Source organism: Thamnophis elegans, chromosome Z (assembly GCF_009769535.1).
Source record: "Thamnophis elegans isolate rThaEle1 chromosome Z, rThaEle1.pri, whole genome shotgun sequence".
In the NCBI taxonomy this organism is placed as follows: Eukaryota; Metazoa; Chordata; class Lepidosauria; order Squamata; family Colubridae; genus Thamnophis; species Thamnophis elegans.
Window position 1 is genome coordinate 68,457,713 of NC_045558.1, and position 144,179 is coordinate 68,601,891.

General features: G+C 41.3%; 1 protein-coding gene across 6 annotated transcripts; it reads left to right on the forward strand.

The window, feature by feature from the left end:
* The first annotated feature begins 12,221 nt into the window (after window positions 1-12,221).
* On the forward strand, window positions 12,222-102,440 carry SEPTIN7 (septin 7). Of its 6 annotated transcripts, none has more exons than XM_032235152.1 (15): window positions 12,222-12,479; window positions 15,097-15,098; window positions 34,802-34,904; window positions 56,084-56,190; window positions 63,727-63,827; window positions 64,512-64,646; window positions 66,772-66,889; window positions 75,674-75,766; window positions 77,095-77,191; window positions 78,516-78,567; window positions 81,257-81,382; window positions 87,188-87,208; window positions 90,931-91,066; window positions 99,039-99,178; window positions 101,427-102,440. In XM_032235152.1, exons 1-15 carry the CDS (start codon window positions 12,476-12,478, stop codon window positions 101,464-101,466), a joined length of 1,275 nt encoding a protein of 424 aa, XP_032091043.1. In that variant the 5' UTR covers window positions 12,222-12,475; the 3' UTR covers window positions 101,467-102,440. The 6 variants fall into 6 exon arrangements, with proteins under 6 accessions (XP_032091043.1, XP_032091046.1, XP_032091042.1 ...); XM_032235155.1 differs by having other exon boundaries at window positions 34,808-34,904; XM_032235151.1 differs by lacking the exon at window positions 15,097-15,098 and adding an exon at window positions 34,242-34,246.
* Window positions 102,441-144,179: the final 41,739 nt, after the last annotated feature.

Sequence of the window (144,179 nt, forward strand, 5' to 3'; positions counted from 1 at the left end):
AGTTAACATTCAAGGAAGGAATGGAGGAAATGTACTGTCGGCTTGAGCTTGCTGGAGAATTACCACAGGGGAAAGTAACACGAGCTGAGATTGTGATTAGACTGGGACTAAACATTGTGGATTGCAGAAAAGGATAGAACAAACTATTAGAAGCTTCTGCCTGGGAAGAAGACAGTGGAGATTTGAGCTGGCAGGGGAAGTGAGAGAACTGTGATAGTGCTAAATAGATAGAAGACAACATCCTGGACATTAAGGGAGGAGAAGCTGATGCAACAGTAAGAACAAGGAAAAAGAACTTTCCAAGTTTCCAGAAATCTGTGCAATCTAAGTAACCTGACACAATTATATAAAATCCTGTATAGATATTATTTACTGTATAAGTCTGTGTAAGTTTGCTTTCACATATGCATATGTCCACTGGGTATTATCTATAAGTATCTATGAGAATATATATGTCAGAAAGTATAAAATATAAAGGTTTTTAAGGTAGTCATTTAAAACTATAATTGGAACCTTATATAGAATACCTTAAAAACCTTCGGGGAGCTCCTAGACTCTGAAGGGAGGAGTCCCCTTTGCAAGACTATCTTATCCATCAGGCAGGCCTGGGGAGCATTTGGGCGGTAGGGGGGTCTCGTAGGCGGCTCTGGACGATGAACGCTCCTGAAACTTTTCCACCTCCATGCTTGCTTATGATGATGATGGTGTAGTTCTGAGATTGGCAGCGGTGGCGGTGCTGGGGCGACGCGCGGCTCCCGACCTTGATACTGGAGGGGGACACTGAAGCGAATGCCAGCTCAAAGTTCCATCTGCGTTAGGCATTGAATGCGAGACTGAGTTCTTCTGTGAATCTTCTGTGAATGGTAGCGGCAGGGGCGATGGCGCTTGAGTGGCGTGTTTAGAAAGATGTGAGCTTTTGATCTGAGCCTATTGAACTGTATTGGGGCCCCGAGGAGGAGTGGTGAGTGGATTAACTGTTAATCATGTCTGCCAGGATTGGGTGGCTGGCCTGTGCTATTGCTGTTGCAACAGCCTCTCCAGGCCTCCCCCCTCCTCCCTCTTTCTACTTATTATCCGCCATCTGCTGCTTCTCAAGAAGACTTTTTACGACCGCACCCCAGGCCGGGTTGGCCATCATTGTGAGGTGGGGGGGACGAGACTGCGATCTTATCATCGATTCCAACAGGCATCCACACACACACCCCTACAACCACTCCAGCCATTTTCGTATTCTGGACCTTTGGACCTTTTGCCCCTGCCCTCCATTTTCGGACTTATAAGAGGGAGAGGGGCTGTGGAACTCTCCCTCCTTTTCTTTCTACTATCATTAGTTTTTCCGATCGTGGTGGTACCTCTTGAGTAGTACCTCTATCAAGATCTGCGCATTTTTTGTGTATGGGGAGTGTATGGTGTGATTGTTGGGTGAATGAACCCACCTAATTTTAATTATTTTATTACTATACTATTGTATTTTTATGTTTTAAATGGGTTGTGGGGTATGTATGAGAGTGACTGGGAGTGCATCTAAGAGGATTGAGGGCATGACCTGGTGCCTCCCCCACTGAGTGCTCAAGCAAAAGTGGTAGGGGGGCCCAGGCCAGGTCTGTGATCCAGAAAGCTCCCCTCGTCCGGGATCTAATACTTGACGAGGGGGCAGACCTGGCATGTATTACTGAAACCTGGTTGGGCCATGAGGGAGGAGTCCCCTCTCTGAAATGTGCCCAGAAGGGTTTCAGGTGCTCCATCAACCACAACACCAGAGAAAGGGGTGGGGGAGTGGCAATTATTATCCGGAAATCTTTAGTACCTCGCAGGAGCCCTGCTCCCGAGATTGTTGGGTGTGAATCCTTTTTCTTGAAGTTGGACCTAGGGGTTCAAGTGGGCGTGTTGTTGACGTACCTACCTCCTAGCTGCATCACAACAGCCCTGCCTGCATTCCTGGAGTCAGTAGCCGGGCTGGCGATTGAGTTCCCCAGACTTGACCCAAGTAATCCAGGATCCGACTCATAGAGTGGGACACACGCTTGACCTAGTGTTTCTCTCGGGGCAGTGAAGACGTGATCTCAAGTTGAGGGCAATAGACATCTCGCCCTTGTCATGGTCGGATCACTACCTATTGAGGCTTGATTTTCGGAAGCTACTCCCCCACCACAAGGAGGTGGAAACGATTAGGTGGTTCTGCCCCAGACACCTGATTGACTCATTGGGATTTCAGAAGGAGCTTGGGGAGATACCTGACTCTCTTGCCCACAATCCGGCAGAGTCCCTGGTCGCCGCCTGGAACACAGCGGTGACTGGGGCCATGGATCGGATTGCGCCTATGCAGCCTCTCTGCGGCAGTGGATCCAGGAGGGCTCCTTGGTTTACTGAGGAACTCTAGGAGATGAAGCGCCAAAAGAGACGCCTAGAGCGACGCTGGAGGGCCAGTAACTCCGAATCCGACCGAACACTGCTAAGAGCCTTTATTAGGACTTAACTCGTGCCGATAAGGGCGGCAAAATGTGCACATTTTTCCGCTCTTATTGTTTCTGCAGAATCACGCCTGGCCGCCCTGTTTAGGATAACCCGTTCCCTCCTAAATGGGGGGGAAACAGGTGATGCCTTGCAGGGTCGAGCTGAGGAGTTTGCTCAGTTTCTGTCGGACAAAATCGCTCAGATTCAGACAGACCTGGACTCCATTTGGACAGAACCAGCCAAGTTGCCGACGGATGGTCTTGCTCAGACTTTCTGAAATGAGTTCCAGCTTATCACCCCTGATGAAGTGGACAAGGCCATGGGAGCAATGAGTGCCTCCACCTGTTTACTGGATCCGTGTCCCTCCTGGCTGGTCTCAACCAGCAAGGAGGTGACACGAGGCTGGCTCCAGAGAATTACGAACGCCTCCTTGATGGAGAGATCCTTTCCATGTCCTCTTAAGGAGGCGGTGGTGAGACCCCCTCCTCAAGAAGCCTTCTGTGGACCCAGCTATTTTTAAAAACTATCGTCCAGTCTCCAACCTCCCTTTTTTAGGGAAGGTTGTTGAGAAGGTGGTGGCCCGACGGACCTAGGATGAAGCAGATTATCTAGACCCTTTTCAGTCTGGTTTCAGACCTGGTTACTCCACCGAAACCGCTTTGGTCGGACTGACTGTTGATCTCTGGCGGGCCAGGGACAGAGGCCATTCCTCTGTCCTTGACCTTTCAGCGGCCTTCGATACCATCGACCATGGTATCCTTCTGCAACGGCTGGAAGAGGTGGGAGTGGGAGGCACCATTTTGAGGTGGTTCTCCTCTTAACTCTCTGAGAGGTCGCAGTTGGTGTTGGTCGGAGGACAGAGGTCGACTCCTAGGCCCCTCAATTATGGGGTGCCGCAGGGGTTGGTCCTGTCCCCCCTCCTATTTAATATCTACATGAAGCCATTGGGCGAGATTGTCCGCCGGCACGGGATTAAATACCTCCAGTATGCGGACGATACTCAGCTGTATCTGTCCGCCCCGTGCCAACTCAGTGAAGCGGTGGAAGTGATGTGCCAGTGCCTGATCCGGGCCATTCCCACTCTCATGGCCTTTCGCAAAGCCATTAAAACCTGGCTTTTCCGGCAGGCCTTCTGATTGGTGTTTGTTGTGTTCTTTTTTAACTTTGTGTGTTCTATTGTTTTTAAGTTCTTTTAATTTCTTTTAATTCTGTAAGCCACCCGGAGTCCTTCGGGATTGGACGGCATACAAACCTAATAAATTCAATTCAATTCAATATTGGATGGGCAAGGAAAACGTAAAACAAATCAGGAGTTAAAATTATAGGGAATTGAATTAGGCTGGTGGCCATACCTACAAATTCAAACAAGATACAAAAAGGATTTAGAACAGTACGGATTTCAAAACAAACAACAAGAATTGGACAAAATAATAACAGGAACAGAAGAAAAAAATGATTACAAAAACATACAATTGTCTCTTAAAATTCAAAATGGAGGAGGAAACTGTAAAGGAAGCAATGATAATTTGGGCTAAAAACCTTGGGTTCAATATTGAATTGGAGCACTAGAAAAAAAATGATAAATTGGGACTTCCTGGGTGGAGCCTGCTGATGGTGACAGCTTAAAATCAGCTGCCTCTGAATTCCTGGCTACGTACCTATTTAGATGATCATCCATCTGATGTCTTAACAGGTTTTCTTATCCTTCAGGCAAGAAGGGAAGAAGAAATAGTTTTGCTGGCAAATGCTCTTCGATTTTTGCAGCTTTTGTGCCTACAGAGAGAGGGGGGCTAGCCCAAAGCAGAACGGCGTCCGTGCTGGGAACTTCAAGCTGCCTTGTGCGGTACAAAGTAGGTCTCCCCCACTCAGTTCAAAGCTTTGATTGATTTGATCTTATCACGAGCTGAATCAGTTTGCGTGGACATTAATTGTTTATCAAGATTTTAGCTTCTTTTTTTTTTCTCCTCTGAAAATCTATTTACTTAGAGGCTTTTAAAATGGCGCCGAACAGGCTGGATTCTCCGGTAATAATGATTACTTTTTGTTAAATGCTACAAGAACTCTAAAACTTCAAAGGAGCGTCCTTATCACTTGTTTTACAATCGGCCAGCAGAAGCTTTTTAATTAGTTTCATTTTTACAAGACTTTTACTCTCTCATTAATCTTATCTGGAATTTAAATGGTGACGAATCTGCTGAACTGTCTTGTTACAATGCTTACTCACATTGCCAAGCCTCAAATTTCAAAGTAAAGGGAGAAATTCAGCCTCTTTACTTAAAGCTGCTTAAAGCTGCATAGTCAGGCAGCAGAGTTTTATTAACTGCAGGAAGATAAATTTTGAAATGGCTTCAAAACCAAATCCTAATTGAAACCATCACCCTCTATTCCCAGGGGCACATCCCCAGTGCCTGGCACAAGGTTGCAGCCTCCGCTCCTTACGCCCCCTGCTGGGGATGTGTTAACAAAAGAATTCTTCTTGAGCAAACTAAGCGTGGCTCTTAATGCACAGACAATTAAAATGGAAGATAAACTTAGAGATCTTAGAGAGGAGGTAAAACAGGAGAGAAAAGAGGAGAGAAAAGAGGAAATAAAACAAATAAAAGAGGAAATTAAAGATGAAATAAAAGGACTTAAACAGGAGTTGTATGAGAAAATTGATGCCAGGTTTGTTAAAATTAAAGATGAAATGCTGAGACTTGTAACTGTATTGACAGAACATGTTTCTGGAATTGAAGATAGTCTAGAGGATCTTAATGAGGCCAATACCAACTTGACATTGAAAACAGAGGCGGTGGAACAAAAAGTGGAAAATGCTGAAAAAGAAATTATTATGATACAGTATCGACAAATGGAGTTCGCATTAAGAGTAAGGGGGCTGCGTGAGGAGAAACAGGAGAACCTGAAACAGATCCTATCAGAAGCCTTTGACCGCCTGGTGGGAAGACCAGGGACCAATCTCGACTGGCAAATGGACAAAGTTTATCGCGTTAACTCTTGGGTGGCAAAGCAGAAGCAGCTCCCTCGGGACATCGTTATATACTTCACTACAAGAGAGCTTAGAAATATGGTACTACAAGAGTCTTATAACACTAAGCTTCAAATTGGCGGTCAAGACCTGATTGTTTTGAAAGAGATACCACCTCAAATGTTAAGAGCCAGGAGAGACTACGCTTTTTTGGTCGAAGAACTCAGAAATCGTCAGATACAGTATAGATGGGACGCACCATTTGGCATTATATTTACATTTGATAGGCAAAGATATCGCCTCAACTCTGTATGGAAAGCCCGAGATTTTTATTATAATATTTTGAAGGCTGGATATCCTGCATCATCTGGACCTGGAGAAAGACTACAAGAAGGACAGGATAGACAGCAAACTACACAACCACCAGATAAGATGGAGCATCTCTCTCTTCTAGAAGCGCAAGGTGTTATGGAACAAAGACCTAGCCGCATGATTACTAGATGAATGGAGAAACAAGCTAAAGAGCAACAACATCAACAATCACCGGCCATCGATCAATGAGCTACAATAACAAGTCTGGAAGCAGTGGGAGGAGCTAGGCCTAGCGTTAAACAGGCCATGCAGGAAGCTCTAAAAATGCTTCAGCCAACCAAAGATGACAACTAAGATTTTAACATGGAATGTCAATGGACTGAATTCTCCACAGAAGAGAAAGAAAATATTTCACCATCTCAAACAGTTTAAGAATGATGTAATTTGTTTGCAAGAAACTCATATCAAATCAACTGATCAAAAATATTTGATTAACTCAAAACTTGGTCAACATTTTGTAGCTTCTGCTATGGAAAAGAAGAATGGTATAGTTGTATACTTAAGAAAAGACATGAAAGCTGAATTAATTGAAGCAGATCCCTTCGAAAGATATATTGCTTTAGACCTAATCCCAGAAGGGAAAAAGACATTACTTTTGGGAATTTATGCCCCCAATCAACAGCAAGATGGATTCTATAGAAATATTCATGCTAAATTAGTACAGTGGGATTATAGTTCTTATATACTATTGGGTGATTGGAATGGAGTGATAGACACTAAGAGAGATGAGAAGACTTCTCGCCCAAATACTAAGATGCGAGCAAAGTTACCCAAACCTTTCTTTGACATCATGGATGACTTTGAATTGAGAGATATTTGGCGAGAAAGAAATGCAGAGGAACATGATTTCACTTTCTTCTCTGATAGGCATCAATCCCTTTCAAGGATTGATTTTATACTAACCACTAATGATTTGCTTTCTAGGGTCAAGAAGACAAAGATTGCGGCTAGGGTCCTTTCGGACCATAACCCAGTTTGGATGGAGTTGGGAAGGGTAGTGCAGGCAAGAAGGTCTTGGAGATTGAATGAAAACTTATTTAGATATGAAAAGTATATTAATGATTGTAAAAAACTGTTATCTGAATATTTTGTTTTGAATATGAATAAGGGTACATCTATGGAATTCGTATGGGATGCAAGCAAAGCGTATATGAGAGGAGTGCTGATGAATATAAATAAAACACATAAAAATAAACAAGGGTTAAAACGAACAGAACTGGAAGAGGAAATTAAGAGAAAAGAGTTGGAGTTAACAATGAACCCAGGTGATATAAAGGTTAAGGAAGCTATTACCATATTAAAATCTCAATTTGACATGTTGATCTCTGACCAGGTAGCCTCTAATTTATTATATGCAAAACACAATACCTTTTGTAATGCAAACAAACCTGGCAGATGGTTACCTTATCAGATTAGGAAAAAAAGGAAAACTCGAAATATATCTAAACTGATTTACAGAGGGAAGGAGGTGTTTCAACAGGAAGAGATTCAAAAGGCATTTTGGGAATTTTTTACAGAACTGTATAAAGGGGATAAAACTAATGGTCTAGATATAGACAAATATTTAGATAAAGAGAAAATACCTTCAGTTAGAGAAGAGCACAGGCAAAAATTGAATCAACCAATAACCTCGGGGGAAATCTTGCAGGTAATTAAGCAATTAAAGTTAGGGAAAGCATCAGGTACAGATGGTTTGACAGCGGTTTACTATAAAAATTTACAGTTAGAAATGGTAGAGCCTCTTAGAGAATTATTTAATATGATTCAAACGGAAGGTAAAGTGCCTCCATCTTGGAAGACAGCGTTTATATCTTTGATACCTAAAGAAGATCAAGATACTACCCAACCCAAAAATTATAGACCTATTTCATTACTTAATGTAGATTATAAAATCTTTACTAAAATATTAGCAAATAGGTTAATGCTGGTCATTCAACAATTGATACACACTGACCAAACAGGTTTTATACAGGGGAGACAGATGAAAAGTAATGTCAGATTAATTATTAATGCATTAGAATATTTGGGAAAGAACAACTAGATCCCTGCTGCGTTTATATTCTTGGATGCTGAGAAGGCCTTTGATCGAGTTAACTGGCAATTTCTGTTGAAGATATTGCAAAAATGCAGATAGGAGTTAATTTTTTACAGTCAATTAAAGCAATATACCAACAGCAAACAGCACAAATCATAGTCAATGGAAGTTTAACAGATTCTTTTCAATTTGGAAAAGGTACAAGACAGGGCTGTCCTTTGTCCCCATTATTGTTTATTATAACTTTGGAAGTATTGTTGAATAAAATACGGGGCTTGGATGGTCTAAAAGGGATCAAGATTAGGCAGCAAGAATACAGAGTGCGCGCTTTTGGGGATGATTTGGTCATAATATTGGAACAACCGCAGGAATCCAGTATGGTCTTAATGAATACGATTAATCAATATGGTCAAGTGTCTGGTTTTAAAATAAATTTAGGAAAAACAAAAATATTAGCTATAAATATGAATACTAAACAAAAGGAAAAATTAGGAGTGATGCTAGGATGTGAGGTAGTTAAAAAAGTCAAATATCTTGGAGTTAACATCTTAACTTCAAATGGGAAATTATATAAGCATAATTATGAACCACTTTGGCATAGTATACAGACAGAGATGAAAAAATGGGAGAAATTGCACTTATCTTTGTTGGGTAGGATAGCGGCAGTAAAAATGAACATCTTACCAAGAATTTTATTTCTTTTCCAAATGTTACCTATACTTTAAAAAGATGCGAATCTTTTAGAATGGCAGAAGGGTATCAACAAATTTGTATGGGCAGGAAAGAAGCCGAGGGTAAAGATGAAAATAATGCAAGATGTACGTGAGAGAGGAGGCTTGAAACTACCTAACTTAAAACTATATTATGATGCAGTGTCACTATCTGTAATTAGTGATTGGACTCATTTAACTAATGATAGAATATTGAATATTGAGGGACACGATCTGGTATATGGTTGGCATGCTTACCTGTTATTCAACAAAAAACTGGGTAAGAATTTTAAAAGTCATATTTTAAGAAATGCTTTACTGCGGGTCTGGAAAAAATACCAATATAAATTAAATGATACCTATGTTGGCAATTCCTAGACACGCAATTGAAAATATGAATATAGCACAAAAACTGGATAGAATTACTTACAGACAGCTTCTTATCTCAGAAAGGGGGGTACTACAATTAAAATCTTTAGAGGTATTAAAAGAGGAGAAGGTAGTTCAAACATGGTTCCAGTATGGGCAATTACAGGCTAGGTGGAAAATAGATAAAAAAATTGGTTTTATTCAAGTTGAGGATAATCTGTTTAAACAAATAAGAGATCAAAGCTTAATGCATATAAAGAGGATATATAATGTATTAATACAGATGGATTCGGAAACAGAATTAGTTAAAGATTATATGATAAAGTGGGCTCAAAACATTGAAGAACCAATAATGCTGGATACATGGGAAAGAATCTGGGTAAGAAATGTAAAATTTACACAAGCTCAAAATCTGAGAGAAAATTTTTATAAGATGTTCTATAGATGGCATTTAGATCCTAAAAAGCTGTCTTCTATGTATCCGAACTTACAGCCTAAATGTTGGAGATGTGGCTCTCTCAATGCTACATATTTTCATATATGGTGGACCTGCCAAAAGGTTAAGGCATTTTGGATAAAAATATGGTGGATTATGCAAAAAATTTTAAGAGAAGGATAAAGTTTACTCCCCAGCTATTCTTACTAGGTATAGGTACTGACTTTACAGTGGTAGAGACTAACTTGATTCTGCACCTAATAACGGCAGCAAGACTGTTGGTGGCGCAATACTGGAAGAAGGAAGACTTGCCTACAACTCAAGAATGGACATTGAAAGTTTCAAACTTAGCCGAGATGGCTAAAATATCGGCATATCTTAAAGATCACTCAAATGAGAGATATAAACGAGACTGGAAAAAATGGATTGACTATATACAAAATAAATATGGGACCAAGAAATTCCAGTTAGCCTATGCTTAAGATCAGAAATGATTTAAATTGTTTAAAGTTGGTTCAGCAAGAAGAAGCTAAGGTCAATGTAGAATGTTATTAATTTTTTTATTTCTTTTTTTTTCTCAATAGATTTTAGACTGTTTGTTAGAAATCCATACCGTGTACGGGTTCTGGGAAGTCAAGGGGGGGGGAAGGTGGAGGGGGTTGGGGGAGAGGGTGGAGGGAGGGGTATATATTAGGCTAGACAAGAATTTGGTGGTAAACTAGAATTATTTTGATATACAAGAAATTGTACTTCGATGTCTTACTGATTGAGGAATGATGAAATGTTTGCCTTAAAAGAAATAAAACTTTTGAAATCAGAAAAAAATGATAAATTGACAACGTTAACATCTTATAAGGAAAACATCTACAAAATGTTTTATAGGTGGCATTTACCCCCACCGAGATTGGCCAAAATGTTCCCAAATAGATCTCCAAACTGTTGGAAATGTAACCACCAACAGGGGACCTTTTATCGTATGGTGGACGTGTCCGAAAGCCAAAGAATTCTGGACAAAAATTCAAAAATGGTTACAAGAAATAATAGAACAAAAAATTGACATGAACCCTGAGCTGTTTATTCTAAGAATAATAAAAAAATATATTAGTAAGGATATCCAATATATGATGCTTCATATAATCACTGCTGCTAGAATTTCATTAGCCCAAAGTTGGAAAGTAAGAAATATTCCCTCAAATGCAGAAATCATAAAAAGGGTGCTAGAATGCTCAGAAATGGACAAACTAATGATGGAACTAAGAGATAGAGAAGAAACAGAGTACTACAAGATATGGAACAGGTGGTATAACTGGCTCGAAAAGAGATGTAAAATCAATGCATAAGGAACATATAGCAAATGAAGGAAATAAATAACAAGTTACTCTTTCATATAAAGTGTAAAATGTAACACAAAGGTGTGAGACTCTTGGCGCTGTTTTTCTTGATTGTAAAATTCCTTTGACTTTGAAATACAGACAAGCACACCAAATGGTGAGATGGTAAACATCCGCCGCCTAAACAACAAAAGAAGCAAAAGGGGTCTGCAGGAAAAGTCATGCTGAAATGTGGAATAACTTCAAAGAAAATGGGGAGGACTTAAGCGTCATGTATGATGAGTAGAAATGTATAAATTGTATTACTTGAAATCTGTCTTTGCGCTCCTAGTATTCAAGCCATTGGGAAGAATCTGGGAGGCTGCGCTTGCAACCGCTTATTCAATTTCTTTGTAACAAAAACTTTTGAATTGTGAACCAGACTTGTCTTTTGAATTGTGAACATAAAAATTTGGTTTTAATACCTCACACAAACACAAAGAAAACATGGCATATACTTAGAAGGCAATAGGGATGGAAATATTGTACATAGATTGTATATATTGTAAAACTGAGAAAGGATGAAACAAAGAAGAATATGTATAAGATAATAGAATGGAAAATGGAAAACCGGATCCAGAAAAAAGAAATACCTACAATAGAAAGCTGTAAAAGTGTGATTGTGATTTTAATGTTTGGAAAATGTCAAATAAAAATATTTTAAAAAATAAACAACTTAAATCTTAAGATGCAAGCAACAAAGTTATAGTCATAGGAAGATAAGGTGATAGGTAATAGGGAAGATGAGAATAATGATGGTAATACTGCCTTTCTAGATAGTTTAACAGTGTTGTGGGAATTAGTTGTTTAGCAGAGTCATGGCATGGGGGGGGGGCACACCTGTCCTTGTGTCTAGTTGTTCTGAAGTGCAACGCCCATAGAGCATAAATAAAACTTTGGGGTGAGAACGAGAAAAACGAAGGGCTTGCGAAATCCTGTTGTTTAAATGTCCAATCTCCAGCGGATCGCGCCCAGGCAGTCGTTTCACCTTCATTTTTCACAGATTTTTCTATTCATCACTCAGAGCTGACCTTCCTCTCAGCTATAGCTCCCTCATCATTAACTACCCTCCTTGAGAAACTGTTGGCGCTTCTTCCGCACGTTTCAATAGGGCTAGAGGCCCAACCCTGAAAGCCTCGCAAGACTACGCTTGCCCACGAACAGCTCCTATCTCGCAATCAAAATAGCTGTTGCGCAGTAATATCCATCTTTGAGAAGGGCAAAATCTTCTATTTTTTTTTGTAGCTTCCCTTGCGGAAACTAACTGATCCTAAATAAATATCTATCTATAGACTAAAGTTCGGTACGATATAAACACCTCAAATAGCTTGTTTTCATAGACATCACTTAAGTTTCATGATGGAGAAATATGCCCGAGATAAAGATGGAGGAAAGTACCTTAGTGGTTGGGATAGAAAAAGAAGGGAGAAAGAAAACTGCGGAAAAGATGAAATATTTTCTGGGTGGAAATTCTCGCGATATCTTAGACGAGGCCGGAAGAGGATAAAGACAGCGGAGTCTCTCAACCCCTTCGGCCTTTCAGTACGTGTGCGTAGGCGTCAATTAGGCTGTTCGGTGGTTACGCAGCGGAGTCAGCGTTGGGGATTTTTTTGGCGGGGGGGGGGGGGGAGAATTGGTGGTGCAGCGGGAATAGTAGCAGAAGCACTACCACTACTAGGTGAGGGAAGGAATCGTTTAGCTTCTTGCCGCCGCGGCTGAGTGGGAAGAACATCAGCAAGAATAGCCACTGTCGCCACCAGCACCATGGGTGAGTCTCCATCCCGAGCTCTTTTCCGCTGCTGGGGAAGGGCGGGAGTGGAAATGCCTGCTTGAGCGAGGACGGTGACAGAAGGAGGAGCAGGACCCGGGCCCGATTAGGCACCTTCGGTTTCTTTCTTCCCTCGCGCTTCTTCCGGTGGTGGTATCCGCGCTTGCTGCTCGCCCTTCATGGAGGCTCGCGCCCAACTAGTAGTTAACCAAAACCGCATTTCTTTCTTCTGGCTCCTTCTCTCGATTGAAGGAGACTGAAAGGCTGCGGGGACGGACAAGCTCGCCACAACTTTCCTCTCGATTCCTTGGGGCTCTAGGTTGAAGCTCGTTTTCTTTCCAAAGCGAAACTCTCCCTTTATCCGCACTTTTGTTCGACGCTTCTCGGTCGCTTTCTCAGTTCCCCGCCCTGCTCTGTCATTCAAACTCTTCTTCCCTTTACCGACCCTATTCTTAATTTTTTTTCTATTGTGCTTTCGAGTTTTCTCACTCTGAAAGGAGAGAATTGCTGATTGGAACCTCTACACTCACGGACTCATTTGCTGCGTCTTATTTTACGGCAGCTACTTTCTGCGGGTCCCCCTCATTTTTTAATACAGGAAACTAAAACGCTCGAAAACGGAATCCATTCCTCTGTGATGCTTTCCTTTTCTTTGCGTCCGTTCTTCAAACTATTCCTTTCAGCCTCCTGGTTTTGGAATGGATGGGATTTGTTAACAGGAATGTAAGGCAATATATAAATTTGGGGTGATAGAAGATTGGGAGGTATCAAAAAAATCTCAAAGCAGGAAAAAAGGAAGACCAAAATGAACGTGTACTTACCACCATAAATATTGCTGTTTTCTCTGTAGTTATAGTACTCTTCTATAAGTTAAAGTTGTTACCGTTTTCAAAAGCTACTTAATTGTACTTGTGGCTGCGTGTGATTTCATTCGGATTGTTTGGTCACACCTTGGAAAGAGCATTCCAGACTATTTTGTATAACTGGTATGTAGGATAATTTGAGTTTGCCTAATGTGGATCCTTCTAGAAATGGTTTTATTACATTGTAAAATTTAAATATTCATTTTGTAACATTTTGTGCTAATTGTTTTTAAAGAAAGAAAATGTTTCTTATTCATGCTAATATTTAGAACCTGAAATACTGATTCTGAGATACTGATTAATTTTCTAATTCAAGAGTACTCATGTAAAGATTTGTATAACATTCCAGGTCATTTCAATTATTAATACTATGAGATTTCAATATACTTGATCCAGGTAAAACTTTAAATACAATAAAAATATTAACATTTCACATACTTGCTGTTGTGCTTAAATCAGTGATTCCTAAACAATTATTACATGCATTCTAGTTAGATTGCTTCATTTTAAAACTGGCTTCAGAGGAATGGGAAGACTGAATGGCTGTTTGATTGGGAGAAAGTTTGATTGGGTGTATAAATGCCTTTTGATTTTAATAGTTTATTCCAGTGGTAGTCAACCTGGTCCCTACCACCCACTAGTGGGCATTCCAGCTTTCATGGTGGGTGGTAGGGGTTTGCTGTAACTTCTTTATAAATTTTATAAAGTAAAGTTACTTCCCTACTTTATAAATCACCATTACTGTGGAACCTGTGAGCGGTTAGAAAATTTTACTACTAACAGAGATACAAAAGTGGGCGGTAGGTATAAAAAGGTTGACTACCCCTGGTTTATTCTTACATGGTAAATGTTGATCCAGTTTAATGAAATTAATGCTGTTTCTGCTTAAATGTACACTAGATCAAAACATTCATGGGTTTCAGTCTATAGATTTCTGTTCAGTTAATATTTTTATTATAAAGGGAGAGAGATTTAATTAGGAGTGGATAGTAGAGTGTGCTGAAAGATAAGTACTCATGTTTTATCAAATTGCATTCACAAATGTTTCCAAGATAATTATAGAAATTGGATTTTTCAAGAATATCTACAAAAAGATAGATTGGGCCCAAGTTTCAATTATGTGAAAATAAATCTTGTGTATAGAAGTGTAATTATTTTTGAACCTGACTAATTTTTATCTCTGGTTTATCATACTTTTGAAAAGGGCTTTTTAGTCCAACCCCCTTCTCAGTGTAAAATCCAAATTAATGCATTCTGAGCATCTGGTTGTTCATCCTCTGCATACACACATCCAGTCTGGCAAGATTTGTTCTTGACAAATCTATGACTTCTGATAAATACTGCAGTGTTTCAAGATGCCCGGAGATTACTTTTTTTGATCTGTTGTAGAATCTTCCTAGGTGTCTACAGCTATGGTTCTTTAATCCCTTCTTTTTCATCTTTTTAAAGACATATGTTTGTTTTCTTCTACTCATATGGTATTTAAACTGTTTTCTAGGTCAGCAGTTCTCACTCACTTTTCTTTCAGGACCTCTTTACATTCTAAAAAACCCAAAGAAGACCCCCCAAAGAGCTCTGGATTGCAGATATATCTATATCTATCAATATTCATTGTATTAGAAATTAGAACTTGAGACATTTCAAAATATTTATTTGACTTCAGAGACCCCCTGAAAGTGTCTTGAAGACCACTTTGAGAACATCTGCTCTAGGTAATAGATAGGATCATACATAAAGACTGTCCAGTCTATTAGCTGTTTCTTTCAGTAATCTCAAATACAGTGTCAAACTGATATGCACAGTATCCTAACAACAAACTGATAATGTGCAGAGTGAGTTGTTTATGTACTTGTGTATATTAAAATTATATACTTTTCCAGAGGAGGGGACGGAGTGGTCACCTGTGGGTATTCTCAAAGCCTGATTGGTCCAAAGACTGAGAGCAAAGCCTTAAATACTGGTGCCTTCCAATCCCAGTTTCTCTCAGTCTTTTTTGGTCCAAGTACTGTTTGAGAATATTCCATAGGTAGGATTTAATTTGTTTGATCTGGCTTTCTATTTTGGCTTAATTTCTAAATTCTAAATTGTGCAGCTGCGGCCCCAAGGGACAGATCTCTGCCTTGGGCGGTTGGGGATGGCCCTGTGGGGCGTTTTAGCCTCCCCCCTGTGGGCCCGTAGCCTCAGCCCTATCCCCGGGATTGCGGGGGTGCCAGCTCCTGATTTCACCTACTAAAGGAGCAGCTTGCCTTTAAGGGAACGGTGGCAGTGGCAGCTTCGGCGCCACGTGGAATGTGCGAAATGCCCTCGGAGCCGCCGATCGCTCCAAGCGGCTGCCACTTTGCCGGGATTCATCAAGCTGTTGAGGGGGACGAGTGGAGGTGAGGGGAACGTTCCTGGGTGCTGCGTGGTTCTCCCCGACCTCGTTTTTCGCAGCGCCGGCCTCAGCCTGGCTGAGCCGCTTGTGATTGCAGGCAGCCTCTAAACCGCACATGGAGCTCTGGCGGCCATTTTGGTTGCCGCCACATGCGCAGGACCTCTGCTTTGGCCTACAGTGAGGGCGAGGCCTGGCAAGTGGTGTTTTGAGCCGAGTTCCCCCACAGGCTTTGGGCCCTGGTCCCGGCGGGGCCTGCGGAGGCCCGTGTTCCTGCTTCCCTTGTCGGACGCGTAAGATATGAACGAGGGAGCAGAGATCCCCCAGGGCCAGGTGGTGGGTCCGATCAATAGCAATAGCAGTTAGACTTATATACCGCTTCATAGAGCTTTCAGCCCTCTCTAAGCGGTTTACAGAGTCAGCATCATTTCACCCACCTTGAAAGGATGGAAGGCTGAGTCAACCTTGAGCTGGTGAGATTTGAACTGCTGAACTGCAGATAACAGTCAGCTGTAATGGCTTTCAGTACTGCACCCTAACCTCTGCGCCACCTCGGCTCTAATCAGGGGTGAGGAAGCCCTGGAGCAGGAGGTGGGGCAGGGGGTTCCCCCCCGGAATCCTTGGCTACCCAGCGCCCTTCTAGGTCCTCCACCAGGGAGGAGGCCAGGCGGCATAGTGCGATTGAGAGGACTTTTGCCAGGGCAGAGAGACTGGCCAAGTCAGCCAGGCCCTCATCCCGAGACAGGTCCTGGTCTCCTCTCAGGCCTGTTTCTAGCCGGTCTTCCCCTAGGGGGTTTAGCCCTTCTTCTTCCTCGAGCTCCCCTGGCAGGCCTCAGGCCTTTTCCGGGAGGAGGGGTTCCCCCTCTCCTTCAGGTGATCCTTTGGAGGGCACGTCTAGGGGCCCCTGTACCTCTTGCAGGTTGGTGCCTCAGGGGCCTAGTTCTGCTTATAGGGATGTAGAGGATTTAGATAACCTCCCTGAAGGTATAAAAGGCTTATTTCTTCAGCCATTTCACGGGACATTGCTCAGCGGGACAAGGGCTCCCTTTCTTCCAGGCATGGGGGGCTGGGCAGGGCCCAGTATCGTGCTTCCTCTCCTTCCATGGTTAGCGAAGCGTCATTCTTGGTGGGGGGGAGAACCTCCAGGACATGGGCTTCTTGGATGATGAGGCCCTTCTAAGGGCCTCTTTGTTCCAGCCATGTTCAAGATCCTCTTAGACAAGGCAAGGCAGACTACCAAAGTAGGAACGGGGGATCCTTTGGTACCCCCCCTCCAGGGATCCTGACATGGCCATGTTTTCTGCCACGGCCACAAACGAGATTCCGGCTCCTCTCCTGTTTCTGGAGGTCTTGACCAACCAATGGGCTCACCCCTCCAATTTCTCGGCCCCTGGGAGTAATGACCGTCAGCACTATAACGTGGAGCAAACCTTTGCTCAAGCCATTCAGCTGCCGGCCATTGACAACCCGGTGGCCGCCCTTGTTTCCTCCTCTCTGGTGATATCAGGCGATGTGGCGGATAAGTTGAAGCCAGAGGATAAGCGTGCGGAGCTTACCTTGTGGAAGAATTTTAATGCCATGGAATGGGCTATCAAGTCCGCGGCTTCGGCCTCCTACTTTAACTGTGCCACTGTCATGTGGCATAAGAAGCTCCAGGAGTGCATCCCCATCCAGGACGAGCGGCTCCATCAGGATCTCTTCAAGATCATGGCGGCCTGCCAGTTCTCCGCCAATGTGACTCTGGACACGGTCAAGTTTCGTCCAGTGCCTTAGCCACTTCTGTCACCTCTCACAGGCTCCTTTGGCTACGTCATTGGCAGATGGATAACAAGGCTAAGTGGGACTTGCCGGCTGCTCCCTTCAAGGGGCCCAATCTTTTCGGGGAGGCCCTCGTCCCCATTCTGGTAGAGGATAAGGACAAGAAGAAGGTTCTTCCTTCTAACGCTAAGAAGCCCGAGGCTCACTCTTACTGTAGGCATAGGTATAGGGCTGCGGATTATGACTATAACCAGCGTTTCTCTTCTTTCCGAGGTGGCGCAGTGGTTAGGGTGCAGTACTGTAGGCCACTTCAGCTGACTGTTATCTGCAGTTCAGCGGTTCTAATCTCACCGGCTCAAGGTTGACTCAGCCTTCCATCCTTCCGAGGTGGGTGAAATGAGGACCCAGACTGTGGGGGCGATATGCTGATTCTGTAAACTGCTTAGAGAGAGCTGAAAGCTCTATGAAGCGGTATATAAGTCTAACTGCTATTGCTATTCCGCTCTGATAGGCAGTTCCCCAGGTCGTCCTTTCAGGACAGGAATCGTTTCCAGAACCAGAAACCAGTCCAGGCGGCCCTTTCATGGTAGAGGCAGCCGTCTCTACCACAGGGGGAAGTGACTCGAACCCGAGTCATCCCATCAGCGGCCGCCTTTCCCTCTATGCGGATCAATGGGACGAGATCACGTTGGACACTTGGGTCTGAGCCACGGTTCGTCACGGTCTCAGGTTAGAATTTCTCTCCACCCCTCTGAACCTCTTCAGTTCCTCTAGAGGAGCCGGGCCTGGGCCACTACTCCAATCTGTTCGTGGTTCCGAAGAGCATGGGGGGCTGGAGGGCGATTCTAGACCTCAACCGTTTCCTGGTGTACAGGCGTTTCAAAATGTCCTCCCTCAAATCTATACTTCAGGGCATACGGAAAGAGACTTCCTGACCTCTGTGGACCTCATGGAGGCCTATCTTCACATTCCTATTCTGCCCGCTCACCACAGGTTCCTGAGGTTCTCGCACGGGACCCGCCATTACCAGTACAGGGCTCTTCTGTTCGGGCTGGCCTCTGTTCCCCGTACTTTCACGAAGGTTCTGGCTGCCCTGTCGGCTCACCTGCGCTCCATCCCAGTGCGGCTCCAATGTTATTTGGATGATGTCTTGGTTCAGGCGGGGTCTTTTCCTCAGGCTGTCGCGGATCTTCGGCTCACCATTCGGAGTCTTCAGAGCCTGGGCTTTTCGGTGAACTTCGCAAGAGCCATCTTTCCCTCTCCACGCGTATTCTCCACCTGGGGACAGTCATAGAGTCAAGTTTTTTAGTTCCTCTTCACTTTCTGTCATTGGTATCATCTGCATATCTGAGGTTGTTGATATTTGTCCCAGCAATCTTAATTCCAGCTTTTGATTCATATAGCCCCACCTTTCTCATGATGTACTCTGCATATAAATTAAATAGGCAGGGTAACAGTATACAACCTTGCCAAACTCCTTTTCCAATTTTAAACCAATCAGTGGTTCTGTATCCAGTTTTCATTGTTGTTTCTTGACCTATACATTTCTCAAGAGACAAATAAGATTGTCTGGTACTCCCAACTCTTTAAGAACTTGGCACAATTTGTTGTGATCCACACAATCAAAGACTTTAGCAAAGTCAATGAAGCAGAAGTAGATGTTTCTCTGGAATCTAGCTTTCTCCATTATCCAGTGTATGTTGGCTATTTGATCTCTAGTTCCTCTGCCTCTTCGAAATCCAGCCTGTACTTCTGGTAGTTCTCGATTCACATATTGCTGGAGCCTAGCTTGTAGGATTTTGAGCATAACTTTACTAGAATGTGAAATGAGTGTAATGGTGCAATAGTTTGAACATTCTTTGGCATTGGCTTTCTTCGGAATTGGAATGTAAACTGATCTTTTCCAATGCTATGGAAACTGTTGAGTTTTCCAAATTTCCTGGCAAATTGGGTGCAGCACTTTTACCCCATCATTTTTTAAGATTTTGAATAGCTCAGCTGGAATACTGTCACATCCAGTAGCTTTGTTGTTGCTCAGATTTCCTAAGGCCCATTTTACTTCATAATCTAGGATGTCTGGCTCTAGGTCAGTGACCATGGTTATCAGAGACGTTATGTTTGTTCTTGTTTGTTCTTGCCACTTCTTCTTAATCTCTTCTGCCTCTGTTAGGTCCCTGCCATTTGGATCCCTTTCATGCATATTTTTGCATGAAACATTCCCTTCATATCTCCAATTTTCTTGAAGAAATCTCTGGTTCTCCCTATTCTATTTTTTTTCCTATTTTTTTGCGCTGTTCATTTAAGAAGGCATTCTTACCTTTTCTAGCTATTCTCTGGATTTCTGCATTCAATTGGGTGTATCTTTCTCTTTCTCCTTTGCCTTTCGCTTCCATTCTTTCCCAAGCGATTTGCAAAGCTTCCTCAGACAGCCATTTTGCTTTCTTGCATTTCTTTTTCTTTGGGATGGTTTTAGTTGCTACCTCTTATACAATGTTACAAACCTCTGTCCATAGTTCTTCAGGCACTCTGTCTATCAGATCTAATTAAATCTATTTGTCACCTCTTCTGTATATCCATTAGAGATATGATTTAGTTCATACCTGAGTGGCCTAGTGCTTTTCCCTACTTTCTTCAATTTAAGCCTACATTTTGCAATGAGAAGCTCATGGTGTGAACCATATCAGCTCCTGGTCTTATTTTTATTGACTGTATAGAACAGTGATGACTAACCTTTTTGTAGTCGCATGCCAAAATTGTGTGCCTGCATACGCATGCACATGCAACCCTCCCATATGTGCCCCACCATCCGTGCATGCACCCCCCCCATATTTTTTACTTCCAGGTTGGTGCAGGAGGCTTTCCAGACCCAAAATGGGGCGGCCTGGAAAGCCTCCTGCTCCAACCTGGAAGCCAAAACGGGGCACGGGTGCCCTGTGAGCCCCCAAAATGCAATGCAAGCACCCACCATGCATGCATGTGTTGTCCATATGCGCAACACCCCCCCCCCCCGCACAATAGCAATAGCAGTTAGACTTATATACCGCTTCATAGGACTTTCAGCCCTCTCTAAGCGGTTTACAGAGTCAGCATATTGCCCCAACAACAATCCGGGTCCTCATTTTACCCACCTCGGAAGGATGGAAGGCTGAATCAACCCTGAGCTGGTGAGATTTGAACAGCCGAACTGCAGAACTGCAGTCAGCTGAAGTAGCCTGCAGTGCTGCATTTAACCACTGCGCCACCTCGGCTCAATGCCCCCGTGCATGCACACCAGGAAACCAAAGACTAGCTGGCTGGCAGGAGGTGCATGTGCATGCACATTGTAGTTGGGTTGGGGTGACAGCTGGTGTGCCCGCAGAGAGAGCTCTGCATGCCCTGTGTGGCACGCATGCCATAGGTTCGCCATCACAATTATAGAGCTTCTCCAGCTTTGGCAGTAGAGCACATAGACAGTCTAATTTCTGTGTTGACTGTCTGGTGATATCGATGTGTAGAATCATCTCTTTGAAAAGAGTGTTTGCTATGACCATCATATTCTCTTGACAAAATCTATCAGCCTGTGCCCTGCTTCATTTTGTACTCCCAAGGCCAAACTTGCCTGTTATTCCCGTTATCTTTTGACTTCCTACTTTTGCATTCCAATCCCCCATGAAGATAAGGACATAATTTTTTGGTGTTGATTCTATAAGGTGCTATAGGGCTTCATAGAACTGGTCAATTTCATCCTTTTCAGCACCAGTAGTTGGGGCATAAACTTGGATTACTGGAATGTTGAATGGTTTGCCTTGAATTCAAACTGAGATCATTCTGTCATTTTGGAGATTGTATCCCAATATAGCTTTTCCTACTCTTCTTTTTTTTTTTTTTTGACTATGAAGGCTACTCCATTTCTTCTGAGGGATTCTTGCCCGCAGCAATATACCTGATGGTCATCTGAATTAAATTCACCCATTCCTATCCATTTTAGTTCGCTGATTCCTAACATGTCGATGTTCAGTCTTGTCATCTCTTGTTTGACCACGTCCAGCTTGCCTTGATTCATGGATCTTACATTCCAGGTTCCTATCGGACTTTCTTTTCACCACCAGATACATCCACAGCTGAGCATTCAGCTTTGGCCCAGCCACTTCACTCTTTCTGATAAAGTAGGACATAAAGTGAGATTTGGACATTAAGTGTGAAACCTACTGGGTCAGGCTGAACAGCCTCTCGGGGACCCTTTACTCCTATATTAAAAAGCAACATAGGCAGAATTGCAGCTTGAAAAAGAACAGGAAGCAAGTGCCTAACCGCAGAGTTCAATAGTCTCACAAGGCCACAAGGGTCAGTTAAAGTTCGCTTAGAGACACGTACTCAGTACCTATGACCCAAGACAAAAGGAAAAGTAAGACCCCATCTCCTTTTAAGGCTTTCTCCTCAAGGTAACCAATAAGACTGTGTTAGTATTAGGAATGTGCCATTAAGGTAAGAGACTCATGACAAAAGTATGTCTCAAGTTCTCAACTTCTTCACATGGTTCAGAACAGTACATTAATTTATGGCAGTGATTTTCAAGCGTATCTATTTTTACCAGTGTGGACTTCAACTTCCAGAATTCTCAGTCAGTATGTTCCCAGCCAGTTCCAAGTTTGAAAACAGTGATTATGATATCGAAAGCTTCTAAAAATCTCAGGAGTATGAACACGCATACACATCCATTATAATTTTTCAACAGATTATCTGTCCCATTGGAGCAAAAAAGTTTTCTTTGTTAATTGCAGGCTTTATGTCTGTTTGCAAGAATGTTCCAATAAAATAGTATTAGGTGGCTGTGCTTCTGCACATTTGGTGGCATGCAGCCAAGTATTATTTTATCCTGAATGCTCTAGTAATTATTAAGAATTGAATATGAATTTTAGCATGCAATCTTTATAAAAGAGTAGTTTTTGAATAAAACTACATTTTATTCAAAACATTGTAAATGAAGTTATACTTCTTTATATAAATTATATAGCTGAGGATGTTTCTAGAGACATTATCATCGATGCAAGTTACCTCTACTACAACTATAGAAATTTTAGCCTTTAACTAGTATTCCAATTATGCATATTCCCAATTCGGAATGGCACCTGGGGGCTGCGGCATTTGTCGGCTTGCGTTTTATGGGATTTTGCTGCTTCTTGTAAAGCCTGCTTAGTATTTTCCCACCTTTTCCTTCAATGACTCCATCCATTCATTTAGCAACATGAATGAGGGGGCTCACTGGTGAGTTTCAGACATGGCAACGAATTCCATGTCACTGGAGATCTGGAAGGGGGTCAGGCCGTTGTGACTGTGCATCACATTAATGTATGCTATCTCAGTGAATGACTAATTCTGCCCAATTAGACTGCGATAGTTGACATAGCACCTCAAGTACTAATCCACCATTGCATTTGTGCGTTGTTTTTTATTTGTTTATCCCTTAGCTTTTTTTTGATGTATGAAGGATCAAAGACTCAAGCCATTATAATTCTACATTCCTTATTTACATAAATCATAACAAAATTTAGAATAAAATTCTAAATCACTGGGAGCCATCTCATATAAGGCGGGCTCTGAGTCCCTCTAACCAAAAAGTGTTTATCGATAGAAGAGAATATTTGTAAGTCATGGTTGAACTGTGGGGTCCTTGGTGCTCTCTGAGCTTGATGGTTTTCTTGCAGATGTTTCCTTATCTAATTAGATAACATCATCAGTACTAGAAGGGAATGGAGTTTGCTCTTATTTTCATATACTAGTGGCTTACCCTGTCAGTGTTGAACAATTGGGTCACAAAAAGTGTTATGATTGGTGCCAGGTCTCTACAGCCTCAGGCAGAGAGGGCTATTCTGCATGCCTCCCACAAATATTCTTGAAATACCCCTTCCCAGCATTCCTTTAGGAACCTCCAACATGCAAACTGTGGTTACTCATCCTAGAATAAATTCTCTTTAGCTGCAGCTTCAAAATTTGCTGTTTGCTGGGAGGTTGTGTAACTAAAAGTCAGTCTCCAATTAGTGTACAATTGACTGGGAATATTTCTTCATAACCAAACAAAAGTGTATTTTCTGTACAGCTCATGGCCCTTGCTTGCTGGATCTGGAATCACAAAGCAAAGCCCACATTTTGTAATTAACTCCCGTGCCCCATTTTGGCTGGCAGAGTGCTTCAGGAGGCTGAGTGCTGTCATGGCCACGCACCCTGGCCATGCCCCTCCAGGTCTCCGAGGTCAAACACAATCCCGATGCAGCCCTCAATGAAATTGACTTTGACACCCCTGCTTTAGTTTTTATCTTCAGAATCAACCTCTTTCAACTTCTTTTCCTAGCATCCTTTTCCTCTTAGAACCTGCTCAGAAACATTCAAAGTGCCAGCTTCGCTAAAATTTTCCACAGATTTGAGGTCTTTTTCCTTCTCCTTCATGGAGAGGAAGGAAAATCCCTTGGTGCAAGATTTGAAATCTATTGTTGAGGAACATATCTCAAATTGTCTGAACCTTCCCTGTCAGCTTTTCCAGAAGCAGGCATAAAAGATTGCAAATGTGATTACATAATCACAGGGTGCCTGGCAACAAGTTGTAAAGGGGTAATTCCTTGTCAAGTGGTCTGATTTCAGAAAAGTGCCCCACTCAACCAACATGGATTTGGATGAAATTTTGTGTGAACATGCACACATGTAACCAATGAACATTGGTAAAGTATTACGTGTGCTGATGCAATACCTGTGGAGATATAGTCATTTGTTTGACCCCATACCACAGCCTTCTACAGCAGTGGTCACCAATCGATGCTACATGAGAAAATGTTGGTGCTCCACAGAGAAATATTTGCATTTCTCTGGAGGAGCCCAGCTGAGGTTTCCTGTGCCACGTGCCTCAGTGCTTTGACTCCCAAGGACAGGATGGGGTCCTTCAGGCAGTTAGCTTGGCCACCTGTTAGCGGAGAGAAATGCCTGGGGTCAACCCTACCTTTGCTCCCCATTGTGGATGCTAGATTGCCCCCCTACACACTCTTGTCTCTTGAGTGCTTAAGTGGTGCGGGAAACTTTGACCCATTGACATTTCAGGGCTTTGGGGCTCTGCCCAGCGGTGGCAGTCTCCCCCACGCACGGCACCAAATGCACCTCGACTCTGATTTAGCAGAGCAGGGGGATTCCATCCACTTCTGCTGGCTTGCGCCCTGAGCAGATGTTTCCCATGTGTGTCCCCAATTTTCCAAACATTATGGCAAAGGCTCTGCAGCAGTGTATGGCAGCTGTGCTACAACAACCACAAGCCCACTCCCACAGGGGGTCACACCCTAGAGCACCAGAGAAGTTGACATCCAGGCAGAAGATTCCCTTATCTTCCCTGTCCAGTCACAAGATGATGAGGATTCGAATTCAGAGGAAGGTGAAATTAGAGACAAAAACCTCTCTGAGGACGAAGGTATGCCGCCTGCCAAACCCACCTTTTCTGGTCTCTTCCAGCCATCTTTATTCAAGTCTCTCTTATTCAAGGCAAAAGTTTCAGCTAAATTTGGCAACAAGACATCGGATACACCTGTGCAACCTCCAGGGATATCAGCAGAAACTATCTTTGCTGAACAAGCCATTGTGGCGGAGATGGTGCCCACACCAAAGATCTTTCTGGATCTGGTTAATGGACAATGGGCATCTCCTACTTCAGGCCCAATGCCCACCTCTAATGACAGGACATTTTTCAACATTGACAAGGATATAGCCCAGGTGCTACTGTCACCTAGCATTCATGCCACAGTGACTGCCTTGCATACTTCTGCTAATATGCCCGGGGCACCTGAAGATGCTCTAAAGCCTGAAGACAAGAAGGCGGACCTCACTTTACAACAGGGTCATCAGGTGGCGACTACGACTGCTTCCTTTTTTAATCATTCTTGTCTGCTCTGATTACAGGATTTACAGCAGCAGATCCTTATATCAGACGTCACCAAGACATTAACAAATTGGTAGCAGCCATCCAGTTTTCTTCGGTTGCAACCTTTATCTGCAGCCAGGTTTGCTTCTAGGGCAATAGCATCATCTGTGGCATCCTGCCAGTTGCTATGGCTACGTCAGTGACAAGTGGATATTTGCCATAAATGGCGTCTGGAGTCAGCACCTTTCACTGGGGGGTGGGTGTCACTCTTCGGCACCTCTCTCAATCCTTTTTTGGTGGGGAATAAGGATAAAAGAAAGGTTCTCTCCACCGCACCAAGAAAGGGCAATTTCCAAGCTGCATCGTCTCTTCAACAGTCATCCTTTCATTCTTATGACTACGGGTCCTCCTTCTGGGGTCAGGATTATGGATCTTCCATTCGGGATTCTGAATTTGGGGCCCCAGGGTTCAGGCAGTGTCAGGGGGTCCCTAGGCAGAGATACCAGCCAGAAGGGTAGACAACAGAGACACCCTTTTAGAAGAGGTGGCGAGAGCGATGGTGGCTGCTCCTACCATAGGGTCTAGGTCTAGGCCTGGTTCCCCACCCATTGGGGGACGCTTGGCGTATTTCACTGATCGTTGGAATTTATCTTCCTCAGATGCGTGGGTTCAGTCCACTGTCAGATCAGGGCTTTCCCTGAAATTCTTCTCCAGGCCCCCCAAGGTTTTTTTGGATATGTCCAGTGTCAAATATCCCGACCAGGAGGCAGCTTATGCAGGAGGCCATTCAACACCTATTGGATATTAGGGCTATCCGGCCTGTGCCTCCAGACCAACAGGGTCAGGGTTATTATTCCATTCCCTTCATGATCCCAAAACCTCAGGCGGTTGGAGAGCTATTCTTGACCTAAAGGTGCATTATCAGAGATTCAAAATGCTATTTAGATTACATATTGTTACTATCATCCTCTGTTAATGGTGCCCTAAAAGACAGGCATTACCATATCAACCTTGAGAGATCATGGTTTTTCTATTAATCTAGCGAAAAGGCACCTACAACCTATCACAAGGCTAATTCATCTAGGGGCCTTGTTAGACACAGTGTCAGGCACAGTCTTTCTGTCGCCTGAGAGACAGCAAAACCTCCAGGAGTTGGCATCCCAGGTCATCAGGGAGAGAAGAGTGTCCCTAGCTACGTTGTCCAGGTTGTTAGGCACTATGGTATCAGCCATTGGCATTGTCCCTTGGGCACGCCTGCACACCAGAGACATTCAATGGTTTCTTTTGCCATTTCAGCAAAGGCTCATGAGCTGCTCCCAGATCAAGGTCATTCTGCCAGCAGAAATATCCCGTTCCTTGATATGTGGAGGTCCCCAGCTATCATCAAGGGGGAATACTTCAGGACTCTAGACCTGTGACGGTCACAACAGATGCCAGTCTGTTTGGATGGGGGGCACATCTACATGCACAGATGGCACAGGGACAATGGAGCCAGATAGAACAACCTCACAATATCAATTGGTTGGAACTCAGAGCGGTCTGACTGGCTCTCAAGACAGTTTCGCCAGTCTGTCAGTGGCAGACATTTACTTAACCTCACAGACAATATAGCCACCAAGGTGCATATAAACAGACAGGGAGGGACCAGGTCAAAGTCCCTCATGCTGGATGCCAAGAAACTGAGACTTTGGGCAGAGAGGAATGTACTGTCCATTACGGCAGAGCATATGCCGATTGGCTCAGCCGGACCGTGGTGGACAATGCTGAGTGCAGCTTCATCCTTCGATGGGCAATTGTGGACCTTTTTGGCAACCCTCTGGTTGACCTATTTGCCACCTCTCTCAGTGCTCAACTCCTGAGATTTTACTCCTGGTTTCCATCACCGAATGCAGAGGGAGTGGATGCGCTCTGCTGCAGTTGGCCCCGGGGCCTCCTTTACTCCTTCCTCCATTGCCCCTGATCCCGAGGATCATACAGAAGATCATAGAGGAGGGGACGGAGGTCTTGGTTTGCTGATCTTTGATTGCTCTCCGTGGACAGAACCTGGAGGATCCTTCAGGACATTATCTTTCTCAGCCAGGGGTCGCTGGAGCATCCAGATCCTCAATGGCTCCAGTTGACCACCTGGCGCTTGAGCGGAGTGTCCTGAGGGAGGACAATTATTCCTCCAGAGTCATACAGACGATCCAAGCAGCCTGCAGGCCATCCATGGAGCAGATCTATAACTCCATCTGGCGATCATTCTGCTCCTGGGGTGCCAGTAAGAATCTAGCTCCTGTACAATTCCAAAGCTACAATTCCACAGATCTTGGATTTTCTCCAAGCAGGTCTGGACAAAGGGCTGGCGCCTAATACCATTAGGAGACAAGTATCAGCGATATCCTCTGTGTTGATTTGTGGGAGATCTCAGCCACTGACTCAACATCCTATGGTTAAGCGATTTCTTAAAGGGGCTTCAAACTTTAAGCCACCCACGGTACATAGGTACCCTTCTTGGGATTTCCACAAGATGCTGGAAGCTCTTACGAGTGCCCCCTTTGAGCCATTATGGGGCGTATCTCTTAGATTTCTCAAACTCAAGGTGGCCTTTTGGTGGCCATTACCTCCGCTAGGAGGATATCTGAATTGCAGGACGATTTATGCATATTTCATCGAGACAGAGTGGTTTTATGGTTGGACCCCTCCTTCATACCCAAGGTGTGTTCCTGTTTTCATTGATCCCAAGAACTGGTTTTGCCTAACTTCTGTCCAGATCCATTTCACCCCTTAGAGAGAAAATGGCACACCTCAGACATGAGGAGGGCTCTAAGAATATATCTCAAAAGAACATTCCCAGAAAATCTGAGGCATATTTATCTCTTTCCAGCCGGGATCCCTGGGGAACAAAGTTACATCTACCACCATTGGCAGGTGGTTGCGTGCCTGCATCGTGGCGGCTTATCAGTCACAGGGGGCCCGGGTTCCAGGGAGACTTACTGCACATTCTACCAGAGGCGCGGCTACTTTGACCACCTGGGCGACTCAAGCTTCCTTGTCAGAGATCTGTAGGGCGGCTATGTGGGCATCTCCTCCCTCCTTCATAAAGAATTACAAAGTAGACTCTTTTGCTTCGGCTGAAGCCGCATTTGGACACAGGGTCTTACAGTCTATTCATAGAGACAGTGATTCCACGGACCATGCATAAACCCTCCCAAGGGACACCTTAGTTTTGGTATGTCCCAGTCTGGATGCTACCCCCCCCCCCCCACTATGGGGAAAGGGCATTGGTCCTTACCTGATATGCCTATTTTCATAGTGGGGGAGTAGCATCCAGCCTCTCCCTAAATTTGACAGGGTGTTCTTTGGTTGTTAACCTATTGTATATAGATGTCTTTACCGAATAAAACTGGCATTAACGACTTGATTCCTGGTTTGGCGAAGATGACATATCGAGTCTGATAGAAGTCCTTCACTGGAAGCTGGGTCTGCCTAGCAGCGGGCGTGGCTTAACAGTCTTGTCAGACTCAGTCCAATCAATGAGCGGATGAGGTCAACCCAGTCTGGATGCTACTCCCTCACTATGAGAATAGGCGTATCAGGTAAGGACCAACACCCTTTCTCCATAAATACAGAAGACTCACCTGGTTCCTAGCCCTGGTCTTCTCCATCTAGGGGCAGTAATCAACACCAAACTATCCATAGTCTGCCTCTTGCAGGAACGCTGCAACAGCATACGAGTCCTTGTGAACACAGTCAGCTCTCACCATAATGTGCCACTAATTCTATTCTCCCACCTCTTAGGGAAACTAATATGTATCGACATAATTCCATGGGCTCTTCTTACACCCATCCATTAGAATGGCTCTTTCTTCCACACCAAAGAGCTGGCACCTCCACGTCTCCTGCGATGAGCCACGTGCCTCGCAGTCGTCCAATCCCTGCAATGGTGGACCTCCCATGCAATACAGAAGGGGACCTTGTTGAGGGAGCCCATTCGGGTGACTGTCACCTCGGACACCAGCCTGTTTGGCTAGGGTGCCCATCTCCAAGTTCAGTTGGCCCAGGGTTGTTGGTCGAGGGACGAGCTGGGGAACAGCATCAATTGGTTGGAACTCAGGGCTGCCCATCTGGCCCTCTATCAGTTCCAGAGGCACATATTCAGTTGTCACGTCCTATTGCTGACGGGCAACGTTGCCACCAAAGTAGATGTGAAACATGAGAGTGGGACTCATTCCAGGGCGCTGATGCATGAGGCCCAATGTCTGGGCCTCTGGGTGGAGACCCACATCCTCTAACTGCGGGCGGAGCATATATCAGGCACAGCCAACATCCAAGCAGACTGGCTGAGCAGGGCCACAATTGACCACGCGGAGTGGTGCCTGCATCTGGAACTCTTCCACAATATCTCCCAGAGATTTGGTCAACCAACTGTGGACCTATTTGCCCCCCACAAAACATTCTCCTGCTGAGGTTTTCTTCGCAGTTCCAGACCCCGGGAGAAGAGGGCATGGATGCTCTTCGTAGCCACTGGCCACCACTGCTGCCTGGACAACTCGGGCAGCAGTAGAAGAAGTTTTCAGGGCACAACCTGGGCCTCACCATTGCCATTTATCAAACATTATAGGTTGGATTCGTTTGCCTCGGCTGAGACGGCGTTTGGACGATGTATACTTCAGAGGGTTCTCTCTGCGGAAGGGACCCTGGACTAGCCTGTTGCCCGCCCTTGATCATCTATGCTTGGGTATACCCCATGCATGGAATCTCCAAGCAGCACATGGGAGAAAGATGGTTGCTCTTAACCTGAACGGTAATTCTTTGTGTTCTGTGGGAGACTCCATTCTCTCCCTAGGGATCCAGTCCAGGATCCACATCGGATTCTGAGGGGTTTACAACGACTTTCTCCGACCTACACCTTTGTTAAGAACTGGATTCAGTCAAGCCAAGGAGGAGTGTCCAAACAATTCAAACTAGTCTCTGGGCTAATAGGCAGATGTTATAATCCATGCATGGAGTCTCCCGCAGTGCACAGAGAGAAAGACCAACCGTCTTCTTTGTAAAAACGCCAAAAATAGGATATTTTCATCCCCCCCCCTTTTTTTTTTTTACAAAAGAAGGATCTTCTGGAAAGTCTGTTAAATCATTTCATTAGAAAGTGCATGTTTCAACACCCCTAAAAAAGTAGGGTTGGTTTTTCATCACTGACGTATAAAGCCCTAAAAATAAGAACAGTTCAGGACGTTGCTGTGGCCATGTCACATGCATTCTATTATTTTTTGTTTGTTTTATATAGATATTATTATTATTATATTGCATTGGTCCATGGTGACACTATCAGTTCAGTGCAGGCACTTGACCCAGCAACCCCATCACCTTAGGGGGCATCCCCGATAGCTGTGCTATACTAGCCATGGGGGGTTTCTTGGTTCAGGATCCCAAGCCTGTAGTTTGGTTTCTTCCTCAAGGTTCCAAAGCCTTGTGTTGAGTATCTGTCTGGTTCCCAAGCCAACAATTGGGCAATTTATCTTAGGTTCCCAAACCTAAAGTGGGTATCTAATATGGTTCCCAAGTCAAAGTCCATACTGTTGGCCTTGATCTTTCATTTTATTAGCTTGAAAGACAAGATGTTTGCTGAGTTCCAGCACCACATCTTTTTTGGGTGCTTCCAGCGCTTTCAGTTACATCATCAGGACAATAGTATCAATTCCGAGAAGCTACGCTAAAGAACATGGCACATAAATTCAATAATAAGCAATCATTGGAATCTGGCAGTTCATACAAACAGTATGGACTTCGGCTTGTGAACCATATAAGATACCCAAGATATCCAAATGATCTAGATGGATATCGGTCATGAAAATGTTCTTATTTTGTTTAGTAGAGCACAAAAAGTTGTACAAGATGGTCAAGTTTTGTTTCTCTCAACAAAATATTGCCGGAGATGATATGTCTCAAAGTTGCTGGAACCTCAGAGTCATACTGTAGAAGGCTGCAGTATTGGGGTCAAACAAGTGACTATATTTCCACATGTATTGCATAGGCACATGTAATACTTTACCAATGTTCATTGGGGACATGTGTGCATGTTCACACAAAATTTCATTGAAATCCATGATAGTTGAGCGGGGACCCCCAGACCACTTGACATGGAATGACCCAGGCTGCCAAGTGCCTGAAGTACAGACATATATAAATTATTTTGAGTGGTGCAGTGCAGAGCAATTTTTCAGCACCACCCAAAGTAATTCAATAATATTATTAGATTTTATCCCACTTTTGTCATATTAACTCAGCTGCTGCTTCCTGTTTTCCCTGCATCAACAATCGCTTGGGCTGAGAAAAAGTGACTGGCATAAAGTCACCCAGCCAGCTTTCATGCCTATGGCAGTTCCAGTACTTGGTTTCTAGGGTAACATTTTAACTACCACACTAAATTGGCTCTTCAGTAAACATCAGGGTCTTGTTGCCTACCAGTACCTTCCCCTTTTCTCAAAATGTTTTGTAGACATCTTGTCAGGACAATTCTTCATGACCAGCCAATCTATTAAAAAGAAAAACATGCAATCATCAGACAAATGGAGTGAGGACATCCGGAGAAAACTAATGAAGTAGAAGAAGAATTCTGCTTTACCAGGCTCTCTGCTGTGTAGCAACCTCCCCAGTTGAGCTGCTGGAGACCATTTCAATGGAGATGGGTTGGCAATGGAGTTTCACTGTGGGACTTCAATCTCCTGGGTTTGTCCTCAAGCGGACCAGGAGTTCCGGACAACCATGACAATTATGGGCTTATCTAGACCATCCAAGACAGTGGTCATTCTACAAATAAGATCATCTTGTCAGAGCAATAGCAACATAACCTCATGACCTTTCTAGGAAAGGTAATGGCTTTGCAACTCTAGAGGGTCCTGGATGAAACAGATTATCGAGACCCTTTTTGGTGAGGTTTCAGGCCTGGTCAAGGGATAGAAATAGCATTGGTTGCACTTATCAATGATCTCTGGGGAGAGCAGAATGAATCTATCCATCCTTGCTTTCCTTGGCCTCTTGGCAGCTTTCAGTACTATCAGCCATGGTACACTTTTGGAAAGATTGTGGGATTTAGGGCTGAGTGTTGCAGTGTTGCACTGGTTCAGTTCCTTTCTCTGGCCAGTTCCAATCATGTTGATAAGGGGCAAGAAGTCCAGCTCAAAGCCACTCCTCAGGTAGATTCTGTATTCTCTGCTTTTTAATATCTACATCAGGGGTGTCAAACTGGATTTCTTCGAGGGCCAGATCAACATTGTAGTTCTCTGCAGCCAGAAGGGTGTGTGTGGGGGAGCAGGGGCAAGACGGGATTGACACTTCTTGCAGCAACCTGCTGGCCAAAACGAGATGCAGACTGCCCCATTTTCAGCCTGAATGGCCTCCTGCAGCACTTTATCGGGCAAAATGGGGCACGGGGATGCTGCATTCAGCCCACTATGCCTCATTTGGCCTCCCCAGCCTCTTACAGCACTCTGCCAGCCAAAAACCGGCTGCACGGAGGTCTCCAAGGCCCCTGTTCAGCCCATTTTCAGCCTCCCCAGTCTCCAGCAGCCCTCTGCCGGCCAAATATGCAGAGGCTTCCCAAGGTTCTATAGGAGGCCAAAAACAGACCACGTGGGGGCGTCACCTGGCCTGTTTTGGCCGGCAGAAGCACTATAGGCCGGTCCTTTGATTTTTCCAGGCTGGCCCCATGGGCTGGATTTAAATATCCCTAATCTACATTAAACTGCTGGTGAATTTTGGTGTAAGATACTAATATGCTGCTGATACTCAGCTTTACATCTCCACTATTGGTGATCCAAGTGACGCTGTGGCTGCTCTTTCACAGTATTTGGAGGATAAAGGGGCCTGGATGGGTAAAACAGGCTTCAACTAAACCCTAGATGGAATTGCTGTGGGTATGTGGAGCCTTGTGATTTGGAGCTTTATTATTTTTAGTTCTGGATGGGCTGGCAATATCCCAGACAAACATGGCGCACAATTTGGGTTTTTTTTTAGACTTGTGATTCCTGTTCAAAGAACAGACGACAGTTGTGGTTAGGAGAGTTTTCACACAACTTCATGCAGTGCTCCAACTGTGCCATTTTTTAAATTCAAATTTTGTTTACATTAATATAAACATAGAAGGCTTGACTGAGAGTATATACATAAAAGTTTAAAACTTATCCTTAGTTTCATGGTTTCCCTTTTAAAGCTCTCATAAAGAGATTGTGATTTGTGAAGTGCCTGTGAGAAGAAAAATTAAGGCTGTTCTTCCATATGAGCCCTGATGATTACACTATCCTAACAAAAAAAATGAGAAATGCAGCTATTTGCTAAGTTCTAATATATAATTAAATTAATAATGTAATATATAATTTTACTCTGTGTTCTGCAATAATAATGATATACTGACTTGTTTTTTTACTTGATACTTTAATATTTGTTAAAATGAGTAATCACTTGTAAAGTTTTAAATTTATTTTTTTTAAAGTTCTTACCATATGTACCTTTCCTTCTCCTATAGAATAATAGTGAAAGATAGACATTCAAAGTATAAAAGTGAAATCATGACACATTTCTTCCTGGCTTGCTTGAGGCAGGCAGTACTGTTTCGTGATATCCATAGTAGATTTTAATTTTGGGATTTGTTTTAAAAGTTCTGTTTTTAACTGCTTATTTATTGTATAATTCTAAATACTTTATTCCTTTGAGCAATAAAACTAAACACACAAACACACAAAAATCTTCATTGTACAAATGTAAGTAACTCTATTTTTTCCCCCTTTCTCTTTTTGATAAAAACTGAATCTGGCTTGTGTTACCAAATTACTGGAATTCCTTGCTTCCTGTGACTTCTGGCTGTATTTTGGTTACATATGGACATGTAAAATGATGAAAATATGTTGTTTACAAAGTAGCTGTAAGTATTATTGTCTTTTCTAAAGGTAGATTTTCTTTAAAAATAATATTGTATTTTTTTCTTGTGTTTAAATAGCATATCTTTAAGAAAATGGAAGGGGAAATGTATATATCTTCAGTAAAATTAATAAATATGTAGAAGATAGCAGATTATTGAAACAACGTATTGGTTTATAATTTTACCAGTGAAAAATGATAGTACTTACCTATCATAGAACTCTTCAGGAAGATGTTACAGCCTGTTCCAGTTCCAGATGATAGCTTGTGTGCTATCTGAACTTAGGGTTTTTATTAGAAACAATATTCCAAGCTAATGCTTTATTGCATTTAAGATCAGATGGTATTCACTTATCAAGAACAGAATACACTATAATACTGAATATCAAAATATTTTAAAATAAGAGAGACTGAAAGTGAGTTTAGGTATTGTAGTTAGAATATGAGGTACAAAGAACATAGCCATTATCCTAGATAGAGAATATGGTTCTTAAAAGTAGTGTAAATAAGAAGTCAGTTATACTAAAACAAATAACCTAACCATTTGTTTTTATCCTAGCAACAGAAGAATCTTGAAGGATATGTGGGGTTTGCAAATCTCCCCAATCAAGTTTATAGAAAATCTGTCAAGAGAGGATTTGAATTCACACTTATGGTAGTAGGTAAGTTATATTTTTGTAATTCCTTCATTTTTTTTTTAGTTTAAAAATTTAAAATTTGTTTATAAATCTGCCTTATAAGTAGATGCCCCTTCCCTACTAATGGAGTACTTATTTTATTTTCTAAATCTCTGCTTGATTGTCATTACTTTGATGTAGAAGCATAAGTAATAAAATTAATAGGGCAGAACATATGCAAGCACAGTCTGTATTTCAAGTAACAGAAGTTTCTATTCTTGTTTTACTTAGCAAATAATAAAAGACATTCAATTTGTGAAGCAATTTGATTAGCTATGCTTTCTGACATTGAAAATGTATCATGAAAGATGGTTGATATAGTAGTGCTCTTCAGAATGTTATGCAAGAATTGTTTCTTATTCATGTCTGTCTTTAATAATTACTGTGTTTCCCCAAAAAATATTTTCTTATTTTCTTTTGGGCCAAAAATAAGCACCAGGTCTTATTTTCAGGGGATGTCTTACCCGCTTACCTTAGGACCACCTCAGCCAGGCCCCCCACACCCCAACACTTCTTGCGCTGCTGCTCGACTTCTTCTACATCCGCTCACAGAGAGAAGCCAGGTGGCACATTACTCTGGTGTTGCCATTCGTGGCAGAAGGATGTTGTGTGTTGTGCATGAGCGAGTGGCAGTGACGTGATGCGCCACATGTATTGCCGCAACTGGTTGTGATGCACCATGTGACCTTCTGCCGCAAGTGGCTCACAAGCACAGTGAGCACGTAGCCTCCTGCCATGAATGGTAGCCCTGGCATGCTGTACCACATGGCACCCTGCTGCAAGCGGCAGCACCGTTGCGATTTGCCACTTGGCATCTGACTGCAAGTGGCTGGAGAAAAATTCTGGGCATGGGAGGCCTGGCTGAGGTGGTCCTAAGGTAAGCGGGTGCGGGCATGTGGGGCAGCTCCACTACCCCCACCCCCACCTAGGGTTGGGGAATATCCAGAGGCAAGCACAGTAAAAGTCAAGGCATATAGTTGAAGTTCTTCTCATGACATAGCCTACCAAAGTGCACTCACTTGATCTGATCTCACTGACTAGCAAAAAGAATTAGGGACAGATTGGGTTATAGTGTCCCTTAGGCCACCATTTTATCTTCCATGCTTTTTAATACCTACATGAAACTGCTGGGACAGGTCGTTCAGGGATATGGGTTGTCATGTCTTCAAGATGGCTTCCAGCTCTATTTTGCCTTTTCCTCTTAACACAGGTGAGTGGTCAAAGTATTGAATCAGTGCTGAAGAATACATTAGATTGAAATTCATGGAATTCTCCAGAAAAGCACTACTGATACTCATATAAACACCAGGTCTTATTTTCAGGGGATGTCTTACCCGCTTACCTTAGGACTACATCAGCCTGGCCTCCCACACCCCCACACTTCTTGCACTGCTGCTCAACAACTTCTGCATCCACTCACAGACAGAAGCCACGTAGCACATTGCATTGCTGCTACCATTCGTGGCAGGAGGATACGCACTGTGTTGTGCCCTTCCGTGAGCGAGCAACAATGATGTGATGTGCCATAAGTGGTGGCACTGGCATGATGTGCTCCTGCCACGAACAATGGCACCGGTGTTCTGCACCATGTGACATCCTGCTGCAAGCAGCAGCACCACTGTGATATGCCACATGGCATTTGGCTGCAAGCAGCTGCAGAAGAATTTGGGCAGCAGGTGTCTTGGCATGGAAGGTCTGGCTGCGTGGTCCTAAGGTAAGTGGGTATGGACACTGGAGCAGTTCCACTACCCCCATTCCCCTCCTAGCTTGGTTTTTACGTATTCGTCTAACCCCACCTCATACAAACAGACAGTTGGATGGTGTGGGAAGCGTCTTAACTGGGGCTTATTTTGGGGGTAGGGTTTATATTAGGCGCACACGTAAAAATCAAGCTAGAACTTATTTTTGGGATATGTCTTATTTTCAGGGAAACAGGTAGTATAAATTTAATATTCAAAATCAGACTCTTTCTTGCCCCACCACACCCAGGTCCACTTGCCTTTCACCTTTTTTTATAGCTAACAGGTATGCCCAGCCTATGCAAGGTGTAGCTATAAAGCAAGCAAATACAGTCTTTCTAAAGGCTAGAAATCGCTAGCTTTCTAGCTATATCTTTCATAGGTTGGGCGCATCTATCAGCAGCTGCAGAAAAATGTAAAGGAGTAGGTGCACCAGGCTTCCCAGGTCTTCTGGCACCCTTGCTTAGTCATTTAATGACTACAATTGGGAAAGCTGCGATTAGGGTCATTGAGCAAAGCAGTCACATTGACATCTCACTTAAATCTATTGATTTGCTAAGTGACTGAGATTCTGGCCCCAATTGCAGTCCTATGAGAAGGATTACTACTACTCATTTTTATTTTACCGTATTCTGAAAGATGCATTCTCTAAAGTTTTTGGGCACTTTAATATGAACTTTCTTCCATTTTGGAATAGTATAATTTTAGAGGTATATTTTGCTGTAATTTTACATTTCTCTGGAAACTATTATGTTTTTCGGTTTAAAATTAGGCTGGCTTTAATTTTTGAGCATCTTTATTAGTAATGCCTTTTGTTTTATTAGTGACTTCAGCATTTTCATATATTTCATTTATTCAGCTCACATTGCAGCTTTCAGTTTCCTCCAAAGACAGATATTTTATTTTTATCTTTTAACTTTATGATAAAGTGCCATCTTTTCTTTGCTTCATAAATTCACTAAGAATTAAAGTTAAAAAAAGTTGGGGCGGGGGGGGGGAGAAATCTGGTCATGGATAATATAATGTACATTTATGTTTCCTTTGGAGTTTCTGATAATTTGCTGTCTCTTAACAAAAGTATACCTATGTCCTGCTGCCAGGTTCCAATTAGCGAATGAATTTACAGGGCATTAATACAATTTGAGATTTGATGTCTTAAAGATCTCCGTACTCTATGGAAGGTCACATAAAATCTTAAGTCATAATATGGTTTGTACCTTCACATGTAATATGTGAATCCAAACACTGTTGGGTTTCACATGTGTTGCGGCTTATCTTACCTGAGTTCTGATCTCCTTTGTGGGGTTCATTTAAAGCATCAGTAATTTCCACTAAAAAGCAGTGCCTTGGTTGTAAGTCATGATGGTCATAAAGTGGGTCATTCATGTGACTGACCCAATTTTATAAACTTTATTTTGTGGCGGTTGTTAAGGGAATCTGTGGTTAACCCATTGTTTGCTATGGTGTGTTTTTGCCAAAACCTGGAAGTAAACAGTAGTTTTCAGTAGAAACATTGTAAATTGCAGTGACATGATTGTGGTTCATTGCAAACAGTGATAAATGTGAGCCAGTTGTTAAGTGCCCAAAATGCAGTCACATGACAGCAAGGAAGGATGGCCATTGGAACTTTGGAACAGGGTTGTACCTACTTTTGGGAGAGAGTCTACCATAATTTTTGGTTGAAAACTGTTTTTTTTTTTCATTTTCATTTTATACAATCACTTATATACTGTGCATTTAAAAAAAAGCAATAAACACAACTCATCTTCCACCATGGAAAACCAACATAGCACTTCAATCCTCCATACACCCTTTCTTCTCCCCCTCCAACTTTCATTTCTCCCCTCCAGCATTCCCCTCTTCTACTTCCCTTCCCCCTCAGACATTCCTTTCTCCCCTTCCCTCCATCTCACCCTCCTTACATTCCCCTCTCACTCCCTCTTTATTTCTCCCTCTTCTTTCCCTCTACTCCTCACTTTGGTGTATTTCTACTATTCATTAATCTATTCAATTTATATTTTACACTAAAATTAAAAAAGAATGAAAAAAAAAAGAAAAATAAAAGGAAAAGAGAAAAAAAGAAAAAAGAGCAACAGTATACGAGTGCGTTCTTATTGTTCTGAAAATTGAAACTATATTTCCACCCTCCCCCCCGTAAAGCCCCCTCCCTAATCCCCTTCCGACTTCCCAGGTCCCATACCCGGCATAACTCTTTATCAAGCATAGTCTGGAGTATATTAAAACCAAATAGATTAGAAATTAAAAGATAAAAGATAAAGGAAAAAAAAGGGAATTAAAAAAAAAAAGAAAAACGGGAAAAATCAATAAACTCTCTACATTGAGCTCAGCTTCCCATCATTATTAAAACTTAAACAATGTACATCATTCCTAATTTCAGTTAATTTATTACTTGCAGGATTTCAAACTATGTTGAAACCAAGTAAGTTAATCAAATGGAATTCTCTAGCTAGGGGCCTTGTCTCTTTCTAAATATCTAAACCTTTAATTTGTCCCTTTTACCTCCTTCTCTATAAAGCAATTTAAACATTCAAATGCTTCTCTCGGTTTCCTTTTCCAACTCCTCTCATCCTGCCTCTACCCGTGTCCATATATATATTTTATTTTCATCCGTACTCCTCTCATATTTGCTCCGCCTTCCTGCGGACTCTCTGGGTATATCCTTCCAGACATTATATTCAAATAACAGTTTATACAAAAATCAGCTTACTTTCTGGCTCAAAATAAGCTCTAATTGAACCTTCACTACCCTCCCATCTACCCCACACTTCCCAACTCCATTCATCCTAAACCACAATCCAAGAACATCACGATCTCCGCCCTCCTCACCCTAGAGAATAACTCATAAACAATTTAAATAAAAATTCAAAGTTATCCATCAAGTCTTTTTTAAGTCCCATACAATATATTTTCCGAGGAAATCAGCATCACTTCTTTCAGCCTTAATGTCTCTTCATCGGTATGCAACTATACCATTTTATACAAGACAGAAATCACAAAGTATTATTCAAGTTAAAAATTAAGCAAATGTTTTGGGAGCATAACTAAATCCTTGTTCTCTGCTCTTCTGCCCTTCCGGAGGGGGAAAACGATACCTCCCGCCTTGTAGTTGTGTGTTTTGTTGTTTCTCTTCTACTTCTCCTTGTCTTTCTCCAAGTCCGGGTGATTCAGGAAGTCCCGCCTTCAGGATCTTGTAATAAAAATCTCGGGCTTCCCAAACAGAGTTGAGGCGATGTTTTTGGTCATCAAATGTAACTGTAATACCAAATGGCACTTCCCATCTATACTGTATCTGAGAATTTCTGAGTTCTTTAGTTAGAAAAGCATAGTCTCTCCTGGCTCTTAACATTTGAGGTGGTATTTCTTTGAAAACAATCAGGTCCTGTCCATCAATTCGCAGCCTGTTATTATAAAACTCTTGTATTATCACATTTCTGGATTCTCTTGTAGCAAAATATATAATTATATCTCTCGGAAGCTGTCTCTGTTTTGCTACGCACGAATTATGGCGGTAAATTTTTTGGATCTGCCAATCAAAGTTCAGTCCCGGACTTCCCACCGAACGACTAAAAGCCTCAAAAAAGGTCTGTTTCAAATTCTCCTGTTCGTTTTCACGCAATCCCCTAACTCTTATTGCAAACGCAGTCTTCTTATAATTTGTCATAACAAGTTGTTTTTGTGCGTTTTCAACTTCCTGCTGTAACATTTCAATTTTAGATGTCAGGTTAGAATTAGCTTCTTCCAAAATCTCAAGTTTATCCTCCATTCCAGCAATATAATCTGTCATTAAAGTTATAACCCCGATCATATCCTCCTTTGTTTGAGCAATCTTGGCATCAAGTTTGTCACATAAGTCCGAAATAAGTTGCTTCATTTCCGGGGGAGGGGCCTGCCGTCGCCGGTGGCTCAACGGAGCTGCCCTCAGAGTTCTGGTCTGTATATCTAAAAGATCTATAGATATCTCTCCTTTCAGGCAAGAAAGGAGCAGGGAGGAACTCAGTCATTAGAACCCTCTTTGTAGTTCACAGCTTTTTGTTTTTCGCTGTGAACGGAGAAGAGGTTCAACAAAAGCTGAGTTTTTTTTTTACTCCAGCCAGATCTTCTCAGCTGTTTTTTTTTTCAGCTCAAGGCAGGTCGCCCCCCCGCCCTCAGGACAAAACTAAGTTATTTAAAATCAATCCGAGCAGCGACCGTTCCTGAGAACCCTTTTTTTTATTATTATTCAAAATACCAGCTTCAATTTTACAAAAAACTCCTTTGTCTAACTGCTTTTCAAAATGGCGATTTTAAGCTTCCGCATTTGATATATGATATATTTAACCAGCCTTGTTTTCTTGAAGACTTCTTTTTACGAACTGCCAAAAGTTTACTGAAAGTATCTTATCCTAAATCAAGGTGAGCAGAGACTTTGTTTGTTTCCTTTTTATAATGGCTCCGAAGTCAAAGCAATCTAAACGTTTTTTTAACAATACATCCCAAGCAATTGCTATAAAGCCGCAGCTCTTGCCTTCTACGCCCTCTACTGGAGATTTGTTAACGAAAGAATTTCTTTTTGAAACCCTCAAAGAATTTAGAGAGTTCCCCTTTTATTTTGAAGTTTAAGGCTTGGCAAAACTTTCAGTGAGTAAACATTGTAACAAGACCGTTCAGCAGATTCATCACCATTTAACTTCCAGATAAGCAAAGTTAATGAAGGAGTAAAATTCTTGTAGAAATGAAACTAATTAAAAAGCTTCTGCTGGCCTATTGTGAAACCAAAACATATGATAAGCAATCTCTTTTGTTTTGAATTCTTGTGAGAATTAACAAAAAGTGTTCATTATTACCGGAGAAACCAGCCTGCTCGGCGCCATTTTAAAAGCCTCTAAGTAAATAATTTTTCGGAGGAGAAAAAGAAAAGAAGCTAAAATGTTGATAAACAATTATTGTCCACGGAAACGGATTCAGCTCGTGATAAGATTAAATCAAACAAAACTTTGAACTGAGTGGGGGAGACCTACTTTGTCCTGCACAAGGCAGTTTGAAATTCCCAGCACGGACAGCCGTTCTGCCTTGGGCTAGCCCCCCTTTCCCTGCAAGCACAAAAGCTGCAAAAATCGAAGAGCATTTGCCAGCAAAACAATTTCTTCTTTCCTTCTTGCCTGAAGGATAAGAAAACCTGATAAGACGTCAGATGGAAGATCCTCTAAACAGGTATGTAGCCAGGAATTCGGAGGCAGCTGATTTTTTTGCTGCCACCACCAGCAGGCTCCTCCCAGGAAGTCCTCTTTACTTAAAGCTGCATATTCAGGCAATAGAGTTTTATTAACTGCAGGCAGATAAATTTTGAAATGGCTTCAAAACCAAATATTAACTTGAAGTCGTAAATCTTTTTTTTTATTACTATTCAAAATACCAGCTTCAATTTTGTAAAAGGCTTTCTTATCCAGCTACGTTACAAGAAGGCAATTTTATAGCTTCTGCGTTTGATATATGACACACTCAATCAGCTCTATTCTCCTGAAGACTTCTCCTTATTAACTGTTAAAAGTCTATAAATAGTATCCCATTTAAAACCGAGGGGAGCAGAGACTTTGTTTGTTTGCTTGTTTGTTTGTGCGTTTTTTATAATGGCTCCCAAATCGAAGCAGTCTAAGCTTTTCCTTAATAATACATCTCAAGAAATTGTTACAAAATCGCTGCCCTTGCCTCCCACACCCTCTACTGGAGATCTCTTAACGCAAGAATTTCTTTTTGAAACCCTTAAAGAGTTCAGACAGGAAATTAAACAACTTTTATCGGACTTATATGATAAACTGGATGCCAAGATTGCTCAAACAAGGGAAGATATGATCGGAGTTATGACTGTTATGACAGACTATGTTGCTGAAATGGAGGACAAATTGGAACTTTTGGAAAAAGCTAATTCTAATTTGATATCTAAAATTCAAATGTTACAACAGGAAGTTGAAAATGCTCAAAAACAACTCGTTATGATAAATTACAATAAGACTGCGTTTGCAATAAGAGTCAGAGGATTGCGTGAAAAGGAACAGGAGAATTTGAAACAGACCTTTTTTGAGGCTTTCAGACGTTCGGTGGGAAATCCGGGATTTAACTTTGATTGGCAGATTCAAAAAATTTATCGCCAGAACTCGTGTGTAGCAAAACAACGACAGCTTCCGAGGGACATAATTATATATTTCACCACAAGAGAATCCAGAAATGCGATAATACAGAAGTTCTACAATAACAGGCTGCGAATCGATGGACAGGACTTGATTGTTTTTAAAGAAATACCATCTCAAATATTAAGAGCAAGGAGAGACTACACTTTCTTAACTGAAAAACTCAGAGATTCTCAGATACAATATAAATGGGAAGTGCCATCTGGTATCACAGTCACATTTGAGAACCAAAAATATCGTCTCAATTCTGTTTGCGAAGCCCGAGATTTTTACTACAAAACTCTGAAGGCGGGACTTCCTGATTCACCTGGACTTGGAGAAAGACAAGGAGAAGGAGAAGATAAGCAGCGGGACACGTGGCTACAAGGCGGAGGGTGTTGCTTTCCCCTTCCGGAAGGGCAGAAGAGTAAAGAATAAAGATCCAGCTATGCCTTTAAAATACTTCTTAAATTTTTAATCTGAATAAAATTTCAGGACTCCTGTCTGGTATAAAATGACAAAGCTGTATACCGATGAAGAGATATTGAGACTGAAAGAAGCGGTGCTGAATTTGGACATATATTGTATGGGACTTATATAAGACTTGTTTGAATCTTAATTTAAACTGCGCATGATCTATTCTTTGGGGCGAGGAGAGCGGAGATCGTAGTTTTCTTGGATTGTGGTTTGGGATGAATGGAGTCGGGTGGCGTGGGGTAGATGGAAGGGTAGTGAAAGTTCAATTAGATTACCTTGATCCAGAATGTAAGCTGATTTTTGTATAAATTGTTATTTGAATACAAGGTTAAGAAAGATTATCTGGAGAGTCTACACGAGGGTGGAGTAAATATGAGAGGAGCAATGGATGAGGATAAAATATATACGTGGACACAGGTAAAGGCAGGATGGGAGGTATAAAATTTATATGCGGAAGCGGGTAAAGACATTGTTTAAGATTTTAAAAATAATGAGAAGCTGAGTTTAATGTTAGAGAGTTTATTGACTTCTCTTTCTTGGGGGGGGTTCCCCCCCTTTTTTTTCTTTTTATTATTCTTTTCTTTTTTGTTCTTTATTTTTATTTATTTTTTTTATTTTGTAACTTCTAATCTATTTGGTTTCAATATACTCCAGACTTTGCTTGATAAAGAACGATGCTGGGAATGGGATCTGGGAAGTCGGAAGGGGGTTAGGGAGGGGGGTTCAGGGGGTGGGTGGGGGGGAGGGTGGAAATATAGACTCAATTTTCAGAACAATGAATGCACTTGGATACTGTTGCTTTTTTTTTCTTTTTTTTTCTTTTCTTCTTTCTTCTCCTTTTATTTTTCTTTTGTTTTAGTACAAAACAAATAGACCAATGAATACTAGAAATACACCGAAGCGAGGTGTAGAGGGAAAGAAGAGGGAGGAATTAAGAGGGAGTGAGAAGGGAATGTAAGGATGGTGGGAAGGGGAGAAAGGAATGGCTGAGGGGGAGGAGAAGTAGAAGAGGGGATTGTTGGAAGGGAGAAATGAAAGTTGGAGGGGTAGAAGGAAGGGTGTATGTAGGATAGAAGTGTTATGAGTTGTTTATTGCTTCTTTTTTTAACTGCACAGTATTTAAGTGATTGTATAAAGGAAAATGAAAATGTAATAAAAGATTAATCTCAAGAATTTAGAGAGAGAGTCTACCATAATTTTGACAAGTTATAAATTGAGGACTACTTGTGGGCAATCCCATATTAGGTACACTGTAATAGTATTATTTTAGCCAAAACTGCCAGAAGCAGATAAGGCTGCAATTACTTTATCAAAGCTTTGACAAAGACTGTTCTACCAATAGCTTTCAGAAATACACCCAAATCATGAAATACACAGGAAATGCAGAGATAACAATGGTGTTCATAGGCAACTGCAATGAACAAACAGCTATCCCATCTTGCTTTGGCTTAATGTTATTTTCATTCAATCCTTACAACCTTCAAGCACTGGGATAAGATTGACATTCCTCATAAAAACTGCATATCACCAGTGTATTGGCAATATCATACCCCAAATTATTAGATTACCTCTTTCACTGGTTCATATAGTTGTCAAAAAGCAGCAGAGAGAGGATTAAGATTGCCCATCGTGTAAAGCAGGAGCTACTGAGCTGACTTCTCATTCTCACTACTATAGATTGAACACATAGTGAGGAAAGAATGGAACCATTGCAAAACAATGTTCCATTTTAGTGTGATTCCATGATAAAAGATACTGAAAGCTACAGTCCAAAAGGACCAAAAGAAATGACTACCTACATCCAGATCTTGACATAGGTCAGCCAAGAGAATAGCTACATCAGCCTTAGAATGTAGACCAGACAGGAAACACAACCAGATAAATGTCATGGTAAAATTATATTGATATATTCTTGCAGATCTGAAAATACATTTTCCCACTATCACCTTTACAATTTAAAAAAGATAAAAGATAAAATTTCTCCTTGCACATATGAGCTAGACTCTAGGGGGCGGTGCTCATCTCCATTTCAAAGCCGAAGAGCCAGCACTGTCTAAAGACATCTCCTTGGTCATGTGGCTGACATGACTCAATGATGAAGGTGCACGGAACGTTGTTAACTTCCCACCAAAGGTAGTTCCTATTTTTCTACTTGCATTTTTACATGCTTTCGAACTGCTAGGTTGGCAGAAGCTGGGACAAGTAATGGGAGTTCACTCTGTTACGCGGCCCTAGGGATTCGAACCTCCAAACTACTGACCTTTCTGATAGACAAGCTCATTGTCTTAGCCACTAAGCCACCACATCCTTTGACATGGTATATTCTGAGCCTCTTGCTCTGCCCACTGTGAACAGCAGGCAACGCTGTTATCAGATTGTTCCCTCAGTAATATCTCTTTGCCTCATCTCCATGGTCTTTTCCACATACCATTATTGATCAATTCCATCTTAATTCCATAGGTGGGCCTGGGAGAAGGTCCAGATATCTATGGTATTACATAATTGATTCTTTACCATTATCTCAATAACATTTCTCCAAAAGGGAAGGTTGGAGACCAATCAATAGTTACCTAAGACCAGCGGATATAATCTGTTCAAAGGAGATATCCTCCAAGATTGCAGGCTACTCCCTTTACTGTAGGGAAACAATGATAATATCTGGCCTCCAGATCTGCATCTACATCTCTGCTTTTTCCTCTCAAAATCCAGGTTACTGGTGGATAATCTAGACAACCGTGTCTATTTTGAACCCAATGACAATTTTAATTTTGCTTTAGGTAGAAAAAAGTTATAAAGAGTTCCTTACATCATTGACTTTCTAAAGTTTATTTGTGGTTTATTGATAATATTTTAACAGTGTATTTATTACCATAAGAGATGTAACTTAACTATATTCTGCTATATTAAAATTGGTTTTCTGTGAGGGCTACTGCAAGCACTGGCATTGTACTGAAATAAAAAACATAGTTTCTCTAAGTATAATAAAGCAGATGCAGAATAGGCTATTTCAGCCACTCCTGAAGTTCTTGTATTTATACTTAGCATTCCTTTGATCAAATGATAAGGGTGGATAATTAAAGGAACATGTTCAAATAAAAGCATTAGCAGTCTATACTTGTAGAATTTCTTTGTCCATTAATCTTTGTGCAAAATTTGGGATTTAATTTTATCATAGATAGTTGATTAGAAGGAAAACATCCTTAGGTTACTCCATTAATATAAAAGGATTAACTATATTTAATCAACTAATTCCTAAGTACTAATTAACTACATAGGAATTTGTCAGGTACTTGTTAGTTCTTAAGTAGCTTTGTAAATGACTGTTGAATGTAATAATGGCTTTTTAATCTTAAAATGATACACACTTATGTCTCTTATATTATTAACTTGGAAACGGCCAGAAAAAATTTGGAAAGGGCATTGGTTTATGCATTTTTCTTTAAATATTTTTTCAGTCTTTTTTCCCCAATGAAATATACTGAAATAGAAACCCAAATTTTTCCTCTCATAAAATAATTAAATTGCTTTTGAGATAAACATCTATTTTACATAATATTTGCCAGTGATTGGTACTTAAATAATATTTCCATTGTTATATAATTGTAGTTCTTATATATTATACGATATAGTTCTGAATCTTAAATTTGAAATTTAGTCCTTTTTCAGATTGCTCCACACTGTAGTGCCAAGATGGCAAACCTATGGCACGCATGGCCGAAGTGGCACACAGAGCCATATTGCCTGGCACATGCAGCGGCTTCCGTGTTTCTGGCACTCATGCGCACATGATGGTCAGCGGGTCTTTGTGCATGCAACAGTGCCAGAAACCGGAAGAGTTGGTCTTCCATTTTCTAGGGTAAGCATGTGTACCAGCCAGCTGATCGGTGTGCATGCATACGTTGCAGTAACCAGTAGACTTGCTGGCTGACAACATGCACTCACTGGAAACGAAAAGTCAATTTTCCAATGAGTGGATGCCCCAGGGCAGCTCCTCTTCCTGGTTGCGGCCCAGATGAGCATGTGCCAAAGTGCTCCCTTTTTGGCATTGGTGCCAAAAAGGATCGCCATCACTGCTATAGTGTGAGCAAACATTCTCAACATATGGGAAACTTTGCTATAGTTGTATGAGATTATAAATCTTGCCTGGCACCAAAAATAATAGTGTTTTCTGGTATAATGTCCTGCTGAGTTGTGAAGGAGGAGAGAGAGGAAGAATGGTAAATAAAAGAGGAGTGGTCCCTTTAATTCCTGACTGTTTCTCCATAGTGGGGGGGGGGAGGAGTATCCAGACTGGGTTGACCTTGTCCTCTCATTGATTGGATTGAGTCAGATAAGCTCTTTGAGACAAGCCCCTGGCCACCGGGTATTCCCCAGTTATCTATTCAATCCACTCACTGGAAGGTTCACCATTCTGGATCTCCAGCAAATCGCAAAGAATTAAAAGGAAAAAATATTTGGACCCGATGAATCCAGCCATGCCAGCAAGGATCCCTACAGACACCTCAGGCCTGTGGGGCTTTACTCAGGGGTGGCAATCCCCACCCCATTCTGCAGTGGAGGCAGCCCTGCCTACTGGACTTCCACACTTGGGCATTACCCCTGCTCAGGGGGGGCATGGGCTCCAGCCAGACACCCTCCACAGGGGCACCCAACTTTCAGGAGTTGATGATGCGGGCCTTACAGCAATGCATGGCAGCGGCATTCCAACAGCCACAGGGGGCTCCCCTTCCCCCCCCCCAGGGTTTCTGAATACCTGGAAGCCCATGAGGAAGAGCTTCCCAGCTCCTCAGCCTCATCCCAGGAGGACAGTGACCTGGAGAGCGAGGATGGAGAGATCAGGGAGGACAAGCTGTCTCAGGACGAAGGCATGCCTCCCCCTAAACCAACATTCACCAGGTTGTTCCAGCCCTCACTGTTCAAGTCTCTGCTCTTCAAGGCCAAGACAACAGCCAAGCTAGGCTACAGAGCAACAGAGGTGCTGCCTCAACTCCAGGAATTCTCAGCGGAGAATATCTTCGACAAGCAGGTCATCGAGGCTGACACAGTGCCTACTCCCAAAGGCTTCCATGACCTGGTCAGGCGTCAATAGGCATCTCCTACCACCAGTCCCTCACCCTCATCCACGGACAGGGTGTTCTTTAACATGGACCATGAGTTGGCTAAGGTGCTGGCACAACCCTCCATCGATGTGCCGGTCGTGGCTCTTCATATGTCTATCAACATGCCCGGGGAGCCAGAGGATGCCCTGAAGTTGGAGGACAAGAAGGCGGACCTTACCTTGCACAGGGGTCATCAAGTGGCTGCTTGGGCAGTGAAAGCAGCCACCACAGCCTCCTTCACCACAGATCATCCTTGCTGTGGCTGCAGGAGCTACAGCAACGCACCCCCATAGCAGATGTCTGATCGCATCAGGACATCAACAAGCTGGTGGCAGCCATCCAGTTTTCAACGGATGCCACCCTAGCTGCAGCCAGGTTTGCCTCCAGGGTGATCGCTTCGTCGGTGGCATCACGCAGGCTGCTGTGGCTATGGCATTGGCAGGCGGACGTTCGCCACAAGTGGCGCCTGGCATCAGCCTCCTTCACAGGGGACTCCCTCTTTGGTTCAGCACTGGGGCCCTTCCTGATTGAGAACAAGGACAAGAGGAAGGCCCTACCCACCACCCCAAAGAAGGGCAGCTTCAGGATGGTTCCATGCCCCAGATGCTCCTATTCCCGGGGTCAAGACTCTGGGTCCTTCTTTCAGGGTCAGGATTCATTCAGGGGGTCAGAGGCAGGGTACTCTGGGAACAGATAGTACCAGGGAGGATTCTCTGCTAGGCAGAGATACCCAGACAGGCAGCAGAGAGGCAGGCAGCAGAAGCGGCCCTTTTGAGGGGGCAGAGGAGGCGGATGGGGGTGCTTCTTTTGCAAAAATTAAATCTAAGTCCAGCGCTCCTCCCATTGGGGGGTGCTTGCCGCACTTTGTCGACTGCTGGGACCTCTCCTCCTCCGACAAGTGGGTGCAGAAGACCATCAGGCATGGCCTTTCACTCTTAATTCCTTTCCAGTCCTCCGAGTTTCTTCCAGATATGCCCAGTTTCAAAGAACCCGACCCAGAGGTTGTTGATTCAGGAGGCCATCCAACACCTGTTTGAGATCAGAGCGATCCAGCCAGTGCCTCCAGAGCAACAGGGTCAGGGGCACTACTCAATTCTCTTTGTCATTTCCAAGGCCTCAGGGGGCTGGAGAGCGATCCTGGATTTGAAACGCCTGAATCATTCCATCCGTTATAGGAGGTTCAAGATGCACTCTCTGCACTCCATCTTGGAGGGGGTTAGATAGGGAGACTTTCTCACCTCTATAGACCTCACTGAGGCCTACCTGCACATTCCCATTGCCCAGGAACACCGCAGATTCCTCAGATTTTGCTACCGGGCCCTTCCCTTTGGGTTGTCTTCGGCCCTGAGGGGATTCACTAAGGTAATGGCTGCTCTGGCAGCGCACTTGAGACAGGGTCCGGTGCATATCCAATATTACCTAGATGACCTGTTATTGCAGTCATCTTCCTTTAAAGATGCCCTACGGGATCTAGATATCACCATGACAGTCCTGAGAGAACACGGATTTACGGTGAATCTGGCCAAGAGCCACCTCCACCCCTCTACTAGTCTGATCCACCTAGGAGCCCAAATAGATACCCAGGCAGGCACGGTCTATCTGTCACCTGAAAGACAGCTAGCTCTTAGGCAGCTAGCATCCTTGGTAGCCAGGAAGAGTAAGGTGTCCTTAGCCACTCAATCTAAACTGCTGGGCACCATGGTCTCCGCCATTGGCATTGTCCCGTAGGCTCGTCTCCACACCAGAGACCTCCAATGGTTCCTCTTGCCTTTCCAGCGAAGGCACACAAGCTGCTCACAGGCCAAAGGACTTCTTCCTGCAGAAGTCTCCCGCACAGGGTTTTGGACGCTCTAATAGGCGCTCCGTCTGAGCCTTTACGAATGGTTTCTCTTAAGTTCCTGACTTTTAAGGTGGCTTTCCTGGTGGCCATCACCTCTGCCAGGCAGATATCCGAGCTGTTGGCGCTGTCCACCAGGGAGGATCTCTGCGTGTTCCACCAAGACACAGTGGTGTTACGGCTGGATCCTTCTTTCATCCCCAAGGTGTGCTCCTGCTTTCATCGAGCACATGAACTGATACTTCTGTCCAGACCCTTCTCACCTGTTAGAGAAGAAGTGGCACACTCTGGACGTAAGGAGGGCTCTGAGGATCTACCTCAAGAGAACCAGGCCAAGTAGGAAATCTGAAGCCCTGTTTGTCTCCTTCCAACCAGGGTCTCTGGGAAACAAGGTAACTGCTTACCAATCACAGGGTCTGCAGACACCAAGTCATGTCACAGCTCATTCCACGTGGAGCGCAGCCACATCCACGGCCTGGGCCACGCAGGCCTTCTTGGCTGAAATCTGCAGGGCAGCCACGTGGGCTTCCCCCTCACCCTTTGATAGGAACTATAAATTGGACTCTTTTGCCTCGGCAGAGGCCTCATTCGGCAGCAAGGTGTTACAAGTGATTCACAGGACGAGGGCCATGCCTCACCAGGCATGAGTTGGGGGCATGATGCCTCAGGGGTCTCCCTCCCTAGGGACGTATGGGCTTTGGTACATCCCAGTCTGGATACTCCCCCCCCCCCTCACTATGGAGAAAGGACGTTGGTACGCCTCTTCTCATAGTGGGGGGAGGAGTATCCAGCCCCTCCCTGACAGTGTTTGTGACTAAGCGTTATGTTTGTTGTTTAAAGAAGGTATATTTATGTTGATGTTTAAACCAATAAAAACTAATAACTGGAATAAGAGTCTGGAGTGAATGGTGCAACGAGTCAGATAGAGTTCTTCTCCGATAACTGGGGAATACCCGGTGGCCAGGGGCATGTCCCAAAGAGCTTATCTGACTCAATCCAACCAATGAGAGGACAAGGTCAACCCAGTCTGGATACTCCTCTCCCTACTATGAGAAGAGGCGTATCAGGTAAGTACCAACGCCCTTTTTCTCCTAACCCGAATTCAGCCCTCAACATTATTTTAGGAATGTGCTGGTGATTGGAAAAAGTTGTCAATTCTGGTATAAGAGCATGTGACAGAAATTAATTCATTTATAAATACATATAGTAGATCACTGTGTGGAATGTGCCAGCTTATGAAACTAAATAAGAAAGCTTGCATTTCTGGAAGTATTCATTTATCTGATAAGTTGAAACACTGAAAAGACAGAATGTAAAGTACATAATTGCAATGTTTTTGTTTTTTCATAAGCTTATTATTATTGAGAAGACTAGTAAATCAAATTATATATTCACTGATAAGTGTTTTTTTGTAATATATTATGTGGACAGATGTTTTACAGGTAATCCCTGGGTTACGAACATTCCCTTAGCGAACGTTTGAAGTTACACGATAAGCCCCCCCCCCCCCAGCATTTGCAAAGAAGTCCTGAAAATGCAAATATTGCAGCAGCATGGCAGTTGTTTGCCCTTACGAACAACTGCAGAGGCTCTGCAACATTCATCCTGAACGTTGCCAGCCAAAATGGAGCTTCTGATGGGCGGATCGTCTCCTCTGATGCTCTGTTCGGGCCTCCAGAGGCCTTGCTCCCATCCAACCTCCCTCACTGTGTCATTTATCTTGTGAAGATATAGTAAGTAGTTTCCTCTCCAGCCTCTCAGCCGAGTGTGCCCCTCTGCAGTTACGTTCAGGCCTCCTCAGGCCTCGCTAAACAGGTTCTGGCTGAAATGAAACTTTTGAGGGGTGAATCTGCTCTGTGACACTCCATTCGGCCATCTGCAGGCCTCCCCCGGCCCATTGCAGGCCAAAATGGATCTGGCCCCCAGAAGTTCTATTTAGACTGGCAACGAGGCAGGGGAGGCCCACAGAGGGCCAAATGGAGCCTCCTAAGGCTGGATCCACCACCTGGAAGCTTCAGTTTGGCCTGCAACAGGCTGGGGGAAGCCTGTGGAGGGCAGAATGGTGCGTTGGAGAGCCAGATCCACACCCCGGAACCTCCATTTTAGCCTTCAACCTGCCAAGTTGGCAAGTTTTGGATGCCCAGATAGAAGTGCAGAGGAGTGCACGCAGGTCAAGAGGAGACTGCTTGTTAGATCTTCACAAGGTAAGTTATCCTGCGTGGCAGACTGGGGGTGGGGGAAAGCAACTGGGGAGCATGAGGCATTTCATGGGTTGGGGAGGATTTAGATGATCTTAGGCAGGTGGCCTGTTCTATCAGTATCCCCCCGCCTTCCAATGGCCTTCCCCTCCCTGAAATTCCTCATGTGGACTTAATGAGCCTCACATTAAATTAGTGAACGCATGGGCGAAAGGAGGGGTGATCTCCTTCAAGGTAGGACATTCACTCCCATAAATCCTCAGTTTCCAAATGGAATAGGCAGGGTCCATTTCATTTGTAACTTGAGGACTACACATTCTTTCTTTGATAACTAAGTGTTACATACTTTTGCAATTTTTAGCTAATTCTAAATATGCAGCAAAGACTGCAATCATACAAAATACCTTTCTTTGGTAAAAATATGCTTTATTTTGGGACTTTATCTTTACCCAATTTTTCACTTAGGATATGATTAGGATATATACAATATAATACAATAGCAGAGTTGGAAGGGACCTTGGAGGTCTTCTAGTCCAACCCCTGCCTAGGCAGGAAACCCTATACCGTTTCAGACAAATGGCTATCCAACATCTTCCTAAAGACTTCCAGTGTTGGGGCATTCACAACTTCTGGAGGCAAGCTGTTCCACTGATTAATTGTTCTAACTGTCAGGGAATTTCTCCTCAGTTCTAAGTTGCTTCTCTCCTTGATTAGTTTCCACCCATTGCTTCTTGTTCTACCCTCAGGTGCCTTGGAAAATAGTTTGACTCCGTCTTCTTTGTGGCAACCCCTGAGATATTGAAACACTGCTATCATGTCTCCCTTAGTCCTTATTTCTATTAAACTAGACATACCCTGTTCCTGCAACCGTTCTTCATATGTTTTAGCCTCCAGTCCCCTAATCATCTTTGTTGCTCTTCTCTGCACTCTTTCTAGAGTCTCCACATCTTTTTTACATCGTGGCGACCAAAGCTGAATGCAGTATTCCAAGTGTGGCCTTACCAAGGCATTATAAAGTGGTATTAACACTTCACGTGATCTTTATTCTATCCCTCTGTTTATGCAGCCTAGAACTGTATTGGCTTTTTTGGCAGCTGCTGCACACTGCTGGCTCGTATTTAAATGGTTGACCACTAGGACTCCAAGATTCCCTTCACAGGTTTACTACTGTTGAGCAAGGTACCACCTATACTGTACCTGTGCATTTCGTTTTTGTTCCCTAAATGTAGAACCTTACTCTTTTCACCATTGAATGTCATTTTATTAGATAGTGCCCAATGTTCAAGTTTGTCAAGATCCTTCTGTATCTTTAGCCTATCTTCTGGAGTGTTGGCTATTCCTGCCAGCTTGGTGTCATCTATAAATTTGATGAGTTCCCCATTTATTCCCTCATCCAAATCATTGATGAAGATGTTGAAGAGCACTGGACCCAAAACAGAGCTTGGGGTATTCCACTGCATACTTCCCTCCATAAAGATGCAGTTCCATTGAGAACTACACGTTGAGTGCTGTTGGTCAGCCAGTTACGAATCCATCTGGTGGTGATGCTGTCTAACCCACATTCTTCTACTTTATCTAGTTGTAGGTTATGGTCTACCTTATCAAATGCCTTACTGAAGTCCAAGTAAACTATATCGACAGCATTCCTCTGGTCCACTAATTTTGTCACATTATCAAAGAATGCAATAAGATTAGTCTGGCATTAGTCTGTTTTTGACAAACCCATGTTGGCTTTTGGCTGTTACTTTGTTTACTTCTAGGTGTTTGCTAATTCATTGCTTGATTATCTTTTCCAGAATCTTTCCTGGTATTGAGGTCAGGCTAATAGGTCTGTAGTTTCCTGGATCTGTTTTCCCCCTTTTTTGAAGATGGGAACCACATCAGCTCTTTTCCAGTCCTCTAGTAGTTCCCTGGTACTCCAGGATCTCTGAAAGCTATAGTTCAGTGCTTCTGAGATTTCGTCTGCCAGTTCCTTCAGAACCCTGGGGTGTAATCCGTCTGGTCCTGGTGATTTGAATTCCTCTAGGGTAGATACGTGCTCACTTACCATTTTCTTCCCTATTTCAACTTGTGTTCCTAAACTGATTTTTGTGGTGCTGTTTTTGATAGGTTGTTTTATCCCTTTGTGTAAAGACAAATGCAAAACATGAGTTAAATAGTTCTCCTTTCTCCCTGTTGCTTGTCACCTTCTTGCCACTTTCTCCCAGCAATGGACCAATTGTTTCCTTAACCTTTTTCTTGTTTTTAACATGTTGGAAGAAGCTTTTTTTGTTATTTTTTACTTTTGTGGCAAGCCTTAGCTTTCCCCACTTCATCTTTACATGCTCGGGCTATTTGCTAATATTCTGCCTTAGTTATGTCCCCCCCCCCTTTCCACTTTTTATACTTATCTTTTTTGTCTTTCAATTTGTTAGAGAGTTCTTTATGCAGCCATGCTGGTTTCTTTTGGGAGCTGTTATTTTTCTTCTTCATTGGTATTGTGCTAGACTGGGCTATTGTAATTTCATTTTTCAAAATTTCCCAAGCTTTTTGAGTTGTTTTCCCCTTGAGGATTCTCATCCATGGAATTTTTCCCAAGGTCTCTCTACGTTTATTGAAATTAGCTCTCTTAAAGTCCAAGACTCTAGTTTGACTTTGTTCTACTACTTGTGTTTGCATAATGTTGAATTCCAATATTGCATGGTCACTTGCGCCCAGAGTTCCTGTGGCTTCAACACCTTTTATCATTTCCTCTCTGTTAGTGAGAATTAAGTCTAATATGGCTGATCTCCCTGTTCCCTTCTCTACTTATTGGGAAACAAAGTTGTCTGCTAGGTTTGTTAGGAACCTGTTAGATCTTCCACTTGGTGCAGAGTTTGTTTCCCAGTTGATGTCAGGGTAGTTTAAATCTCCCACTACTATTGTGGTGTGCTTTCTACATACCTTAGTTAGCTGACTAGCAAAAAGTTCATCTAGTTCCTCTGCTTGGTTGGCCTGTAGTATAGACCTATGGCAATGTCATCCCCCTCCCCCCATAACCTTTAATATTGACCCAAATGCATTCAAGATAGTTCTCATCATTGTTGTGCTTTATTTCTGATATTTTCTATATTGCCTTCCTTTCTGTTTAGTGTAGAAATGTGTTATAGCAGCATAGCAACATTGTAATTTTGAGCAATCACTAAGCAAATGGTCCTTAAGCGAGGATTACCTGTAAATGTAAAAATTCATTTAAATTACTCATATAGCATTTTTCAATGTTAGTAATTTTATGTGATCTTCAACTTCCCTACATTTTATGTTTCTAAGATTGGGAAACACCAAACAGCATCTTATAATTCATGCCTCTTTATGCAGATAGGAGAGAAAAATTGTCTTTTGAATAATTTCTTAATAAATTTATTTTAAATTTAAATCACAAGTTTTATTTTAGATGTTAAATCTTAAATATTTGGATGAAACTACTCCCTGCAAGAAAATCATATTAAGAATTGTATGCATATTGTTTTTTATTTGAAACCTACAAAATAAAAAATAGTTATGAACACTGCAAAATAACATGAATTATGCAATAACATGAAGTATATAATAAAATGACCTTGAAAACATATCCTAATGAGTAGGATAGGAGTGTCATGTGATAATTCTAATTGTACTTTTGTTTTTGGTAGGTGAATCTGGATTGGGAAAATCAACACTAATCAACTCGTTATTCTTGACAGACCTGTATTCTCCAGAATACCCAGGACCTTCACATAGAATTAAAAAGACTGTACAGGTTTGCTTCAAAAAGTATACCTTATATTTGCATTCTTTTATATGCTAGATTGAAATAGAAACACCTTAATTTTATTTATTAGTTCAATTTTTTTTAAAAAAAATAGTCAAAATCCTCTGAGCAATTTTCAAGAAAACAGACTAAAACATGCAATCTGAGAATATGCTAAAATCAAACCAGGTACAAAATAAAAAAATATATAAATTGGGCTGCAACCTAATACTCATTCAAAAATTATGAATTTAATGTTTGGAAAATGTCAAATATAAATATGTAGAATAAAAAGTTATGAATTAAAATACGGTTAAAAGTCAATTTAAAAGCTTGGGAAAATAGAAAGATGCCAGAATGTTGCTAATATGAGTATCAGTAGAGTTTTTCTAGAGAATTCCATAAATTTCAATCTAATATATTTTTCAACACTGATTCAACACATTGACCACTCACCTGTGTTAAGGGGAAAAGACAAAATAGCGCTGGAAGTCATCTTGAAGGCATGACAACCCATATCCCTGAACAACCTGTCCTAGCAGTTTTATGTAGGTATTAAAAAGCATGGAAGATAAAATGGTGACCTAAGGGACACTATAACCCAACCTGTCCCTAATTCTTTTTGCTAGTCAGTGAGATCAGATCAAGTGAGTGCACTTTGGTAGGCTATGTCCTGAGTAGAACTCCAACTATATGCCTTGACTTTTATTGTGCTTGCCTTCTGGATATTCCCCAACCCTAGGTGGGGGTGGGGGTAGTGGAGCTGCCCCACATGCCCGCACCCGCTTACCTTAGGACCACCTCAGCCAGGCCTCCCATGCCCAGAATTTTTCTCCAGCTACTTGCAGTCAGATGCCAAGTGGCAAATCGCAACGGTGCTGCTGCTTGCAGCAGAATGCCATGTGGTACAGCATGCCAGGGCTGCCATTCATGGCAGGAGGCTACGTGCTCACTGTGTTTGTGTGCCGCTTGCGGTAGAAGGTCACATGGTGCATCACAACCAGTTGCGGCAATACATGTGGCGCATCATGTCATGCGACTCGCTCATTGATAGGCTATGTAATGAGTAGAACTCTGAATACATGCCTTGTCTTTTACTGTACTTGCCTTCTGGATATTCCCCAACCCCTAAATATGCAGATAACGCTCACACTGATGACCTTAAGGAAGTTATTATTGTTTTCCCCTGAAAATAAGACCTATCCCAAAATAACCCCTAGCTTGGCTTTTATGTCTGTACCTAATATAAACCCTATCCCAAAAATAAGCCCTAGGTAAGACCCCATCCCTGAACGACCTGTCCTAGCAGTTTTATGTAGGTATTAAAAAGCATGGCAGATGAAATGGTGGCCTTAGGACCACCTCAGCCAGACTTCCCACACCCAGAATTCTTATGCAGCCACTTGCAGCCACATACCAAGTGGCACATTGCAACGGTGCTGCCGCTTGCAGCAGGGTGCCATGTGGTGCAGCATGCCAGGGTTGCCATTCATGGCAGGAGGCCACGTGCTCACTGAGTTTGTGTCACCGCTTGCGGCAGGAGGTCACATGGCACATCATAACCAGTGCCGCCACTTGCGGCAATGCACGTGGCGCATCACGTCACTGCCACTTGCTCATGCAAGGGCACAACACACCACACATCCTTCTGCCATGAATGGCAGCATCAAAGTAATGTGCTACTTGGCTTCTGTTTGTGAGCGGATGCAGAAGATGTCGAACAGCAGCGCAAGAAGTGTTGGGGTGTGGGAGGCCTGGCTAAGGTAAGCGGGTAAGACATCCCCTGAAAATAAGACCTGGTGCTTATTTTGGGGCACAAAAGAAAATAAGAATGGGTCTTATTTTCGGGGAAACATGGTACTAGTAGACCTAAACTTATGGCCATTCATTTTGATGACCATTTGAAGTTACAACAACATTGAAAATTGTGACTTAAAACCAGTCTTTGCACTTGCTACTGTTGCAGCATCTGTAGAGAACATTATCAAAGTTTAGATGCTTTGGCAACTGGCATGTATTTATGATTATTGCAGTGTCCTTGGGTCACATAATCACCATTTGCTACTTTCAGTGGGGAAGTCAGAGTCACTTAACAACCATGTGATCACAACCAGTGATCCGCTTAATGGCTGCAGAAAAAAAGGTAAAAATAATATAATTGGGTGCAGTTTATAGACCAATAGATGATGGATAGTCAAAAAAAACCACGGGTAGTCAAGACTACTTTACATGCTGTTGAGAATATTTTTGTTGACTGGGAAGCAATAGTTAGAATGGAATGTAGGGTAATAGATTGTTACTTCATTTAACTTATGTGAGATAATATAAGGAACACTGGATTAGGGTGAAAAAATGGAAATGTATCTTGGATATGCTAATACCACCACTTGCGTGACCAGAAGTGAGGAAAACTTATCTTGTTGAAGATGAAGAAGGGTGTGCCATAAAATTATGTTAACAGGCAGAGCCCTCATAATGCTCAAAACATTCATAAGGATGACAACTGAAAACTGAAATAGAAGATACCAGTGCTTGAAAGAAAGACTACAACATATGTAGTCATACTATATGCACTGCAGAAATATCACACTTAACATGAAAATGTAAGGCCATAACGTTTGCATCTATAAACTATGCCTGTGAAAGCTGAATCATTAGAAAGGCTAAATGAATAAAAATGGATGTCTTTGAATTGCAGTGCTGAGAAAATTCTGAATCTTAAGTGTAAAAAGAAATCATTGAGTGCAAAATAAACTAAAACCAAATTGCTTACTTGAAATATTGTAATAAAGAAAGTTAATGCTTAAATCCCAAAGGTGCTTTTTTCAAGAAGCAACTAAACTTTCTGGTTCTTTGAAGTTGTTGAACTTTCTATTCTCCACCATTCAGTCAGAGCTGAAGAAGCTTCTTGGATGAGAAGCAAAACATCTTCAAAGAAAAACCAGAAAGTCCAGTTGCCTCTTGAAAAAAGCACCTTTGGGACAACCATGACTTAGATGACTGAGAATCTCCATAGACATTAATGCTTTAATATTTAAGACATGTAATATGAAGGCAAGGACTAATTGGAGGAGAAAAGCCTAATGTCTGGGAAATTGAAGCTAATGAAAAAGAGAGTGACAGAAAACAAAGCACCTTGATGTTATTGTTGATGACAATATAAACATGAATGTAGAAGAATTCAAAGAAGCAATTACCAACAGACAATCCTGATAAATGTATTCTTTCAAGATTACAAAGACTCAAATGTCTTAAGCAAAAATTGTTATTGCATTTAGTCTACTAATCTTATTTTAACCTATTTGGCTAGAATAATATTACTGTTTTCAGTTTCTTTATAGCTTTATAGTTAGCTTGAAATAACATTTTAGCATCTTTGTATATGTGACTTTTATTTATTGATACTAATACGCTACCATGTTTAAAATTAATCATTTGTAATTATGTAAATTTTAGGTTTAAGAATTTTTTAATTCTTAAATGTAATGTTTAATTATCTTGCTACTACTGTGTTTCCCCGAAAATAAGACTGGGTCTTATATTTTTGGGCCCCCCCAAAAAAGGCACCAGGTCTTATTTTTTGGGAGGTCCACTTGTGCCTCCTTGCCTGTCATACCAACAGCTTGGTGGTTGGAACAGCTGATCTGCAGGTGCACTCCTGCCTCTTCCTCCAAGAAGCGTGGCTGCTTTTGCAGCTGATTGAGGCTACAAAAGCAGCAGGAGGCTCCACACATCTCATGCCCCCTTCAAGAACAGTCTTTCCTTACCAGCAACTTGGTCAGGAGGCCAAGTGAGGCGCTCCATGTGCCTTGTGCCTCTGTGAAACAGCTGATCTGATCTGCAGGTGTGCTCCTGCTGCTGGCTTCAAGAAGCACAGCCTTGAGCTCAAACCAGATGCTCCGAAGCTGTGACAGAGCATTGCAGTGGGAGGCCTCCACAGGTAACATTGTTTTCCATGTCTTGCTCCAGCAAGGAGTGCAGGCTGAGGGCTTGACAACCAGGGAAGATGGGGTTTTGAGGTGCAAAGGAGGAAGGGGCGATCTCCCTCCTCCATCCTGCTGCAGGGCCGCCACACAGCTCGCACAGGGCAGCGTGACTGCTGATGAAGGGGGCACTGGCAGGCAGCTGTGGGGGAGGTGCTTTGGAGATCTGGACCGAATTGCCCCACACCAGGCAGGAGCAGCCCAGCCAGATGGGTGAGAGCAGCCCAGCCAGGAGGGCAATGAGGCCCCGTGAAGCAAGGAGTAGCAGATCCAGCAGCCAGGAGGGGAGGGGAACCAATTCCAACGCCCTTTCTGCCTCATCGTAGCAGCAGCCTGAGTAAGATCCGAGCTCCAGGCCTGGCAGAGCACAAACTGTGGTCACCCTTGCTTCAGAACCACAAGTTAAGTTGCAAAAGAGAGAGGCCCTCAGCTGCGAGATTGCCTGGCATTGTGGGCAGGGTTGGGGCTAGCACGAGTGTGCCAGAAACACCTCCAGGTGCCTAGAAAGATAGAACGAGAGGCATTCCCAACCCTCATGGGCTGCAATTAGGGGCTAAGCTGCCGTCAGGTGCCCAGGGAAGGGAAATGTTGCCTCCTGTGCTGGCCATGCCCATTCTTTCACTAGGCCTTATTTTTGGGGTAGGGCTTATATTAGGCCTACCCCAAAAACCAGGCTAGGATTTATTTTCAGGGTAAGTCGTATTTTCAGGGAAACGCAGTAGTTGAAATACTTAAGACTATTTTAGATTATGCATGGAAGGATTCACACTTTTATACATTAAATGTGTTGGGTTAAAATTAAATCACTTTAAATATCTCTGCTTCCCATGAAACAGAAATAACAGAAAGCTGTTCATAAAATACATCAAATAGACAACTTCTAAAGAATAAGAGAACTTTAAGTTTATAAATCTGACATGATCTGTGAATCTGATCCATGTTTATTTAAAATAAGAGTGCATGGGAAAATAACCTTACTGTGAAAAAAATTGCATTCTAAGATTGGAGCTAAATTATTTTTCCTAAATCCCCATGGAGTAGTTCTAAAACTAAATAGGATTCATTTGAAGTTGTAATGAGGATTGATGCTATTTACAATAGCTTTCTGGCTGGCTTCCAACAAATAGTGCATTATGAGAATTTGTCCTTGTATGGTCATTTACTTTTTCTTTTAAAGAAAAAATTGACCAAATAGAATGTACAAATGAATTTAGCTTGAATATTTACTGCATATTATATTCATATAATCTTGAAGCTAAGTCTTAAGAGGTTTTAAATAAAAAATTCTAATTGTAAAGGAAATACAATCATCAACAACAATATATTTATTAAAGCTGCAGCAGCTTAAAATAAAATATCTAGGACATGTCTAGGTAATGATGTAGTACAAAATAAAAATAATCACTAATGTAAATTGAGCTGTTTTGGTCTTTCTGTTTCCTTTCTGACATTTTGATCAGCTGTAGAATGGTATGTAGATATTACTTATCTCTATGCGCCTGTTGATGCCTGTTGATGCTTTCTGAGATGACATTCAGACTATTATAACAACATGGCCTAATTGTAATACATGAACCAACTAAAGCTCTCCAAAAGCCCTCTGTTAAGCAGAGGCATTGAAAACCTATCTCAATTTTGGTTTCTGCTGTTAAACCATTTATTTTTTTTATGTCATAAAACATTTTTTCCAGAGTTGGAAAAACAAATTGAGCAAAAAAATATGAATAGAGAAAAAAATACATGATTTGGATTCTCAACTGATATGACCAGAACTCTACATGTAGGATACTTTTTCAAGAAGAAAATAAAAAATATTTTTGTTCCGTTTCTTCTTGCTTACTCATTCAGCCTTTCCTGAAGAGTTGGGAAGATGCTTTTTATTAATGCTTCATCCTCTCCTGACAGTAAAAGGATTCTCCACTGAATCAAAGTTTTTCCCTGAATCAAAAGAATTACTCCATTTATAGAAAAGCAATTTGGCATACATAACAATAGATTTAGATTTTTAGATTTAGATTTTATTAATATTTGTAGGCCGCCCTTTTCCCTGAGGGGACTCAGGGCGGCTCACATAAAATCAGGGAAGGGAATACAAACAGTAACATAGACACATATAATAAAAGTAATAAGCAACATACATTCATCATTCGGGAGGGGCGGCTATCCTTGTCCCCAGGCCTGACGGGCTAGCCAGTTCTTCAAGGCTGTGCGGAAGGCCTGGGCGGTGGTGAGGGTACGAATCTCCACGGGGAGTTCGTTCCAAAGGGTCGGGGCTACTACTGAGAAGGCCCTCCTCCTTGTGGTTGCCAGCCGGCACTGGCTGGCCGATGGAATACGGAGGAGGCCCAATCTATGTGATCTAATTGGTCGCAGGGAGGTAATTGGCAGGAGGCGGTCTCTCAAGTATCCAGATCCACTACCATGCAGGGCTTTATGGGTGACTAATAGCACCTTGAAGCGCATCCGGAGATCGACAGGTAGCCAGCGCAGCTCGCGGAGGATAGGTGTTATGTGGGTGAACCGCGGTGCACCCACAATCACTCGCGCGGCCGCGTTCTGTACCAACTGAAGTCGCCGGATGCTCCTCAAGGGCAGCCCCATGTAGAGCACATTGCAGTATTCCAGCCTAGAGGTCACAAGGGCCCGAGTGACTGTTGTGAGTGCCTCCCGATTCAGGTAGGGTCGCAACTGGCGCACCAGGCGAACCTGGGCGAATGCCCCCCTGGTCACAGCCGTCAAGTGGTGGTCAAACGATAGCTGTGGATCCAGGAGGACTCCCAAGTTGCGAACCCTCTCTGAGGGGTATAGAATTTGACCCCCCAGCCTGAGTGATGGAATATTGATCGAATCTTTGGGAGGGAAGCACAACAGCCACTCGGTCTTTTCTGGGTTGAGCACAAGCTTGTTAACCCTCATCCAGTCCATAACGGCCTCAAGGCCTCGGTTCATCACGTCTGCCGCTTCATTGAGTTGGCACGGGGCGGACAGATACAACTGGGTATCGTCCGCATATTGGTGGTATCTGATCCCGTGCCTGCGGATGATCTCTCCCAGCGGTTTCATGTAGATGTTGAATAGTAGGGGGGATAAGACCGAGCCCTGAGGCACCCCATATGTTAGGGGCCTAGGGGACGATCTCTGCCCCCCCACTAACACCGACTGCGACCTGTCCGAGAGGTAGGAGGAGAACCACCGCAACACGGTGCCTCCCACTCCCACCTCCCGCAGTCGTCGCAGAAGGATACCATGGTCGATGGTATCGAAAGCCGCTGAGAGGTCAAGGAGGACCAGGATGGAGGAATGCCCTCCATCTCTGGCTCTCCAGAGATCATCGGTCAATGCGACCAAAGCGGTTTCTGTGCTGTAACCGGGTCTGAAGCCTGACTGGAAGGGGTCGAGATAGTTATACATATATGGTCATATTTTAAACAACATTTTTAGGAGCAGTTGACCTGTAATATTTTCTTTTTAAAAATTCTTAAATTATTCAAAGTTTTTATTAGCAAAGCACCATTAATATTTAATGTAGATGCATTAGTTATCTTTTTTTATTTTTTCTCAGGTTGAGCAGTCTAAGGTTCTAATTAAAGAAGGTGGTGTGCAGTTGCTACTAACAATAGTTGATACACCAGGATTTGGTGATGCAGTGGATAATAGCAATTGGTAAGAACATTCTAATATTAGTAATGGCTATTATCTTGCAATACTTGCATATATTTAAAGTAGAATAAGTTTTTTTCTTTGTAAGGCACTCTTACTGCAGTTCTCTTGGCCAAAAATTACATAAAACATAATTTGCCAAATTTAGTTATCAAACTGTCTTGTTTCTATGTGTTTGAATATTAGTATGTCTTGTTTCTCTGTGATTAGCTCAGAGTTAAATATTATTTGGTTATTACTGAGAAAAGTCAAAAGATTAAGTACCATTGATAAACTATAAGATACATTTTCTGATGTCAAGAATATGTCCTTGGTTATTATAAAATTAATTTAATATTAATGTAATGAATAAATACATATTCAATCTGTTAATTATTGTAGATAGTTAATAATAAATGAAATTTGATAAAGACTATTTACCAAATAGCTTTGGGAAGTATGGTTGTGTTCCCTCATACCATTTCTATAACTCTTCCTTTTACTACTAAAATTTCTGCTTGTTGCTCTTGTTTCATATATAAGAATGGGCATTGCTTTTCTCATACAGCAACCTAACTAAATTTCTTTAGGAAAATTATATTTGTGATATTTACATGTCATTTTTAATATTATGATGTGCAACTTGTACTAATATAGAAAATTTTCCAAGTTAATCTGTTTTTAAAAAAATGTGTTTGTACATTGCAGCTGGCAGCCCGTTATTGATTACATTGACAGTAAATTTGAAGACTATCTTAATGCAGAATCACGTGTGAACAGACGACAAATGCCAGATAACAGGGTCCAGTGTTGTTTATATTTCATTGCTCCTTCAGGACATGGGTCAGTATTAAACATTAATGTTAATTAATGTTTTGCTCCTACCATGCGATTTCTCCACTCAGAAACATTTAAACTTAGAAATTGTAAGGAACTTAAATAGTTTCCTTCTGTTTTTAAAGAATCCAGAAGAGCAAGAATTGGGATTATGTGTTACTAGTTTTATACTTTGGATTTTTCCAATTGGTTAAATTGAAAATAGTTTTCCATGCTTTATTTACAGTATCACAATAAAAGATGATTACTTAAATATATGTTGACATTTTAGATTAGGTTATTTAATGGACTCAATTTGTGCCAATGCTTTGAATTGCTTTTTATCAAATATTTATAAATTATAATTTGAGGTACTGGTAATTTTTTATAAAGCACTTTGTTTTTGAAAGCAGTGGTAAATATTGCCCTAATTCTCAAATGATAATAGATATAAATATTTGGAAAGTTCACATAGCTTCCTCTTCTCTAACAAGTGTACCTTAAATAGAGCTGCAAGCTTGAAATATATATATTACTTAGCAGTAGAAAGGAACTTTGCTTGTGCGAGTTTTGAAATTCTGAATCATTTTCAGAAGCATACATCTTTTAGTGTAGAAGTTTTATTGTAGACATATTTGCAAGGCAGATGCAATTACAGTAGTCCTCCAGATATGAGAGATGAATTATTAAAAATTGAAAGTTATGACAATTACCCCAAAACTGCATACTGCACCTGAGGCCTTGTTTCAAAGTTAGGATGGCTGCAGGGCCCCTAGGTCATTCATCATTACCACTGACTAGGGGGATGCTGCAGTGCCGCTACCTTCCTTCCCCCATCCTGCTCCAGCACCACCCTACACCATTTGGGCTTATTCCTCGTGTTTCCTAGCAGCAGCTGCCATTTTCAGTAGTCCTATAATTCCTTATAGAAAATGACAGCTGCTTTTGGAGCTCTTTGCCCTGATCAGCTGGTCTTCAAGAACTTTCAAACTTCTCCTAGCTTTTGCTAGATTTTGGGAAACCAGGCCCTGCATGCTAAGATAGGATGAGCTTCCTTTGCTTTAACCTTCTCCCTCCCCCAGAAAGCCACATTTCTTCAGTGAAAAAAAAAAAGCTGGGCGGGACAGACTTCTTGATCTTGATTTTTAGAGTCATAGCTGGGTCCTACAGAATTCAGACACTCAGCTAAAAATTTTATGACCCAGATTTTGTCCAAGTTTGTTTGGATTTTTTTGGGGGTGGGGAGGGGGGATGCCCTTGCTAAACTTTCTGAGCTGAGTTTTATTTCTGCAGCTGCTCAAGGCAGAAGGCTGGATAGTTTTTTGCTTGCTTTCTTCCTTGTCAGCCTGGAGTCAAGGTAAGGTTTTTAAAAAGGGTAGACTCTGGAGGGAAGAGGTGAGGACTTTACTTTTAACACCTAATTGGGGAAATGGGAGAACAAGAAAGCTGTTCCTCCCAGCTTTTTACTGAAAAATGTGGCTTTCTGGAAGAGGAAGGGGGTTTGTAGCAAGGGAAAGTTTTTGTGAAGCTAATGCTGAAGCTGCTACCTTATCATGTAGGGTCTGGTTTCCCAAAGGCTAGTAAGAGCCAGGAGAAATTTATAGTCTTCCGAAGGATTGGTGGCCAGCTGATCAGGACAGAAAGCTCTGAAAAGGTAGGAAACTAATCCTTTTGCCCCAGAAAGGCAGGGACACCTTGGCAGGAGGAAAGGCAGTGGCAGAACCACGAAGGGCAGGCACAGCTAGTGTGTGTTGTTGGTAAGACAGCTGTGCAGCAGGTGCATGTAGCAACCCCTGAATGGAGCATGGTGCATCTTGGAATGGGGGAGGCTTTGAGAGGTCTGACGCAGAGGGCTTTGCCTTCACTAGGCCTCTCAGGATCTCCCTCGTCCCTGAGGCACCTCATGCTCTACATAGTAACACACACATTTGATTAATTAATGCAGTGGAAAGAGCAGGGATGACTGGCCATTACATGAGGCAGTTCATTTAGTGTTTGTCCCTACTTTGAACCCTAATGAGCAGATTCCATTACAGTCATAACTCACGTTCTATCTATATTTTACTTTCTGTACTGTACATGGGTCATATTTTGTTTGGAAGCCAAATTTGCAAAATCTCATTTTCAATTTTTTAATTTTTATTTATTTTAGGCTTAAGCCTTTGGATATTGAGTTCATGAAACGCCTGCATGAAAAAGTGAACATAATCCCGCTCATTGCCAAGGCCGACACACTCACACCTGAAGAATGTCAACAGTTTAAAAAACAGGTAATTTTCTTTTTTTTTCTTTTAATATAATTATATTTTTCTCCTTAGTTTCACAATTACATGCATAAGAACAATTTTGCCAGATGCAGCCAAAGCCCATCTTAATCCAGCATTTTAAATAGAGTGGCCAAACAGATGGTTCCAAGGTGGTGACAAGCAGAAGTTAGACATATGTGCTTGTCTAATTTCTGTTCCCTTGGATTTTATATTTAGAGACATGTTATTTCCTACTTGGAATTAACGTTGAGTCTTCAAGATTATTAACCCTTGTTAAGCTTATTTTTCATAAATTTATCCAATCCTCTTTTAAAGCTGTTCAAGTTAGTGAACATCACCACATCTTATGATAATATGTTCCACAGAAGGATTATTTGAAGAAATGCTTTCACTCAGCTCATTGGATGGCCCCTGGAACTTATATTTTTCTCAGACATGTCTATTTTTATATACCTCAATAATATCTTTCCTCAGCTACTTTATTTCCAAAGAGCCTCCTAGCCTTTTCTCATATGGAAGATGTTCAAACCCCATATCATTTTACTTGTCCTCTTACGCTTCTCTAGTTCCGTTGTATTCCTATTTTGAGCTGCTGAATCCTCACCCAGCATCTCCATTGTGTTATCCCCTCTGAATCTTTTTCTGTGTGAGATATAAACAATTCAGATTCTAATGCTGTGTATATAAAGTTAGGAGGGTTTCACCCAATCATGTATCTTTTTTCATGCATTTGCATATAATTAGTCACACAGTGTAAAGAGATCTTAACATCTCTTGCTTGATTTTGATATTATGATTATTTTAGTATCATCCACAAGTTTGCTGTTCTCCTGTGCGCTGCTTGGAGAGTCCTAGCATGGGTTAACACAATCTATCTGCCCTAGGACTGAGTGTATTTTTCTTGACCACGCCTCCCTTTGCCTCCTTGAGTTTAAAAACTCAGTCCGGCCGCTAGGACTAATTCTGGGGAGTTCCTCAGTCCTAGAACAGATAGCTGGACTCCCCAACCTCAGTAAATTTGAAATTGTTACTAGTACCTTTTGGAAAGATATTGACGGTTATTCGGAGAACTAACGCTGTTAATTTAAGGCTGAGAGAGTTGCTGGGACTGCTGGCTCCCGCTGGTCACAAGTGGAGCGGAAGCGTGAGTTGCTTGTCCGTTGGCTGCTGGCGAGCAAGGGGGCAGTGGGAGGCTTCCTGGCTGAATTTTCCCAACTGCCAGGTCTAAGAGCGCCATATGGAGTGCTTTTCAAGTTCCATCGGTGTTGGCGGTGCTCAATTCTGACGGGAAACAGCGGCAGCCATTTTAGAGCCTTCGCACACTTTCTCTTGCGGACATCGCTCAGAGACCACGAGCGGCACACGCAGCGGCGGCCATTTTTAGCAAAAAAAATGGTGACTCAGAGCCGTTTGGAGCCGCGTGAAGGCCTATCACCAACGCTCAGTTCTCTCAGCAGCAGATCGCCGCCTGGAAGCGTTGGGCCTTGTCCGGGGCTCCGGCAAGGTCCACATTCCACTTCCCACTGCTCAGAGTTCTGAGGGTGGCCTGAGGAATGGTTCTGTCCCCCGGGCGTCCCTCGCCTCCAGAGTTGATCTGCGGGCACTTGTAGCCAGCTGGCTCATGCCGGGTGCCTGTCTACTGGCAATCTCGGCCTGCTGTTTCTGAATTCCTCGCAAGACTGCAGGGCATCATGGCAGATGGAGGTTTGGAGGCATAGGAGGTGCAGGCAGGGCCCTCCGCAAAACGCAGTAGACTGGGAGGGAGGGAAGGGCACCACAAAAAAGGCCTCCCTGGGACCCGCAGGGAACAATGAAAAACCCACGGAGGGGTCCCGAAAACACAAGCCTGCGGAGATAAGATTCCCGCGGCCACAAGGGCAAGATGCATCCTCTGACCGGGTAGAGACATCATCAGCCCCCCCCCTCCGGGCCGAGGGAGGGGAGGGAGCCTGTTTCACCCTAGGGGAACAGGTCTCCCTTGTCAGCAGGAGACATTTCGAGGGAGTCCTCTCCCGATGCCTCCTGGGGTTACCCTGAATTGCCCAGCTCATCTCTCAGGGAAGAGCTGGAACCTTTCCAGAGCATCCTCCCAGTGGAGGAAGGCACCAATTCGAGTGAGAGCAGAAGCCGTTGTGCTTTGGCCAGATCTCGCCCTAGGGAGGACAGGGGGCCAGCCCTGTCTGCGGAGATGAGATAAATAATTATGCTAGCCATCTCCCAGGGCATAGCCGAGGGCATCAAGCAGTGGGAGGCCTGCAAGGTTGGGTCTTCCAAACCTAAATAGACCCCAGCACAGGCCCCAGGCCAGGCCCCAGTCTCTCCAGGCACCTCAGTTGCCATGGAGGAATCAGTTTGGGAGGAGGAGGAGGCTGAAGAATTTGAATTATCGGAGGATGAAGATCTTCCTCCCGATAAACTGGCCTTTACAGGACTTTCAGGCCCTCCCTCTTCAAGTCTATCCTTTACAAGGCCAAGGCGGCCACAGAGTTAGGGGCTACTCCTAAGAGTGCGACCACAAGTCTCTCATCTGCTAAGGATCCCAAGGAAGGCCTGTTCAAGGAGACGGCTCCTACTGAGGAGTTGATCCCAGTTCCAGATTTATTCATGGACGTAGTCCAAACACAGTGGGTTCAACCCGGTACCTTGACCAATCCTAGCGGAGGGGATAAAACTCTTTACACTGTAGAAAACAGGATGGAGGAGGTCCTGAAGCTTCCTGAGGTGGATGCTCCGATGGTCTCCTTGACATCCAATTTGAACCTGCCAGCAGACCTTCTGGAAGGTCTCAAGACAGAAGACAAAAAATCTGAAAAGGCGTGCCATAAGACTCACCAGGCGGCTGCCTGGGCCATCAGGGCATCCACCTCTGCCTCATTTTTCAGGAGAGCATCTCTTCTCTGGTTGAGACAGCTGAGATCCAAACCTCCTTCTGGGGGATCTCGGTGGTGTCACGGCCTCAGCAAAATGATCACCGCAGTAGAGTACTCAGTTGACACCTCCTTGAATGCAGCCAAATTCGCATGCTGGCATCCAATATTACATCTCGCCGCTTGCTGTGGCTTCGCCACTGGCAGGCGGACATGAAGGCTAAGTGGAAGCTTGCTTCCGCCCCCTTCAAAGGAGGTCAACTCTTGGGGACGCTCTAGACAAATTCGTCATTGAGACGAAACACAAACGTAAGATCCTTCTGGCCACCTTAAAGAAATCCGAGCGTAAGGGCTCCGGCTCATTCAGAAGGCAACCCTTTCGAGCACAGGAGCCCGCTCAGCCTTCCACCTCATCTTTCTACCATAGACCCTACCCCAGACAGGCGATAGGGGCCAAGACAGGAGCTCCTTTGGAGCACGGGATAGGCAGTAGCAGCATTGCTTTCGGAAGCCATTTTGTGGCGGATCCAACTCCTGCCAATTCCATCGCGGAAAGTGACCATCACAGGGCTCCCCCCCCTTACGCTGACAGGAGGGGGGAAATCACCACGGACTCGTGGGTCCTCAACCCGATCAGGAGGGGCCTACTCCTGGAGTTTCTCTCCTTCCCTGAGAGAAGGTTCATTCGTTGTCCAACTCCCAAGAATTCCCTAAAAATAGATCTCATGCAGGCAGAGATTCACCACCTTCTCCAAATAAGGGCCATAGAACCTGTGCCAAAGGATCAGGAAAAGCAGGGATTTTATTCCATCCTGTTCCTGGTCCCGAAGAGCTTGGGGGTGGAGGGCCATCTTGGATCTGAAGCACCCAAATCAGCATCTGGCCTACAAACGATTCAAGATGCAATCCCTCCACTCCATCCTGGATTGCATAAGACAGGGAGGCCTACTCACCTCAATAGATTTAAAGAAGGCATACTTGCACGTTCCCATCCATGCAGCTCACAGAAGGTTCCTGAGATTCTACTTCGATGGGAGGCATTACCAGTACAGGGCTCACCCCTTCGGCCTCTCATCTGCACCCAGGACGTTCACAAAGCTCCTTGCAGTGGTGGCGGCCCACCTCCGGAACAGGCCAATTCGTCTAGAATACTATCTAGACGACATCCTCATTCACTCCTCAAACCGACACCAGGCCTGATGGGACGTCCGGGTAATCATACGAACTCTTCAACGATACGACTTTTTGGTAAACCTGAAGAAATGCCATCTCGAGCCAACCACACACATCCAACAACTGGGCATCATCATGGACTCGATCTCTTGCCAGGTATTCCTGTCGCCGGACCGGCTGAAAAATCTCCGGAGCAGAGTGCATCAATGCAGGCTGTCCAGGTCAGTGCCGATCATCAAACTGTCACAACTCCTCAGCATTATGATCTCATGCCTGAAGGTAGTTCCCTGGGCATGACTCCACACCAGGGAACTACAGTGGTTTCTCCTGCCAATGCAAAAGGCAAGAGCCAGCAATTCACACAGAGGCATACGGCCGCCTCAGGCGGTGATTCGCTCTCTATCTTCGTGGAGAACAGCGGCAGTCAAGAAAGGGTGCCTGTTCAAGGAACCTGAAAGAATTGTGGTGACCTCCGATGCCAGCCTTCTCGGATGGGGGCGCATTGTCAGGGCCAGCTCACTCAGGGACTGTGGACCCAGAGAGAATCTTCCCACGGCTGGAACTGAGAGCGGCCCGACTCACATTACGTCAGTTCTCATCACTGATTGTGGGCCAACATGTACTAACAGACAATGTAGCAACAAAGGCCCACATAAACAGACAAGGCGGCACCCTTTCCAGGAGACTCATGATGGAGGCAGAGTCCCTGGGCAGGTGGGCGGAACGCCATCTAGCGTCCATCAGAGCGGACCACATATCTGGGACCAGCAACCAGAAGGCAGATTGGCTGAATCAGCAGACAATCAACAACTCAGAGTGACGTCTGCACCCGGACCTCTTTGAACAGATCATGCGGAGATTCGGCAAACCTCAAATAGACCTATTTGCCACACATGCCAACACACACCTGCCACGATTCTACTCCCCCTACCACTCAACCTGGGTGGAGGGGACGGATGCACTGAGGTGCAAATGGCCCCCAGGACTACTGTACGCATTTCTCCCGCTCATTCCGCAAGTTGTGTCCAAACTGCTAGCGGAGGAAGCGGAGATCATACTTGTGGCACCTCACTGGCCCAGGCAGTCCTGGTACGCGGATCTTGTCAGCCTCTCCATCCAGAAACCATGGAGAATTCCTCAGGAGCAAACCTCCCTCAGCCAAGGGGTGGTCTACCATCCGGATCCCCAGTGGCTGCAACTAGCCGCCTGGCACTTGAGGGGGACCTCCTGAGGAAACAGAACCTTTCTGACATGATCATTCAAACTATCCAAGCATCCAGAAGACCCTCTGCTACTAGAATATACAAAGCGACATGGGTCGCCTTCTCACCCTGGTGCCGGAGGGGTAGTATACGAGACACTTCTGCCTCAGTCCCACAATTACTAGACTTTCTCCAGGAGGGACTGGACAAGGGTTTAGCATCCAACACTCTCCGCCATCAAGTTGCGGCCTTGTTTATTATAATTTATTACTTATGGGAAAATTAAAAGCACTTTCCCCATCAGAGATACACAATGGGCTCTGCTTCTGTTGTCTTTGTCTGGGGGGGGGGTGTAGGGTATTGAAATTAAGTATATTTTTAAAAAATTAAAACTTTAACACAACTAATACACAACAAAGAAAGAAGAAGAAAAAGTGCAGAAAAATAATGAACTAGAAATAAGGTTCATTTATAGAAACAAAGTTCCATGTTTTTTTCCTACTTGTCAGTCCTTTAGTCCCAAAAGAAAAGCCTTTGATTTTAATTGTACTTTGGTTTTTTAAATCTTCTGAATTAATATATGTATTTGTATTCAAATTTGTTGGCTTTTTTATGCATCCACCAAAGATGATAGGGTGTCTCTCCACGTTATCATTTCCAACAAAGATTCAAAGTATCTTAATGCCTTCTAGACTATTTAGTGAAAAATGCCAACAATACATCATTTTATAAAATTCTCTTTAAAATTAGAATATAATATAAATTTCAATCCTTACAACCACATATTTTCCCATTGATCCACCAAAACTTTGGCCCATTTTGTTACACATTCTTTCACTTGTCTTCTTGTCTATATTTCAACTAACATTTATACATTTTAGCATAACATGTTCATCATTAGTGCTTAATCATTAGTGCTTTCAAACTCAAGTTTTATATTGTTCAAAATCATAAAATCTTTTCTTTAAACCTTTCTTATAATTGCACATTAGAAAACCACGGAAAAGTACGTATATCTGTTCTTGGTTTTATTTTACAATCCTCTTGGGGAAATTATAGTACATCATGATAAATTAGCCATTTACTTGTTTGTTGTCTATAAAATGCTTTTTGTGCTGAAAGCCACAAAACTGTTTTCAGCAACATCCTGTACTTATATTTATTCCATACTATAAATATATATGTCACCCCAATTCAGATTCATGTCCTTCTAACTCCAATAACCTGTTTCTTTGCAACACCTACTCAACGCTAAACAATAGGAACAAGATAGAAATTCAAATCTGGTAGACCTAATCCTCTTTCCTTTGTATCTTGCAATACCTTATATTAACTTGGGGAGTTTTTATCTTATGCTGTACAAATTCCACCAAACCTACTTCTGACTTTTTTCCATTGAGAAAATTCCCATTTATTTGTATTCTTTGTTTTCTGCTGTTATTGAATTAGCAATCATTGTTCTTTATTTAAGAATCTTTGCTGAGAAACATTGTCAGAGGATTAGTAAATACATATTAGATTTTTTAGTGAATGTCCTCAGGATCTCATGATCAATTGTTTGTTTGTTTATGAGGCTTGCAGGTCATGTGACAACAAAATGATTCTGTGCAGCTTGCATTAAGTAAAAACAATAAACAAAATCATGTAAAACAACAAGAAATCCCATCTATCTGGATTATTATATTACAGCCTTTCAAGAGGTCCTAGAATATATTTTCTTTTTAGTTGCTCTAATTTGTTTAATTGTTCTTATTATATCCATGAGAAAGTCTGTATGATTCAAGTATCACAGGACTCCCCAACCCACATGACGTGGGCTGCTACTGGACCGTGGCATGTTCGGATCCAGGTCATGCAAGCAGTGGGCAAGGGCATGTATATGAAGCTCCCCTCGCATGACCAGCGACCACTTGTACTCACTTGTAAAGCTCCCCTCATGTGAGCAGCGCGTGTCCTCTGCTCACAAAAGTGGAGCTGCTCATGTTTGCCCACCTGCCACTCGCAGGGAACCTTGCCTTTTTCCTCCTCCTCCCCCCCAATCGGGCCACCAAGCCAAAAGGTTGGGGACCGATGAAATATCAGTCCTTTATCTCCTACAATGAAGATAGTATTTATAAATACCACTTTCATATATCATATAGTAGCAGATTAGATACTATAATATATAATATCTAAGCATATTTAATTTGGATGGTGAATAGTTAATTTATTTCCTGAAGGCAAAATATGAATGGTATTTCATTCATATTCATTCATATAATGATAGAGCTCTGATAAGTAAACTATGTATATCTAGTCCTTGACTTACAACTGTTCACTTGATGATTGTTTAAAATTATGACTTGGAAAAAGTGACTTAAAATCCATCCTTAAAATTTCTGTTACCACAGCACTCCCATCATCAAGTTCAATTGAGATTCTTAGTAACTGATTTACACTGCTGCAGCTTCTTGCTGTCACATCATAATTTGTAACTTTGCTGTCCATTTTCTAACAAGCAAAGTCAATTGGGGATGCTGGATTTGCTTAACAGCTGTTTGAATCATTTAATGACCATAATGATGAGATTCACTTAATGATCAGGGTAAAAATGGTGATATAAAATTGGACCTGGTCATATGATTTATTTAATGATCACATCACCTAACAACTGAAATTCTGGATCCAACTGTGATCATAAGTCAAAGCTACCTATATACTGATGTTATAGCACCAAATAAATAATTAAAATATAAGAATTCTTCACAACACATATACACAATCTCTCTCCCTCCCTCTCTCTCTCCCTCCCTCCCTCTGTCAGACACACATAGACATAGATGCATACCTATACAGACATAAAGGAATGCATAATTACCAATTACAATTAACTTTGTTTGAAAATTTGCCATGTTTGCATAAAATGGCAGGTTAGCCAATATGTATTCAATAATACATATTACTCTTATAATGCCTGTTGTAGGAGATCGTATATTTGTGATTTGAAAAATAATATATAGCATTTGAAGTTTCTGTAAGGATGACTACGATTACCTGTCAGAATGGAAACTTAAATTTAATGTTATATAGTTTTCTGAATTAAAAAATAGATATAAATCTAGTAATTTAGACACATAAGGAATGTACTGCAAATAACATCATACATGTAAGATCAGAATTGTTGCATAGATTTTGAAACAATTGTGAAACCTATCAGTTTGGATGCTTACAGTCTATTCTTAAAATTATGACAATATTAAAATCTCCAATGATCCTATATTAGGAACTATGAAGTAACAGAGCAGTTTATTACTATATTGTAGGAATTGGAATGAGTGAAAGTATGCTGACTTTGGGAAAGGGAAAAGAGAAAAGTACAACTTTATCTAAAAAATGACAAACACATAATCTGAATTTCAAAAGACATTGTAATTATAGAAGTATTTATATTCTGACATAAATTTGTGGTGTTCATTTTTTATACATAAAAATAAAATTTATCAGCATACTTTATTAATTTATTCAACCCTTGTTACAGTTCCTTTTAAAAATATGTTTATTTTTAGATAATGAAAGAAATCCAAGAGCACAAAATTAAAATATATGAATTCCCAGAAACAGATGATGAAGAAGAAAATAAACTGGTTAAAAAGATTAAGGTACCAAAATATATTGAAACAAATTTTTACAGTTTCATGTTACAAATTTCTCTGCAAATGAAGTCATTCCACAAAAGAAAGTGTATCAGATATCTACCTACCTACCTACCTACCTACCTACCTACCTACCTACCTACCTATCTATCTATCTATCTATCTATCTATCTATCTATCATATATAGAAAACTCTGGTATATATAAACTTTTAAACACTTTGGCATACTTCATAATAGTACCAGATTCTTAGGGAAAGTTTTGATTGTTGTTTAATATCTCAAGACTATTAAAACATTTTTTTAATAAAATGTCTTTGCTTTTACTCTGTTGTAGTGACTGCTTTTGGATGCTTCATGTTTCTAGCCTAATGAAACGTTTGTAATATTTCTTATATTTTTAACAAGCAAGATTTTAAAATGAGAGGATGTAGTACCCTCTTAAGGTAGATTGCCACACTGTCATGCAGTGAGGCGATAAATATACTTAGAAAATATATTTAGATTTCATATTCTAGTGATTTCGCAATCAATCATTTATCTGCTTATTTTATTATTTTGTTATTTGGTTCTAAATGGATGTGCATGTGATTTTGCATGAAATATATTGGATGTAAAATCATTTCAATTCGGAAGAATGTTATTGAAATTCACTGTGTGGCAGTTTAAGTTTAGCTAATTATATATGTTTATATAACATTCCTCTGAATTGAAAAGAGAATCTGGATGACCCTAAAAAGAGTCACTGTGGGGGGGGGGGGCATTCTGTGAATGCAATAAGAGCAGAGAAGTATTGATGCTCTTACTGCGGAGCCTTAATAGTGGCTTTAAGTCATGTTTGGTTGAGTTCGTTCTTTCTTTTCCTCCAGCAATCTCTTGACCTTTTTCAACTCCCTCAACTCCTCCATGAACCACAGGGAATAACTGGAGTGATGGGCCAAGAGAGGCCACATAGTCGCTATCCTATCAGAGCCTCAGCAGGACTGTGTAGCAAATCAAGTATTTGCCCCAGCTGCTTTGAAAACCAATTGGGGCCATTAATTGCTCAGGACAAATCAATCAAAAGGTTCTGCCTTCTGGTGGATGGGATTAAAATTAAAGAATATAATCTTCAATTCCATTAGACCATGACCAGTCTTGAACAAAAAACTCTCTTAATTTTATAACCAGATGATGTTCTTCTTTATACTTATAGTCCGTCTTGTATTGGCTCTTTTTTTTAATCTCCTTTGACACTTATTTTTATTGTGATCTCAGAGCAGTACAAACTGTTTTACTTTCTATCCAATCTGTTAATAAGTTATTTTAAGAAAAAATATTCTTTTTCTTTTGTAGGACCGTTTACCTCTTGCGGTAGTAGGTAGTAATACTATTATTGAAGTCAATGGGAAGAGAGTTAGGGGAAGACAGTATCCTTGGGGTGTTGCAGAAGGTAAGTTAATTATACTTTACATCTTTTACCAATATTATAACAAAATCATAAGAGTCACATGTATGTAAATTGAGAATTTCCTCAGATACTCAATTGAAGAATTATATTGTGGATGTTTGAATTATTTTAAAACTCTTCTATAGACAGTTCATTTGAACAGTCTAGACTCTAGAGCAGAGGTCCTCAAACTACAGTTCGTGGGCCAGATATGGCCCGCCAAAGCCATTAATCCAGCCTGCGTGGGATCATGACATGGCTGCCCCGCCCACATCATCTTACCTACCTGCCAGCCCCCACCCACCTTCTGGAGGCCAAGGCCAAAAACAGAATGCGCAGAGGCCTCGGGAGTCCAAAAATGGGACACACTGAGGCCTCAGGAGGCCAAAAACAGGCCTGTTTTTGGGCAGCACAGTAGTACTAGAGGCCAAGGAGGACAAAAATGGGATGTATGGAGGCCTCAGGAAGTCAAAAGCAAGCCTGTTTTGGGGCAGCAGAGTGATTCTGGAGACTGAGGAGGCCAAAAATGGGTTTGTTTTTGGTCTCCCCAGAAAAAGAAGAAGACAGACAGACAGACAGACAGACAGACACACACACACACACACACACACACACACACACACACACACACACAAACATCCCTCACACATACCCCAGGGCAGCCAGATCCCTTCACTAACCCAGAAGCATAACAACTTAAAGTTTAATTTGTGTGTGTTGTTTAATGGACTGCTAAATTGGCCATGTCCACCCATTCACATGACAACCTAGCCACGTTCACGCAGATGGTTAGCCCCCCCCCCCAAAACAGTCTGAGGGACCATGAATTGGCTCTCTGTTTAAAAAGTTTGAGGACCCCTGCTCTAGAGCATCATTTTGCTTTTGAATTGGAAGCACAGCACAACTTTATTATGTATTAGTTAAACTGCAGCTAACTTTCATATTTGTTTTATTACACTTGGTTTATTTCTTTAATTGTACATTTGGGTAATTATAATGATTTCAATAATACAACATTACATGTATTAAGCTTGTTTTTACCTTTTTTATTGATTTTTAAAGAAATTAACTAATTGGACCTGGTTAATACTTGAATGTGAATCTGTAGGCAAACAGTTATATACTAAAGTGGGAAATTATAGAAACTTCCTGAAAGAAGGCATTGGCAAAGCATGTTAATATTATTGCAACAAAATAACATGGATGTATCTTTTGAATTACTAAGTTTCAAGGGAAATTTTACTAATGGCAAATACAGGGTTTAATTTGCAGCTCGCTCATCTGATGCTGATTAAAGTGTTAAAAATGAGCATTTTTTTTAATGCAGTTGAAAATGGCGAACACTGTGACTTCACAATTCTAAGAAACATGTTAATAAGGTAAACAAGTTTATAACATTAATATTGGCAATGCATTTTTAAGTTATTCCGTTTCTTGAACCTTTCCTATATTCTGTGATAAGGAGTAATAGAGGACTGGGTCATAATTTCAGTGCAGGGTAACATGTGGTGGCACAAGTACAAAGAAAGAGTATGAAAGGAAGAGTAAAAGAAAAACTTGATATCCGATGTGAAAACACTTTATTTTCTATTTTCATATAATTCATTTGGGAAACAGTTTGTTGGATATAATTTAAAATAACATAAATATTAAATGCATCACAGAATAATGTTGTATTCTGCTCTTTGGGGGTATAGATGTAGAATTTTTCTGCCCTGAACTAATTTACGGTAACCACAATACAGATGTTCCTCGACTTATGACCATAATTGAGCCCAAAATTTATGTTGTTAAGTGAGACATTTGTCGAGTTTTGCCCCATTTTATGACCTTTCTAGCCATAGTTATTAAGTGAATCATTGCAGTTGTTAAGTTAGTAATATGGTTAAGTCAATCTGACTCTTCCATTAACTTTGCTTGTCAGAAAGTCTCAAAAGCTGTTCATATGATCCCAGGGCACTGCAACCGTCACAAATGTGAACCAATTGTCAGGCATCCAAATTCTGATCTCATAATCACAGGGATGTTACAATGGTACTAAGTCAGTTTTTCAGTGCTGTAACTTTGAATAGTCACTAAACGAACTGTTGTAAGTCTAATACAGTGGGGCAAAAAACTATTTAGTCAGCCACCAATTGTGCAAGTTCTCCCACTTAAAAAATAAGAGAGGTCTGTTATTGACATCATAGGTAGACCTCAACTATGAGAGACAAAATGAGAAAACAAATCCAGACAATCACATTGTCTGATTTTGAAAAAAATTTTTTTGCAAATTATGGTGGAAAATAAGTATTTGGTCACCTACAAACAAGCAAGATTTCTGCCTCTCACAGACCTATAACTTCTCCTTTAAGAGGCTCCTCCGTCCTCCACTCATTACCTGTATTAATGGCACCTGTTTGAACTTGTTAGCAGTATAAAAGACACCTGTCCACAACTTCAAACTGTCACACTCCAAACTCCACTATAGTGAAGACCAAAGAGCTGTTGAAGGACACCAGAAACAAAATTGTAGACTTGCACCAGGCTGGGAAGACTGAATCTGCAATAGGCAAGCAGCTTGGTGTAAAGAAATCAACTGTGGGAGCAATAATTAGAACATGGAAGACATACAAGACCAATGATAATCTCCCTCAATCTGGAGCTCCACGCAAGATCTCACCCTGTGGGGTCAAAATGATCACAAGAACGGTGAGCAAAAATCCCAGAACCACACGGGGGGACCTAGTGAATGATCTGCAGAGAGCTGGGACCAATGTAACAAAGGCTACCATCAGTAACACACTACACTGCCAGGGACTCAGATCCTGCAGTGCCAGACGTGTCCCCCTGCTTAAGCCAGTACATGTCCAGGCCCACCTGAAGTTTGCTAGAGAGCATTTGGATGATCCAAAAGAGCATTGGGAGAATGTCATATGGTCAGATGAAACCAAACTAGAACTGTTTGGTAGAAACACAACTTGTTGTGTTTGGAGGAGAGAGAATGCTGAGTTGCATCCAAAGAACACCATACCTATTGTGAAGCACGGGGGTGGCAACATCATGCCTTGGGGCTGTTTCTTTGCAAAGGGACCAGGACGACTGATCCGTGTACAGGAAAGAATGAATGGGGCCATGTATCGTGAGATTTTGAGTGCAACCCTCCTTCCGAGATGGCGCAGTGTTTAGAGTGCAGTACTGCAGCAACTTCAGCTGACTGTTAGCTGCAGTTCGGCGGTTCAGATCTCACCGGCTCAAGGTTGACTCAGCCTTCCATCCTTCCTAGGTGGGTAAAATGAGGACCCAGACTGTGGGGGCAATATGCTGACTCTGTAAACTGCTTAGAGAGGGCTGAAAGCCCTATGAAGCGGTATATAAGTCTAACTGTTATTGCTATTCCATCAGCAAGGGCATTGAAGATGAAACGTGGCTGGGTCTTTCAGCATGACAATGATCCCAAACACACTGCCCGGGTAATGAAGGAGTGGCTTTGTAAGAAGCATTTCAAGGTCCTGGAGTGGCCTAGCCAGTCTCCAAATCTCAACCCATAGAAAACCTTTGAAAGTCCGTGTTGCCCAGCGACAGCCCCAAAACATCACTGCTCTAGAGGAGATCTGCATGGAGAAATGGGCCCACATACGAGCAACAGTGTGTGCCAACCTTGTGAAATGTTTACAGAAAACATTTAACCTCTGTCATTGCCAACAAAGGATATATAATGAAGTATTGAGATGATCTTTTGATATTGACGAAATACTTATTTTCTACCATAATTTGCAAAAAAGTTCTTTCCAAATCAGACAATGTGATTGTCTGGATTTGTTTTCTCATTTTGTCTCTCATAGTTGAGGTCTACCTATGATGTCAATTACAGGCCTCTCTCATCTTTTTAAGTGGGAGAACTTGCACAATGGGTGACTAATAGTTTTTTGCCCCACTGTAGATAGTTGCTATCTAGCTCAGTTTTTAAAGAAACTTTTGAAAACCATTTCAACATTTTATGAAAGTAAAATTTAACACTGTTGCTTATATATAACATTTATATATCAGGAAATAAGTTGTTGGTCGGTTTTTGGTATCCTTTTCTAGAACTCACATGCAAGACCTGAAAGATGTCACTAATAATGTCCATTATGAGAATTACAGAAGCAGAAAATTGGCAGCTGTAACATACAATGGAGTTGACAACAACAAAAACAAAGGGCAGTTAACAAAGTAAGTAGTAATTTAGATGGTGCTATAGTTTGGTCCAGCTGGTTCTGGAGAATTATTTGAGATTAAATAGTCTGAATCCTGTTATATTTTTAGGCTCATAAAACAGTGTAGAGTCATGCAGCCTTCCAGGTTATTCTATCTCAAAATGCAAATGATTGGAGTATGGTATAAATACATCACTATTTCAATATACATTTTCATAATAGATTGGCAGAGTGAGGAACAGGATCTTTTGAAGTAAATAGAATTTATCTCATCCAAACAGACTCTACCACAGAATGCAATCATGTGCATGTTGTATTGATTTTAGTTAAACCTAATCTCAAATATGTATATGTTTTGCTTAGTAGCTTGATTTCTTTCGAAATACTATACATATAATGTACTATCAGCTATTTGAAATTATTTGAAATTATACGAATACATATATTTTTTCCAAGATGATTCAGATTTCAGTACATTGTTTTCAAGATTTTTACTACACGTTTCATAAATTACATTTGGTATTTGTATGTGTGTATTCCTTACGCAAACCTGGTTGGAACATTTTTTTTCTCGGACAAAAATTCATCTTGCTGTTTTGAAAAGAAACACCTGTATTCTAGTCCAAATGAGGTTAATGTAATGTATTGCGGTATATAGTTGTTTATGGACCAATTGTATAAAGACCAACTCTGCATAGTCATAGATAACATATAATAGGAAAGATGTTTGATATTTTATATTGACAATTATATGAATATTTGTCTTCAAAAAATAATCCTGTTTATTTTGGAACAGTTTTAAATTAAAAAAAATATTTATAAGGTATGCTAACAAATTGGCCCTAGCATAACTTAAGGTTAGTAATGTTTTCAGTTTACTTCCTGTCTCAGAATTTAAAAATTTAACTATTACTGGAATTTTTTGTTCATTTACTACTGAGAATTATTTATGTAAAATCAAAAGTGAAAGTGTTTGCACCCTGATATTATTACCTTTGCTTTTCATACTGACAAATATTTGCAACATTAAACATTGTATTTCCAAAGTTAAAATACTAACTGCAAACAAAAAAGAGAAAACAACTAAACTAAACTAAATAAGACTCCACAAAAAATGTGCATAAAATTTCTGATGGGGCTCAAGGTTGACTTCAGATTTAAATAAAACTTGATTTGTGAATTTGATATTATTCATAGATAGCACTTTAAAAATAATGAGGACCCGGATTGTTGTTGGGGGCAATATGCTGACTCTGAGCCAAGGTGGCGCAGTGGTTAAATGCAGCACTGCAGGCTACTGCTAGATCAGCAGTTCAGCGGTTCAAATCTCACCGGCTCAGGGTTGACTCAGCCTTCCATCCTTCCGAGGTGGGTAAAATGAGGACCCAGATTGTTGGGGGCAATATGCTGACTCTCTGTAAACCGCTTAGAGAGGGCTGAAAGCCCTATGAAGCGGTATATAAGTCTACTGCTATTGCTATTGCTATTGTAAACCACTTAGAGAGGGCTGAAAGCCCTATGAAGCGGTATACAAGTCTAATTGCTATTGCTATAATCAACAGTGAACCGAAGTTTGCATATATTTGTGGAATGAAAGTCTTATAAGTGTAGCATTTCTCTTAGACTAAATATCATATACTATTCCATCCAGCCCATACTATTCCATCCAGCCCATTCTCTTTTTATTGAGTTAAATTCTATACAGTGTTTAAAATGTAACATGTGGCATATATTTTTTTGGTAGAATAACATACATGCCATCATAAAAAATGTAGGCTTTGCAGTTGTAATAATATCATGAGTTATTGAGAGAAACATGGAAGCAATTATCCAGATTCCAAAGATGCAGTTTAAAGATCAATATTAGTGCGTTAAATTAAGTCTGTAAACAAATTGACAGCTAATGCAATTCAGATAAAAGAAACATATTGGATCAAAAACTTTGGCTCCAGCAAGCAAACAACCAAAGCTTAAAAAGGGGAATAACAATCGATAACAGTAGTAGCTAATTTTTAAGTATTTGGGATATGAACAATTAAATGTAAAAATGTAGAGTGCTTTCAGACCATGTTCTACAGAAACTTCCTCAAACCATTAAAACAAAGAATTCTTGCATTGTTCTATACTGTATCAAAACTATATTTATTTTCTTACTTCTCCTCCGCAAAATCCAAAGCAATAAACTTGCTTTGGGGACAAAGTGGGACAGAAAGGGAATTGGATATTTATTTATTAAAAGTTTCCACTGCAAACTTTAAATTGCCGAGTTGAAAATGAAACATCCCATCACAGAAGCTTTTTAAAAATTCTGCTTGTTTATATAGCTGCCTGTCTAGCTTCATTTGGATTTTTATTATTATTATTTATCAGATTAATTGAGGAATTTATTTTGAATATGGATCGCAAATGAAGATGTTATATGTGTCCAAGAATCTCAGTAATTTGTTCAGTTTGATATAGACTGAAAAATTGAGAAAAATAGCTTTTTAATTTTCACTATTTAGCACAGAAACATACTGCTTAAATGTTGCCCACTCCTTTTAATACCATAGATTATTTAAATTGGATAGGTTTATAAATGTTTATGAGTTTCGGACAAAACATTACAGATTTAATGTCTGCTTTTGTCTGTGGCGTAAAACTTCATTGCTGTTTACTGTCTATGTCGGTATATATAGTCTTTAGTAATTCTTTAACTCAAATAAATTAGGCTGTGGTCTTGCATGTAATTGGTATACTGTATATACTCGAGTATAAGCCTAGTTTTTCAGCCCACTTTTTGGGCTGAAAAAAGCCGCCTCGGCTTATACTCGAGTCAGTGAAAAATTTGCCCGAAATGGAGGAGAAAAAGGGGCGGGGCCATGCCGCTGGGTGACACTCGTGAATGGCCCAGTGCCCCTGTGAGTTTCCCCTCCCTCTGTGTCAGTTTGCCGCGCAGCGCGCACCGCACCATCCCCCCTCCTCACGTTCTAATGTAATGCAGGGCTGTCTTACGATTCCCCTTCCTCCCCCTCCTGCCGCTCTGCAACGATGTCCCACCTCCTCCTTGTTATGGCAAGCAGCCACATAGCGATGTCCCACCTCCTCTGGTACAGTGATCCAATGATAGGAATCACTGTGCCGTGTGTCATAGGAGGCGGGACATCGCTCCCACGGCTGCACGGGACATCATCATCACAGCGGGACATCAGCATCATGAGGTGAGTGAAGTATTTCATTGAATACACCGCTAGTTTACTGTTTTTCTTTGAAATAAATATTCAAAAACATTATTGGTATCTATTTTTATTTTTGAAATTTACCGGTAGCTGCTGCATTTCCCCCCCTAGGCTTATACTCGAGTCAATAACTTTTCCAGGTTTTTTGTGGTAAAATTAGGTGCCTCGGCTTATATTCGGGTCGGCCTATACTCGAGTATATACGGTAATTACTTAGGCTGACAGCTTCTGTTTTGTTTTACCAACTAACAGGGCAATATTTTAAAAGGATTTTAACAGCTGCATGGCTACAGCTTTTAGGTTAAAGTTTAAAGGTTTTTTTAAAACTCATTTTTTTACTACCTTTCTTTAAAACCTTGTGTCATCTTCTACTCTGATTAGTATCTCAATTAAATTAATACAATTTATACTAATACTGTGTTTCCCCGAAAATATGACATCTCCTGAAAATAAGGCTATGGCAGATTTTTGGGGTGGGCAAAAATATATGTTCTCTCCTGAAAATAAGCCCTCTCTGGCTGGGCAGAGTTCCACTCACTGACTTAGCGGTATCCTGAAGGCACCAAGCTGGTGGCAGGGGACCTGCGCTTGCACCGCTTGCTGCCTTCAGGATACCGCTGGGTCGGTGAGTGGCACTCTGCCTGGCTGGAGGTGGGGTTGCGTGAGCACCTTTCCCCCCACCCCACCCCTGCTTGTGTGCCTCCCAGTCTCACCATGACCTGGGCCAGCTCTCCCTGCAGGGTCACCGCCACCACCATCCCAGCACTGATGGCTTCTTCTACAGCTTCCAAACCTCAGCTGGAAGAGGCCAGTCAGGCCAGCTGCCTGCAGCCGAGTCTTCCGGGAGCCGGGGCAGAGTCTTCCGGCAGCTGGACCACAACCGTAGAGTGGGAAGCACACTCCCAGAATGGCCATTTCCAGAAGACTCTCTGCCCCGGCTCCTGGAAGACTAGGCAGCTGGCTCAACCAGCCTCTGCCACCTGGGGTTTGGAAGCCTCAGAAGAAGCCATCCTCAGTGCTGGGATGGCGGCGGCAGCTCTGGTCCTGCAGGGAGAGCCAGCCCAGGCCATAGTGAGGAATGGGAAGCACGCGAGCAGGGGGAGAACAGGCGCTCGTGCAACCTCCCCTCTCCAGTTGGGCAGAGCACCACTCACCGATCAAGCAGTATTCCGAAGGCACCAAGCCTTGTGAGTGCCTGTTTTCCCCCCTCACACGGCTTTGCGCCTTCGGAATATTGTTCAGTCGATGAGTGGTGCTCTGCCTGGCTGGAGAGGGGGAGTTGCCGGATGGCTGCTCTCTTGCGAGCAAGCTCTCAAAGAGCCTGGTGCGGGGACTGGAGGATGTAGGCACAGCCTCAGGGCCGAATGGCTGTGTTGCGCTGTCGCAACAGTGCAACACAACAGCCATGAGGTGACCATGCTTGCCTTCTTCACTTCCAAAATAATAAGCCCCTCCCCTGATATTAAGGCCTAGCCATATTTTGAGGGTCAAAAAATAAGACCCTGTCTTATTTTGGGGAAAACATGGTATCTAATTCATTCCATAAATTTGGCTGCAACCTGATTTGGTTGTGATCTGAACCTAACTAAAATTAATGCAAGTGGTCACATGAAGTCACTATTGTTTGGCACTTACAAAAGAAAAATGCACGGAAGGGGAAATTTGCCACGGCCATGTTTGATCGCCTCCTGAGTATGTGTTTGTGACCAGATTCAAAGTTTTGTGAATTTTTTGGTCAGAAACTGATTTGGTCATAGTCAGAAGCATTCATGCTTCTGACTATGTAATTGTAATTGTTCTATTGTAATTTTTTCATGATCCTTGAAAATATGTTCCTATGCGTGCCGTAGAAAATTGGAGGTAATTTTTAAGGCAGTGGAATTTTTTCATTGGTTTCTATAGGATATAAAACTTGTTCGATTGAAACTTAGAATACCATACTTTTAAGTCAGATGTGTAAGTTATCTCAAAATATGGAACATTTTAAGTTTGGGCCGAACATGTTTCAATGCAGTGAACCTGCAGTCAATGTATAATGTTAAACTTGAGTTGTTTTTCTGGCTTTGTTAATCAGTAATGAAATATGAGTTCTGCTTTACCAAGACAAGAGTTGCCATTTGTATCTATTGTTTCTTACTTATAGTGTTATCCAAAATTAATTATTGTCAGTATTTTCCAGAAATATACCTTTGATGTGGTCAGTCAAATGAAGTGGCTGCAATATTGCATTTTAATATACTTGCGAGTAGTATAGGCCTAAAAAGAGTTGTAAATTGAAGTTTGTTTTGAATAGTTAATTAGATGAATATTTAGTCCTCTTTTTAAAAAGCATGCATAATTCTGGGCATACCAACATAGGCAAAGGATTTTGAAAGCTTTGCACAGCAGTTGCATTAATTATGTGCAACACTTGTCTAACAGAATATTTAAAGCCTAGCTTTAACTTACTATCTTCCACTATGATGGAAATCTTGCTTGCGAAGATCATAGAAAACGGCATAGCTTTAAATCCATAATGAATTTGCTTTTTTTAAAATTGCTGCTTTTTATTTTTGTGGTTTTATTTAAGCATGCTAAGCTTCTGTATATTTTTTGTTTTTTAGATTTGACACAGTTGAAGGCATGTAAGTGGTCATTTCCATTTTTCAAAAAACTGAAGAAATTTTAAAAAAACAAGGCTTTTAATGTTAAATGTAACATTTAAACTTTAATTTCAGCTTGTGCATTTTATTTTGCTTTAATATTTCTTTTATTCTAAAATTTCCCTAACACATGTTTAAATATTTATGAGGAATAAGAGCATCTTTATTCACAGTCTAGAAAATGATTTGGCTATAATTGGGTATAAAATACATTATTAATACTATTATATGAAAACATGTCAAGCTTATTTCTTACCTCTTTAAATTAGAGGTTATCTGAGCACATAAAAGCCCTATCTTGTGAAAACAAAGAAGGCTTAGAAATGGTTTACAAAAACTCATGTTTTGGTTTTGTATTCATAGGCTAATTATTACTCTGCTTTGTGTTCAACTGGTCACATGCATCCAAATTTTGCACAATACAGAGAACAAGTAATTAAGCAGCATTGATATCATTAAAATGTGGTATTTCTCTGCCCAAACTTCTTTTAAAATTTCCCTCAATGCACAGCGTGTGTGTGTTGAAAGACTGAAAGATATTATATCCTGCTTATTTGTACATTTTGTTAGCATTTAAGGCCAGAGATTCCTCTCAGATTAAAAATTCTCTCTGAGATGAAACACACGAATAGTTCAATGAAATAGTTTATTTCTATCAAATATTTAGTTAATTTATCTGAATTATTACTTTTAAAGGCTTAGGTCAGTGATTGCTAATCTTTTTGTCCTCACGTACCAAAATCATGCATGCGCGTGTGATAGCAAACATGTGCGTGCCCACACCCACAGTGCAATGCGCCCTGGCTCCCACATATGTGCATATGCATATGGCCCCTTGTGTATGTGTGCACAACCCCCCCCCCCAGGTGGGGGGATTTTTCGCTCTCCCCAGGCTCTAGAGGCTTTCCTTGAGCCCCCAGGAGGGCTAAAATGGCCTCCCCTGGGCTCCAAAGGCCCTTTCTGAAGCCTCCTGGCACCAAAAATAGAGCATGGGGGGAGCATGTGCATGCGTGTCCCACATGAGTGGCAGAACCAAAAATCATCTGGCCGGCAGGAAGTGTGCACTCATGCGTAGTGAAGCTTAGCTGGGTGACAGCTCGCGTGCCTGTAGAGAGGGCTCCACGTGCCATCTATGTAGAAAGGACTCCACATGCCACCTATGCCATAAATTCGCCATCACAGGCTTAGTTTTTATAATACCTGCCAGGGATTAGGGAAAGGGAATTTTTTTTAAAAGAAATCTCAGCCACTTAGCTTTTTCTCCCTCTGAGAAAATATTTGGATTGTAAACTAGCAGAGCACATTAAAATAACTGCTGGATTCTAGAAACTGTAATCTAATAACAGTCTGCACAAAGGGCTACTTTATTAAAATACAGATAATGAATTTGTTATGTTGCAAGGGAGGGGGATCCCTGCAGTATATATATTGATGAATATACTTTTTAAATATACCTTTACTTTTATGTTACAAAACATTTCAATTCAACTTGGGTTTGGTTTAGAACATTAATTCTGTAGTTGTTCTCATGAAATCTTCATTGTTTACAGGATTCTAGTTCCATATGCTTAGTTTCCTAGTATAATAATTTAGTAAATAATACATTCTTTCTGTGATTTCACCTTCCATCTTCGTTTGAATTTGAATTTATTTAATACACTTACTGCTTTGTCCTCATTGAACTAAAACTAGCACTTAAAAGTTTTTTCTGATTGAAGCAGCTGTTCTGTTTTGTGATTTTGAGTTCAAGAGGTTTGTGTGTGTGTATCATATATATATATGGTAAGAATCATTTTTTTTTTTTAAATATTCAAGCAGGTATAATTAAACAAAAGTATTCTCTTTTTTTCAATAAATTTACTTAAGATACATACTCTGATTTTAGGAGTATAGATTGATATAGTTCTTCTTTACATTGTTGGATAATTTTGAAAATAGAAAACTGGCAGACATCTGAAGGTTTGCTGTAATTACAATTTTAAACAAAATCATTTAAGAAATGTTAGCATAGTATAATTCTGGTAGTCTCGTGAAGAACAGATTGGATTTGTATGAAGACTTTGGTATGTTCAAATTAGAATCTGGAGCATTTTCTACTGTTTGAACCTATTTATGATATGGATTCATAAAAGAACTTCTATGAAAAATAATTCATTTTGAATTGTTTAGAATGTGAACATTCTCTATTTCAATTATTATTTTTTTGTAAACCACTCAATGTCATTGCTAGTGAGTGGGAGGCCATATAAATTCCCTTAAATAAAATAAATGAATAAATTTCCAAAATGTTTCAAATTGAAATGTTTGAAATATTTTGTTTTGAACCTGGTATAAGCATTCATGTTCAGGACAAGCAGTTTCAAGAAGCTTTATGCTTGAAACCCTTCAAAATGAAACATGTTGTGCATTCTTACTTGTGTTATACTTCTGTATGAGAGGTGGGTTGCTAATTTTTTACTACTGGTTTGGGGGCATGCTGATTTGCGCGCACGACACGCAGCATTCCACCTCTGTTCTGTATATCAAACACCTCTGTTCTGTATATCAAACACTATAAAACTATTGGTTGAGTTTTAGAACCCTGTTGCCAGTTTTACCTATTCATGTACAAATTCAAACTCCAAATTCTATTATCCCTTTTCCAGAAGCAGTGACTCATTAATACAGCTCTAAAGCACTTCAAGAGGGTTGTTGAAAATTCTTATTTACATTGCAGTCTATTTTAGTTGGAGATAATATCCAATACATCAAGAAAATTCTCTATTTTTCTTCTAAAATTTTTGTTAAATTGCTGTATTATATACTGCTATAGTAATAGTAAAAGGCACACCTAGAATAATTTCCCTTTGAGAATCTAGACCACATTCTTCCCCAAATTGGCACCTTCCAAAGAATTTTAATTGCAACTTATTTAAGGGTACCATGTTCCAAATATATCTGACTGATTACTTTTCCTCAGTCTTCTCTAATACTTGCTTACTACTACTTTCTTATGTTAGTTCAGTCTCTTTCTTTCTCATTTTTGTCAATCTATTTAGATTTGATTGAATAACAATTTCTCAATCTTCTTTTCCTTGTCATTCTTTCTTTTTTCCTGTGTTCTTTCTTAGCTGCTATTACATAAATCAATTACCAAGTCATTTCCTGCTACAATTGTCAAATTGTGGCACCAATCAAATTGATAGCATTTTCTTTTATCATAAAAACCTGATACAGGGTGGGTGGCTATGGATTAATTGGCATTGCAGAATTCAAAGCCTCTGTCTGTCTGTCTGTCTCTGTCTATCTGTCTCTCTAAATGTAAGGGGAATAGCAACAGAATTGTTCCAAGTTAAACCAACTGACAAGCAGTGATACTGACATTTAGTACACTGCTTCTTAAGGATATCCATTATATACATATGGTATTAATACCCACTAGCCTGACATATATTATTAACATTTTAGAATTACTGTTTTTGTTATACCATTGTAAGTAGAACATCAGATGATTGCATTCTCTCCTAAACTAGTTTTTTAATGTTATTTTTTAGTATAGAACACAATAAAGTGAGGCATATAAATCCTGTTTGTTAGCTGTGTCTCAACTCTGGGTTACTTCCTATTAGAATGTTGCTTGATTGTTATTGATAAATGTCTATTACATTTCTTCTCAAAGAAGTAAAATAACATTAAATATAATTGTCTGTTTTGATTTATTCCAGGAGCCCTTTGGCACAAATGGAAGAAGAAAGACGGGAGCATGTGGCAAAAATGAAGAAAATGGAAATGGAAATGGAGCAGGTATTTGAAATGAAGGTCAAAGAAAAAGTTCAGAAACTGAAAGACTCTGAAGCTGAGGTATGTATAGCTTGATTTAAAAAATTGCAATCTAGCATCAATTGAATAATAATTAGAAGCAATATAGTATTTATCATTGTAATTATGTTACTCTAAAGGCAAACATCTATGTAAATAATTCTATCAGAGAAAGTACTATCAGAGTAATTTTTAATGTACCATGAAAGATAAGCATAACTCCTAATAACGTCTTACAATGGGCTGTCACTGCAAGGCACAGAGATAATACAACTATATCACTGGAAAGGCTTTTGTGAAACATTTAACCTATTTTGATGGAAGGTGATGAATGATTCTGGAATGATAAAATGGAATAATAAATGTGTTAAGTTGAATTTCAGATGTATTTTCATCACAATGGATTAGACTTTGGACTATAAAACAAGACAATCAGTGTAGTTTATATCTGATTAAGGGGCTTTTAAACATAATGATGAAGATTTGTGTCAGAGTAAGAAAAACAGTCTTCCATAAATAGAGAAAGAATCGAAAAGGAAAAGGATATGTTCTCTCTATCAAAGAAAAATTAGATTTAAAAAAAATGAATAAACAAACTCCAAAACCATTCTGTACTTCCTGGCTTTTCTGTTTTGTTAACAAGAGTTGCCAATTTCTTTAAAAACTAAATATCCCCCCCCCCCCCCCCGGAAACAACTGAATGTGGTCCATTTATATATGTTTGGCACCTAATATGTAAACACCACTTAACCAGAAGCCATACATCAAAAAGGTTAGAACAAAAATATGATTTGAATATGAATTTAACTTTTAGTCCTCATTAACTTTAATTGCCTTTAAAAATAAAGTGTGTCTCATTTGTAAAATTAATTGCTTTTTCATAAATGCACAGACATCATTGCCTCACAAAGGCATAGTTAGTTACATCCTCATGTTTTCAGAGATACAAGACAAATACATCCTCATGTTTTCAGAGATACAGGACAAATACATAACAAGCAAAATATGTGCTTTATGTATATGTATTTACTTTGTAATAATCTCATTTAATTCAGTGGCTGTTATTTTTAGTTAAATATGTACAGTATTATTTGCTTTACACTAAGGATGGATTTGTTTAACATAATAAGTTGTCATAGCATGTACAATGGTAAACATTTGTGAAGGTTTTAGAATTATTTTTAATCTTGCACTATTGTAACCTACAATGTTGTGATAAGAGTTTCATTTAAGTCCTAATAATAGGGATTCTGATTAGATGATACTAAAACTGTGTCATATCTATATTGAATACATCGAACCAATATTCAGTGTATTTTGGAAAAAGTAGTAAAACTGTAGGATGATCAGTTCTAAAGGGGTGAGTCAGATGAAAGGACAATTAACTGATAGTTTGATGTTGCTTACTGGCATAGAGTTTGCTCTTTCACAAGTTTGTGAAAGTGAAAATTGCCTCAATTCAAAGACATCTCTGGTCTTCAGAAAGAAATAATGTAGCTTCTCTTCAGAGAATCTGAAGACCATTCCTTATGATCTATTATTACTATGTCTTCCATTAGGAAAGCATTAAACAAAAGTAGTTTCTTGGGTTGGCTAAAGACCATTTGAACTATACAACTGGCTGTTAGCAACTTCAGGTCCTGGATGGCTCATATTTATTCATGAGACAAAGGATCTCAGTTATTCAAGAAAACTCTGTGGGAGAATGTAAACGTTATCTACCAGTGACCTGAAACAGATATGAGTGAGGGTGAAGATTTGTTCTCCAAACGTGGATTGGTTTCCAAATGTTAAGGGCATGGATATAAGTCATGCACAACAGTGTCAGATCACAATGGTGATCCTAACCCAAAAGTAAATCTACAGTAGAATGGCTGAATCAGAAGAAATATTGGGTTCTCCTGTGCACTGCTTGGAGAATCCAAGTATGGGTTGACTTCAGCCCATTAACCTAAAGACTGACTTAGAAAAAGTGTTGACCACGCCTCTTCAGCTCTCCAGAGTTCAGTTTTTTTAACTCAGTCTAGCCTAAAAGAGATGTATTCAAGACCACCTCCAACTCAATTTCCTCAAATATCTTTTTTTCTGTTTTGCAGCTTGGATTCTCTGTTTTTTTATAGCATGACATGGGACTTATTGGAAAAATTAGGTGCACTAACTCCCATGCAACTGGAGATACTGCCCAATCACTCGGGCTAGACTCCATTAAGTAGTTTGTGTGTGTGTGGTAGCTGGCGATTGAAGAGCTGGTTCACCGCTCTCACATGCTGCTCTTGCACTTTGAATTTTTGAATTTTGCGGCAGAGTTAGTGGCGCAAGGAGATGGTATCTGTTTTCATGCACAATTCCTTATGTGTCTAGCTGCCAGAGATTTTTTGGTGCTGGGAGCTGGTTCGCCGCTCCTGCACCATTTTGACTGCACATTCTCTACGGAGATCTGGACAGTGCAGAGGCTATTTTGGAGCTCCTCGGTTTTCGGCTTTACAAACCTGTATTTGCTGTGACTGTTCTCTGCCTTGTGGCTAACTCCAACTGTGCCCAGCTGCTGCCTATTGAGATCGCAGTGAGGTGTCAGCCTATGGTGTTGCTGAGGCTGTGTCAATGTTCAAGTTCCTTGGTGCAGACTTGATTGTCTTTTTCATGGAAGGCTGCAGAATGGCGGATCATTCCGTATCAGGCAGCAGTGTGACAGCAGAGCTCTCCCCCAGATGATTGCCTTCTGCAGAGGCATCCACTTCTAGGGCAGGTAGGGTCACCAAGAAGGGGTCATCAGTTAGGTCTAGGACCAGCAGATCAGTGACCCATTCAGTGTTAGCTGCTGCAACCAGGGATGCTGAAAGAAGGCACAAGGCATTGGAGAAGCAGTTCTCCAAGGACTCTAGCTCCAGCCTTCCACCTTCTCTGATAGCTGGGAGTTTTCCTTGGTACCGCAGGCAGATTTCCCTCCTTCTCTAGAGGCCTCACAGTCATTGTCCCCAGCTAACTCCCATCCACAGGGCCTCTCTGAGGCAACCTTTGGACCAGGACCAGATTTACCAGCCTGCCTAACACCAGCAGGTCTCAATCCACCGGCCAGGGCAAGGCGATCCACTCTGGAGGCCACCTTCTCTTCCACTGTAGCGGGGCTCCACACAAAGGATGGCTCCATGCAAAGGATCACTCTTCCCCAAGAGGTTAGGGATCTGCTCTCTGTAGCCATTTCCCATGGGGTGGATTAAGAAATACAGCATAGAGGACAATCACTCTATCCTCTGATCATGCCCAGGGTGTGCCTGCTGATCTGCTTCTGGACCTGCCTTCCCAGCACAGCGAGGCCTCGCTGTTAGGGGAGGAGGATATGGGGGAATTTTTGGAGGACGGGGGCCTAGCTCCGGACAGGCCCACCTTTTCAGGATTGTTTCATACGGCCTTATTTAAATCTCTTTTATACATGGCCAAAGTTACAGCGAAAATGGGTGGTTCAGATGCCCTGGCTGGGGCTGCCTCAGGGTTGGATTCCAATGTCTATTTTCCAAGTTAGTTCCTGAGGAGGAGGTCATTCCTTCTCCTAAGCCAGTGTTTTTCAACCACTGTGCCGTGGCACACTAGTGTGCCGTGACATAGTGTAAGGTGTGCCGTGGGAAAATTACTTTATATATAGTCAATATAGGCACAGAGTTAAAAAATTTTAACATTTTCTAATGGTGGTGTGCCTCGTGATTTTTTTCATGAAAAAAGTGTGCCTTTGCACAAAAAAGGTTGAAAAACACTGTCCTAAGCTATTTATGGATGTTATTCAGAGGCAATGGAACCAGTCCGGCTCCATACCTCCCCCTAGTAACAATGATTGGAAGCTCTATGATTCTGATCAGAAATTAGAAGGCTTGCTATAGACCCCATCTGTGGTTGCGCAGATTGCCACTCTGGATTCACCTACCATAGTGCCCTCTGATGTTTCGGAGGAGCTAAAGGCAGAAGATCGCAAAGCAGAGCTCTCGCTCCATAAGACTTATCAGGTGGCCACCTGGGCAATCCGCATGGCCACGTCTCAGCAGTGGTATCAAATGTTTTGCAAATAGTATTTCATAGTCCATAAATTCTTTGATATTTTCTTCTCCTTCTATGCCCTGTCCTTTGAAGTAAATTTTCTCTCAATTTAACTCCTCTTCAAATCTTCCATTCTTTCCTCCCTCAGAAATAAACCAATTGTCACGAATATCAACAAGCTCAAATTCTTTATCTCCATTTTCCATCTTATTTTGTATTTGGTAAACATCCTCAGTTTTTTCCTCATATTTTGTTGCCAAAAACACCAAATAATCCAATTTTCTCTGAATTCTGTCCTCTGTATCAAACACCCTCTTCAAAGCTGAAAGTATCGCTTGGAGAGACGCTTGAAGACACGCCATGTTTGTACGCAGTTGTTTTTTTTCTTAAAAGCTCTGAAGCATTCGCAAGTGAAAGCAGACTACAAAGGGAACAGCTGTACAATCTTATCAGATCTTAAGCCAGAACAGCCAAGCAATAAAAGTGTCAAGATGTAAACAGTCAAATTGTAGTCAATTAGTTTACAGCCAGCTTACAGAGAATCAGAAGAAAAGTTGGAGTAATCTATCCGTTTGAAAAAGTTTACTTAGAATCAGTCCATGTGAATAACATTTAAAGAGTAAGATAACCACTGTCCAAAACCATTAAAAAGATCAAAATCGCCACTAAGTTCTTCTATTCTTTAATTTAAATTAGTTTTAAAAATTTTTAGGCAGCCCATTTTTCTTTAAACAATAAAAGGTTCTTACCAGTTGAAAAAACGTCTTCTTCAAATTGCCCTGACTTTGTCAGCCTTAAAAGACTGAATTTTTACTGCCAGATGAAGACTTTAAACCTGCTTTTCTTGGAGATTTTGCGATATCCGCGAGATCAGCAAGATGTAATCTTCCTGTTCACCATCTCTTCGGGATGATTTAGGTCCGTTAGAACCCCCCAGCAATAAAAGTATCGAGTGCGATCTCAGAGCTTTGAGATCACACGTCGTCTCGTCACGGCATCCAGGCTCCACACCCCCTTCAGGCTGCAATGTTATCTTGAAGACATATTGATCTAGTTGTCATCCTCGCTCCAGGCGCATTCAATAGCACAGATTTGCGGTGAACTTCGACAAGAGCCACCTGATGCCTTCCACCAGCCTGCTTCATCTGGGAGCAGTGATAAATACTGAACTATGCAAAGTCTTCCTGTCTCAGGACCGGCGCTCCAGTATCCAATTGTCTCCAAGATCCATGGTAAGCGGTCACTATCCTTTGCAGCCCTTTCCCAATTCCTGGGGGAAATGATTTCATGTATAGATGTAGTGCCCTGGGCTCAGCACCCTTCAGTGGTTGCTGCTCCCATACCAATGAGCCAGCAATGCCAGCTCCAGCCTCAGGTACGAGTGCCGATCAAGGAGCTCCGCTCGTTGCGATGGTGAACATCTTACGCTCTGCTCCATGGATGTCTGTTCAGAGTTTTGGATCGTGTGACAGTCACCTCCAACACCAGACTCTTTGGGTGGGGAGCCCACTTCCAGACTCAGGTGACCCAGGGTCGGTAGAGCCCACAGGAGCTGGCCAACAACATCAATTGGCTAGAGCTCCATACTGTGCGCCTGGCTCTTCAACACTTCCGGACTCTGGTTTCAGGGTGCCACGTTTTGATCATCACTGACAACATAGCCACATAGGCCCACATCAACCACCAAGGGGGCACCCACTCCAGGTCCCTCATGATCAAGACGGAGAGGTTAGCTCGGTTCTGCTGGGCAGAAAGCCACACACTTTCCATCATGGCTGAGCACATCTCCGGGATCACGAATGTTCAAGGAGACTGGCTGAGCAGATCGTCCGTGGATCATTTAGAATGGCGGTTACATCCAGACATGTTCCAAGAGATCTCCCGGTGGTTCGGATAGCCAAAAGTGGACCTCTACGCCCATCTGACCAACGCTCAGCTCCCAAAGTTTTTCACCAAGTTCCCAGTACACAGGGCGGAAGGAGTCAAAGCTCTTTGCTGTCCTTGGCCTCGGGAGCTCTTATATGCCTTCCCTCCTCCCTCTCATCCTGAGAGTCATTCAGAAAGTGTTGGCAGAAGGAGCAGAAGAAGTCCTCCTCATTGCTCCCCACTGGCCCAGACGACCCTGGTACGCCAATCTTGTCAACCTCGCCATCTCGCATCCCTGGAGAATTCCCAATGACAGGATAGTCCTCAACCATGGGACTCTACTCCATCCAGAGCCTCAGCGACTTCAATTAGTCATATGGCACTTGAAGGGGACATCCTAAGATAAACTAATTTCTCCAGGAAGGTCATTCAGATCATTCAGGTGGCCAGACGTCTTTCTACCACCAGAATATATGATGTCACATGGGCAGCTTTCAGCAGATGGTGCCATAGGAGAGTGATAGATTCACTTGCAATTTTGATCCCGCAGATCCTCAATTTTTTTCAGGATGGTTTGGACAGAGGATTAGCCCCCACTACCCTCCGAAGGCAGGTAGCAGCCCTGTCCACTCTCCTGGCAGGAGCAGACAACCATATCTTACTCACCACCCAAGGATAGGTAGTTTTCTGAAGGGGGCATCTAATCTGCAACCTCCTGTGGTGCATCATTACCCCACTTGGAACCTCCACTTGGTGTTGCAGGACATCACCTCACCCCCGTTCAAGCTGTTCGGGACTGTTAGCCTTCAGCTGTTGATCTTTAAGGTGGCCTTCCTCATAGCCATCACTTCGGTGAGGAGGGTTTTGGAGCTGGAGGCCTTATCAGTCATGGGGGGGGGGGCTTTGTGTCTTCCATGCAGACAGGGTTGTCCTAAGGCTGGACCCCTCATTCCTCCCAAAAGTTGGGGCCAGGTCATTCTTCCGAATTTCTGCCCAAGATCGACTCATCCATTGGAAAGGAAATAGCACCTGCTGGATGTCATAGGGACTCTTCGCAGATATATTAAATGGGCAGCATCTTGCCGCAAGTCAGAGTCCCTCTTTGTTTCCTTTCACGGGCAAGAAAGTGATTCCTTCTACCATAGGCCGGTGGCTTAAAGCCTGCTGAAAGCCTGCATAGCTATGGCCTATGAGCAGCAGTCTCGACTACTACCCAGGCATATCACAGCTCACTCTACCAGGAGTGTGGCCACTACTGCAGCTTGGGCTATACAAGCTTCAGTGGAAGAGATCTGCAGGGCGATGTGGTCTTCCCCATTGCCCTTCATCAAACATTACAAGTTGGACATGTTCGCCCCGGCCGAAGCATCGTTTGGGCAGCGAGTACTACAGAGGGTTGATTCGGTTTCCGGGGTCCTGGACCAGTCTTCTCCCCGCCTATGAGACTTTTAGCTTTGGTATATCCTATGCTTGCCTGTGCTCCAGTGCACAGGAGAAAGTCCATTGGCTTACCTGAATGGCTGTTCTCTGTGTGCTGCAGACGAATCCAACCCCATCCTATGACCATCTGATCCAGGGTCAGCAGGGGACTTACCTGTTAGCAACAGCTTCTCTTCATCGTGAACATACTTCCTTACGGCTGCGTCCCGTTAAAAAACTGAACTCCAGAGAGCAGAAGACGTGTGGTCAAGACTTTTTCTAACTCAGTCTCTAGGCTAATGGACTGAAGTTAACTCATGCTTATATATATGCATTACTATGCAAAAGTTTTAGGCAGGCGTGAAAAAATGCCGTAAACGAATGTTTTCAGAAATATAAATAGTAAACTATTAAAAAATAGTTTATTTTTGTCAATTTTCAAAATGCAAAATGAGCGAACAAAAGAAAAATCTAAACCAAATCAATATTTGGTGTGAACATCCTTGGCCTTCAAAACAGCAGCAATTCTCAATTCTTGCACAAAGTCAGGGATGTTGCAGGATTATAGTCAGGTGTATGATCAACCAATTATACCAAACAGGTGCTAATGATCATCAATGTCACATGTAGGTTGAAACCCAGTTAATTTAAAATGAATTTTTAATCAAAAATGAGTAACCAGGTTTAATATGTTTTTCCTTAGCTCCAGCGACGTCATGAGCAAATGAAAAAGAATTTGGAGGCCCAACACAAAGAACTGGAGGAAAAACGACGTCAGTTTGAAGATGAAAAGTCAAATTGGGAAACTCAGCAACGTATTTTGGAACAACAGAATTCTTCAAGGTAATTTTTTGATGGTCTTTCTGATGGTATGATTTTGAATTATAAAGATAGACTCCCATTACATAGAACAGTGTCTTGTTCTGCATACAATCCTATTTGCATAAACCAAATTTGACCAAAACTTTAGATGTATCTAAAAATTGACTACTTATTTTGGTTGACACAAATAGAATTGTATATTTGTGAGCTATAATTCAAGTTTGCTATATTTTAAAGATAATATATTTGTATCCCTCTCATAAATTGGTCTTGTTTGTATTTATATGAATTGATTATTATTAAAAATACAAACAGTATCTGATTAAAATTTCTCTTAACAAAGATATTTTTTCCTGATCAAAAACTTTGTCTTTTTTCATTCTTTTTCCATTCCCATTTCAAGTTATTTTATATATATATGCCTGAAATTGCCATCCCTTTTATAGCCATATTCTTCTAGCACATAGAATAATAGGATTGGAAGAGATTTTGGAGGGCTTATAGTACAACCCTCTGCTCAAACAGGAGACCTATAACCTATATCATAATGATAATTATATGCATATAACCTATATCATTCTAGACAAATTGTAGTCCATTCTCTGTTTGAAAATCTCAGCAATGAAGTACTGACAACTTCCAGAAGCAAGCCATCCCACTGATTAATTTTTCTTATTAATCGTTATCAGGAAATTTCTCTTTGGTTCTAGGTTGGATCTCTGTTTAATGATCTTCCACTCATACATCTTGTCCTGCCCTTATGTGCTTTGAAGAATAATACCCTATCTTCAGACCCTTAAGTATTAGAAGATTGCTATTATATCTGGTCATCCTCTTTGTAGAGAAGACATACCTAGTCCACTCAATTATTCATCATATGATTTAACCTGCAGATCTTTTACCAGCCTTGTTGTTGTTTTCTGCACTCTTTCTAGGGTTTCAACATATTTTTTGTATTGTGGTGAACAGAACTGGGTGCTGTATTCCAAATATGGTCTCATCAGTGCAGTATAAAGTGATATTTTCTCTTCATATGTTCTTGAAACAATATCTCAGTGATACAGCCTAGGACTTCATTGGCTTTTTTGGTAGTGCAGCATACTCCTGCAGTAGTAGCTGTGAGAGAGAGAGAGCTGGATCTCTCCCTCTCAGCTACTGTTGAGCCATCTGTTCTGTACCTATGCATTTGTTTTTTTCCTGTCCAAGTGCAGGCCCTTTCTTTTTTCATCACTGAACTGCATCTTGTTGGATAAAATATGTCAAGATTCCGCTGAATCTTGAGTCTATCTTTCAGAGTGTTAGCAATTTCCCCCAGTTTGGTGTCTCTGCAAATTAAATGAATTACGTTTTTCCTTTCCTATGTGCAGGACCTTTTCTCAGCACTAAATTGAATTTTGTTGGATAGGGCCCAGTGTTTAAGTCTATCAAGATCCCTCTGAATCTTGAGTCTATCTTCTAAAGTGTTAGCTATTCCTCACCACCCACCCCAATCTTGTCATCTGCAAATATGATGAATTCCCCTTCTACCCCCTCATCTAGATAATTTTGAAGACATAGAAGAGCTCTGGATATAAAACAACTTGAGGTATCCCACTGCATGCTTCCTTCCATGTAGAAGTAGTTCCATTGTGGACTACACACTGAGTGTGGTTGGTCAGCCACTTGTGAATCCATCTGGTGGTGGTACTGTCTATCCCACATTTTTCTATCCACCAAGAAGTGGGTTGTGGTCTACTTTGTCAAATGCCTTATTGAAGTTGAAGTAAACTATATCCACTGCATTTCCCTTATTCACTAATTTAACCACATTTGTCAAAGGATGTATTAAGGTTTGTGTGGCACAATCTGTTTTTGATAAATTCATGCTTGCTTCTAGTAATGGTTTTGTTCATTTCTAAGTGCTCACAAAGTGCTTGATTATCTTTTCCAGGATTTTCTCAGATATTGATGTCTGGCTGATAGGTTTGTAGTTTCCTGAATCTGTTTTTTTCCCCTTCTTGAAGATTGGAATCACATCAGCCTGTTTATGTTTCCTGCCATAATCTATATAATTTAAGGCCATTTTTCTCTTATAACTATTATTGTTACAATTAGGCAAAAACTCACTTCACATTATATTTGCATAATGTTCAGTACTGACAGCTTTTCAGAACATAAGTTTTGGGAAAGGAAATATTAGATATATAAGTAGCATAATAATACAAAGAGAATATTGATTATAATATATACTGTGTCTAATATATCTGATGAGTTCTTTTTTCTCCTCCAGAACTTTGGAAAAAAACAAAAAGAAAGGGAAGATATTTTAAAGATATTTGCAAACCACCAGTTTTGTTTAATTGCCAATATTCTACCCTTGGACATCAGTGTGTCTTGGATCTGTTTGACCAATCTTGCACCGGTTGTATCCATCTGTTTGGATTTATCAGCATGATAAGTTTTTGTGTTAATTTTGATGACACTTGAGAATGCCTTGAATTGTTTAGAATGTTGTAAGCTTAGGAAAACAGCTCTAAGTACTTTTTTTTTACAAAATACAAAAAAGAACAGACATCATTTAAATGTAAAGAAATTTTCTGTTGTACAATCATATTCTGGTGGTTTGATTTGTTTACAGAATATTCCAATATATAAGGACTTGGGAAAATTTTCCATAAGGATACATTGCCATAATATAATATGAACTATGCGTCTATTATATAAAATTCCATTCAGTATGTCATATATAATAATGTAATTTAGTCTAACACAGTTGGCCCTATTTTTGACATTTCCATTGTTTTAAAAATAGACATGGAAAGACAAACTTATAGGCTTATGGGGCACCTAACAGCTTTTTATAACAATCTTTTGTTTGTTTGGGATTCATTAAATATGTATGCTATTCTCATTTAGTATTTGCTTTAGCCCAATGGATTTCATTACTGCTTCATTTTTTGTAATAACATATAAATTAGATATATTTCCACTTATTGCCTCTGCTAAATAGAATGTAGGGTTTTTTTCATATGATAGGAACCAGTGAATAAAACATTTTCTTTAATTCTCCTTTTACATTTTATGATAAGTAGCAAGAAAATGCATTTATAAGTCATTTCTAAAAAACAGTGTGAATTTAACCACCAACGTGTTTCTACCTGCGTGCAGTCAGTCTGGAAATGAGAATCATGGCCTTTTGAGAAAAGTCACCATTCTATATTTAGCTGTATTCATATACTGCATTTCTGTATTTTTGTTTGTATTGTAAAAATTAACATAATAAACAATGTTGTGATGTAACATACTTGAGTATAAAAGATTGTTTGTTGAAAAATGAGATTATTTTAAATCCTGGTACTATTTTACCTGGCATTTTATACCTATTTTATGTATTTTATTTAAATCCCACCTTTATTATTTTTGTAAATAACTCAAGGCAGCAAACATGCCTAATACTACTACTTTCTATTTTCTCCACAACAATCCTGTGAGGTAGGTGGCTGAGAAATACTTTATAAACACAATTGGAACCTTAGTCTTTGAGCAAAGCAATCATTAAGCACGACATCACATGACTATTTCACTCAAAGACCACAAACCCAGCACTTCAGTTACAATAGTTAAGTGATCTGGATCATTAAGCAGATGGAACAAAAAGGCTGACTGCCAAAGAATTTCAGTTCTTTCTAGCTGAAATACTCCCAAAAGGCAGCTGTTTTGAGAGAGAGAGGACTGCCTGCTGCAGGGTTTCAAATTTGCACAAATATGAAATCCAACAGGCAGCTGATTTGTTCTCAAATATTTGCTCTCCAAAGAATTTTCACTCTCTTCCATGGACAGAGAGGGAAATCCTTTGTGATGCTGCTGAAATCTCTCCATTTCCACTTGCAATCTTCCCTGCTACCTCCCCAATTGATTTTCTGGAAAATCTGACAGAAGATTGTAAGTGGCAATTGCATGATCATCAAGCACTTGGCAACTGGTCATAAATATGGGCCTGTGGCCAAGCATTTGAAATATAATCATATGACCAAGTTTCTGATAGTCAGAATTGCTTTAACACCTGTAAGGCATCCTTTCCAAGGCCATTGTAACTTTGAAGGGTCATTAAAAAACTGCTCATAAGATGACTAACTGTACTTTCAAATCAAATAGAATTTGTGACCAATTGTTTTGAAACATAACCAGCACTAACAGAGGTTTTTTTTGACAATAATGAAATCTTGTCCTCTATCTCTCCACTTATTGTTTTCATCATTATTTTTATGCTTTGAAAAAAATAGTGATAAATTAATGGGAAAAAGTCAATTAGGAACCAAATTATGTGCAGCTTTTCAGTTTTTTAAAATGAGTTTTGAATATAACTTTCAGAATTAATTTCAGAAAAAAGAAAATTATTGTGAAAAACTGAGAATCTAATATTGCAGATGTTAGTGCATAAGTGAATATCATGTATATTTCTAGACTAGATGAACTATTATACTGAAAATCTACAAGTAAACTATAACTGCTGTTATTTTTGATACTTCCACAAATCATATTGAAATGGGTGGTAAAATATCCATTATAATTATTATCCTTTCCCCCCAAAAACTTAAATTTGACACAAGATTGCTTCACTGTTTCAGTTACAACCATTTTCCTATTTTAATTATTATATTTTCATGGTTCACATACTATATGGCTCAGAAATGACATCTGTCAACATGAGGGCTGAACTTAGAATTGCATGAGGACACTCCAAATGCAGACAACACCGAAAGTTTTTTAGCAAGTTAGGCTTCAGACTTTTTAAGAGTGAAGTGAACATTTTAAGAATCATCAAAGCTTAAAACATTCATTTTGAATCTAAAACTAAAAAGAACAGTGACAAAACCAAAAAGATTGGAATTGTGACTCCAATTCTGAAATGTTTGCTAACGGAGAAAAGGAATACTTGTGAATCACTTGCAGCACTTGGTTATACCTTCTTCAGTCTTTTCATGTAAGCTTTACTATTAAGAATCCATCCTCTCTATTTTGTGTTTGTAATTCTTGAAGGGATACATTTTCAAAATTGAATTTTAAACTCTTCTAACAGGTCATATCAATTATACATTGTTGGTCACCTCTACAACAACATGTCCCACATATTTCAGAGGCAAAAAAAATAATTGTGATTTCTTCCACTAAATCAGTAGGAAGCACAGTGGCTTAAAGAAGCTGGAGATGCTCTTTGCTCCAGCAGTTCAAGTCCTAGCACTGTGGGTGAGTGAGCTCCTGTCATTTTTTCCTCAGCTTCTGCCAACCTAATTGTTCAAAAGCATGCTACATGTAAATACATAAATAGACACCACTTTGGTGAGAAATAATTACATTTTGTAGGATAGTGTACCAGACCTTTTCCAATGTGACTCCCAAGCATAAGGCAACTAGCGGAGGAAGAAGACTTGGATGCTGCTGCAGAATACTGTTGAACCTTTCTGAGTGTGGATTTATTCACTAAATAAATGTCTTATCCCAGTGATGGTTAACCTTTTTATCCTTGCATGCCAAAAGCACGCACACATGCACAACAGCACGCAGGTGTGTGCCCACACCCATAATACAAAGCATGTGCAACTCACCCCTGTGTGCGCCCCGCTCCCCTGCACATAGATGTGCAACCCCCCTGGGCACAATATATTAGGCCTAGCAGGCCCTCTGAAGCCTGGGGCCAAAAATGGGTCATGGGGGGGCACCATACCCCTGCCCATGCTACTCTCCTTGCATGCCTATGTTGTTACAGGTGTTATATATGCCTTGAATGCAGCTTTATTCCTCCAGCATTCATCTCCGTTGTTCAGTGATGCATTTCCTGTCTCTAGGATGTACTCTATCTGCTCCTGTGAGGAAGTTCCTGTTGGATGTATATTGATGGCTTGTATAGTGTTTTGCAGAGACCCAAAAATCAGCTGGCCACTGGGAGGCACATGCTTGGTGGAACTCAGCTGGGACGATAGCTCATGTGCTGGCAGAGAGGCCTCCGCATACCACCTGTGGCACGCATGCTGTAGGTTCGCCATCACGGTCCTAGGGCCTGATCTGAAAAGGATATCCCATATGGAGGGAGGAGGGAGCAACTGCCAGCTAATCAGATGTGTTCCCACTAAGGATCATGGGATTGGCAGAGTCCCTATCCTGTGGGCTTTGTTGCTGGGTGGTTGCAGGGATAGCTGCTATGTGGGGAGACAGTGTGGATGGCTGCTGGGGGAAGCCCAGCAGTGAGGATACAGAACCAGGACTAAGTTTAAGTAAGAAATTGTTAGATTTACAGTTATTTTTAGTCTGTGTTTTCCCAGGCCATGTTTTACAAGGCTTTTCCTCTCAGAGCAATCTGGGGCTGGGCCACGCATGGATAGACCTTGCCAGACCTCTGTGATTCACTTCCACCTACTAAACTACCAAAACATTTCCCCACTAAACTGGAGGTTCAAACCGGGTGGGCAAGTGGGGGGGGGTCCATAGGTTACAACCCCCCTTTTGTTCATGACACTCTTATTATTCATAAATTAAGCTAAGAATGTTTTTTTTAAATTTCCCTCTATGCGCCATCTTCTTTTAATATCACTGAACAAGACTTGAGAATGAAACTGACTAAATCGGAGCCTAATATAAAATCTATCTGCAGCAGACATCAAGCACAAGAATTTCACTAACTTAAGTAGACTAAAGCTGCAATCCTACAACATTTTCCCGGAAATTACGCCTCATTAAAGACAATGGTACTTCTGAATAGACATGCATAGGATTGTATTATAAATAATAATGAGCACAAATTGTATTTTCAATTTGTTAGGTTTATTTGCTGTTTTTTCATATCCCTTCATACTATTATTTTTTAAGTTCCTCAGTACTTCTACTGTCTTTTGTTCTTTTATTTTTCTCTTTCATGGATGCCATGTTCTTTGGAACTTTGTTTAAACCAAGTTAATGGCCTTTTAGGCTTCCTCCATGTGAGTAGGAGTTCACTTTTTGAATAGTAAGAATTATATGTCACGGGGGTGGGGATCAGGATTTTAGAGATGCTTAGGTGGGACATGGCCAAAAAAAGGTTGGGAACCACTGCTTTAGATGTTCATTTCTTAAAAGAGCCACTTCAAATGTCATACGAAAAACATGCTATAGAAGCAAAGAACTTCAAAAGGAATCAGAAATTATAACAATGGGAATAGGGAATTTATAAATAATTTATAATTCCAAATCTTTTAAAATTTCAGTTGGGTTCTGAAAAATTAGTGTGAACCTTATGGACTTTACTACAGCCTACTACTTTCAACCACTACTTTAAAATACTACAACTAATACTATTTCTACTAATAGCAGCATGTAGATGGTGTCACTACAATGACAAAACAAAGGAAGAATATAATCCTGCACAATATACTATGTATTAATGTTAATATACTGTAATAGTACCAATATATCTGCATACATTACTAATTAAATCAATAATGTTGCTATTGGTGCCAAAGTGGCATTTTAATATAGCATTCTGCATTTTCTATGATTTCTCAAACTTCCATTTACACTAAACTGCACTGTCGGATATTAATCAATAGTAGGGGGTCAGCAACTTGCAGCTCTGGAGCCACATGTGGCTCTTTCATCATTCTGCTGCGGCTCCCTATCACCAGTTGGCACCACAATTTTGAGAGGAGCTTCTGGTTGGGGGAGGGAGCAGCCCTTACCAGGAGGATACTCTATGGCAAAGGGTGGATTTTCCGGTCAGCTCCACAATTAATAGGGCTTTTGGTTACAAGAGGTAGAGTAAAAGGATGCTGGGGTAGGAGAAGACTCTATGATGGGGAAACTGGACTTCCATCCAGCTCCAGAATTGAATGGGGGCTTCTGGTTAGGACCTTTGTGGTCCTTTGAATGTTTAAGGTTGCCAACCCCTGATCAATAGGAATAACCACTAATTTAGATTAACTAGCAAAGAATGAAGTGGCAGGTACAAGGAACCAAGAATGACCAGAGGAATGATTCCAGTGCAGTTTCTTTACGTATTGTTGCTTACTTAGTAACATTTTGGAGGCAATCAAGTCAGAATTCAATTGATCCACAGAATAATAGCATATCTTTAGAAAGTATGTTGAGTAAATTCTGATTGATTGATATTATATGCCATTAAATTGGTGTCAACTTTTTGTGACCATGTACACATATTTTCTCCATGGCAATTTGTTATTAAACTAATCCTTCAGGTCTGTGCACCTATTGCCACTGTAACTGGATCCATTCACCTTGCTACTAATTTTTTCTTCTTCTTTCTACATTTCTTATCTTCAATGCCTTTTTTCAGACAGCAAAACCTTCACATAACATTTTCAAAGTGTGATAACTGGAAGCTATCACTTGTGCCTTGAGTGAATTCTGAATTGATAAATTCTGTGATCTATTTGTTTGTTTTCCTGGCTGTCCATGTTACTCTCAGAAATCTACTCAAGAGCACCAAAGTTCAAAAGTGTTAATACACTTTCTATTCTGGATCTACAAAGTCCAATTTCTCCTTTTGAATATCACAGAAAATACCATTGCTTGCACTATAGTGTTTGTAGGCATAGACACATCATAGAATTTGAATAACTTTTCCAAGGCTTTCAAGGATGCTTTATGAAATGCTAGCCTGCAACATAAGAGAGCCGAGGTGGCGCAGTGGTTAGAGTGCAGTACTGCAGGCCACTTCAGCTGACTGATATCTGCAGTTTGGCGGTTCAAATCTCACCGGCTCAAGGTTGACTCAGCCTTCCATCCTTCCGAGGTGGGTGAAATGAGGACCCAGACTGTGGGGGCAATATGCTGACTCTGTAAACCGCTTAGAGAGGGCTGAAAGCCCTATGAAGCGGTATATAAGTCTAACTGCTATTGCTGTTGCTACATTTCTTAATTGCTTGCTCCTTTATTGTTGATGGATAATCTTAAAAGGCAGAAGCTGTCCATCATGCTGATATCTTCATTGTCAATTCTAAGGTTGGGTGTCTTGTCATGAGTTTGGTCTTTTTGACTTTTATTGCTAAAGGGAGTTTGCATTTTTAGCTATTGGAGTATATCATCAGCATTGGACAGGAAAGTATATGGCCTTGTTGCATTCCTTTGCCAACTTGGAGTCAATTTGTTTCATCATGTTCTGTTTTTATGTGGCTTTCTGACTGGTATATAGGTTTTACATGAGAATATGAGATGTTCTGATATTACCCTATTTCTAAGCATATTCCACAGTTTGCTGTGGTCGACACAATTAAAGCCTTTCTTTAATCAATAAAGCACATACTGTCTTCTTTTTTGTATTCTCAGTTATCCAGTTTGTATTCAACTATAATTTCCCTTTTAATATTTCAATTTTGTCATTCCAGTCTCCAATCAAGAGTACCATGTTTTGTTTGTATGTTCTGTCAATTGAACTTGAACTTGATAATGGAACTCATCAATCTTTTTTCTATATTACCGTAGTAGTGGGAACATAAATTTGAATTCATATTAAAGGATTATTCTCAAATTATATTATTCAATCATTATTTGCTTTCTAATCAATTACTGTTCTTGCTATGCCTTTTCTAACTATAAAAGCAATGCCATTGCTTTGTTTTTCGTATTCTGTATATTAAATGGCATGCTTTCAATTGAAAGAGTCCAGTTGCAGTCCATCTCAGTTTAAAATATAGTCATTTTAAGGACAAAGGCTTTGAAACACCCTAACTTTTAAAATTTGCTTCCTACTCCACATTATGCTGCCTGATAGCTCCTTTAACATATTTTTGTTACGCTCACAAATTAATTTTCACATGGATGTGATAGATTTTCTCCTTTGATTTCTTATTCAAAGTGAACTACTGAATCAAACAATGTCTTTATTCATGCACAGTGCACTGATTTAGCTCCAATTGGCCTGCACAGAAACAATTAGTCTCAGAGTTTAATATTACAGAACCATCACCTATCAGACTTCTGATGTTCAAAAACTCAAGAAAGAAAATTCCCTCCATTGTTTTAGAGAAGAGCTACTTTGACTAAGTTTGAAATTATAGCAGCAAAAGCAAAGCAAGATCTGATTCAAAACACGGGAAAGTTACAGATTGAAAGTCACACCAAATCCTTCCCTTTCAGGGTCCAGCACTGAGAGTCCAATCAACGTCCAATATGATGTTGTAGAAAAGGCCATCTTCGGGTATTTCTCCCATATGAGTCTCAGGATGGTTGGTCTCGACAGAGTGTAAACATCTCCCTTCATCACAGTGGTGGATTGCAGGTGGTATGCGCCGGTACGGGTATACCGGTGCCTGCTGGGAGCACCAGGTACCATTCCAGTATGATGCTCCAGCGGGCCCACCCACCCATCTGGTCTCCTTACCAGTATTTTAGCTGTTTGGGGCTTCCGTGCATGGAGCATATGGCACCTGCGCGACACTCCTTCGAACAGCTGGAGCATTGCAGAGGCATCATGGGCGGTAAGTATGCATGCGTGCACTGTGTACATGTGCTGCGTGCATTCATGTGGTGGACGCTGGGCCCCTTTACACTGTTCCAGTTGCAACGAGATCCGGAACCCACCACTGCTTCATCAGCACCATATTTCATGAGTGCAAACCTTGCTTTCAGTTCTCATGAGACTACACCAGTTCACTTCCCCATCCCAAATACCCAAGCCCCCCTCCCAGTTACTATGGCAGCCGATAGAAAGCACACTGAAGAAACCAAGCAAAGCAGCCACACTGCTGTTCTAGTAACACTATTGTTTTACAATCCCTTTTAGTAATTAAGAAGAGGCTTTTGTATAGCTTAACCTTTGTGTTAATTTAGTATTTTGTAGTCACTTGCCCAAAACAGAACAGGCCCTTGTGTCTTTTTGTCAGTGTTTTACAGGCATTGGAGCATGTTTGCAATAATGTCTCCTGGTTTTATTTTATCAACTTTTAGTATGCCCATTGGATCCTTTTTTATTTAATTAACTTTTTTCGGTGGAGATAACAGCATAGCCACAGACAAAAGTTTTTGTTGCTGCCGAGGATTAAAAAGGCATGGGGAAAAGAAAGAAATGTCATGGCACCAGCCCGGGATCTCTCCCTCCAGTGAAAACAGCAAAACAACCAAGAACTGAGGAGCACTTTGTTGGCAAGAGATTTGTAAGTAAAACTAACCTCCACCTCCCATTTCCAACAATCTGGAGAGATTAGAATGGGACCTGCAAAAAGATTTGGCAAAACAGCAGTTACTTTCCTGATCTGGTGGGAGGGGGGAACAAATTGAAAGCCAGCTGTTCTCACAAACAACTAGTCCAATTACATCCTGTATGGAATTAAAGGCTAAATAGGTAAAGAACAATCAGATAATTTAGAGTACAGAGAGTTTACCTTGGGAAAATTCAATGGAGTTTATGGCAAAGCAATGTTTTCTCACAGAGCAAACGGTGGTTTCAATATTCGAACAACTAATTGCCACCCAACGCGATTTAGAGACATTGAAAAAAGACTTAGCTGTTTTTCTTCAAGTACAATATCGGGCCCCAGGCACCCCCACTAAAGTTCTTACAGAAGACCTGGTTAACTCCCATATGCAGGATAAGGAAGAGAAAAAAAAGCAAAGAGCCAGAGAAACAGTTAAAGATTTGGATAAAAAGTGGCAGTCCTCTCAGAAAAACAGTCCCCCACCCAGACAAGGCAACGAGAGGGAAATATATTAATAGAGAAGTCTCACGAGAAGTCAAGAAAGCATCTCCCCCCCTCCAATTACAACAATCACATCACTACTACAACACAACGGATTGCTTTTAGAATTCATATGAACGGACTTAATCATGGATGTTGGAATACCAGAAGTGCAATACTAAATTCCCTAAGCCAACTTCTTCACTGTTACAGGGGGCTGATTGATCTCCATGCTGTGGAGTGTCTTCCTGAGGCCCCAAATTGGAAGCAGATTCTCCTGTCTTTCAAACAGCCTACCACACCGCAGATGCTATTTAAGATGAGGCCACATTTAGCTTCCTTTTAAATCTTTCCCATCAGAGTCTTGTTGTTAATATGCAAGCTCCCAAGGTGGCTGTCTCTTCCTCATTTTCAACCTTGGGAAAGGGAGGGAAAAAAAGTGGGAGTCAGCCAGCCTTGTCCTGTGAAGAGATACTTAACAGCACAGAAACTGGTCTCATTAATGCTTTTGGCACTCTCCCAAGGAAAGAACAAGACAATATATTATTCAAGTTAGAAAATTTAAAGAAATTCTTATTGGTCACAATGGACGCAGCAGAGCCACTTATAGATCTGGTCTCCCTAATAATTGAGCCTCTCACTTCTCCCCCAGAGGACAAGGGATTGCATGAACATGAGATCATGGGAAATAGAAGCCAAGACCCAAAGGGGCCATTAGATGTCCCAGTACAGATAGTGATGCTTTCATCATGACACCTTCAGTACCAACCCAAGAAATTGAGAGATGACCCATGTCAGAGCCACCATCTCAAAGAAAGAGGCATGACCTAACAACTCCTTGCCCTACACCCAGAGAAGAGGCATCAGAATGGCAAGCTCTGTTAGCTGGTGCTAAAACCTCTTACTCTGAACAAGCTCCTCAGGGCTTAGATGGGACCCCCCCCCTACTTTTAGAGAAGGCTAATTCTGTGCGTGATGACACCTCAATCCATGGCAACAACCAGACAACTTCCCTTTGTATAAATCAAGTTTCCTGATGAGCTGCAAAAGATGACCCACTTTCCCTTATAACCTGGAATATAGCGGGTTGGTCTGTTCCATCAAAAGACCGACTCTTTTTTGACTATATATCACAATTTGACATCCTCTTCTTACAGGAAACCTGGGCCTCCGCAGAGATACAGTTTGATGGTTATTGGGTTAACTCAATCCCGGCTGTCCCAAGCAAGGTAGTGGGGGAGAGCTAAAGGGAGTATGTGACATTAGTTAATACATCCTTGGAATGTGTATTAATGTGTATCAGTGCCATTTTTCCAGCCATGGGTTGTGACTACCTTACTCTTATTTAAACGGGTGAAGATGTTGCTTTTTAATATTTATATTCGTTCACTTAATAAGAATAATGTGATCAACAAGATTTGGGACAGCATAGAAGATTTTATTCTTGACTGCTCACACAAATACCCCAAAGCAGCAATAATTATCGGGGGTGGTGGTGGACTTAAACGCTAGAATGGGACCAAATGATCAAGCATTATTTAATCAATTTAAGATCCACTATGATGAGAATGTAACAGGAGAACCCCTGCATTCCAGACAATTTAAAGACCCTAAAGCAAATTGGGCAGGTTTGTGTGTAAGACAGGTGACTGTATTTTTGGATCTTTGTATCCTTAATGGATCCACATGGGACAACCACGCAGCAGAATATATTTATCAGTGAGCAGGAAGAAAATCCACAGTTGATTACTGGATAATATCATATGGCCTCCTGAAATTCTTACAGAAGATGGAGGTAGACTCGCAACTGGAAAGAGATCATGATGCAATAATCCTTACTCTCACATTACACCAGAAATCTCTAAGGCAGGCATAGCCTACCTACTCAGGTTAGAGAGTCAAAATACCCAGGTAAAAATTAAATGGAATGAGAAAAATGCTAAGGAAGTTACTAAATGGATATTAGTTCCAGAAACCATAGAGCTACATACATCTCTACTAAGGAATAAGTTTGAAGGATCTTACTTAGAGGGGTTTGAAATCAATAACAGAGCACTAGTTCACTCCAAAAGGTCGGTCTCAAAGAATAAAAAATGGTTCAATAGAAATTGCATGCAATTAAAAAGGATATATAATATGGAGTACAGGAAAAGTAAAAATGCCCCTTTTGAGAATCACACTCACTACTTAAAGCAGTTGAAAGCACAATATAAGACCCTTCTAAAAGAAAAGAAAAGTGAGGCTCTAAACGAGTTTTGGCATAGACTAATTACATCAGACAGGACAAAAAATGCATCCCCTTTTTGGTACATCACCAGAGGATTGTTTGTTTGTTTGCTTATTGGATTTATATGCCACCCTTCTCCCAAAGGACTCATGGTGGCATACAACATTAAAAAAACATATTACAAAAATTAAAAAGGAAATTAAATAAAGAATCCAAAAATAAACCCAATTAATATTAACAATACAATTTTAAAAATTAGATTAAAATTAACAATTAAATTAATCATTTATTTTATTCTGTTCAGGCCAGGCTGGCTTGCTGGAAAAGCCAACTTTTTAGGGCGCGTCGGAAGAACCAGAGGTCGGAGATTATACGAAGCTCTGGGGGCAGCTCATTCCAGAGGGAAGGCACTCCCACAGAGAAGGCTCTCCCCCTGGGGGTCACTAGCCGACACTGTCTGGCCGACGGCACCTTGAGGAGGCCAACTCTGTGGGATCGCACTGGGCAGTGGGCGGCTACTGATGGCAGTAGATTGGGTAAACCTATCCTACCCCCAACTAATCAGGTACCATTTGATGCCTGGGAAGAATATTTTAGGGAGCTATATACAGACCCTGATTATGTAACCAAGGAGAGCCAAACTAGTTTGAACCAAATTCCTTACTGGGCCCCTGTTACACCAGAAGAGATATCTCGGTTGATCGGAGCCCTAAAGGCTAATAATGCCCAGTTAAGAATTGAGACAGGCATGCCTCAAATTCAGGTAAGAGCCTGGAAGATGATGATCATTCGTTGGCTTAAAATGCATTTCTTTCCAGAGGGACTGTTGCCACTAGTATTGACTTATAACTTCCCTTCCCCCTGGAAATAGGCAATTGATCACAAGCTGTACTCTTATGGGCTTTCACCAGTATTCTTAATGTCTCTAGGCTTTGACCAAGCAAAGCAAGTAGTAATCAATAGAATGAGGGACATGGAGTTCCAAGAAGAACTAAATAGGTTGCCTCTCCACAGTAGGGACAGAATCAAACAGGGAATGTGGGAATCGGTAAGATATCTAAATGACCTGATCTTCCCAAAACAAAGAATAGCTTTCTTCAGAGCCAGATTTAACATTCTTCCTTCAGCACTCCTCCAGAGCAGGTATAAGAGAACACCAATAGCAGAACAGGTTTGCATATGTGGTAAAGGAGAAGTTGAAGATATCTCACATATTCGATTACACTGTGAGCTATACAGAGTTTGCAGGTCTACATATATTCTCCTCTTATGAGAGAGATTGCCAGGGAGGGCAGATCATTTTTATGTAGACTTTCTCCTCCAGGACACAAACCTGGCTACCACATATGCAGTGGCAAAATTCTGTGTTGCTGCAATGTCCACAAGAAAAAAATTGGTTACAGAAGTATAGTTGTCATCTTGTAGCAATTATTTGGACATATCGCTAACAATTTCTGGACCATTGTATTTACTCCCATATTTATCAGCTTTTCACCCACGTAAACCAGGGAGTGACCAAACAATTTGAGAACATGTATGATATTAAAAAGGTGACCAGATTTTAACATTGGTAAAGAGGGACACTGTCAGCGTCACTCCATTACATAATTAGGAAAGAAAGACTAAGAGACTCCATGGATTGGAAATCAAAAGTACTTTTACTAATTATAAATGGTAAGCAAGCAGTTGCGAAGCAAAGTCTACTTAATTAGGCGCGAAAGCGATTGATATATAGAATAGTCCATTCCCCACCCCTTAAGGTCATAGCATCAGGCCAATCATAAGTCCTTCAAGTGTCAGGTGTGAGATAACTTCAAACAGGCATCACGAAGATGGAATGTCGAGGCCGTTAGTCTAAGCGGGAAGCTCTCACACATGCGCTATCCGAAGAACTCGAACATCCTAGAACATTCCTCCAGCACATCAATTAACCCCTCCCAAATACCAGCCCTCCCTCCCCGTTACATGGAAGCTGAAGCAATAGCAAGGCAGAAGCTGATAGACACCATTGACGGGGGAGGGGTTGATTAATTTTTTTAAAAATATCAGGACTTTTTAAAAATGCTGCAGGATGCGGGACAAATTGATCAAAACTGGGACTGTCCCGCCAAAAGTGGGACGTCGGTCACCTTAGACTAGAGGTGCTGACTGAGGAGGAGGAGGAGGATGAAGATGTCTCCTTCAATCAGAAGCATGTGACTGACAATTCTATATATAACTGAACAGCAGCTTGGGATGTGAGGTGGGAAGGTTCTTGGAGTGGGACTGAAAATTTAAAAAATTGCTTTTCAAACACTTGAAATAGAATGATGCTGTATTAAACACTGCTTGTAGGCATATAAACATCCATATGGGTGTTATATGTGCACTAAAGCAGTGCACCTGCTTTGTATAAATAGCAGTGCGCTTTGTTCTCACACTATGCAATCTTGGATCAGTGTTGTGTGGAGTTTACCAGTGTGTTAGTGGATGGCTCAAAGTGGGCAAAACAGGCAAATGTAATACATGTGTCAGCTGAACATGGATTGTGTAAAACACCAAAGAAATGCTGTACTAGCATTTCATGGCAGGATCATAGCTGCTTCTCAAATTAATGTTGACCCAGGCAGTTTTCCCTCGGAATTATCACCTTTCCCACCCTCCTGCCTGTTGTATTTATTTGATCTCCACTTACATAGTGTAAGGATTGAGTGAAAAATAATGGCTCCGAGGTTGTCAATTGCCATAAAAGGTAGTACTGACATGTTAGAAATGCTGAAACATTGTTTTATTTTGATTGTTGAGAAGTAATTTTGAAAAAATATTGGGTTGTTATTGTTTGTGAAATGGAAGGCTGTGACAGGTTCTCAAGCATGCTTTAAGCAACATGCCACGACTGAATTTTTGAGTGCTGGTCGCTTCAACTGAAATTTACTGCTGAAAGCAGCTTTTTTATGGTGATGATTATTTGCCGTAAGTATAATTATTGGTGGGCCAAAAATATAAATATGGTGAACCAGAAAGAGCTGATTTGTATGATCAAAAATGAAGTGAATGTTGCAATAACATCATCAAGCTGATGAATTGATTCAGGGCAATTAAATCACTCAAAGGGAGATGCTGCCAATCTTGGTATTTCACAGGAATATGTGAGACACAGTATTCTTCAATATCAGCAGTACAGTTGTGTGCACAGTGACAAAGTATTCTTACTGACAATGACAAACTGCTTTATGATGTCATTTTATGATTTCAAACATTTTGTACATTTTTCTGTATACAACAATAATACTTATATATTTGTTTTTTAAAAGGGTCCTGTTAGGAGGGCTATGTGATTAATTTTGGAGGATGACTTGCTTTTAAATACTTCAAAATAGTCTTGTGTCTTTCATTTGTAAATATTTAAAATTTCTATACAAGTCCCTCCACCAAAATATGTATTTTATATTCTAATGAGATACAAGTAACAAATCTAGTATTAATGTTTGCCATACCATGGGAATTAAATATGTATTGTCTGATGAGTTTAATTTCAAATTACTTGTCACTTTAAATAAACAAAAATAAAAACATAATGCAGTATTATTGTTCTTATTGGAGTTCTAATAAAAATTTTCTCTAGTACTTCAATCCTGTGTATATTTTCATAAAAATGGCACCAATTAGCAAAATGTTTACAGTTTACCAGTAGACCTGTTAGCCATGATAGTGAAGCTATGAAGAAATAAAATGTAGTCATTTAACTACCAACTCACTCCAGATGCCTTTACCCAGTCATTAGGTCTCAAGTTAATCTACTTCAAGGGAATGTTGCTGTGAAAGAGAGTATAGTACAAGTTCCTCTGCCTTGGTTTATAAGCATGATAATTAGTAAGATTTATCTCTATGTAAATAGTCATAAAATATAATTATATGAATTAAATGCAGTCTTATTCAAGGATATAAATTATTGGCTATTTTTAAAAGATTAAATGTAATATAGGCAATCCTCAATATACAACAGTTCATTTAGTGGCAGTTCAAAGTTACAACGGCACAGAAAAAGGACTTCTACTGTTTTTCACACTTATGACCATTGCAGCATCCCCATGGTCACGAGATTTACATTCTGATGCTTGGCAACTGACACAGATTTATGACAGTTGCAGTTTTCTGGAGTCATGTGATTTCCTTTTGCGGCCCTCTGACAAGCAAAGAATGGGGAAAGCAGATTCACTCAACAACCATGTTACTAATTTAACTGCAATGATTCACTTAACAAATGTGGCAAGAAAAATTGTAAAATGGGGCAAAACTCAATAAATTTCTCACTTAACAACATAACTTTGGGCTCAATTGTGATCGTGCATTGAGGACTACCTGCACTTATCTTCAGTGTTACTTCATTCTGCTGTAGCATTAAATTTCATATAGAACAAGCTTGTTCTTTCAGAATTGTGGAATTGTTATATAACTTTCTACCTTTAGAAAAGTTTTTCTTGAGTTAAACTCAGCTCCTATAATTTTATTGATGTGTCGTAATTTTCTTAGCAGTAGTATGGAAATTGTCATTGTTGCTTTTGGACAATTTTTAATATTTTCCTATTAAATATACAGTACTGAGATTCCCAGGTGGGTTCCCCTCCAATTATTAGCCAACTTCAACCCTGCTCATCTTTTTGAGAGCAGGCAAAAACAGCCAGGTTACATCCCTACAAATTGAAAGCTAAATGGGAAAAACAACAATTTCAAAAATAACCTGGCAGTTTTTGAATATGTGTCAGCATCACTTCATTCAGTAATCAGGAAAGAAAACCACTGGACTCCATTTGTATTGAAATCAAGTGTACTTTTACTAATTATAAATAAACAGTTGCAAAGCTAAGCTGAGTCTGGTTAATTAGGCGTGAAAGCTAATAATATAATGTATAATTCATTCCCCTCCCCTTGGCATCCCCATGCACAGTCCAATCATATTTCCCTCAATTGTCAGGTGTGAGTTAACTTTGAAAGGCATCACCAGGATGGAATGTTAGACCATTGGCCTTGGCAGGAAACACCCCTCCTCCACATGCGCAGTAAGGTGGTCAGTTCAGCGTCTAGAAACTTCCTCCAGCACTGCAATGATTCCCCTCCCAAATACCATGCCCCCCCTCCTTGTTTCAATGGCAGCCAAAGCAGTAGCAAAGCAGAGGCTGACATCCGCCCTCCTCCAGAAAAGGGTGCAGAAATGAGAAAGCACAAACAAACAGACAAACAACAAGACATGAAAGGGTAAAAGGGGAGAGGAAGAGAGAGAGAAGAGAGAGAAATTTTTTTAGGAGAATGGCCAATTCAGGGCTTGTCAGGATAAGTAGTGTAGAATATTAGTAAAAACTCCTAAAGGGCCAGCAACAGCCTATGCTGCACCCTGATTGGCTGGGACGCAGCATAGTCTGTTGCTAGCCAGCTAACTCATTCTGATTGGCTGGGGTACTGCGTCAGCAGTTGCTGGACAGTACCCGGCTCCCTATTGATTCCCCGTTTTACAAACAGCATATAAATACCTTGGCGCGGATTCTGCTTCTTTGAATCGCTGTCATCTGTTTGTTCTTTGCAATAAACCCTTGCTGTTTGGAAGTCCTGGCTCTTGCGTCTTCTGTCCGCCTTCAATATTCAAAACTGGCGATGAAGGTGGGATACAGCGATTCCCGCAGAGCCTAGGACAACAAGCAAGAAAGAATTAGCCAGCCGCACAAGCCGCATCTAAACCGCCAGCGCGCGAACGCTAGGAAAAATTTTTTTCTCCGCTCCATCTACTGCCATTGAACTGACTCAATCGGCGACCATGGCATCCGCTTTGCCACCTTTTGCACCATTCGGATCTGCTGGTGAAACCTGGGAAGGTTTCATGGAGCGATTCGAATGTTACCTGATCGCGTCAAAAAATCACAACCCGCCTGAAGAAGAAAAATGTAGTTTCTTTTTAAGCTGATGCGTCCCCGCGATGTTCGCGTCAGCCAGAGCTTTAGCTGCACCACGGCCAGCCTACACGCTCGGTTGGACATGCTGATGACCAGGCTTAAGGGCCACTACGCCCCAGTGCCATCCCGCATCGCTCACCGCTTCGCTTTTCACCGCCGCGTCCAAAAGTCAACTGAAAGCATCAGCCAATTTCTGGAGTTGCTCCACATAACACGGCTCAGTGTGACTTCCAGAATTTGGACGAGAACTTGGTTGAGCAGTTCGTGTGCGGCGTTAAAGACATAAATTTAAGAAGCCGCATGTTAAGGCACCACGACATCACCATGCAGCAAGCCGTGGAGGCTGCCCGAGCAGCAGAGCTCTCTGAGCAGTCCATGGCCGACATGGAATGCCTGCAGCTGGCATTGCCATTCCCTTCCCCGATGCCAGGGTGCCCTCCACCTGTCTCGCAAGCCTGCCTGGTCGATGAGCTACTGCCGCTGGAGGACCCCTCCAATGAGCTCGTTGGCCAGCTCAGAGCACAGCCAAGGCGTCCACCACCACCACCAGCAGCAGCTGCTTCTTCTGCCACTAGGTGCGTCGGATTTGGCGGCTGCCATGCCCGCACGGCCTGCCCGTTGAAAAACACTGTCTGCCACCGCTGCAACAAAAAGGGGCACATTGCCCAGGTTTGCCGTGCTTCTCTGCCTGTGCCATCCTTCCTGCAGCAGCCAGCCACATCCCAAGCGCAGCCGCGCTGCCAGCCGCCGCGGCCCGCTCGGCAGGCTGAAGACTGCCACACTGTTTACCAGCCAGAGATCGCCAGGGAAACCGTGAGCCAGGCGTCCGCCGGAGCCCGGAAGGTTTCAGCCTCACTCCAACTGGAAGGTCAGCCTTGCCATATGGAGGTGGACTCCGGCTCCTCCCACTCCCTGATCTCCTGGGCCGCCTTCTCCCATCTGTGCCCAGCTACAACAAGTGGACATGTCCCTTAGGGACTACCAGGGGACTCTCATTCCCACCCTGGGGTCCTTTTCCATCCATGTTGACTATGGGACTTTTCATGGGTGCCTGCCCATCCTAATTGTTAAAAATTCCCTCCCTGCATTGCTTGGCCTTGATTGGTTCCCTGCCTTGGGTCTCTCTATCGGGGGGGGTGCATAGGGTGGTTCCCTCCTCTCTAGAGGACGTCCTCTTGGAGTTCTCTGATGTTTTTGATGGCCAGCTAGGCTCTTACAAGGGCACCCCTATCTCCCTCAACCTCGATCCCCAGGTTGCTCCAATTCGGCTTAAGGACCGCAGGGTGCCTTTTGCCTTAAGAGCTAAGGTTGACGCTGAACTTGACAAGCTTTTGGCACAGGGCGTACTCGAACCCGTCGACCATTCGCGCTGGGAGACCCCAATCCTGGTCCCAGTCAAACCAGACGGATCGGTGCGGATCTGCACCAACTACAAGTCAACGATCAACCTTGCTCTTCAGGCAAACCCCTATCCAGTCCCTGTGGTGCAGCACCTGCTCCATTCCCTGGGGCAGGGCTGCACATTTGCCAAACTGGATATGGCGCAGGCCTACCAACAGCTCCCGGTGGATGACGATGCGGCGGCTGCCCAGACCATCGTCACCCATCGTGGGGCTTTTCGTTGCCACCGCCTGCAATTCGGCGTTTCCGTGGCCCCGGGGATCTTCCAGAGCCTCATGGAGCAGCCGCTCCATGGGCTCCCTGGCGTGGTTCCATATTTTGATGACGTTCTGATCGCTGCTTCCAGCCGCTCAGAACTCATCGAGATGCTCAGGAAGGTCCTCCTGCATTTTAGGGGCGCGGGCTTAAAATTGAAACGCAGCAAATGTTCTTGGGCTTCTTAATTGATACCCAAGGAATCCACCCTATGCCTTCTAAGGTGTCTGCCATTAGGAACGCCCCCACTCCCACCTCCAAGGCGGAGCTGCAGGCGTTCCTGGGGCTTTTGAATTTCTATGCGCCGTTCGTGCCACACAAGGCGTCACTAGTCGAGCCGCTGCATCGGTTGCTCGACCGATCAGCGGCCTGGCATGCGTTCGCGGCTGTCAAAGCCACGCTTACATCATCAGCTGTCTTAGTACAGTATGACAAGCTGCCGTTGACGCTAGCGTGTGACGCCTCCCCCTATGGTCTGGGGGCGGTTCTGAGCCATGTCCTCCCAAATGGCTCAGAAGCCCCTGTGGCTTTTTACTCCTGGACACTCTCCTCCGCGGAGCGCAACTACAGCCAGATAGACAAGGAGGCTCTGACTGCAGTGTCCGGGGTTAAAAAGTTCCATGACTATCTCTATGGTTGGCACTTTACTTTTGTCACTGACCATAAGCCTCTCCTTGGGCTTTTGGCAGGCGACAAGCCGACACCCCCCCCCATCCTATCTCCCAGGATGACACGCTGGACGGAGTTCCTCGCAGCGTACTCCTATACGCTGCTCTACCGTCCAGGCAAGCAGCTAGGGCATGCTGATGCCCTTAGCCGCTGCCCCCTGCCTGAGATTGACCCCGCCCCCGTGCCTTCCCTGTCAGTCCTCTTAATCGCATCCTCCGGCCTGCCCATTACGGCCACGGATGTCGCGGCCCACACCAAGGCCGATCCAGTCCTCGCCCAGGTCTGCTCTTGGGTGCTGAGGGGATGGCCCATGGACAAGGTGGCTGATTGCTTCCGGCCATTCAAGGCCCGGCAAGCTGAGCTCTCCCTCCATGGAGGCTGTCTCATCTGGGGGGATCGGGTCGTGATCCCTACCACGCTCCGGCCCCAGGTCCTGTCTCTGCTCCACAAGGACCACCCGGGCATAGCGCGAATGAAGGCATTAGCCCGCAGCTATGTCTGGTGGCCTTTGCTGGACACAGAGATAGCGGCCTATGTAGGCCGCTGCACCACCTGCCAGCTCTCCCGGCCCTACCCCCCAGCCAGGCCTGCTCGAGAGTGGGAGGCTCCGAGAGGCCCGTGGTCACGCCTCCACGTCAATTTTGCCGGCCCCTTTCACGGCCAGAACTTCCTGATTGTGGTAGATGCCTACTCTCGGTGGGTGGAGCTGGTCCTTATGACCTCCACCACAGCCGAGAGTACGGTCAGGGCCCTGCACCAGTTGTTCGCAACCCACGGGTTGCCGGACATCCTAGTCTTGGACAACGGGCCGCAATTCACCTCTACCACATTCCAGGGGTTCTTGGCCGATCAAGGGATCCGGCATGCGCCCACAGCCCCGTACCACCCGGCCTGCAATGGCCGGGCGGAGCGGGCAGTCCGCTCAGCGAAGGAGGCACTGGGCCGCATGGACTGGGGCGATTGGCAGATGAGGGTGGCGGCTTACTTACTAAGCCAACACTCCACCCTTTGCCCAACAACCAACAAAAGCCCCGCGGAGCTCTTGATGGGCCGGCACCTGCAGACCCCCCTGGATAGGCTTCATCCGCTCTATTCAGGGGACCAGCTGTGCAACCTGGGGGTCACCCCTCCCCATTCCTTCTGTCTAGGGGATTTGGTGTGGGCCCGGTCCTTTGCGGGGAGCCTAAGTGGGTAGCTGCTGTGATCAATTCCATAACCAACCCGTGTTCCTACAGCGTCAGACTGGCTGATGGATCCGAGTGGAGGCGCCACTTGGATCAATTAAGGAGGCGCCTCCCTACGGAGACCAGTGGGCCGAAGGATCCAGGGCCCGACAACATAGCTGCCTTCCAGCCGGAAGGCTCCAACAAACTCCACAGACTAGAAAAACAACAGAAGTCCAAAGAATCATCTCCAGAGAGAAATCTTCCAGATGCGCCAAACTCTATGGCCTCCCCAAGATACGCAAAGAAGGAACACCACTCAGACCCATAGTCAGCTCCATAGGCTCACCTCTGCAGAATCTTGCCAAATTCCTCACCAAACAACTCCAACCCTATGCAGAATCCATCCCCTCACACATACAAAACTCACTCCACTTCATAGAAACAATAAAGAAACAAAAGCTACAACCCAGCAACCTACTCATGAGCTTCAATGTCATATCCCTCTTCACCCAAGTGCCTATAAAAGAAGCCTCTCACCAGTCATCGCAAACTTATACATGGAACATTTTGAAACTAACGCCTTAGATAAATCTGAACACAAACCCAAACTCTGGCTTAGATACGTTGATGACACTTTCATGATTTAGCCACACGGGAAAGAAAAACTGGACAACTTCCTCACACATCTCAACAGCCTACAGCCCAAAATACAATTCACTATGGAAATAATCTACAAAAAAATCCAGTGGCTCCCTAGGACACACCATCTACCGGAAAAAAACACACACCAACTGCTACCTAAACGCACAATCCCATCACCATCCTGCACAGATCAACTCTGTAGCCAAGACCCTCATCTCCAGAACCAAATGCCTAGCCGACAAACACCACCTGAAAACTGAATTACACACTCTCACAAACGTATTAATCTCCAACAGGTTCCAAAGAAAAACAATTATCAACTTAATCCAAAGGGAGACTCCCCCAAAAAATTGCGACACAGAACAGGACAACAGCATCTCCCTTACATCAAAGGCACCACAGATTAAAATCAGCAAAATTTTCCACAAACACAATATCGAGACAGCCTTCAACACTGACCAAAAAATAGTTAACCCCAAAGTCAAAATCCAGCTAGAAAACCAAGGAGTCTATGAAATACCATGCAAGATCTGCCCTGCAACATACATAGGACAAATGAACAGCAGAACCCATGTAACATGACCACCTGACAGATATCAAGCTACTATAGCGTGTCAAGTAGATAAAGTTCCTGCTACTTATCATGAATTAACCCTGTATCCTACAGAGGAGGAGATAGTTTGGAAAATAGCAAAGGAACTGAAATCCTTACAAAACATAGAGGTGTATGAAAATGTAAGGTTACCCCCAGATAAATGGATTTACAAGATTAACACAAGTGTAGATGGGATTGTTACCCATAAAGCCAGATTGGTAGCACAAGGGTTTGATCAGTCAGCCAATGACTATGATGAGGTATTTGCACCTAGTTTAAGGGCTACAACATCATTAGTTGCATCATTAGTTTGGGCAGCTAGGCATGGATATGTAGTGAATCATTTAGATGTTGAGATGGCATATCTCCATGCATGGTTGCAACATACTATATATTTAAAGAAACCTTTAGGATTAAACACTGATAATAACACTGATTGTTGGAAGTTAAAAAAGAGTCTATATGGCTTAAAGCAATCAGGCTATGAATGGAATCAATGCATAGTGAAGGAATTAGCAAAGATAGGTTTCAAAGCTGGAATGGCTGATCCATGTTTGTTTAAAAAAGAAAGTGATTGTGTGATTTCATTGTTGCTATTGTTCACTGATGACATAGCATTAATCACTAAGATTGAGCAAGAAGCTATTGAGATTATTACTCTGTTAAAAACGCGGTTTAAAATAAAACACCTTGGTGAGATTAAGCTATATCTTGTTTTAAAAATAGATAAAACTAGGGGAGGATATAAAATATCATAAACTGAGACGATTAACCAGTAACTCGGGACTTTTAAAATGGAACTGTGTAAACTGGCTAAAACTCCAATGGGTCAAGAATTTAGCCATGATGATGTAAAAAGCCCTGTATTTGATAAAGGTATTTATCAATCTCTAATTGGTAGCTTATCTTATCTTAGTAATTGGTCAAGGCCAGATATAGCATATAGTGTTAATCAATTAGACAGGTTTAATGCTGAACCTACTGAAAGGCACTGGCAAGCTGTTAAGCGTGTATTGAGATATCTTAAACAAACAATACACTATGCCTTATATTTAGAGCCTAAGGATGAACTGAGCTTAACTGCATACGCTGATGCAAGTTTTGCTACAGACGTGTCTACACGTAAATCCACATCAGGTATTGCTATATTCTTAGAAAAAGCATTAATAGGATGGTGGTCTATTCGTCAAAAACATTTAAGTTTATCAACAATGGAGGCTGAATTTTCATGTTTGTTTTTGTTATATACGGATTTGGTTCGTTACAAACAACTCCTACTGGATATGGGGATTAATGTACAAGAGCCTATTGTTGTATATGAAGACAACCAAGCAGCGATTCAAATGGCATACAATCTTGCTGTAAAGACAAGGACAAAGCACACTGACTTAAGATATCTAAATGTAAGACAAAGTGTTAGTAGTAAACTGATTACACTAGAGTACCGTATGTCTAAAAATAACATTGCAGATCATTTTACCAAAGCCCAAAGTACTATGAAACATAAACATTGTTGTGATGAATAACGACTCAGACTGTAAGGATATATATATATACACATACACATACACATACACATACACATACACACACACACACACACACACACACACACACATATATATATACATATACATATACATATACATATACATACATACATATACATATACATATACATATACATATACATATACATATACATATACATATACATATACATATACATATACATATACATATACATATACATATACATATACATATACATATACATATATATATCTCCTACCTGAAGGGGAAGCCATGATAGTAGTACTGTATCTTTAAGTACTACTGTAAATGTGATTGGTTGCTGTTACTTCAAGCGGCCATAAGATGGAGCCAGAATGACTGTTAGATGCTGATAATTGGATACTGCTTCTAGATGTGTCATGTATTGCTCATTTTGAATTACTGTGAGTTTTGCTACTGTTAGCGACTTTATGTGCTGAACTGATTATATGATACTGGACTGTGTTTGATGGATCACCCCTTAACTGAGAACGTTGATGACTGACTGTCTTAACCATGTATGACTTGGATTCTGCATACCTCTATTTCCACAGAAGTAAAATACTATCTGTTTTACAATTCAGTGTCTCCCTATGCTGGTTTATGTGTCCTTCCACACCACTCTCTCTATGCTTCTCTGCACGCACTTGTTCTCCTAATGGGGAGCTTACCTAACAGACTTTTTACACTACTTGAGGGGACAGAGGATGCCAAATCTACTCTAATTAAAAATTATATACCTGTCTCCTTGCTGAACATGGACTATAAAATATTTACATTGATAGTAGCCGAATGATTGAAAAGGTTCCTGAATGAATTTATACATGTGGACCGAAATGGTTTTTAGCCCAAGAGGCAAATAAAGAATAATATAAGGATAATTTTGGATATACTAGAATATTATGAAAAACATAGTGAAAAGCAAGTAGTAGTATTATTTTAGATGCCCAAAAACCATTCAATAATAAATGGAAATTTATGTTATGACAATTAGAGTATATGGAATTTGACAACAAGTTTATAAACACGTTCAGGGCAATTTATTCTGAACAAGAAGCTATAGTATTTGTAAATGGCGAAAAAAATTAAAATTCAGAAAGAGACAAGACAAGGATGCCCATTATCACCACTATTGTTCATATCATCTTTCAAAGTACTCACAAGAATTATTCAGAAAGATATACAAATTAAAGGATTGGAAATTAAAAGAGAAATTTATAAACTGCAAGCTTTTGTAGATGATTTAGTATTTTAGAGGAACCTTTGCAATCGGGTCTGTGGCTTATGGAGGTATTAGAGGAATATGGAGAAGTAGCTGGATTAAAAGTAAATAAGGATATGGCACGATGTGCGATCTTGGTGTTCCGAGATCACAGTTGAATTTCTGCCGCTGGGCGGTCCATTTAGACCTAAACCGTCCTGCAGAGATGGTGATTGAGAAGGGCACTTCCTGCTGATCTCAGGGACACCGCAAAGTCCCTGAAAGATCCAGGAATAGCCCTTTTTTCCAGTGACACGCAGCTAATGAAGCTGCTGAAGTTGGGACAGCTCCGGAATGGGAAGAAAGTGGAATGGGAAAGTGTGTCGAATTGGTGAGGAAATTTTATTATTAGAGAAAGAGACTACCCAAGAAAAAAAAATTAAGTTAAGTTAAGATTGAAGACAAAAGACTGTAGGCGGAAAAATTGATCTGCATTGAACTTAGTGTGTTATCCAATTTCTAATTTCTTCTTTTTTTCACAGATGGAATTTTTGCAGGGGCTCCCTATTTTTTAAACTGAATGAATTAATTCTTTCTTCTTCTTTTTTCACTTTTGCTTATACCTATGGATTAAAATTCTCCTTCTTTTTTTATAATGCTTGATTGGGTTGATTGGATTGTTTTTGATCTCCATTTAAGGGTTTTTTCTTTCTTAAGCTTGGAATATAAAAAAGAAAATAAGAAGGATTATAAAGAGGGTTGTAACAACAGGAGGAAAAGCAGTTACATTGCCACTTAGAGGCTGGAGGCTGGATACATTGTTTTTTCTTCTTTCTCTTTGATCACTTGAGATTCAAGGTTCTTTCAGCTTGTTTACTGACAGCGATAGTAGGAAGAGCACAAGTTGTTTATACAGGTGCCTTTTGGAAGTTCTATCACTAGCTATTGGAGGGAAAACAACATTTTGACGCGAAAGATAATAAATGAACCTGTTTGAAGTTTATTAAAATAGCCTTGAACCCTATAGTGGCAGTGTCTGCAAAATTGAAAGAATGGCTGAGCAGGAAAAAGAAACTGTAACATTGCAAATGATTATGTTTAAAATTCAAAATCTATTAGTTGTGACAGAGAGAATTGAAAAGAGATTGGAGAATATGGAATACAAAACAGAAAAATCTGAGGGAATTTTATACAAAATTTATTAAGAAAGTAACTAGAACATTAATGTTACAAATGGCAAGAGATATAAGACCATACTATTGCTGGAAGGATACAGGTTGATGCAGTGAAAATGTATAACAAAAATTAAGCTAAATTTAGTTTACTAGTAATATGTATAAAATGAACTGACAATAGCTATAGTTAAATAATGATTAATAATGGTAACAATACATATAGATATATTAGTTTGATAATATGAAATTGTATATAAACAACATATGGAGATTATGAGAGGAGGTTTAAAAGCTTTATCTAGAATATGTTATAAAGATGTATTGTGATTGGATGATTTTAGGATGATTTAATGGAATGTTATCATATAATCTTATTCTAGATTTTGATTATATATAAAAGGACGTTAAAACAATTATAGGCAAATTAAGGTTGAGATATAATAATTGTGATGTACATGGATATAGGTGAATTTAAAATATGTGATTTGATATGAAAAGCAGGTGATGATTATGGAAGAGATGCATGGAAATACTGTAACCAACTGACACACTTTCTACAATTTGTAATGGAAGATGGGTTTTTTATTTTTATTTTTATGGTTTGTCCTTGTTTAAAAACAAATAAAAATTGTTTTTTAAAAAAGTAAATAAGGATAAAACTAAAATTATAGCAAAGAATATGACAAACAGAAAGATGATCCAACTAAAGAATAAATATTCAATTAACAAAAAAAAAAAGAAATATCTAGGAGTCTACCTAACAGCAAGGTGTATAACAATTAAAGAGAACATACCAAACTATTAAATCAAATAAAGCTACACTTGGAGCAGTGGAAGAATCTCCAACTCTCTTTTATGGGCAGGTTAGCGGTAATAAAAATGAATATTCTATCAAAGATACTTTTCATATTTCAAAACATTCCTATAAAATTAAAGAAAGAATATTTTGGAAACTTGAATAAGATAATGTCAAAATTTATATGGCAAGGAAAGAAACCAAGGATTAAGATGAAATTATTGCAGGAATCAAAAGATAGAGGAGAATTTGATTTGCCAGATTGGGAATTATATTATCAAGATGCACAATTATTTGGGTTAAAGAATGGATAATGTTATAGAATAAAAGGTTATTAACATTAGAGGGACATGGTATTCAATCAGAGTAGCACGCATTATTCATGTATGAAAAACACATGGCACATCAATACTTACAAAGGCACTATGTATGATATGCTCTATTGGTGGTATGGAACAAAATTAAACAACAGAATTACACAAAAATCCCTCCACCCTAGAAGCACTGGTACATCCCAATCTCATTAATCTGGAGAAAAGTGTCTCATACAAGGATATACTAAATGAAGAGGGGAATTGAAAACTAAATTAGAACTTAAAACATAAGAGGTAGAATTGGAGTGGTGGTCATACCTACAAATTCAATCTTGCTACATGAAGGATATGAAAACATGGGGTATTAATAGAGAACTAATGTCTCTAGATAAATTATTATTGGGGATAGATGAAAAATTGATTAAGATAATTTACAAATATTTATTAGACTATAAAATGGAGGACAAATCAGTTAAAGAGACTATGGTGGTGTGGCAAACAATTTTGTGTATAGCATTGAATTGGAAAAATGGTAAAAATTGTGGGATAAAAATAGAAAACTAACTATGGCCAGAGCATACAAGGAGAATCTATACAAAATGTTTTACAGGTGGCACCTTCCACCAGCAAGATTGGCCAAAATGTTCAGCAATGTATCCCCGAATTGCTGGAAATGTAATCAAATACTGGGCACATACTATCACATGTGGTGGACATGCAAAAAAGTGAAAGAATTCTGGTGAGGTATCCAGAGGTGGTTGGAATAAATGATTGGACAAAGGTTAGAATTTAAACCAGAGTTATTCTTATTAGGAATCATAACAGAAAAATATAGTGAAGGGTCAATATATTTAACATTACATATCATAATGGCAGCAAGAATGGTATATGCCCAACAATGGAAAATGAAAATATACCTTTAGAAAGGGAGATAAGAAAGAAAATATTTGTATGTGCAGAAATGGATAAATTGATGCTAGAATTAAAAAGCAAAGGAGAATCAGAATATCATGATATATTAAATAGATTCTACCAATGGTTGGAAATGAGAGGTGGAAGTTGGAACAAGAAATAATTAGGATTTGTGAACTTGGAATGTGATGTAATATATGTAATATATGTAAATATAAGTGAGTATATTGAGTAGAATATGAATATATATATATGAATATATATATATATACTTTAAAGTCACAACCCCTGGTATGCCCAAGTGTGGGAGGAAGGTCACACTTCCACTCTCTGTCATTAGGCTCGTCACAAGAGACCATCCAGACAGAAACCCAATATTTTTTTACTGTTGCCTTTTTTGTTACATTTGTTATATTTATGCTGATAAATAAATAAAGGGAGACTAGTATAGATCTATTTCAAGCTATTTAGCTCTCATCAGCTAGCCATACCCAAGTTTTTGGGAATCGAACCTGTGCTCTATTGCCTCCCAGGCAGGGAGTTAACCATTTGAGCTACAGAGAACGACTCCTTTATCAGCCAGCCAGGGTGGGAGGTATATACTTTAAAGTCACAACCCCTGGTATGCCCAAGTGTGGGAGGAAGGTCACACTTCCACTCTCTGTCATTAGGCTCGTCACAAGAGACCATCCAGACAGAAACCCAATATTTTTTTATTGTTGCCTTTTTTGTTACATTTGTTATATTTATGCTGATAAATAAATAAAGGGAGACTAGTATAGATCTATTTCAAGCTATTTAGCTCTCATCAGCTAGCCATACCCAAGTTTTTGGGAATCGAACCTGTGCTCTATTGCCTCCCAGGCAGGGAGTTAACCATTTGAGCTACAGAGAACGACTCCTTTATCAGCCAGCCAGGGTGGGAGGTATATATCAGCATAAATATAACAAATGTAACAAAAAAGGCAACAGTAAAAAAATATTGGGTTTCTGTCTGGATGGTCTCTTGTGACGAGCCTAATGACAGAGAGTGGAAGTGTGACCTTCCTCCCACACTTGGGCATACCAGGGGTTGTGACTTTAAAGTATATACCTCCCACCCTGGCTGGCTGATAAAGGAGTCGTTCTCTGTAGCTCAAATGGTTAACTCCCTGCCTGGGAGGCAATAGAGCACAGGTTCGATTCCCAAAAACTTGGGTATGGCTAGCTGATGAGAGCTAAATAGCTTGAAATAGATCTATACTAGTCTCCCTTTATTTATTTATCAGCATAAATATAACATATATATATATATATATATATATATATATATATATATATATATATATATATATATATATATATATATATACACACACATACATACATACATACATACATACATATACATATATACATATATACATATATACATATATACATATACATATATACATATATACATATATATATATCTTAGATTTTTTTACAACCCCCGGTATGCCTAAATATGGGAGGAAGATCACTACTTCCATTCTCTGTCCTTTGGCTCGTCGCAAGAAACCATCCAGGCAGAAACCCAATATTTTTACTGTTGCCTTTTTGTTACATTTTGTTGTATTTGTGCTTATAAATAAATAAAGGGAGACTAGTATAGATCTATTTCAAGCTATTTAGCTCTCATCAGCTAGCCATACCCTTACTGGGATTTGAACCTGGGCTATATTACATACTAGGCAGAGATCTTAGCCATTAGGCCACAGGCTCTTATCCGTTATCAGTGAAGCCAGGGTGAAAGGTATCTATTAGATTTTTTTACAACCCCCGGTATGCCCAAATATGGGAGGAAGATCACTACTTCCATTCTCTGTCCTTCGGCTTGTCGCAAGAGACCATCCAGGCAGAAACCCAATATTTTTACTGTTGCCTTTTTGTTACATTTTGTTGTATTTGTGCTGATAAATAAATAAAGGGAGACTAGTATAGATCTATTTCAAGCTATTTAGCTCTCATCAGCTAGCCATACCCTTACTGGGATTTGAACCTGGGCTATATTACATACTAGGCAGAGATCTTAGCCATTAGGCCACAGGATCTTATCCGTTATCAGCGAAGCCAGGGTGAAAGGTATCTATTAGATTTTTTTACAACCCCCGGTATGCCCAAATATGAGAGGAAGATCACTACTTCCATTCTCTGTCCTTCGGCTCGTCGCAAGAGACCATCCAGGCAGAAACCCAATATTTTTACTGTTGCCTTTTTGTTACATTTTGTTGTATTTGTGCTGATAAATAAATAAAGGGAGACTAGTATAGATCTATTTCAAGCTATTTAGCTCTCATCAGCTAGCCATACCCTTACTGGGATTTGAACCTGGGCTATATTACATACTAGGCAGAGATCTTAGCCATTAGGCCACAGGCTCTTATCCGTTATCAGTGAAGCCAGGGTGAAAGGTATCTATTAGATATTTTTTTTAGCGAAAAAAATGTAAAAACACATTTGGCACTTCTTCCTTCAAGCAAGCAAAAACCCACGATAGTGGCCTACCATTGATGGTGCTCCATCAGTAGCATATGCAACAATATTGTTCAAGGGTATATATTTTTTGCAAAGTATGATTTCACAGTATTAAATATTGATAATCCTTTTGTATCTGTAATCAGAGTGACAGTGAATAGCATTTCTTCTCGCAATGTATTGTTTTCATCAAGATAACGCAGGTATGTCATCAGTAGAGCATTATTATCTGCAATGACAGATTCATCCAATTGTATGGAAAATGAAGAATTTTGGAGAATACCTATAAGTTTATTTTCAACATTAGCCGCCATTTCGTCAATGGTGAAATGGTCTTTACAGCAATGGTCTTTACTGTGTTATCGCTAAGGGCCAATGTTTTAAAAACTTCAGGTATATACTGATGCATTACTGTTGAGATAAATTCTTTGATAGAGGGTATTATCAAAATTTCTCCAATATTATGACTTTTACCACTTTTTGCAATTAAGTGTGATATGCGATAAGCTGCAGTTAATCCATCCTCATTTTTTGCATGTTGTTTTTGAAATGATGCAGCTATTGTTGAACGATTTTGAAATCATTTATAGATTTCTTGAAAATATTCAATGGGCTTATCTTTATCTTGCGAATGCTTTGTAGCAAGATGTTCTCGCAATCGACTTGGCTTCATTGCTTCATTAGGTAATGTCTTACTAATGTGTTTACTGTGGCACAGTAAACACATTGGAAGCCGTTTATTTGTAACAGATTCAATGAAACCCATCTTCAGATAGTCACGAGCATGTTTCTTTTTTTCAGACATGGGTTCTAAATTTGTTTCACAATTTAACAACTACTTTTACTCTTACATTTTGATCTGCACTCCACACAGTGCTTTTTTCCCTCCTCTTTTCCCTTTTGTTACAAACACCAAAAACAATGCTGTATTAGATGCCAATTTTTATTAAGTGTCACCATCAAAAAAATTCCTTTTCCTGCCTTCTTCTTCTTTACCTTTCTTATAGTATTTCACTATAACAAGGATCTCTCTTTCCCTTTTTTATTTTCTCCTTCTCCTTCCTTTACTTATTTCTTTCTTTTATTTTATAAGATAACAAAACTTAATTTATGAGCCAGACTAAACACTGCTTACTCTCCTTTATTTTATCCCCTTTTCTCTATTTTTCTTCCCTTTTTTGTTAATTTTTTTTGAACTTTTCCGTTTTATCTCCTTTTTTTAAACCTTCCTTAGAGCAATGTACAAAAGTAAGACTGAGCTAGTTAGCCCACTTATTATTATTAGCCAACAACAATTCTCTCCTGCCTAGAACTTTTCTTTCTCCTATTTTGCAACTGCTCTGCTCTGCTTCTGCCTGTCCCTGCTATCCACTCCTCCCCTTCCTCTTCCCACGTGTTTGCTTCTCCTGTTTTGCAACTGCTCTGCTCAGCTTCTGCCTGTCCCTGCTATCCATTTCCACTCCTCCCCTTTCTCTTCCCACGTGTTTGCTTCTCCTATTTTGCAACTGCGCATGTTGGTTTATTGATGTGTGCACTCGCACCTGGCCACTTGCTCAAAAGGAGGTTTTAACCTTGGAAGTCCCTACCGTCCACCTGGAATGATGTACCAGGTTGATGACCCATGGTTTATACCTACCCCCTAAAAATGGGAGCAGAATTTTATTTCAAATCAAACAAACAATTATTAAAGAAGAAAAACATGTACTGACTAATTACCTAAAAAAAAACAATGATGCAAGTTAGAAATTGGAATCTACTGCACGTTCAGGAAACAAAACATGAATATTGAAATAATGCAATAAAAAACAAGAGGAGAGAGAGAAGGAAATAAGAGAAGGATAGAATATGAGAGGAGGAAGGAGGGGTTTTTGGTCTGGTGGGGAAAGCTGGATGTAAGGATAGGAGGGGATGCCTGGGGAAAAGGACACTTGAGAAGATAGGAAAAGAGGCTTAAGGGGAATTGGAGAAAGAGGTATGGGGAAAGGGAGAGAGAATGAAGGTAATAGGAAAGATAGGAGATGATTTTGTGGGACAAGCCTGAGGGAGAGAAGCGGGATAGGATAAGAGAGGATTCTGTGGGGTAAGTCTGAGAGAGAGAAGGGGAGAGGAAAGGTTTTGTGGGGCAAGCCGAGGAGCAGTGAAGCGGTGAAGGAGAGCCCAGCAGGAAATTCAGGGGGAGAGAGAAGAAAAGGGATGGTGGTCTGTGTCTATGTGTAGACTTTCGGGGTATAAACGGAGAGTGCGTAGAGCATATGTACCTGCTGCCACTCATAAAGGATATGCTGGTCCGTTTATCTGAGGGAGTGATTTTCACTAAGTTAGATCTGAGGGAGGCTTATTATCGTGTCAGGATCTGAGAAGGGGATGATTGGAAGACAGCCTTTAACTGTCCCCTGGGGAGCTACCAATATCAGGTGATGCCATTTGGGTTACGGGGGGCACCGGTGGTGTTCATACAGTTAATAAATGAGGTACTGCATGAACATCTCTATAAAGGTGTACTCGTTTACCTGGATGATATTTTGATTTACATGAAGACCATGGATCAGCACATAAAATTGGTAAGGGACGTTCTGACCAAATTGTTAAAAGCCCAATTGTATATCAAAGTATCTAAATGTGAATTCCACCAGACCCGTTTGGACTACTTAGGCTATACAGTTTCCAAGGTGGGAATAGAAATGGATCCGGCAAAGATACAGGCGGTAACGGACTGGCAAGCTCCAAGAACTCAGAAACAATTACAGAGCTTCTTGGGGTTTGCCAACTTCTACTGTCAGTTCATACCATCATTTGCCAAGGTGGCTTTACTTCTAGGAAAGTACGATGGGTGCTCTACTTTCGTAGGTTTAACTTCCAACTGAAATATATTCCTGGTGGGTGAAATTTAATGGCAGACGCTTTGTCATGGAAGCCACAATTTAATAGTGATTGAGAGCAGACCTTCCAGCCTATGTTTCCGCAGTTGGTGAATATAGCTTTAGCGGCCAACAGTCTGGACAGAAAGCCTCCAATTGATATCATACAGTCTATTAGTTTAGTTTAGTTTAGTTTATTAATTTTGTATGCCGCCCACTCCCGAAGGACTCCAGGCGGCTTACAATAAAAAGGGAAGGGGGATAAATAAGACAATACAAAATTTAAAATACAACAACATTCACAATTAAAGTGGGGCTGGATACTTCAACAGCCCCAGGCCTGCCGGAACAGCCAGGACTTAGTAGCTTTACGGAAGGCCGGGAGGGTAGTAAGGGTCCGGATCTCAATGGGGAGGTCGTTCCAGAGGGCCGGAGCTGCAACAGAGAAGGCCCTCCCCCGGGGGGTCGCCAGCCCGCATTGGCTGGCAGATGGAATCCGGAGAAGGCCTAGTCTGTGCCATCGAATCGGTCTTTGGGAGGTAATTGGCAGGAGGCGGTCTCTTAGGTAACCAGGTCCAATGCCATGCAGGGCTTTAAAAGTAACGACTAGCACCTTGAAGCATGTCCGGAGACCAATGGGCAGCCAGTGCAGCTCGCGGAGGATAGGTGTAATGTGGGTGTACCTAGGTGCACCCACAATCGCTCACGCGGCTGCATTCTGGACTAACTGAAGTCTTCAAACGGTCTTCAAGGGCAGAGATGCACTTCCACTAGATCCTTGGTTCCAGGTGAATCAGCAGACTCTAACCAAAAGAGATGGTTTAGCCTGGAAAGGGCCAAAAATGTATGTTCCAACAGAACAATGGATAGCAATTTTACAGCGTTGTCATGATGCACAGGTAGCAGGACATCATGGATTCTTGAAAACACTGCATTTGATGAATTGGCAGTTTTGGTGGCCAAAGATGAAGTGGGATATTGAGGAATATGTTTGGGGTTGTAACGTTTGTGCAACTATAAAAAGCCAGCCAGAAAAGCCACCTGGCTTGTTACAACAAGTAGCAAAGCCCACTCGGCCCTGGGAAGACATAGCAATGGATTTCATTGTAGAGCTGCCAGAGAGTAGGGGAAAATACCGTTATCTGGACAGTAGTTGATTTGTTCTCAAAAAAGGCTCATTTCATTGCCTGTCTAGGGCTTCCATCAGCTAAAAAATTGGCCAAACTATTCCTAGTACATATTTACCATGTGCATGGTGTACATAAATGTATAATTTCAGATCGTGGTGTACAGTTTACTGCTCAATTTTAGCGCAGTTTCCTGAAGAGGGTGGGGTCCCCTCAGTGTTTGAGTTCTGCATTCCATCTGGCTACCAACGGCACAGCAGAGAGAACTAATGCTGCAGTGGAACGGTATCTCCATTGTTATGTGCATTACCAGCAAACTGACTGGGTGTGTCAACTGCCATTTGCTGCAGTTGCACATAATAATGCAGCACATAGTAGTACTAGGTATACCCCCTACCATATTGTGAATGGGTTTGATTTCATGGCTATTCCTGAATGTCCTCAAGCCACTGCTGATCACGGAACTATAAAGGAATGGATAGACTACATATATCCAGTGTGAGAAAATGTCCAAAAAGCATTGCAGGTTGCAGCGGACATGTACAAGAGACACAACGACAAGAAACGCAATCCACAACCAACATTTCGGGTCAGGGATAAGATATTTTTATCTACCAAGTATATACGCCTTAAAGTTCTCTGCCATAAGCTGGTTCCCAAGTTCATAGGGCCATTCCCAATAGTCAGAGTAATTAATCCAGTCACTGTAGAATTAATTCTTCCTCCCATGTTGGTGAAAACCCACCCGGTGTTTCACAGCTGTTTACTCAAACCAGTGACCACGACTGGGCTGCGTAATCTTCCAACACCACTGTCTCCGGTGCAGGTTGATGGTGAACACCATTATGAAATCGAACAGATAGTAGATTACCTTCATCATCATGGCACAGTATTTAGTAGTTTGGAAAGGATACCCGTTTACAGATGCATCGTGGGTGAGATCATCTGAGGTGTGCGCACCACGCCTGATCGCCCGGTTGCATCATCGATACCCTGATAAACCTATAGAGGATACTGCTAATAGCACTTTTTGTCTTCCAGAATCCTCTCCACTGGTAGGGGGGTGGCATGTCAGCCCTCAGGCTGCCCCCATCCAGGGGGACCTGTCCATCACCATGCCCGCCACTAATGCTGCCATGTTGATGTTGCCTCTCTGATGTCGATTGAGCCTGTAGCTGCATGTGGCTCATCTACTCGGGTGCAACTGCCTACTCTGATGTAATTCTTTTGCTTGGATGCGGCTAACCAGGAAAGAGGCTATGATGACACTGAGTGGGGGTGGGGCTGAGGGTGTGGGTCATGGTGATTGGTGATGGTGGGTGGGCGGGTGTCATCTGGGTGGAGTTGTGGATGGAGCTGGGTGGGGTAATGGTATATATATATGGGTGATGGTGTTAACTTGGTTAGAACTGACTTGGATTTGATTATCTTTGTATCATTGTCATTTAGTGCTGTTTATCATGTAGTTTCTTAGATAGAGATAAAAGTTTTTCACCAAACAAACTGAATCTCTGTTTGTATGCAACTTGAATGCCGGAACGTGACACATAGAGCCTGTCCCGGTACCTCAAGAGGTTATCGTCATAGGTCCACAAAGAGGCTGGCCCCTATCTCTGCCCTCTGTTGCTCCACCCACTCATCGTCCCGCTGCGCATCCCATATCCAAGGCCGTAAGTTTACAGGCTCATGTACTGCAGCAAAGGATTCAATGGGCAAAACTGTCCAGCATGAAAGCGGGTCTGCAGTGCAAGAATACTCAGGTTTCAGGGACAGAGCATCTGCCCTTTGGTTGCGCACACTCGAGATGTAGGTCACTCTGAAGTTGAACCGGGCAAAGAACAGGGACCACTGGATCTGGCACTGGTTCAATTTGTGCACCATTTTCAGGAACTCTAGATTCCTATGGTCCGTCTGGACCTCGACTTGATGCAATAGACTGCATCAATATGCTGACTCTGTAAACCGCTTAGAGAGGGCTGAAAGCCCTATGAAGCAGTATATAAGTCTAACTGCTATTGCTATTCAAAATGTCTGTATTGGGTGCCGAAGGCCATCTTCCATTCGTCCCCCGCCCAGATTCAGACCAGATTGTAGGCGGCATGGAAGTCCAGTTTTGTAAACATCGTTGCCTCCTGCAGCTGCTCCAACAACTCAGGAATCAGGAGCAGAGGGTAACGGTTGCACACTGTGATCACATTCAAGCGATGATAATCACAACAGAGTCTCAGATCCCCGGTCTTCTTCTTGATGAACAAGACTGGGGCAGACTGGTGAAGACGAGGGCTGGATAAAACCCCAGATGAGGTTCTTGTCCAGAACGTTCCGCAATGCAGTCAACTCCTGCTCGGACATGGAGTACAGGCGACCCACATGGAGCTTCGCGACTGGTACCAAGTCAATGGGGCAGTCATAAGGCTGGTGCAGCAGCAATTGGTCTGCCTCCTGCTCGCTGAAGATGTCCATGAACTCTGCTAAGTCTGGCGGCAAGGACACCCTGGGCGAACTCAGCACCTGGCCTGCACAGACGTGACGGGTGTGGTTGATACATTGCAGGGACGGAAATGTGACCATGTTCTGGGACCAATAAATCTGGGGGTTGTGTGCCCGCAGCCAGGCCAAGCCCAGAACCACGGGGAAGTGCAGGCCCAAGGCAATGTAAAACTGGGTGGCCTCCTCGTGCCTGCAACATGCAAGGGTTGCATGGCGCCCTTGATAGGCCCAGACAGAAGCATCTGGCCATCAATGGTCTTGACCAGCATCGGTGGGTCCAGCGGACACAGAGGTATGGCATACTTAGTCACAAATGCCTCGTCCATGAAGTTTGTGGTAGCCCCGGAATCGACCAGGGCTTGGGCTGGAATCCCCGGCGGACTACCTGACAGGAGAATGTGTGCTGCCAAGATCAAGTGCTGGGGAGGGCTGTCAATCTCTGTCTCAGTGTGTGCCCAACCTAAGATCTCCCTCAGATCGGGCTCCGCCCATTTCCCAATAAGTTGTTCTGGAGCTGAGGGGTGGACCCAGACCTCGCAGCCCCCTTACTCTTCTTGGGGCAAACCGCTGCCAAGTGTCCAAGATCCCCGCAATAAAAGCACAACCCCCTGCGTGCCGTCTGTCCATCTCAGTTCGCAACAAGTGGGGTTTGGCAGCACCCAAGTTCATGGGCTCTTCCCATGGAGCTAGGGTCTTCCGCGGGATTGGCACATCTTTGGTCTCCTGGGACGCATGGTGACACCCCCACCTCTGCAACCGGGCATCTATTCAGAGGCACAGATGGATCAGTGTGTTGAACGTTGGTGGCCTGTCCACCTGCACCAGCTCATCCTGCAGGTCGTTTGACAGCCCATCTTGAAAAGTGTCCATGAGGGCTGCCTCATTCCAGGCCGAATCTTGGCTAAGGAGCTGGAATTCACTGACATAGTCCTGCAAGGAGCCACGGCCCTGCTTCAGCATCTTGAGACATCTGATGGCTGTTTCCTCCTTAATGGGGTCCTCATACATAAGTCTGAGATGATCGCAAAACCCCTGAAATCGTCCAGCAGAGGACTAGCCTGAGCCAACAAACGAGTTGCCCAACGAGCTGCGGAGCCGGAGAGTAAGCTGATGATAAACCCCACTTTAGCTTGGTCAGTGGGAAAGTCCTCTGCTCTCAGACTGATAAAGAGCTGGCATTGTTCCAAGAAAACTGGAAACATGGCTTGGTTGCCGTCAAACTTATCTGGCATAGCAACTGGACATTTCCTCTTAGGCAGGGGAAGCATGCCCTTGAAACTGAGCTATCTGGCCAGCCAGCAAGGCCACCTGCTGTGCAAGTTGAGCATTTTCGGCATGGAGTTGTTCCATTGGTGGCTTAATGTAACTTTTTTTATTTGGGCAGGAAACAAACCAGAACACAGCCTTGGCTGTTTGCCACTATTTAATTAATGAGATAACAAATCCTTTGGCTGAGAGCCCAGACAACTCACATTCAATATGATAGCTTGGCAGCAACCCAGATAGTTCAAATGAAGGAACGCAGATAATCCAAACAAACAGACACGACTAGAATACAGACAGATTTCTTCAATACTACTTCGAATGGTTGTTTCCTGCAAATGTCCCCTCCCAATGCCTCACTTATAAACTCTCTTGGGCGGGGCCAATCCACAACCACCTGTGCTTAATTATCTTCTATGAGACTGCCTATGGAGTTGCATCTTCCGTTTCTCAGCCCTTTTCAACCTAGCATCAGGGACAAACTGCCTTTGATATTCCTGACTGCTCCATGCCTCAGGCACCTCCTGGTGGCCAACCAGACTCTCTGGTCCCTGCTCTGAGTCTGAACCTTGCACAGGATCCTCCACATCTTCCATGGCAGATTCATATGGTTCCTCGCTATCCGAGTCCATCAGCAGCTCAACCGGATCCTGCTGGGCCACAACATATATGAATACAGTATTTATCATTATTAACCATTTGACTATTATTACTTCATTTTATACAAAATATTCTAACTTTAAATAAATTCAAATTATTTTTTATTATAACATTTATTGTTTATTGTATCCATCCAATAGTAGTGCAATCTTTTTTTTCTTGCCATTTGTGGTATTTTATTCTAATTGCTTTTTTAGTAAATCTTGTATGGACATCTCTTGGAAACTTATATTTCACTGCATATCTTGTGAAGGCTCGAAACCCCACATCCGTTCCTTCCATCATCTTCCCTTTATCACCAATGCTTCTGCCAGAATTTCTATCATTACTTCTGCCAAAATTTCTCCCTTTTCTTCTTCTATCTTCTGGAACCTAAGGTAAAATTCTATCGATCTCCCATTCCAATATTCCACTCTTATCTTTTTCAATAGCACTCATTCTGCTGTCAATATCTCCAATTTTCTTAGCTCTTTGTTCATCTTTTTCTTCAGTTTTTTGAGATGTCCTCATATTTCATCATCTTTTGGTGAGTATTCTCAATTTTTTCATCTATTTTTTCTGTTCTTTGTCCAATAATCTCCAATCTCTTTTCTTTTTTCTTTTTTCAAAAGTTTTTTTTATTTTTTTAAACAGACAAACAAAAACCTAAACATATACAACCTTCTGCCATTTCATATAGTGTGTCATTTGGTTACAAAATTTTGTGCATCCTTTCCATGGTCACCACTTATAATTATATATCAAATCACAAATTGTTCAATACATAAACATAAGTACCTTATTGTTATATATCAATTCTTCAATATAATTATTATTCCTTAATTTTAAATAGAATATTCTAAATATTGAATTCATGCATACAACATCATTCCAATACACCATTCTAATCTGTTTAACAATGCTAAACCCTTATAGTATTGCATATATCATTCTATTATTCTTAAAATATAAAAAAATCTTCAATATTTTCCATTACCATGATTTTTTTATTTAACCATTGATAAAACAAATCCCAAACCTTCTAAAACTGTTCATCTTCTTGTTCTCTAATTTCAAATGTCAATTTACTAATTTCCAAACATTCCATTATTTTTTGGATAATTTCCTCCTGCGTTGGTATTTTCTCATTTTTCCAATATTTTGCAAATACTATCCTAGCTGCTGTTAAAACATTTACAATCAAATATTTCAAATCTTTGTTCTATATTTCTGGTATAATTCCCAATTTAAAAAGTCTCTGGTTTAAAGTCTATGCGGTTTTTTTTGTCATTTTCTCCAACTGCATGTGGATCTTATTCCAATATCTTTTAGCTTCTATGCAAGTCCACCACATATGGTAATATGAACCCAGTATCTGATGACATTTCCAACACTTTTCTGATTTGTTCTTGAACATTCTTGCAATTCTCGTCGGGGGTAAATGCCACCTGTAAAACATCTTATACAAATTTTCTTTATATGCTGTTGACATTGTCATTTTGTAGTTTTGAGACCACAGTTTCTGCCACTTCTCTAGTTCAATCCCATGCCCAAAATTCCCCCCCCAGGCTATCATAGATCCTTTAACCTGTTGTTCTTCTAACTTAACTTCTAGCAAGTGCCCATAGAGTTTTTGAATTACCTTTAATACTCATCAAAATTTTATCTAACTCCGTCATTTTATCATAAAAACCTTCCTCTTTGCAATCCTTGTCATATCTAGCTTGAATTTGCATATATATTTGCATATATGAAAACCAACAGACACACACACACACACACACACACACACACAAAAGAAGCTTGGAAAGCTAGAGTGGCAGTGGCTATCAGACTCCTCTTTTCTTTTTTTCTACTTTATTTTTTTGGGAAAAATGGATCAATATCCAGATGAGAAAACCTTAAAATTTCGAAACATCCTGGCTGGAATTCAAAATATTTTAGAAGGATTTGGGAGATTTGAGAAGAAGTTGGATAGACTATTGTTTATTACAGCAAAAAATGATGGGGTTAGAACCCCAAAAATTAAAGAAGAGAATAAAAATATAGAAGATAAAGACAAGATAACAGATGAACTTATTAATGGAGCAAAAATGGGTGAACGCGGAAAGAAGGGAAGATGGAAAAGTGAATTTGACAATTTGGAGCTTTATCCCAGATTTCAAGATATAGGAGGAAAAAAAGGGTGATAATGATGGAGCTAAGAAGAGAAACCTATTCAGAAATAAGTTTGACAACCAAAGACAAGCTAATGTTAATAATAATTCAAGGGCAACGAGACTATTTGAGAGATCTTTTAAGCAATAAAGTGTGGAGAGAAGTTTATAAAAACTCTATAAAGGAGCTGAAAAGAAAATTGACACAACAATTGATAAGAGAGATAAGACTGTTTTGCAATTGGAAAGATACAGGTTGATAATGAAAGTTGATGATAAAAAGTTAGCTAATTTAGGTGATTAATAAGTAGGAATTTTAGTATTTTGTAGATTGTTTTAGATTATCATTGAATGTTTATTCGTTAACATATAATTAACTATGACAATAATAATGAAATGATAACCTTAATTAGTATAAGTAACCTGGTTATAAATTCTAAATTGGTATTTGGTGAAAATACCTATACATTTTATTAATACATTTTTGCTTAGATCTTGTTATAAAGGTATAATTACTTTGGGTCTGAAGAGAGGAGATGTGATATAAATATTAAATATATTTTTTTGTTAACCACAATAATAACAAGGAAATGTTAATGGATATTTTTGATGATTAATAAGTAGGAATGTTAGCATTTTGTAGATTGTTTTAGATTTTTATTAAATGTTCATTTGTCAACATATAATTAACTGTAATAATAATGAAATGATAACCTTAATTAGTAAAAATAACTTGGATACAAATTGTAATTTGGGACTTAGGGAAAAGACCTATAAATTTTATTAATAAATTTTTGTTTAGAGCTTGCTATAAAGGTATAACTTCTTTTGGGCCTGATGAGAAGAGAGGTGATATAAATAGTAAATAATTTTGAGTTAACTACAATAATAACAAGGAAATGTTGATAGATAATGTTTAATGATATATATGTGTGTGTTATACTAGTTAAAGCAAATGGGATATAAACTTTAAATTGTGAATTGTGGGGGGAAAGGGTGGGAAATGCTTAGATATCTTACTAACTGAATTTGTTTCAGAATATGTCATAAAGGTGTAATGTTATTGGAAGTTTATTGAAACCGCGAATGAATGCCAGTAGGTGGTTGTGCCTTTAAATACAAATGATTTTAGATAAAAACATGTTTAAATAATTGTAATTAAATGAGAATTGTGGTACAGTGTAGTAAAATACATAATTTTTCTTCTTTTATTTAAAATGTACAATTCAATTTGATTGAAGTATATATATGTAAGGATTGTGGAAGAAACGCATGAAATGTATTTGTAACCAATCGACATGCTTTCTACAAGATGTAACGAAAGATTATTCTTTTTTGTGTTTTGTTTAATTAAAACAATAAAACTTTTTCAAAAAAATATTCTTCCATCGTCATCTGTATAGATTTGTTCCACTGGATTGCATCTTTAATGTAAAGAATCATTCCTCTTTTCTTACAGTTTGCCAATGAAGTAAATATTTTCCCCAGCTTTGGTTGCCTTAATAAATGTTCATGTT

What these genes read in the sequence shown, in the direction of transcription:
- SEPTIN7 (XM_032235151.1), top strand. An exon ending in TCCTTGGGGTGTTGCAGAAG is followed by an intron (nt 77,192 to 78,515) that starts GTAAGTTAATTA and finishes TTTTTAATGCAG; the next exon opens with TTGAAAATGGCGAACACTGT. An exon ending in TGAAAGACTCTGAAGCTGAG is followed by an intron (nt 91,067 to 99,038) that starts GTATGTATAGCT and finishes GTTTTTCCTTAG; the next exon opens with CTCCAGCGACGTCATGAGCA.